This window comes from Phocoena phocoena, chromosome 8 (genome assembly GCF_963924675.1).
Source record: "Phocoena phocoena chromosome 8, mPhoPho1.1, whole genome shotgun sequence".
Taxonomy (NCBI): Eukaryota; Metazoa; Chordata; class Mammalia; order Artiodactyla; family Phocoenidae; genus Phocoena; species Phocoena phocoena.
In genome coordinates this window covers 63,525,503-63,667,490 of record NC_089226.1, presented here as the reverse complement: position 1 = coordinate 63,667,490, position 141,988 = coordinate 63,525,503, and the positions used below count along the sequence as shown (strand labels likewise).

General features: G+C 47.5%; 1 protein-coding gene across 5 annotated transcripts; it reads left to right on the top strand.

The window, feature by feature from the left end:
* Nucleotides 1-25,204: 25,204 nt before the first annotated feature.
* On the top strand, nt 25,205-141,609 carry DENND2B (DENN domain containing 2B). Of its 5 annotated transcripts, XM_065883080.1 has the most exons (20): nt 25,205-25,341; nt 81,822-81,926; nt 97,685-98,947; nt 102,725-102,861; nt 110,602-110,753; nt 112,715-112,930; nt 113,982-114,078; nt 114,699-114,743; nt 115,755-115,939; nt 117,012-117,121; nt 117,313-117,382; nt 120,289-120,366; nt 120,909-121,049; nt 124,867-125,015; nt 129,082-129,259; nt 129,555-129,596; nt 130,576-130,687; nt 131,451-131,690; nt 140,208-140,294; nt 140,829-141,609. In XM_065883080.1, the coding sequence occupies exons 2-20, from the start codon at nt 81,847-81,849 to the stop codon at nt 140,861-140,863; spliced, it is 3,417 nt and encodes a 1,138-aa protein (XP_065739152.1). In that variant the 5' UTR covers nt 25,205-25,341; nt 81,822-81,846; the 3' UTR covers nt 140,864-141,609. The 5 variants fall into 5 exon arrangements, with proteins under 5 accessions (XP_065739152.1, XP_065739155.1, XP_065739157.1 ...); XM_065883083.1 differs by lacking the exons at nt 25,205-25,341; nt 97,685-98,947 and having other exon boundaries at nt 81,847-81,926; nt 140,829-140,863; XM_065883085.1 differs by lacking the exons at nt 25,205-25,341; nt 97,685-98,947; nt 112,715-112,930 and having other exon boundaries at nt 81,847-81,926; nt 140,829-140,863.
* The last annotated feature ends 379 nt before the right edge of the window (nt 141,610-141,988 follow it).

The window sequence follows — 141,988 nt, the reverse complement described above, 5'->3', positions numbered from 1 at the left end:
GGGGTTGGAGGTATGGGGAGGGAGCTCTTGGCCAGGCATGAGGTAGTGAGGGCAAGAGCGATCCATTAATGGTGCTTCCTTCCCAGTGACTGTTTTCCTTATTGGTAATCTTCTGTTCCTTGTTTACATTTTGCTAGGGGAGTAAAATGAGGCCCACCCAGGGTTACTCCTCTTACAGGTTTTGTTACCTTAGTAGCAATGCGCAGACTGAGACTAGTGCTAGAGTCCAAGGGCTCTTACCCCCTTTGGCCACCTGCTTGGTTGAGGTCATCTGCTTGTCATTTAAAAGGGTGACTCTAATTTTGGAATTGAAATTTGAGATCTTTGGACCGATAAATACTTTTTTTTCTGATTTTTGAATTTGTTTACATGAAAAACTTTTACAAATTTCTGCAAATTAAATCAAGCTTAACATTTACATTTACTAAATAACGCTTGTTATAAAGAATTCAACTGTGTAAAATTCTATGGTCCTGGAAAAGGTAGTATGTGAGGTCACTCTTCTGGCCCATCTCGTACTGGGAATTCTTTTGCTTTCCTGATGGAGAGGCTTCCATTAATAGGGATCAAAATAGGAGTACTATAACATGAGGCTGTATGTAGTCTTGAAAAAATTGATTATGGTTTTTTTGTTGCCTGTTTGGAACATTTGTTCAGCAAAGTACTAGAGACCTGATTCAGTATTTGCTCAGAGCAGATTGAAGGAACTCCAGAAGGGTTGATTCGATACTACACAGAAACATGAGGTGGTGAGCTGAGTGGATTTTCTACATTTTAATAGTTTCCAGGATGACACTGAAAGCCCTGCCCTTAGAGAACCCTGAGCCACCTAATTATTTATTCTTCTAGGCTCTTAAGAAGGGGAAGAGGGAGATTTATACCATAAAATAGGTGCCCCGGCCTTTCCAAAAGAGGCTGGAAAGGAATTGTGGACAGCTATGGAATGTAACTAGCAAGGCAAGGTAAGGAAAGCCACATGACTTTGAGTTCTTGTGGGAAAAGGTTGTACTTGGCTTCATTATTTCCAGATCTCTGTTTTCAAAGAACTCTCTGAAGAGCCTGGCTCTTGGGGGACAGTAGGAGGGAATGCTGACAAGCAAGAACTGAGTCAGTGCAGGAGACCTACTCTGTGCCAGTCACTGCTTGATACTCTCCTAAATTCCACTGATTGTCTTGAAGAGGAGGAAATCATGACTCAGAGAAATCAAGTAACTTTCCCAAGATCCCACATTTGAACCCAGGTTCATTTGATTCCAAAGCCCTTTCCACTACATTGTGATGATGCTTTGTGCTGAAATCATGGAAAATGAGCGATCTTCTGGATTGAATTAGGGAACTCATGGTATCCAGCTAACTTTTCTGAAAAACTCTCAGTACGCTTTATTTGGAGGCTTTTGGGGAGAGGAGTAATGCTGGTGAGGAGAGAGGTCTTGAGGAGGAAGATACTAGGAATTCTTCAGACTGTCTCTGTTTCATGTGAAGGGATTTTGTGCTGTGGCATCTAGTCCTTGGTGGTTTGAAAGAAATGGCTCCTCAATTCATTTGCCACCAGTTGTCTCTGTGGAGGAAGATGGGAAAAGACTAGCATACTATAGGATATTGAATTTCATAAAACACAGTTGTTTATTTTTTGAGGCCAATATAGAATTCCTAGAAATTAAGATATTTTTCCCAGGAAACGAGGCCAAAAATAAACAAAAACCCCAAACCTGTCATCATCACATCATATAAGAAAGGACATTTGAAAACCAGAATAATAAATTAAAAACAATAACTAAAATAGGATAATAGGGCAGCTCTTTGCAAGAAAGCACCTAATTCTCCTCTTTTACAAAATTAGGTTAGATTTAAACTATTTTGAATCAAGAAAAATTGAAACGTAAAATTTATTGATGTGTTTGTCAGTTTGGGGAATTTTTATTTGTTAGTACAACATCAGGAGAAGCTTGACTCTCCAGCTTGTTTCACACTTTATTTTATCACAGTTACTGTTGATAGTGCATTTCAACAGGTATGTTGATGAAAACAGCATCAACCGTCAGAGTAATTCACACAACATGGAATATTCTGGTGAATGGAGAGAAGTGGGTAAGTTGTTCGGCTTTTAATTCTGTGGCCAGGCCAAGGAGAAAGCAGAAGTCATAGCTCTGGTGTCTGACTGGAGAGGGCTCCAGGAAGAATGCTGCCAGAACCTGTCTGTGACTGGTTCGTGTACCAGGCCAGGGCTGCACAGGACCCTTACTGCCCACTGTGGATCAGGTAGGAATTTGAGAGGGATGCTGTACATGATAAAAACTTTAATCATGGCCTGGGCCAGTATTTAAGAGAACCACTCCTCTAAAGGAATTATCCTGTTTGGTTCTCCAAGATAATCTAAAGGCAGAGGCACAGACAAAGGCCCATTGTTTTCTCCAGGGCAGCTGTTTATTGCATCGGAGCTAAAGAGGAGTGTGGGAAGCCTGCAGGCCTGTGGCCTAGGTGCTCAGATTTGGAGGTTGTCCTGCTGTTCCTCCTGGTTATTTTCTTCTGATTCTCTCTTGTGGGAACTTTGGGCAAACTGCATTTTCCTCCAAGCAGTAAAGTCTTAGCTTTACCTTCTACTTGGTCTCTGTGCCCGGGAGTTTTTGTGAACTCTCTGAGTGCCTGGGAACTCGGAGGAAAAAAATGCCCAAGAGCAGCCTGGGAATTCCCCAACTCCCCCAGGCTGCCTGCCTCATCTAAGGGAACACCTAACTTCTGCATTTCCAGGGCCATGCTGGGGAAGTGTGTGTTTTGGCCTCTCTGGAGAAGGGCACATTAGCTTCCCTTGGCCTGTTTACATTAGTTTGGTCCTTTCTGCCTTTGATTACACATGAAGCTTTGGGGTGGGGGATTTCCCTGTTTCCATGGAGTTCACTCCTTCCTTTTGTCTGCCTTCTCAATTTTTCCACCTGGGGAAGAGCTGCCCTCTCCATTCCCCCTATCCTTTTAAAATACTTTCCTTGGCTTAGCTCCTTGTCTCATAGACTTTGCCTAGTGAGTGAATCAGTTCACAATCAGGAAGCAATTCCTCTGTCTCCTAAAATTCCCTTTTGCTATGTTCTGTGACTATTAGACCATTTCTCATTTGCTCATCACTGTCTTAGTTGTCAGTACTCTCCTTTTTTTTTTTTTAAAGGTTTTTTTTTTTTAGTTTATTTATTTATAATTTTGGCTGCCTTAGGTCTTTGTTGCTGCGCGCGGGCTTTTCTCTAGTTGGGGTGAGTGGGGGCTACTCTTCGTTGTGGTGCACGGGTTTCTCATTGTGGTGGCTTCTTTTGTGGCAGAGCATGGGCTCTAGGCATGTGGGCTTCAGTAGTTGTGGCTCGCAGGCTCAGTAGGTGTGGCTCGTGGGCTCTAGAGCACAGGTTCAGTAGTTGTGGCACACGGGCTTAGTTGCTCCGCAGCATGTGGGATCTTCCCGGACCAGGGCTCGAACCCATGTCCCCTGCATTGGCAGGCAGATTCTTAACCACTGCACCACCAGGGAAGCCCAGTACTCTTCTTAAGAAAGGGAATAGTCTTCCAAGCCCAGAGGCTGGATGGCTTATGGGAGCTTGTTGAGCTAAAGTGTTGATGCAGGATTTCTTAGTTCTTTGGGTTTTTTTTTGTTTGTTTGTTTGTTTTTTGTGGTAGCGGGCCACTCCGGACGCGCAGGCTCAGCGGCCATGACTCACGGGCCCAGCCACTCCGCGGCATGTGGGATCTTCCCGAACCGGGGCACGAACCCACATCCCCTGCGTCGGCAGGCGGACTCTCAACCACTGCGCCACCAGGGAAGACCTCTTAGTTCTTTGGGATGTGTGTCTTGGCTGCTCAAATAGAATGTAAACCTGTTGAGGGTAAGAGCCCCAGGTTCTTTCTTTCCCTTTCCTCCAGCCCGAGGGTGACCACCAGTGGCCACGTTTGCTGGTGAGGTTACCTCATCCTTGCTCCCAATCAGCCTGCCTACGAGAATGCAGGCACAGCAAACAGCCTCTCTGAGGCTGACCTCACTGTGTGCTCTCTAAGATAACTGGTCACAGGAGTGCTAGAGAAAACCCTTTTGCCCCCAGGGTCAGTGGTAGAAGGCCTGCCTCAGACCTCTTTGTTCTGTTGTGGAAGCCTCCCTTTTCTTTTTGTTCATTTGATTGAGGAGTCCTATGCCCTTTGAAGCCTTTTCTTTCTTAAAGGTTCCTGGAAAGCTCAAGTGGCGTTTCCTTGGTGGTAAGAACTTTGCCATTCCACAGCTTTCGAACTCTTTGGAGAGTTTCTCTCTTGCATCATCAGGTAGATTTCTTTTTTCTTTTTTTTAAACCAGGGGACCTAGTTTTGTACAGTGATGACTTCTGTTCCCCCAGCCTTCCTTCAGCTGAATGATCTTGGTGCTTTTTCTCCTTTTGGAAGAGCCTTGTCTGGGCCCCTTGAGTTCCCTTCCAGTTCTACTAGTGATGCCCCGCGGTAGTGAATCTCTGCTTCTAGCCTTGAGTTCCTAGGCACCCCCATCTCACTCCCATAGATTTCTGTCTTTATGACTTGATATTGTGATACATTTTCTTCTGGCTTCTCTTTGGTCAGTTCTTAGATGACAGTCTGTTTACATTCACGTTTAGATCTGGAATCCTAATTTTAAATCTCAACATTAAGGAAAAAATCTGATTCCTGTGCCCCTAGCTTGTCCTCAGTTTAAGATTGCATTTTCCCTCTTTTGTCGCCCATCTGCTGGCCTTTGCAGTGGTTTTCTCTTCAGTTTCCCTGTGTCCTGTGCCTACCTCACTCCCACAGTCTTCCCCTCCGGCGTAGATCACAGAGGAAATATTTAGTTAGTCTCTGCCAAACATTCTGGCTGTGTTGTTTTGCTTAAGAAGACATGCAGATAAACTGTTTTGATTCTTGGTCTTGGTGCTCCAGAGCAGATGTTTCTCCTATAACGGAGGTATTGTGGTCAGCTGGAAAGAGTGCTGGACTAGAGTTCAGAGAATTGGATTCTAATCCCTGCTGTGCTACTAATTTGCAGTGTGATCTTGTGCAAGTCACATTTCTATGTCTCAATTTCCTTTTGTCAAAAGGGACCTTATGATAAAGAAGACGGGAATCTATGGAGATAGGAACCCAGAGAGTAAGCCTGGGGGATCAAGGATGGTAGATGGGCTAGAGGCAGAGAACCGTGGCCATGACTCACATCCAAATATAGATAAAATGAATATGTCTAGTCACTTTGAAAAAGTATAAACTGTGATAACAAAGTGGTGGAGATTCTCTGACAAGGATGACTTCAGGAGATAACTGCCTTGTCCACCACTGGGGCTGCTCTAGGTCCATACCTATTTGCTGTCACCCTTGAGGTGTGGGAGGCTTGGCCTTTTGTGGGTTCAGTTCCAGAATTCTGCCTCCCACCTTCCACCTCCTTCATAAACCCAGAAATATTTGGAACTCAGCCCAGATCTTCACCTGGCTTTGATTTCCTCATCATGTGGAGAATGGTCCTTGGAAGTAGTAGTTTCCAGAAACCTTAAATGTTTGCTAACATGTCCAACTTCTGCATTTGTTGATCACTCCTTCTGTGCATGGCTGGGTTCCAGTTCTTGTGCCCTGAAGGTGGTATGGTTTGGTTCCAGCAAGGAAGGGGGTGATATTTGGGGGATCCTATCACCAGGAACTAGGAACTAAAAGTAGACAAAAGAACTGAGAGATGCCCCGTTGGTGTTCGTGAGAGGCAAGTCTTTGAAGAAGAACAAAGTAGTTTAACGTCTGCCTATGTAAACCATAGCTCTCACACACATACTCAGATAGGCAGAGGTACATTTCTTCCTGATCTCTCCCTGTCCCCTTCTGAAATGATTCTGGGATTTAATCAGGTCTTGCCCAGTTTATACTTTTTCTTTCCAGTTAAAGATTTGTGTTGGTTTCCTCCAGTGCAGATTTGGAAGACATCTCCAAAGTCTTTTGCTGCCCTGTGGTCCTGTGTCAGGCATAATCAGCAGAAACTTTGGTAAATGAGTTCAGAGGGATATTTGTCCCTGCAGGGTTAGTGATAAGGACCTGCACTCACTCTTGCCACACCCAACCTCAGGAGGCTCTCAGGCTGCTCCACCTTGCTAGGGAAAGTCATGGAACTGAGTAGAGTAGTTCTGGGGAGAAGAGTTACATAATTGACTCTGCATGTGTTCAACGGGGCCTTCTTTGCTATTCTGCAATCCTTTAATTTATCTTAAGTCCCTGTGACATACACCACAGTGCTCCTTTCTCTCTCTTTCTTCCTTCCTTCCTCCTTCCCTCCCTTCCTTTCTTCCTTCTTTCCTTCCTTCCTCTCTCTCTTTCTCTCTCTTTTGTTTTTGTTTTTTTAACGTACTCTATATGCTCTGACTCCATCCTGACCCTACATCACCAGTGAGGATGCCTTCTACTTTACTGGAACTGTTAGAGCTAGATGACGTGGAGCTCTGGGGTAGTTCCTTTCCTTTAGATAGCTAGGTACTCCAACTCATCCAGCTCCAAGAGAACAGGCATAAACATTTCCTATAGGCTCTATAGATGTGTCTGTTGTGAATGCCAGCATCGTCTGGGCGAAATAATGGTTTGATTTGGGGCTTGATAAGAGTTGTGAGCCCATGTCTGGCTATTTGGTACTTTCCCCCGTCTCACTTGTTCTTAAACCAACTTGTCCTAGGAAGATGGCCCAACTGATAGCTGTCACGTAATGCCCGATGTGTCCTCCCTGCCACTCCAGCCCTGGATACTCACAAACCCTCTGCCTTCTGTGTTTCTCACGAGTCATAGCTCATAGTTCCCCTTCAGGTAGGTGTTTTCAAATCCTACTCACATCTTCTTTAACCTTCTTCCTCCACTCTCTTTCTCTTCTACCTATTTTGCCTAGGTACCTCAAGAAATACTCTCCTTGTCCCCTTCCCTCTTTGATTGTGGAGTGAAAGCTAGCCCCAGTCATAGCTGATAAGCATGATACCAAGAATACTTTGGAAAGGAAAGTCACACATTTGGGAGTGAAATGAGATGATGTGAAGAATGAGTGCTGTCAGTCTTGTCCTTGTGAATACCTTTTGGAATCCTTAAAAATACCTATCTTTCAATTAATCTGTCCTTCTTCCAGGACCACAATTTTGGGATATGTAAAAATTATTTAATTTTATTTCTCTTATGTTTTGTTTTATTGCAAGTATTTATTTACACAGGTAATTTTTCTTGTATCTTTATATAAACAGTATTTTAGCTATGTTCAGTAATGAGCCTATTTGGGCATGCAGCTACCATATCTAATATTGTTTCTTTGGGAAAATTTCTTCAACTTGTAAAGGTGACTGACTGACAAAGGAGTGTTCAGTGCAAAACCAGTCTTCATCCTCTGGCCCCTAAGGGTGATATTGCTGTGGAAGGGACCAACTCCATTCCTGTCATATGGAGAGGAAGAAAAGTGCTTCCAAAGGAGGCCTGGTGCTCCATCAGGAAAGCTGGGTCCTTCCTTTGGTCTGAGTCTCTGCGTGGCAGCTGGAGGTACTAGAGTGTGCCATGCCTGACTAAGCTCTTCTCTCTCCCTCTCCCTCTCCCTCTCTATTTTTATTTATTTTTTTTTTTGCTATGTGTAACTTCAGGAAATACTTTAGCTTAAAGCCTGAAGACGTCCCCCTACTTTGAATATCATGATCCAGTTATGACAGGACCACATTCTTGAAACATGTTGTTTAGTGGAGTTAATTGAATTATCTGCTCCTATTCTTGAGTAGGAAATAATACATTCTTGTTGTGTTGCTGTGTCAGGTCTTAAATGGAAAGCTTCTAGTTTGAAGCTGTGTCTATTTCAAGTGGGATAAATCTGCTGCCAATTTATGAAAACTGATGATGTCCCTGTGCTCTGTGTGTAAACTGTAGCATCTCTTTGTGGAATGAAGAATTCAGGAAAATGGAACAATTTTTTGAATAAAATTCCAAGCTCTACGAGGTTCCAAGTGACTGAGAATTTCCTGTTAGAGTGGGAAAGTTTATCCATATGTTTTTGCCTGGGGATAGTATATGTCATGTAGTTCTAAAGAAGTAGGTGGGTAACTGATTACCTCTTCCTTTGTCTTTCTTTCTGTGGTGCCCAGAGATGGTTTGAGCTCATCTTTGGTCTCGTCTCTGCAAAAAGCAGCATGCATTTTGATCAAGGGACGGGAGTAAAACCTATGGCCACAGGGCAGGGTGAAACTAATGATTTGTATAAGGAGCAAACCTTTCACCTTTGTCTCACTGGTACCAGGCTGTAAGTAACTGAACTAACTAGCTCCAGACACTTATTTTGCAATTTTGAGGTGAGGATGGGCAAAATCCCAGAGGCTGGGAGGCAGACATGTGGCTACCAGAGAGATGACGTCAGCTGGTTTACTGGTGCTGTGGAGGAAGGGGGGATTCCAGGTGCTCAGCCTCCTTCCTGCACTTGGGGGTGTCTAAAGCCACCCCCAATCCTATTGGGAGACAAGGCCTTTGCTTGGGAAAAGCCTTCGTCTAATTCTTGCCTCCTGCTGTCCCCACAGGGACCTGAAGTTGGAAAGGGTCTTGTAACCTTGGCTGTGGGAACAAAGCTTTGAGGAGTGAACAGACGTGTGTGTCTCTGTGTGTCTGTGTGTATTTTGTTTTAATGCTGACAACTGATGAGGGTTTCCAAACTGGGGTTAGATAGGAGAGGAGAAGGAGAAACGTTGTCTGGGTTTTTGGGAATCTGTATTAGGAATTGCCCTTTTCTTGGAAGGGAAAGCAGTTTATGATTTAACTCATTTTTCAATTAAAATTATTTGATTATTTTCGTTTGATATGTTTAATGTGGCTGCTTAGTATACAACAGGAGGGTGTTCCGAATCACCTCCTTTCTATGTTCTGCCCCTTCCCCTATGCTTATCCTAGAACAGAGCCTCACAAAGCCATAATATGTGACAAATTGGAGAAAGCACGTCTGCAGGGAAGATCTTCCTCTTTGCTCAGCCTTGCCTCTATATGGGTTTCTGGGAACTGTGGTGGGGCTCCTTGGGAAGCCTACAACTCACAGTAGGAATGGAAGAAGCTTTGTGTCCTCTGGAGCATGACAAAGAGAACAGAGCTGGGAGGCACTGGAGCCTATGAAGCCCATCTGCTGAGTAGCTTTGTGTTCCTGTCAGATGTTGGGTACCTGCTCTCGTTCCATCCTCCTCCCCCAAGATGTGGAAAAAAATGAAGCCCCTGCATGGAAGGCAGGTGGTAAAGCCACCAGCAAAAGCTTATACTAGGTGGTTCAGACATCCCCATCCCAGGCCTGCCTTGGGTTCCTTTGGGGCCATCAATAGCTTCGGGTTTCTGTAAGACTCTTGCTCACGTTCAGCATAGCCACTGCTTACTGGAAGCCATCTGGGGCCAGCCCAGGCTTGTTTTGTCCAGGTGTCTTCCCACCACGGTACTTTTCTCGTCTTTAGGGCTTTCAGATACGAGGACCTTCAAGGTCTCTGAGCTGCTGAAGTCTTTCTTCTGAGAGCCTAGTTCCTCCCCTTCTGGGCCCAGGAAGCTGTGGTAAGCTCTTGGTTTTCTTCTCTGCTGGGCACTTCTGGGAAGCCGTCTGCATTCCTTTCTGCCGAACTCTCTGCCTCTGGGGCTCTGTGGGGTGCGGTTGCTTCGTGCCTCTGTGATGCAGAATGCGAGGGCAGTTCCATGGAGATCAGCCCCTGGAGATAACCAGGAGTTTGAATGTGGAGTTGCCCTTTCTTGCATTCCTGGGACCAGGAGCTAGCTTTTCATGGGGTGCCGTGTGGTATTGATCTCCTTAAAACTTTCTCTGACTTGCTTCCCTGTCTCCTTGCCACTCTGGAAGGAAGGGTCCAAGGAGGAAGATTAGTGCTCGGTTTCCTGTGATCTTTGGCTCTGGAGATGGGTGCAGCAGATGCCTTTTGTGAGGAAGGAGCTTAGAGGTGGCAGGTAAGAGCGTGTGTCTTCTGGGTGTCTTTGCAGTCTGGTTACGTTGACGCTCTGGGTGGTGACAGCACATGTTAGCATCCCTTGGCAGGGATGGCCAGTCAGAGTCTCCACCTCCAGTTTGTTGGCTCCCTAAGGATGAGAAGCATTTTTGCAGTCCTCAGTGGCATGGCCTATAGAGGTGTCTATGTGCTGACAGGTTACAGAGCCTTCCCATGGATGTCCTGCCTCTTTGGCGCTTGAGAACAGATGGGGCTTAATTTGAAGCAGACCTCCCTCAAGGGCCCAAATCTGAAATGTATATTACAAAATCCCTGCTAGTTTTTGGCTCTTCCTCCTTCTGCATTTCTCTCTTGCCTTTACCTTCCCGTCACTGTCAGGGATTGTAAGCAGCTGCTGCTATCATGCGGACTGATCAAGACTGATCAGGATTAAGAATGGAGCTAAATATAACTGCCTAAATATAACTAAATATTACAGAGCATACTGCTCTGATGTGCTGAGACTCATCCTTAGGGAAGAAGTTGATTTGAACCTGTGATAGAGGGTTCAAACAGAATAGGTGAAAGTTGGGAGGAAATGGTGGGAAGGTACTTCAGGAGTTGGGGGAGTATTGATTCCACCCCTTCCCTTCCCCACTCCCTGCACCCCCAACGTTTCCTGCGAAAGGTCAAGGGCAAAAGATCTTGCTTTTCAGCCATCAAACAGTCAATAATACTCGCTGAATTTTTCAGCTTAACCAACATTGTGATTCAAATATTATATAAAGCTTTTTTAATCACCGAGGGAATTTATCATCTATTGGGAGAGACAAAATTTGTTAAACAAATAGAGAATATAGAGATCTTAACTGTGTTTGGTTACTAACTGTGAATGTGTTTATAGTTCAGAAATAAGAAGGTTCTTAAAACTATAGGAAAACTTTCTTGGCGGAGGCAGGATCTTTTCTGATCTTTGAAGTTTGGATCGACTTTATATAAGCAAAGGAGAGGTGTTCTGGTTGTGGAGAACAGCAGAGACATAGAAAGGGTGTGGCTTTCCAGGGTTCCTGCAATGACGATCTGCCTTGGTGCTCAGGGGATGGGAAGGGATGCAGCGAAAGTGGAATTTCGTGGGAAGCACTCTTGTGGAAGAGAGTAGGCTAATTTTGGAGAGGACAGAGATTGGCAGTAAGGAGACCCACCAAAGAGTATGGGTCGTCCGCAACCGGAATAGAGAGGAAGGGGGTGAATCCTAGAGAATATTCAAAAGTAGAATAAGTAGGACCTGGACATGGGATATTAAGGGTAAAATTGAGGAGAAAGACGTAGGATGCCAACATTTCTGCCCTGTGAGAGTTGACCATTACGATATCTTATGTTTATGAAGTGCTTTTCAAAGCACTTTTTCATTCAGTACGTATCTCAGAGTTGTCTGGGCTCTTAGAGTTCATCTAATCTGGCTTCATTGTCCAGATGGGGAGATTAGAGCCAAGAAAGGAGAGGGTACTATTCCCAACTCTCACAACTATTTAGTGGTATAATGGGACCTCCAATCTTGGCCTTCTATCTCCTAGGGGAAATTTAAGACAAGAGAAGCATGGAGGAAGGAGTCTGGGGTCAGAGAAAAGTCCTGTCTAGTTAGGTGATATTAGGTGATTACCAGTCTCTCTGAGCAAAATGAAGCTTATTCAAGAAGCTTCAGACTAAATCAGTGGTTCTACTACTAGGAACTCTTTTGGAGAACCACTATATAAGGAGGACGGACTCCTTGGGTCCTTCTAGTTCTGAGATTCTTAAGAGTGCATGAAAATAATGTATATGAAAAGTATTGAATTGGGTTTCCTCAGAGACTGTGGCTGGTTTCCAGGGTGGTGCCTTTTTAAGGGAATTTCAAGAGTAATTTATTTCCACATGATTTTCATGTTATATGCTGACCCCAGAACCTAACTACCGAAGAGGACACACTCTGCTGTTAGTAGGCTGTGGCCGATATTTGAACTCAGTATTTGCAGTTATGGCTGTTTGTGTTATCCACGTCTTCTCCCCACCTCCTCTTAAAATACACACACACACACATACACACACACACACACACACACACACGCATGCATGCACTTCTCTCCATTCCCCTTTTCCTCTTTCCTTTCTTTCCTTTTTTATTTTTTCTCCTTAACTATTTTTCTAGTCTAATTCCCCTTCCTCCATCTCTGTTCTCTCCACTCTTGTCTGTCTTGTCTAGATAACTTCCTGTGTTGGAGCAACTTCCTCTCTTGGTTAAACTCAGACATGACTACAGCATAGCACCTTGGAATATTCTGTTTTGTCTCTATTCCCTGCTGTGGTGGCTGGTGCTCAGCGATCAAGCCGGAACCTGGGAGTCATTCTGGACCCTCCCTCACCTCCACAGTCAATTACCCTTCAAGTTCTTGCTTTCTATTCAAAGAGCTCTTGATCTCCCTCCTTGTGTTCATTCTCACCGCCCCATACAGCAGGAGACAGAGCAGAGAGAGATCAAGGTTGAAGAAAGAAAAATAGAGTTGGGGTCACCTTCACTGTCTGTCCTCAAAATCATTTTGCAAACCTCCGCAGCCCAATTTAGTCTCCTCTTCGCCTCTCACAGCTCTCACAGCTGTCTCTGGGTCTCTGACCCTTCGTGATTGGCTGGTGGCTATGTTTCTGCGGGCTGTGTTTGGAGAAATCCTGAGTCTGAAGAGGAACACTAATTTAATAAGCAGTGGTTACTCTCTTGGAAGCACATAGACACAGTCATGCCTCATTTTCTTGGTGGATTTTTCCTGAGTAAACTTCCCCTCCTCAGCTCCTGTGGGCCTTTTCCTTGGAAGAGGAGTGTCCCTGCATCACTGACTGCAGATGTTATCTGCGTCGATGATGAGTGGCTGCAGTCTTTCATCACTTTGAGGACTCCTAACGTGGTTGACTTCCTTTGCTTGCTTGGGTATGAGGAGAGCCAGTGTCTCCCAGTTATAGCTTCTGGAGTCCCACAGCTTGTGAGAAAGAAGTCTTCTGCTGGCAACTGCTGTGCTGGGGACAGTAGTCCTTGACCTTTTGTGTGTTTTTTTGTTTGTTTGTTTTACTCTGCCCTCTTCCTAATAATGCTGTCATTAGCAGCGTCAGCTAACCCGTTACATGGGCTATAGACAATCATGTTCACCCAGGTAAGGAATATAGGCTTTCTGAATTTTTTTCTTTCCTTCAAAGGCTAAGTGCTACTCAGATATGTTCCTTGACATCCCAGGGAGTAATGCTCAGGAATTCCCCCAGATATGCTATTCTCAGACTTCCAAACAAGCTTCCTCCTGTTTCTGTCCTTCAGGATCTTAAATTGCACTCTTCTCTCCCTCCACGTTCCTCTGTTTTTCCTCTCATCATCTCACCTGTTCCCTGAGTTGATCTCTAAGTGAATGAATGTTTATAAGCACCTCTTTTTATACAAAAGGCAGACTAGCTCTATTTTACATAAAAATGGGATACGCCTAGTGTATGTATTGTTAAGGAAGGAGCTAATCATTGCATAAATTAGAAACTTCTAGGTTCCTATCCTTGGGGGAAAAGCAAGAGAAGGGTTTAAAAAATGGCATCTTCTACCATGGGACATTGAAGTTTATTTAGTAGGACACTCATCTGTAGACCAGGGCCACCATCCATGTCCCTAGGATAAGAACCGAATTTTGAGGGGCCACTGCTCTTCTCTCCTCCTGATTCTTCTTAAGTCCTTAGAAGCACTGTAGTTTCTCATTACGGGAGATACGCTGGTATGTATACGTCCCAGCAATGCCTGATGGAGCTGAACTGCTGCATTCCTACTGTCTAATGTTTCAGTTACAACAGTCAAAGCTGAGTCCTTGCTCACAAGAGCTATCAGATGACAGCTTAGTATAGAAGGTTAAAGATCCACAAGAATTCACTCTGATGGTTAAAAACATCACTTTGTAATTCTGATCATGATGAACCATGGTTTGGGGAGATGACGGGTAAGAATTGTTTGCATTCCTGAGCTTCTCAGCGTCCTCACTAGAACTTGGATGGTCAGAGCCCCAAATGAGAGGCTCTCATGTAAGTAGTGGAAAGCACAAAGGGCAGATCAGGCAGGGCTCAGCTGTCTCTTCTTTCTGTGAGCTTTCTTTATCGCATCTAGCCACTAGTTCCCAGAGATGACTCCATGGGGAGTAAGTCATGGGGTAGTTTTTTATCTTCCTGTTCTGTAGGGGGTCTTAAGAGCTTCATGAACCAGAGATGTTATTTTATTTCTCAATTTAAGGGACTCCACAGACTTGATTTTCTTTTTCTCTTCAGCATACTTGCCTGGGATATTATTAGGGCTTCTGTTACCCTTGGGTCTGCAAATATAGTGTGTGTCCCCTGGATACACTATTGTTCTAACCAGAATGGAGCAAAGTAAGACATGGACCTCATTTGATCTGGACTCTGTATGTCGGTCAGTAAACTCAAAATCACAGGGGCTCATCAGTTGACTCATATTGAACCATTCCTCAAATGTCTTTCACTTATACCATTCTTTTTTTTTTTATTCAAACAGAAAGTCACAAAAATTTACTTCTATCATTTTCATCCTGTTGTCATGCAGTTTTTTTTAAATAAAGTGTAAAAATGATATCTTTTGTCCTTTTAAAATTTAATCTTGTTATACTTAACCTATGGTTCTAAGTTTGTGGAGACCCTTTTTTTGGAATTATCTCTAATATGTTAATTTTCCCTCCCAATTAATTTGTTATGTGCATTTTTGATAAGCGTGCCTTACCCGAGTCATTGATAAAAAAGGGTGACCAGGCTAGGATTAGAACAGATGGGAATGTCCAGACTTCTAGGAGTTCCAGAGTACTCCTTCGTAGTTGATACTGATCCATTTTGCTCTTCCATTTGGACCCAGCTGTCCTGAGTTACCAGATGGTGCTACTGCCAGTGCCTTCCTGTTTTATCCATAAGATCAAGAGAGATTTTTCTGAAGTCCAGATAAATTGTGTCCTGGAATTCTTTGATATATGTGTGTGCATATGTATGTGTTTATTTATGTGACACATAATATATATCATATGTAAATATATATTATATAAATATGTGTGCATATTATTTTTTAAACCCCCAGACTATTATTTATAGACCACTTACTATCTATTGCTGAGTGTGTTACATATATTATCTCCTTTATTCTCTACTATAATTCCATGTTAACTTTATTAAATAAAAGTAATGACTTTTTTAGCATGACTTTATTTAATCTCCAGTGATCAGTGCTTTCTTCTTTATGTCCTTGCTACTTTTTGTGTTTCATATACTCTGTTCTGGAGTTTTGCCTATGATATTGCTTATTTAATAAATACTTATTGAGCATTTGCTGTGTGTAAAGAAAACACTGCATTATAGCCTGTTGGAAGTTCAAAGATGAATAAGAAATGGTCCTTTTGCTCAGAAGAGCTTATATGTGATTTAAAGTATGAAGGCATAAACAATGGCTTAGTGGGGGGCGGGGGAAGGGAAATCAAGAAAACACACTAAAAGAGAGTCCTGAGTGTGAATGGAACGCTGAAACTAGCCCACCTACAAAGTTCTAAATGGAAATCTTTAGGAGACAGGTTCTAACATGTTACAACCTGTTTACAAAAATGGAAGGTATCCATTTGACTGATGGTTTTAAATCCTATCCCACACTTTGTTGGAGTGTCTGCTTGAGTTTGAGGGTGAGGAGAGGCAGACCTGAAAAAATGGTCCACTTTTGCAATCTTTCATTTTAAAAATATTATTAAAATATAGAGTATATGTTTTTTATATGTACAGTTTAAATGTGAGTATTCATGTATCTACCACCCAGCTTAATACAGAAAACATTACCATTAGCTTTGAAATCTCCTATGTACCCTTGCCAATAATTGCATTAATTTTAGAAAATAAATATATGTTAAATTGTAGAAGTAAAACAGTAACCGTGTGGCATATGTAGAACTTAGTAAGAAGGAAAAAATTGCTAATGTGGTTACTGTTTTGGTATAATTCCCTTTTTCGCTTGTATGTGTTTTCTACATTTTAATGTAGTTATAACTTTGTTATGCAAAATTAGCATTGTCTGATACTGTTAAAGTCTTCACAGTCACTTTTTAAATAAATAATACGTGTATGTATTGCAAATTCAAAAGGTACAAAAAGATGTACGGTGAAAAGCAAATCTTCCTCCTACGTTCTTTCTCTTTTCCTTCCCTAGAGCCAATCACTGTTACCAGTTTGTGGATTATAGTCATTTCTTTTAATGGCTGCACAATTGTCCATCTAGTGCAGTGTTTCTCAGACTGCAGGTCATCATTAGTGGGATGGGGAATCAATCTAGTGGGGCTCTACAAGCTTTGTTTGTTTCCTTAATGAAATAGATTAGGGTAGAAAATGGCAGAGAGCATCACGCATAGTAAAGATAAGTATTGTTTGCAGAAACTTTTTGGTTCAGTTTTGTATACATACACACGTGCACACACGCTCTCTCATACATGCACATTCTGTATTACTATATAAAATTTATTTTTTAGTATGGGTAGTGGTCAAAAAACACTTGACATTTACCAATTTAGTAATGACTCACATGGAGTTTGTTTCTAATTTTCATTATTATAAATAATGCTGGGAACATGCATTTTTTTTCCCTCATACTTGGGCATTTTATTCTTAGGACAGCTTCCCAGAAATGAGGCCACTGAGTCACAGGATATGAGCATTTTAATTGATCTAGCCAAGATGCTTTCCAAAAGCTATATCCCATTTACTATTTAATAAATGCCATCTGTACTTGGTTCAGGATAGGTTATCTTTATTTCAATACAGACATTTTTTCTATGCATTATATATGTGGCATATATATATATTTATTTATTTATTTAACAAAATGGGATAATTACTTTTTCTCCAAGTAATATAAACTGAACACTGCCCATTTTACTAAATATTCTTCTACAGCTGTTCTTCTTATTCTGGGGAAGCTTTCCTTGGAGGTAGGGTTTGAAGGGTGGCCACTCTTGCTTCTCAAACTTGAGTCATTCTCACCCATGTTTATTATATGTACCATATATACTTTTATTTATTTATCTTTAAATTAGCTTTTACAAGACTTTTTATTTTTAAATAATTTTAGACTTGCAGAAAGTCTGCAAAGACAGTACAAAGTCCCCTAATCTAACATAACTATGGTATACTTATCAACTAAGAAATTAACGTTGGTATAATGTGAACTATAGCCTTAATTGTATTTCATTAGTCTTTCCCATTGAGGTCCTTTTTCTGTTCCAGGGTGGAATCCAGGATCCCACATTACATTTAGGTGTTGTGTCTTAGTCTCCTCCAGTCTATGGCAATTCTTCCATCTGTCCTTACCGTTTATGACCTTGAGACTTTTGAGGAGTACTGGGAAGGTATTTTATACAATGTCCCTCAAGTTGGTTTGTTTGATGTTTTCTCATAATTAGATTAAGGTTATGGATTTTTGGGAAGAACACCACAGAAGTGCAGTGCCCTTCTCATTGCTTCATGTCAGGGGTACATGATGTCAGTGTATCTTATTACTAATAATGTTAACTTTGATCACTTGGTGAAGGTAATGTCTGCCAGCTTTCTCCACTGACAAGTTCCCTGTTTCTGCCTTTGTAATTAAAATATATTCTGAGAGAGATACTTTGAGGTTGTGTAAGTATCCCATTTCTCTTTAAATGTTTACCCACTAATTTTAGCAAAACAAAACTAAAAGCAAACAAAAAACATATATACCTTCTTTAGCATTGGTCTACTCAATGACTTCAGTGAAAATGGAGTTAATAGCTGGTTATCTTTTTTAAAAAAATACACATTAAGATAAATACAAGAGCATTAAAAATTTTTTTAAATGTTCTTATACCACTTGTAATCATCTTGTATATATGTACCACACCTTGAAAACCTTGGACCACCCTGAGGTGCTAAGCGCCAAATGGTTTAGGTTCTGTGGTGATATTGTTGATCCCTTATTTGTTAGATCGATTAGTTGGTTGGTTTCTTTAGTTCATATGTTAAAAATTTGTTAATTGTACTCGGTACAGAACCGTAAACTAGGCTTCAGAGTTAAGACATAGGCTAGTAGGAGAAATGAGCTGGATAAGCCTTGGTGTACTAAAATATGAAAATATGAGCTAAATATCACTAAAATATGAACACGGCAGATGCAGGAGTAGTAGACTGTCCCAGGGAGTACAGGGGGTGGAGGTAGAGAATCCAGTCCAACCTGGGAAAATAAGGGGAGACAGTATGGAGGAGGTGATATGGCTGGACCCACATTTCCCACAGCTTTGCCCGGATCTTATTCTAAGGGATACTCCTTTCTGAGGCTCAAGGTGTTTTCTTGGTTAGATCATGGAAAAGCTGTTTGAGTGCACATTCCTCTTATTCCTCCATCTCCTTTTCCTTCACTTTGCACCCTACCTGAAGCTTTAGTCATGACGGGTAAGATCTTGGTTGAGCTTGGAGTTCTGAGCCAAGTAAACATGAGAAGCCCATTCTGGAAGGGTAAATGGGGCTTCTAGAGGGGGTCTGGGGTACTGCCTCCTTGGTCCAGTTGTTCCTGGCCGCAAGACTGTGTTTATGTGGCCCAGTGTTAAAATGCTTGGACTTAACAAGGGGCAGTGGTCAGGGGCCTGTGGATTTGAGAGAGTCCAGAAATTAGCCCATATATACACTCTGTGACAGATGCTCTGAGGGACTGGATCAAGGCATTGAGTACCTTGTGTCCTGGGGATCTGAACTTTGAGCCTCATATTGAGGGTTGTGAGCCGAGTGGAGGTGGACTGGGGCCGGAAGGCTGGCGCACAGAAGGAGAGTGTGCTCAACCCAGCACGAAGATGTCCAGTAGCCGCTTCACCACAGGGCAGTGGGATCTAGGATAATTATAGGCTGAGCCCACACTTTCTGAGTTCAGAGCCTCAGGGTTGGAGGGGAGTAGGTGGGAAAAGGGTCGGAGGCAGGTGGGATTAGGTCAGGAATAAGGACCTGGAAGAATTTCCTACCATAAAATGCCAGGACTTGAGCAAAGAATCGGTATTTCTCTGTTTTCCCAGGAAGGCTGTGAGGCAAAGTATGTGTAGCAGTGGCCAGCGCACTGGAGGTCTTGCCAGCTGTGGCTCCCAGGCAGAGGAGGGCTGGAATTGCCATCTGGAGGAACGCGTTTGTTTTGTTGATGCAAAGGCCCTGGTAGAGCCCATGAAGAGACTGCTTGATTGGCAGTAAGCAGATTGTCTTCCAAGAGAACTTCGTTAGATATTGCCAGTGCTTCTGCTTTGTAAAGGCTGCTTTGTCTCAGACTGATGGCTAAGAGTGAATCCCTGGCAGAGCTGCAGTCTTCTTCTAGGCACTTCCCAGGCCATTTCCTAATTTCCCCACCCTGTGTTTGGTGCCTTTCTTCTCTTAGGCCAGCTGCTTTTAGGCAGGGAGTCTGAATCTCCCATCTTTTCCTCTAGGAAAGGTTGCCTTATGTGGTGATGGTCTTCTTCTATCTGATCCCGAGCAGATGACTCCAGAGCCCCATGGGGTTCTGCTGAAAGGATTAGATGGAGGCTCTGTAGCTCCTGAAACAAGATGTCTTTCTGCTGCTTTGGATTCATTCAGAAAGCAAGGGGACTAGGTGACTAGGATAGAACCACGGATCTGGGTGACTGCCAAAGAACAATGCAGTAGAACATTGAAGCTAGAAGGGACCATTGGAGAACAGCTAGTTCCAACAGCCCAATACCCCTCTCATTATATGCAGGAAAAAGTGGAGGCCCTGTGGGGGACAGGGACTTGCTCAGGATCTCACCGCCCTGTAACCAGGACCTGGACTCCAGTCTGATGACTCTTTTCTCTACTCCTGAATTTTTCCCTTCTTAACCACATTGCCACTCAGAGGTAGAAAAGGAAAATTGTAAAGTCCTGAAGAGCTCTTGTGTAAACCTGCCTACTCACATGGCAACCAGAGCCCAGTGTAGGAAAATGGGCAGGACACATGGGTAGAACTGGGTGTCTTCAGTGGACATGCTGCTGGACCCCAGTCTGGTGGGCACTGGGAGCTAGGCTCCCTAGAGGCATCTGAAGTTATACTGCATCTCTTAGGCATTCTAGGATCCAGCCAGTAATATTGAGATAACAGCTTTCTTTTCTTGAATTCCAATGATCCCAAAGTAAGGAGTGACTTTAAAAGATTTATTCTGCTCCTGTGTTTTCAGATTGGGCATTTCAGTTTTTAAAGGGGCGAGAAAAGACTATAATCTCTTCTAGTGATCAAATCTAGAACCTAATGATCATATACACACATATATATTAAAAAAATATATATATATAATTTTTTTTTCTTCTCTAGAATTTGAGTAGATAGACTATGTAAGGCTATCCACTCAAATTCCCCCATCTAATGGAGGGGGCAGCTGTTTCTGTGGGTTTTTTTTTTAAAGAGTCTTTTAAAGTGTTTCATTTATTGAACACATTAATTGGTTGCCCACTCTGAATGAAATATGAAAGTAGATAGACTTCAAGGGGCTCACAACTGTGGGGGAGAGGGAGTGCAAGTAGCAGTGATAAAATGATATAAATACCATGATAAAAGCATCCTAAACTGCTGTGGGCTTGCAGAGTAGACAAACAGATCCTGCCAGGAGATCAAGAAATATTTCACAGAGGAGGTGATGACTGAGTTGGGCCTTGAAGGCCATTTGGTTTTGCTAGTTAGGGAAGGAGAGGCACTCAGAAAAAGGTAACAGTGTGAGCAGCTTGGGGGGGAGAGGGGAAATGCAGTTTTCAGAGCACCAGCTGGTGTATGATGGTTGTGCCTGTAGTGGAGTGGTGGTCGTGGGGGGTGTGGCAGGAGAGGAAGCCAGAAGGGATTTCGGATTTTGGTGGCCATGTCTGTCACGGGAGGGGTTTGGACTTAGGCACACTGATGTTGCTATTATTTAGGCCTTCATTATTTTTCCCCCAGACAGTAGTTTTCAGTTTCTTTTTAGTAATGGAAAAAAATTTTTTCAAACAATATTTACACCCATCTCCAAATTATAAAACATAAGATGACTTTTTAAAGTAAAAGTGTATTTTCTGTAAGCACAGTGACCTGCACAGTGGAGGTGAGAGAAAACATTTTTGTCCTTGAATGGAGCTGACCCGGGAGAGCCTTCTCATCTGTGGGCGTTGAGCCATTCCTGCATCCCACTTGGTTTGGCAGTGACACTGGTGCTGGAGTGCCTGTGAGTGGGCACTCTGGGACTGGGAAAGGCTGTAAAACCCTGGAGCGCGTCCCCGGAAGTGTGACCTTACGAGGAAAGTTCTGGGAAACAAACCACAGGGAGACTTTACAGGAATTTTTGGTTGAGCCCACAGGCAAGACACATGAGGAAAAGACATGTAATTATAGTTTGTAAGTCTATGAAAAGATACAATGAGTGACGTGAAATGGCTGTTCTAAGTTTCTTCTTCCTGTTGGACAGGAAGAAAGGGGGTTTTATGCATTCATTCAGCAGATTTTTATTGTGTGCCAGCTATGAGCTGGGCCCTATACTAAATGCAGAGAATATGGTGGTTAGCAAAACTTTCAAGGTTCCTGCTCCTAAGGAACTCAGGGGGGAAGCGAGTAATCGCACAAATGAGCAATTGCAGGTTATGGTAAGTGCCATGGAGGATGAGTCCTCGTTTAGACTGGAGGATCGTGAAAGACTTCTCTGAGGAGGTGAGAGGCAAGTTGAGGCTAGGTGAGTAAGATTCAGCTGGGTGAAGACTAGGGTGTGGGGGAGTGTCCCAGGCAAGGGGAGCAGCCTGGAGAAGATCTGACACTTTGGGAAACTAAAAGGAGGCCTGTGTAGCTGGCACCCAGAGCGGGAGGGCAGGAAATGTGCTGAGAGGAGAGGAGGCTGGAGAAAGATCATGCTGGGCCTTATAGGTCCTGGTAAGAATTCAGATTTTATCCTAAATGCAGTGGGAAGCCATTGAAGTGTGCTAAGCAGGAAATGACATGATTTGGTGTAAAAGGGTGATTCAGACAGCTCTGTGGAGAACGGAGGTGTGAAGGCAAGAGTGAAAGCTGGGGCAATTAGGAGGTTTGCGCAGTGGTTAAGGGGAAAGACTGGGGTGGCAATGGAGGTGCAGAAAAACGGACCGATAAAAGATAAATCTTGGAAGTAGAATTATTTGGAGTCGGTAAGTGGATTGGCTGTGGGGAGTGTGAGGTAGGGATGTGCAAGGATATCTCCTGGGTTTCTGGCTGAAGTCTGCATGTGGGCCTCCCAGCAGATACTAGACCACATACGGCTGTAAAAGCCCTATGCTTCCGGAAAGGTCAGGTAGGATTGATCCGAATCCAGCCTTGCAGAGGCAGCAGAAGGATTCAGCTGTCCTTTCGCTCTGCCCAGTTCAAGGAGCTTATACACAATAGCAGCACCCAAGCAGCGATTTCAGTTCTCCCACTAACGCGGCCCTTACTATGTCCCTACCTGGTCCCCCCAGGGGAGGGCCCTAAGGAACCGCTGTAACCCCGGTGTGCCACTAGGGGGAGCATGGCCTGCATTCTGTGTCTGGTCTGGAGGGCTTTTTGAAGTTCGCATTACTTTAGAGACTGACTTGTATCAGCTTTAGTACTCAACTTTGTCCCTTCATGCTGCTTAGAAGAATGCCTGACATATGGTAGGTGCTCAATAAACATTAGTTGGTATTAATATTATAACTGTGACTATTGTCTTATTGTAAAAATGAATGGGCATCACCTCTGCTTTCTCATCATGGAGACTGGGCAAGTGGAATGTGCATTTTGGGCATCAGGAGCAGAGCAGAGGGCTGCCTGTTGGGAATGGGATGGGGGAGAAGTTTAGTGATTTGATGGTATTGCCCTTGCCGTTTCATCTTGTCTTCCTTTGCAAATGGGGGTGGGGGACACTAGGGCCTATGAGGAATTCCTGAGTTGGTACTTGGGTCAGGGTATTGGGTTGGGTATTTCTAGTAGGTGGTTGAGTATACCCTCTTTGAAGCTCTGATTGCTTCACTGAAGCAAAAGTGCCCCCCACTTAGGGTTTGTGCCATTCTGTTATTTCCTGTTGTATTTTGTGACACACCTACCTTACCTCCTGACATATATTTACCTTTTAAACTTGACTGAATTAAAATCTTGTTTTAAGAAATTTGTGGTATATTGGACATTAGTGAAAAACACAGAAATTCTGCAAGGGATCTCAGCCTTAAAGATTCCATCAGAATCTCTCTAGCACGGTTTTAGGAAGCAACATTGAAAAATGTCTTCCTTGAGCCTCAGGGGCCTCTTCTTGGGGGCAAACCAACTGCCCCAGGTTTTTGTTTGTTTGTGGTGAAGAGCAGCTGAGATGAAGTTCTTAGCTCAGTGCCTGATTGAAGGAGAATGCTTTCACACACATCTTTTAATGCTCATCCCAGCCCTGTCACTTGCCCAGGGGATAGGTTTTATAGGTGGAAACTGGGCGGCTAGGTGATTTGCCCAGAGGCACATGGCTGCTGTGGAGCCTGGCACTGCCTGATCTTCTGACCCCTGCTCTGTCTGGTGCTCTTGGAACTACTCTGCTTAATATATGGAAGAGGGTTGAAGGGCTTGGCTACTATTTCTAGATCTGTTATCTTCTGGTTCTGTGACCTGGGCCAAGTTATTTGGCCTCTCTTTTAGATTTTTTAAAAAATCTGTTAAATTAGTATGATAGTACCAATCCTAACTGTGGGTCTCTTGGGTTCAACAGATGAGCCAAGATTTGTAAGAGTACTTTGGAGCAGTGTAAGGTAATTTATAGCTATAGGGCAGGACTTTTTTTCTCTAATCTGTGCACCTGTATGTTTCACATCTCATAGAGGCTATCGTAGAGCCTTCAGGCTAAAAGATGACAGTAGGGCCTATTTGATCACGACTCAGAAGGAGTCTCTATCTTCCCCAGGGAACCCAGCCTTGTATCTCATAACTGGCTGTCAAAAATACTGTTAGTTTGTAAGATCAGATGGCAGTGTACCTTAGAGGAAAGTACCAGACTAGGGGGCAGTGGACTGGTCTCTACTGTTAGTTCTTCGACTGCCAAACTGGCTTTGTGACTGTGGACTAGATATTTGATCCCTCTGAGCCTCAGTTTTCCCATCTATAAAATGGTGATAATGATATCTATCCAGTATACTTCAAAAGGTTTTGGGGATCGAACAAAATAGTGCATGTAAAAGAATATTACAAAGCAGAGGACTTCCCTGGTGGTCCAGTGGATAAGACTCCATGCTCCCAATTTAGGGGTCCCGGGTTTGATCCCTGGTCAGGGAACTAGATCCCACATGCCACAACTAAGACCCGGCACAGCCAAATAAATAAATATTTTAAAAAATATATTACAAAGCAGAAATATGCATTGGGGGATTACGCTTAGAGGGCCTGCTGTGTCCCAGGCACTGTGCTAGCTCTTTAACAGCACTGATATTATTTCTGGCCATGACGACAGCTCGCAGAAAGCCTGGGCTTTAGGCTGTATTTGTATCACATTTGTTGCTTGGGCTGTGACTCTGACTTGCCCAGGACACTTACTGGACCTGACCTGGTGTCTTTACTCTCCATTGCAGGAAGATGAGAGACTGCTTTGGCACCAGCACTAGTACCATGAGTCCCTGCACTGGTTAAAGCCATCACCACGGCCTGGGCAGGCAGCAAGGTAAGAAGAGAGGCCAGTCCAGGCGAGCTCCAGGGAGGTGAATGCATTTCCGCCTCAGCTGCTGCCGGGGGAAAATCCCAAGCACACAAACAAGTCGAGGCAGTGCATCTGGGTCCTCCTACCCTCCCCTCACTCCAGGACCCAGAGGAAGGGCTTGCTTCCCCTCCAAGTGTTCCAGCTAGCTCCCTCCCCCCCTGACCAGGACTCTTCCAAGTTATAAAAAAATGAGACACTGGTGGGGAGCAGAACAAGTCCACTCACTGTCTTCTCCCTTCTCCCCTCTGAGCTGTTGAAGCGAGTTCCCAGGAGCAGCCCAGAGCCCTTGTCTGACTGGGAGGGAGGTAGGAGGAGTGGAATGCGTGCAGAGACCGAGCTGATCAAAAGACAGTGCTGTTTCGTGAAAGCCTCCCAGAACTGAGGGAGAGAGAGGGAGACAGCGAGGGAGGGGTCGGGGGAGAGAAAGGGAGGGAGAGAGAGAAAGGGAGGGAGGGAGGGAGAGATCGGGAGCGAGCGCTGGTGAGAACAGGGTCTCCATGACGACTGGCCTGGCCGGCCAGCAGTGCTCCGCTCATTTGGCTGGAAGGAGCGCCACGAAAGGTCAGAGGAAGGAGCCGTGGGAAGCTCTCAGCAGGTATCCGAGCCGGAGCGAGTGGATTTGGGGGCCCTGGGCTCCCTAACAGACTGTGGTGTGAGCCAAACTGCTGAGAATGGAGTGGGCAGGAAAGCACCGGGACTTTCAGGTAAGGTCAGCTCCGGGCTTGGATTGTTTTTCCTCCTTTCCTGGCCAGTCTTGGGCTGTTTTCTGGGAGGCAGGCAAGTGTCTGTACTCTGTGCTCGGAGTTTGGGGCTCAGGAATGATGTCATGCTCCAACAGTTGGATTCTATTAGCTTAAGGAGGAGGGAAACAGCCAATTTTCTTGACTTTGCAGATCTAGCTGATCTCACTCTTACTGAACCTGAGGTGTTTAGACTTCACTATAGGAATCATCATCTTACTTTTATTTAGCACAAAGTCTCAGGATATTTTACAGGAAGGGTCTTTTATGTAGAAAAATGAGTTATCATCACTCCAGTCTTGTGTTTGTAGTTCTTATGTGGAAACTCCAGTGTCTTTTGAGTGGCTTGGTTTGTTCTAGTGAACACTGTCTGTTTTGTCTCTTGGTGCTGCTATGTCTGACCTAATGAAAAAAAAAAAGCGAATTAACTCAGCTGGGAGCCTGTGGTGAGCTCCAAGTCTCTCCGGAGTAGTTATTAGGACAGAGAGACTGTCCTAGGGATATCTGAACCGGGGTCGGTCTCTCTCTCTGGCCCCCAGGTAGCTTGGTAAGAAGCAAGCTGTCCTCCTTCATTAATAAAGTCCATCACAGGCTTTCCTTAGACAATACATGGGGTGGAGGCAGGTGGTGTCTGGGGGCTGGGGGACCTGCAAAGAGGTTTTTCTTATCCAGATATCTCAGAGTGAGCTGCTGCTAAGAGCTAGGTTACCTGAGGAGACATGAAGTGCTGTGGTTGTGCTGAATGGATTCCTTGGTTAATATTTTAACCAACTCTCAGGGCATGCGGTGTCCGTGCCGCACGCCCCTTCTACACTGTCCTGTGTTTCGGTAAAACTTGTTCTGACCTAGAGGACTAGTGTGTGGTGAACTCATTGTGGCCTAGGAGAGGAGACTGTTCCAGAAAGGCACTTTCATAGGTGATGAGGTAGCTAAGGTTGTCAGTGATCTTATCAGGAGGGTTAACGCAGTGGACACTCCCTGCAGTAGAGACCCATTGGGATGTGCTTCCGCTTCAGCCATGTTATATCTTAAACTTACTGCTGGGCCTCAGGAAACTTGGTGGGTGCCTTTGGTTTCTCTGTGGGATGAGGGAATAGCTGCCATCCTGGCTCTTTGGTTTTTCTTCTTGAACTTTCTGAACAGAATGTCTTTTGTACTCTGGCAAACAATGAGGGGGGCCTTCTGATTAACTTCGGGTCAGCTTGCCAATGAAAGTACTGGCCATGTCCCCAAGCGGGCTCCCTGAATGTGGACTTGTGTACATCATTGTTGTGGCCCGAGGCTCCATAAGGGTGAACTCCATGGCCCTGGACCTCAGACGGGCCGCTTCTAAAGTGATGCCTCCTTTCACTGCACTCCAGGGCTCCTCTGCTTGGTTGACACCTCGGTTAACTGGGGGGATGTGGCATGGCGCTGTTGGCTGGGACTCAGGTTGGGGGATGTGAAGAGGAGGCCTCTCTGAGTCAGTGGCCCCTTCGGTGGACAGCGCAAATCCAGGATCTCAGTTCTCCTCTACTCGTGTGGATGTGTTTGGGCAGCTCCTCCAATTTTATGGCCCCCGCACATGTGAAGAGGGCTAGCAGATGATCTTTCTTTTGGTGTAGCAGAATGAATAATGGATTTGGGTTTAGGAGACGTGAACTGTGGCCAGGTTCTGCTACTTACCATAAAGGTAGCCATGGGCAAGACCCTCAGCCTCTACGACCTTCAGATTTATTGGCTGTGAAATGGGGATAATGATAATAGCTCCTTCATAGGACTGTTGCGGGGAGCAAATGAAATAATTTCCATGAAAGTAGTTTTAAACAAGTCAAGTCCTATATGATGTAAGATGTTATGAATTGACACTTGACGGATGGTCCCTCTCTCTTCTGGAAAGTCACTTTGTTCTGGTTTTCCATTTATAAAGTCCCTTCTTCTCTTTTGCATTTATAAATAAAAATGAGAAAATCCTTTTAAAACTTCTTCAAGATGTGAAAAGAAACAAATAGTGCTTTCTTTGGGTTGGGAAGTTTAGTGATGTTCACTGTAGACTTTGAGCCATAAACGATCCTTCAGAGATGAAGCTTTCCTTGGGTCACCTGACTCACATGTTTTAGTATGGAGGAGAGGGATTCCAAGAGACCCTTTGCTTTTCCCACAGCTGCCTGGCGCTTACGGAGTCATAGATTTTAGAAGGTGGAAGAGAGGCTACTGGTTGCCAGGGCTGGTTCCCTCATCCTGTTAGGTTCTGCTGGGGAAACTGTTTCGAGTGAGCAGGGAGGCCTTTCTCCTCTGTTTTGGGTTTGAAAGGCAGGGTTCTAACTGGCAGGAAGTGTTATTGCTCTGAAAGGTATAACAGAGGGGGCTAGGCAGCTCTTTTAGGAACCTGTGGCTACAGCTTAGAGGGAAATAAGAAAGAAACAAGGAAGTGGGAATTCCGAGGGCAGAGATACTCGATATGCTGTGGGACTGTGCAAGGAACAGAATAGCAGGGGAGTGGAGCCTCTGGGCAAGGGCGTCCCAGCTCTGTCCTCAGAGACTCCGGGAGGCTCCTGGCATACTAGGTGGGAACACGGGGAGGGGCTGGCACCCCACCTGCAGCCACAGCTTTTGTTGTAGGGCAAGGGCACACCTGCCAGCCAGGCCCTGGAGTAGTGCCTTGGAAGAAGCCCCTGAACAGACAGACTTTTTTTTTTTTTTTAAATAACGGAGCCTTTTTTCCAGGTGAATCTTGTCACAGCAGCCTCTACAGCCTGAGGGGAAGCTGTCCACAGCTTAGCTTGGGGCTGCAGCTGTTCCCCACTCCTTGTCAGTCCAGTTTCCCAGAGCTGAGTCACAAATCGGATCCCTCCATGTTCCTTAAGGATGAAAAAGTAACATTCCTGTTCTTACGCCCTCTCTCCCCCTTCCTTTACTCCTCTTCTTGCACTTTCTCCCCCTGGGCTCCTTCTCTCTGTAAAATTAGAATAATCAGTTACCCAGGGAAGTTGCAATTCTGAAATACTTTGGAGGACAGGCCAAGGCCGTCCTCAGTTCTGCTGGCTCTGCCCCTGTCCCTGGAATGCAGGGCTTGGGTGTACCATTTGGACGGGCACCACAACTCCGGATATCACAGCCACACTGCTGGCCCGGGACTAAGAGAGGCTGCGCCCCGTCCCCACCTCACCGGATTCTAAGGACTACTTCCGGGAGATAGGAACCTGAGAGAGGTAGAGGGTCCGAGTCCTGGGCTGTCCAAAGCACCTCCCTGCAAGCTGGCAGGACTGAGAGGCTGAGAGCATGTCATCCTGTTGCCTCTCTTAGCTGTTACCTGTCACTGCCCTGGAGACTCCTGATTTCTCATGTTGGGTCCAAGAGAGTTTGCTGAGGCAGTCAAGCAAAGGGAACGAGTGTGGAGCCTGGGGGAGGCTGGGCAGCAGCCCTGCACGGCTTTGGCTTGTCTTCCTTCTGTCCCTCCACCTTAGCTTGGGAGAGCAGGCTGTAGGGAGGGGGCCTCGCAGGAACCATGCGAAAGTGGAAAAGGGGCCAGGAGGGCATGGAAGAAAAAAAAAATGACCACCTGGCACGGTCTGCAGAGAGTTCTCTTTCTGTGGGAAAACTTGCACGAGTGTGTGGCTTCTTCTGGGGGTGGGGAGGGAGACTGTGCATCTCTTTTGTGCTGGGGAGAAGCTGCTCTGTGCACCTGTCCCAGTAGGTGGGTGGGGTGAAATGCTGGGTGTATCCATCTGAGGGGAACATGCCATGTGATACTGTCCGATAGAAAACATCCAGGGTCTCTGTTTCTAGCCATGGGCCCTAGAAAACTGGCCTGCATGTGTGTATGTGTGTGTTGAGGGGAGAGGAAGATGCTGAATGAGTCTAGACTACCTTATTGAAGGATTTCTCCAAAGATCCCTTCTCATTTTTTTTGGCTCAGGTATACTGCTGTTGAGGGGCTGTTGAAATGATCGCAATACTCTTCTCTGAAAACTGCCTGAATCTTAGATTGCACTGTCTCTGTAAAGGGTGAATTATATGCAATCAGGATATGAAGCCTTCTTAACCAAAGCTGACCTGTTCCTAAGAGTTTGTCATGAAACCACCTGTTTCTCAAAGATCCAGACTCTTTCTGTGTGACTTGTCACTGAAGGGATTTGCATGTGAGCTGGAGATTGGCTAATAGGAAGCATCACAGTGGATGAAGGACTATTTGAACCTGGGAAAAAGGAGATAAACATAGGGTTATGGGAGATAAGATCTGAAGCAGTAGGAAGATCACTAGAAGGAACAGGAGAGAGGCCCTGGGAGGGGGATTGAGGAGAAGGTAGTTCTCTGGGACAGGAAGGGTGATAGAGGGTGTACCTGGGCTGACCTAGGAGGCCTTTGTGATACAGCAGAATGTTGGCCCGCCCCCAGGGGCTCAAAGAGGCAGTGTTGTGTAGGTCCTAGCAAGCACTGGGAAGGCAGGAGTGGGTGGGGGCGGCTGGCACTGCGGTCAACAGCCCTGTTCATTTGCTCTTTGGGCTCAGAGACATCTCTGGTGCCCATATGTTCTCTTGGTCTGTTTACCCATTTAGTCAGTGAATACAGAGGGTCTGGGCCAAGAGCTGGGGAGGATCTAAAAAAGTATCAAGTGCGGGATTTATCCCATATATATATTGTATTACTTGTTGTAGTATAGTTATTTCCTCCCCAGTGTGAGCCTCTGTCCGTGTGACTGAGAAGAAACACAGACCTACTGAAGTTTTAGGTTTTGATGGTAGGGTTAATGGCTATCTCATGCTTTAGACTGGGAAAAAGGAAGAGGGTCTGACTCTTAGACTCTGATTTAAAGCACTGTTTGAGTAATGGGAGAGAGCCCACTAAAGGACTGGAAATAGGAGGAGGGTGTTCAAGGCTTCTCTGACAGTGTCTGACCATGGTGTGTGTGTGCAGGGGGTGGGGAACGGGAAAAGGGAAATGGGAAAATTGGAAAGAAAACTATAAAGTCAGCTAGTTTCTAGAACTCTTTAGCTTTGTTTGAGGAACTGATTTTGGTATGTTCATTCATGTCTTGGAACACAGGCTCCCTTATGGAGTTCTGACAACTGAGTTTTATAGATTGCTTTTAAGTGAGTCAACCTGTAATGTGTTTGTTCAACTCTCAGTGACTATTAGATATTCAGTGAGTGTATGGTGCTGCCTTAGAGCAGCTCTGATGGAACTATTTGCACATAATGAGAGTATCTTACATGCAGTGCAGTGAAGTGATTAAGGGCTGCAACTCAGGGGTCATATAAACATAGGTTTAGAATCTGACATTACTCTTTACTAGCTGTGTGACCTTGGGTAATTTATCTAATCTCTCTGAGTCCCAGTTTTCTGTGAGGCATCTGTAAAATGGGTATAATAATAACTCTTAGCTTGTTACAGTTGTGGTGAGGATTGAATGAAATGATACACGTAAAGCTCTCAGGCCAGTGCCTGGCACACAGTAAATGTTCAGTGCTTTCCATTATTATTATCAACTTGGAGCAGCTCTTTGAAGAGAGTAAGGCTGGAATCTCTTAATCAGGTTGGGGTTACTATGCTAGGAAAGTCAAATCATATTCTTCTTTTAGAAGGAGTGTATGCTTTGTACTTTACTCATCTCTCTGTCAAGACCCCAGGAGAGTTTCTGACGTGGTCCTTCTCAACCCAGCTTCATAGGCTCAGCTCTACCCTCTTGTAGGATGCTTACCCTTCATAGTCATGGGAGTCTAGAACTGCTTCTTGCTTGCCCCTTTCCTACAGGCTGGCCCAGGTAGGACCTTGAGGTCCTCCTTAACACAGCATTGGAGGCCCTTCCCAAGCTGCTCTCAGTGCTCTGGACACTGGCTACCCTAGCACTTCTCACCTCTGCTTCCATGAATTCTATCCTGTATCCTTCAAGACCCAGCTTAGAACATAGGCTTTGCAGCCAGCTCTGGAGGTTCATAGTCTGGCGCTTCCTCTTACTATCTGTGGACCTCTGGAGTTAACCTTTGTAAACCTTAGTGTCTTTATCTGTAAATTGGGAGTAATATTACCCATCTTAAAGATCTGTTGCAGGGGTTAAATGAGATAATTTACATAAAGCACTTAGCTCAGTTTCTGGCACACATACGCTCTCAAAAAATGCTAGCTGTTGGGGCTTCCCTGGTGGCGCAGTGGTTGGGAGTCTGCCTGCTGATGCAGGGGACACGGGTTCGTGCCCTGATCCGGGAAGATCCCGCATGCCGCAGAGAGGCTGGGCCCGTGAGCCATGGCTGCTGAGCCTGCACGTCCGGAGTCTGTGTTCCGCGACGGGAGAGGCCACAACGGTGAGAGGCCCGCGTACCAAAAAAAAAAATGCTAGCTGCTTCTGCTGTTAGAGATCTCTCCCTCCTATGAACTTCTCTGCCCACATACAGGAGTAGAAAGAGCCCTGGCCAGGTAGTAAGCAGGTCTGAGCTTTAGTCCTGGCTCTAGCTATGACTTGCTGGGTAACTTTGGGGAAGTAACTTGGCTTCTCTAGGCTTCAGTTTCCTCTTCCAGGAAGTGGGAGGTTTGGACTGAGTGTTTTCGTTGACATTCTGACTTGACTCTTGATATGCATTATCTTATCTTGCCAACTAGATTTCCCTAAAGTCCTATGAAGCTAAGTAAAATAATTGATACATTTTATTTCCTCAGACTGACCAACATACTTAATTTATGCTTAAAAACATATTTGGGTAACTTTTTTTTTTTTTTTTAACCCCATCAGCTGGATTCTAGGAAGCATTTTGCCTTGGTTCGTATAACTTGGAGACTGGGAACTTGTTCTCAGCTGCATAGGGCTTGGTTGCAACAACTTGCAGAGAGGCTCTAGCCCTTAGTAAGTTAGAAGGTCTCCCAGGTCATTAAGAAAGGAGGTGGTGGTTTCACTTAGTGCCTCTGGAAAAATTGTGGTCAACACATGTTTGGAGTACTCATTTGTTCTGCTGTAAAGACTTAGACCAGCTCTGTGAATAAATGCGGCCGACACTGTTTCCTTCTCTCAGTGGAGAAAACTGGCAGTGTTTTTTGACAGACCCTCTCTCCTTTAGAGTCTGGAGTGAGCCAGCTGTGCTCAGAGACAAACCTGTGTGTTAAGGGAAGAGCCATCCAATGAAAGAGTGATGTCTAGAGCCTGGTCGGGCTGTCGGGGTTCACATTCTGGCTCTGCCACATCCCAGCTCTGTCGCCTTGGGTAAGGTACTTAGCCTCCCATGCCCCAGTCCCTCTTCTATAGAATGGAAGTGGTAATAGTACTATTTCATAGGGTCGTGGTGAGGCCTAAATGTCAAGTGCTGAGAATAGCACCTCGTATCTAGCACTTTATGCAATGTGAGCCATTATAGTTATATTTATTATTCCCTCGTAAGCCAAGCAGACTTTGTTTCTGAGTGGCTAGTCTGTCTGTCCAGTTTGTTCTGCTGAGAAATGTGAGGCGCTATCCCCTTCCTCCATGTCTTGGACAGACATCTAGTATCGGCAGGGCAGTAGTAAGAGACCCCTGTCAGTACAGAGGTCATAGCTCTTGTACCTTGCTTTTGTAAAGAATTATGTAAACCAGAGGGGGAATCTGGCGGAACAAAGGAGCATCTAGGTTGAAAGGACCCTCTCTGATGAGTAATGCATGTTCTGTGGCAGAGCCCTGAGCAAAAGAGCAAGAAGGGAAGTGGGCTGAGGGAGAGTGTAAATTCAGGGGCAGAGAGAGCTAGGGAACGAAGAGCGGTGACTCTCCCCAGGCAAATGGTTGTGGCTAAGACAGTGAGGTGTATAAGAAGCTCCTGGCACTTTATCTTCCAGGAGACACGTTGCCTCCACAGCCCCAGGTGGGACTTGCCCCCCACAGTGAACACTGAGACCAGTCTCGGAGCGGTGGATTGGGACGGGGACGTTCTAACCTGTTCCTCACAAGAAGGAGTAGTACCGAATAGCTTGGTGCATCTTATCTACAAGTGTAATTATAAAGAGATTTCCTTGTTCAACTGCAAGAAACAGGAACTTTTGCTGCCGTATTTAGCAGCATGTTTTAAGTCCCTCAAATCTCCTTTGAGTGCTACCAAAGCTCTCAGCTTTGTTGTTATCTCTTGTTGAGCTAGAGTCTGGGAAGGTCATATCAACAGTGCCAATTTATGGGCCTGCTGAACCCAGGCTGGCCTAGGGCAGAATGGGGAGTTCCTGGGAGTAGGTGCTTCACAGATTTTCCCTTTGAATGAGCCTGTTTATAATTTAAGGTTCCTTTTGCTTTAGAAGACCAAACTCTGTGGATTAGGGTCAAACATTTTATTTCTTCCGCAGTTTTGCTTCTGTAGGCTCCCAGAGGCAGGAGCTCAGTCTCTACAGTAGCTCCCTGTACAATCAGGAGGCGCTCAGCCTTGATGGTACTTTCAGCTACCAGCACTATGCCTCACACTCCTCACTGGAGGTGAGTTTTCTTGGCACAGAGTTGTGTCAGACTCCCCTACCTCATTTAGTTTATTAGCGATTTTTGACCTATCGTGTGTTCTGAGGGAGTGATTAAAAGAAGTGAAGGGCTTCCCTAGTGGTGCAGTGGTTAAGAATCCGCCTGCCAATGCAGGGGACATGAGTTCAAGCCCTGGGCCGGGAAGATCCCACATGCCGTGGAGCAACTGAGCCCGTGCGCCACAACTACTGAGGCCCTCGCGCCTAGAGCCCGTGCTCCACGACAAGAGAAGCCACCGCAATGAGAAGCCCGCGCACGACAATGAAGACCCAATACAGCCAAAAAAAAGAAGTGAAGACCACAGTGTGCAGAAACCACACGTGGGGCCTTGTACTCATTTGTAGGGATCTAAGAATAAGAAGGTCAGACCCATGTGTACCTATACTTTGTCACTTGGCAAATGGATGCAAATAGGGAAAGGAAATTAAAGAACCTGACTGACCCTGGCACCTATAAAGAAGTGTGGTATTTGAATGCAAAAGGAAAGTACCTGGGGTAGCTGAGTTGAACTTGGCAATGTCAGTGACCTTGGTTTGCAGTCTGTGACTTCACTAACTCAGAGAACTGAGGCTTTGGAATCTAGAAAGGAAAGAGAGCACTGAAGTTCATTTTCTTTGCCCCCCTCTAACCCCCAGATTTACTCACCCCTTTGGGTTCCAACATAAGTGGAAATGCCAGATAAATTGCTGTTTTTGGAATGGAGTGGGCAGCACTGTCCTCTGTGGGACCCGGTCTCTCTGGGTTGTGAGTCATCACTGCTGCTCAGGATTGGGTTACCGCTCAACTGTGCTGGGAGAGCCAGCTGTGAGGATACTGGTGGTAAGGACGGTGGGTTTTCTTAACGCTGAGTAAGTGCCCAAAGGGAAGTGGCAGGGGTCAAATTAAAAAGAAAACAATCTCATTAAATGGAAGTAGAAAAGCTTCTTTTTTTTTTTTTTTAAATTTCAAAACCCACATCTGTTTGGTAAACCCAGGTGGGTTTCAAAAGCAATGCTATCCAGACTCCTTTTCATCTGAAAAATACCCAAGGTCACATGTCTCCATAGCTTTGCTGGAAGAATTTGAGCCCTGGGAAGCTGTAGAAACTAAAGGAGAAAACCATGGAGTTACATGTATTTTACCACAATAAGAAAAGTTAGTGGGGAGAAAAAGAAAGCTGTGGAGATTGCAACAGTTATGACATCGTCCTGGCCCCGATAGCAGTTATTGTCAGTGGGGGAGTTGGGATGATTTATCCATTTGTGTTCCCTAAGGGTTTATTTCTCCCCAGCCCTTTCTCTTAATTTACATTCTTTCCTTGAGATCCCACTGGGGGGGCAGGGAGGGTGTCCAACTCTGCCTCTTGTTTAGAAACTTTTTATTTATTCATTCATTCAGTACATCTTTATTGAGTAGCCATCCTGTTCTAGGCACAGTTCTCTATGCTGGGGATGTAGAGGTAACTAACACAGCAAAGTCCTTGTGCCATGGGGGGGCAGTAAGTAAAAAATCACACAAATCAATAAATGAGATAAAGATAGTGATATGAGCCATGAAGGAAATAATGGTGATATAAAAGAGAGAGAAACAGGAACTTAAAAAAAATTTATTTATTTATTTATTTATTTATTTAGTGTGTGTATTTTGGGCTGCGTTGGGTGTTTGTTGCTGCACCCAGGCTTTCTCTAGTTGCGGCGAGTGGGGGCTGCTCTTCGTTGTGGTGTGCTGGCTTCTCCTTGCAGTGGCTTCTCTTGTTGCGGAGCACGTGCTCCAGTAGCTGTGGCATGCGGGTTCAGTAGTTGTGACTCGTAGGCTCTAGAGTGCAGGCTCAATAGTTGTGGTGCACGGGCTTAGTTGCTCTGCGGCATGTGGGCTCTTCCTAGACCAGGGTTCGAACCTGTGTCCCCTGTGTTGGTAGGTGGGTTCTTAACCACTGTGGCACTAGGGAAGCCCGAGAAACAGGAACTTGATAGCTATTTTCAAAAGAGAAGTTAGAGGAGACCTCTCTGAGAAGATGACATTTGAGCTGCAAGTTCAAGGATGAGAAGAAGCTGTGAATGTGAAGATTTGGGGAAAGTACATTCCTGGAAGAGGGAACAGCAAGGCAAAGCCCCTGAGGTAGGAAAGAGCTTGGCATGTTGAGAGAACAGAAAGTCGCCATTGTTAGAATATAGGGGGCAGGTGGATGTAGGGGGGTATAAGATGGTAGAGGCTAGTTCAGGTAGAGCCTTTTGGCCATGGTAAGGAGTTTGGAAAACCAGTATGAGGGGTCTATATTCTAGGTGTGGCACAACTAGGGATAAAGTGTCAAAATATGGGGAAATAGAGGGAGCTGGAGTGGGGATAGACACATAAATGATTAGCTAAAGGAAGTTGAATAAATATAATTCAATTCTGCATAATTCTTGGGATCAATATGTGTTTTAAAAATTTCTGTAGATTTTAGATTTGTGGTATATCATTAATAGAATGAATGCTTACTCTATTCTAGACATTGTGTTTTACTAGGCGTCTTCACTTGCATCATTTTAGCAAATTCTCACAACAATCCATGAACGAATTTGTTGATATTCTCCTGTCTACAGCTGAGGAACTCAGACTGGCTAACTTGGTTAAAATCCAAATCTAAGTCTGTATGATTCCAAAGCATGTGCTCTTTCTATATCCCCACTCTGATTGATGCCACCTCCTCTTAGTTATCCAAAATAGTTAATGAGCATTTTTTTCCTGAATTGTTAAGTGTTGTTTACTGTCATGTTCTCCTTTCTGTCCATTGGAAGCTAGGATAGATTTTGGATGTTTGTGGGGTTGAGTGAGGTTTTTTTTTCCATCTTTTTCTGAAAGGAGTACCAGGTTAAATATTGAGACTACCAGTGCATATCAAAACCTGGAGAGGGTGGGGTGTGTGACAAGACTTGGAAACAGCCTGAATCACCTCTCTTTACCTGGGTAGGAAGAGTGATCTTTCTGATCAGTACTCCACAATTAGCTCATTAGATGTCCTATTATGATCCCCCCTATTTTGTAGTAAGAAGATGGAATTTGGTTTTGGAAAATTTAAGTAATTTGTCAGTAAACTAGCATTTGTAAGTAAACTCTGATTTTCTAGTTCACAGGTCTTTTTTTTTTTTTTTTTGCGGTACGCAGGCCTCTCACTGCTGTGGCCTCTCCCGTCGCGGAGCACAGGCCCTAGACGCACAGGCCCAGCGGCCACGGCTCACGGGCCCAGCTGCTCCGTGGCACGCGGGATCCTCCCGGACCGGGGCACGAACCCGCGTCCCCTGCATCGGCAGGCGGACCCTCAACCGCTGCGCCGCCAGGGAAGCCCTACAGGTCTCTTTTAGAGTCCTCAAGTTTGCTGGCAATGTTTGAGGAAAGAAATTTGTTAGGCCATAACTTTCACTTGCTGGGAATTGAACATTGACTAGTTTCTGTTGGTAGACACTTCTTTTTCAAGGGACTGATCCTGTTTTGGATTCTATAAATCAAGGGTGAGGATTCTGAAATGAAAATGTATAGGGTGTTTATAAACTTTCAGTCCTTGGTGTTCATGAGATCTGTGTTCAGCCTGGTTCACCAGCTAGATGGAATAGTTTGTGAAGGGCAGAGCAGGGTGAGATTGAATTTCAGATGTAACATGGATTCCTGACACATAGAGGAATTTCTTTTTTAAGTAATGGGATTCTGCTTTCCTGTTTCCCCTATCCCTGTCTGTTTTAGTAACTACTTTGCTTCTGAAGGAAAAGCTCTGTGGTTAGGAAAGACTCCTTGAGAGAATGCTTTTATCTCCAGCACCTCTTCACTGAGCCTGCACCTACCATGAGCAGCAACACACAGATTAGCTAGCGGGAGGCCGAAAAGATTGGTGGAGGTCAGAACTTGAAGTGTTTGAACCCTCCAGGAATTGGGGAATCGTTGTTCTTCTGAAAGCAGGAAAGGAACACAACTGGGTTCAGTTGGTAGAAAAGAAACCTATGAGACCATGTGGAAGATAGAATTGGAGTGGGAAGAAACTTGTCTGTCTTATTGGGTGTAACTAGAGAGGTAATATTCCAGTTCCCCAAAATTCATTTAAAGCAGACTGTAAGGGAAGTCTGGATGGTGGGGAGGGAGGGTCTGTGCTCCAGATGACAGAGCTCTCTAGGGCCTTAGAGCAGTGGTGTTCAGACGTGAGCTGCCCCCAGCTCACCTGGAAATCTTGTTTCTAGTTCAGTAGGTCTGAAGTGGGGCCTGAGAATTTGCATTTTCAACAGGTTTCTAAGTTGCTGCTGCTGCTGCTGGAGGTTAGGAACCACTGCTTAACAGGCTTAGCAGCTGAGATTCCAGTGAGGGTGAGAGGGCCAGATGTTAACTGGCGTGCCTTCTTCATTCACTTAGAATTTCATGTCTACACTTTAGAATCTCTTGGGTCACTAACCCCATAACATCAACAAAGCCTGGTCAAGGTTCGTGCCCTCTGTCCCTAGGACTCTTCTCACAATATTCCTGTCACCTCTGCATGAGGTTTTCAGCTGTGTGCTTGTCTCTAAACAGCTGTTGACTGTTTTTTGGAAAATGCCTGTCCTGGGCACGTGATTCTTTTCGGATAGGTGACCTTAATGGCAGGATAAGCTCTCCCCTGCCCTTCAGCACAGCTACCTGATTGGCAGGACTGTTTCGGGGACTGCACGGCAGGCTCAGCGTTGAGTGTGTTCTGTTGATTAGCCAAGTTTACACAGGACATGCCTGGGAGATTATCTCTTTAGCCTGGGAGTTGAATTTCAAGGGCAAAGTCCACAGTTGGCAGCTGATAGGCTGAGAACACCTGGACAGGGGATTTCACTTGGCTTTCACCTAGCCAGGCCTCAGTGCCTCTTCCCACAGAGGTCAGGTTTTTTGCTTGTCTGCTGCCCAAGCAGGTAACTTCGGGATGCTTCTCCCAGAGCAGCATGGCTCCAGGCACTGCCCCTGGCTATCTCCTCAAGGACCTGTGACTTCAGGTGAGACATTAGACTTATTAGATACAAGCTGCCTTCTCTTCCGTGGAGTTCTCATTTCTTGATTCCCTGTGCTTGCTTCTCCCCTTGAGGGAGGATCTTCATCTCTCCTTCGTGGTCAGTGACTCTTAGATTTGCCCCAGGGCTCTTCTTTTCTTAGTTACCGTCGTTAGTCCAGAATTCTGCTTCAGTGTGGGAAGGGATATTAAAGGTTACCTGATTTACCTCTGCCCAACCTTTTTCATATCCCTGCACCCACAGAAAATGATGATTTTTGTAAGGTGCACTGGGATAAAAGGAGGAGGCTGCTGGTAACCCTGAGCTCTGGTGCTACCCCAGGGGTTGATGGAGTCTGCACAGCTGTAACCCATCCTTGGCATACTGATTGGGAACTCTGATCCGGTCCTAGGTGCATTAGAGCATAGCGGTGAGAAAACTGAGTGCCCAGGGTGGCAGAGCTAGGACTGGACTCAGATCTTTTCACTGCTGCTGATTCAGGGCATTGCTGTATACACAACACAAGAACTGTGAGGTGTTACAGTTTCAGACTAGCAAGCACGCATGAAACTGTCTCAGGCTAATTTTTGTTTAAGATTGTTTTCCTTTTTTTTTTTTTTTTTTGTAACAAAAGCAATACATTTGTCCTAAAAACTTTTACAAAATAGAAAAATATATAAGTCTGAATAGGAACCTATCCTGTAAACCCATGACCCAGAAATATAATCATTGTTAACAGTTGTGTAACAATGGATTTTTTTTCTTACAATGCATTTGTATATACATTGACTTTATTTTTACAAAAAATGATTATACTCTAATAAAAGAAAAGAAAAGGAAAAAAAAGCATTGGCGACAGTGTGGAGGAATTTAGAACCCTTATACATTGCTGGTGGGAATGTAAGTGGTGCAGTTGTTGAGGGACTGAATTCTGTTGGTTCCTCCAAAAGCTAAAACTTGCCATATGACCCAGCAATTCCACTCCCAGGTGTAAACCCAACAGAAGTGAAAACAGGAACTCAGGTACTTTATGCCAGTGTTCATAGCAGCATTATTCACTGTCCCACAGGTGGAAACAACCCAAGTGTTCATCCATGAATGAATGAACGAAAATGTGGTGTATATGTACAATGGAATATTAGCCATAAAAGGGATAAAATTCTGATACATGCTACAACAGGGATGAACCTTTAAAACATTGTGCTAAGTGAAATAAATCAGACATAATAGGACAAATATTGTGTGATTCTGCTTACATGAAATGTCTATAATAGGCAAATTGATAGGGACAGAAAGTAGAGTAGAGGTTATCAGGAGCCTGGGGAGAGGGGAGAATTGGGAGCTCTTGCTTAGTGGTTACAGTGTTTCTGTTTGGGAGAGTGAAAGAGGTTTGGAAATAGTGGTGATGGTCACACAACATTGTGAATGTAATTAATGCCACTGAATTTTAAACTTAAAAATGCTTAAAATGTCAAATTTTATATGTATTTTAACACAGTAAAAAAAATGGTTGAAATTTCTTCTCTTGATAATTTACCTAGGCTGTTTTTCCATGTCAGTACATTAGTTTTAACAGCAGCACTCTGTTTCTTCAGGTGGATGTATCATAATTTATTTAACCAAACCTCTATGGATGGACATTTGAGTTATTTCCAGTTTTTCCTATTATAAACAGTGCTGCAATAAACAGCGGTATATAGCTGTCTTTGCCCAAGCGTTTGAGTACTTGTATTACCTTAGGCAAAATTCCTAGAAGGGAAGATCTGCTGATTAAAGCTTATGCTCCTTTAAAATGTTAGTAAATATTGTCAAACTTCTTTCCAAAGAAGTAGCATCAATTTAGTTCTCATCAAAAGTATATTATGGGGCTTCCCTGGTGGCGCAGTGGTTGAGAGTCTGCCTGCCGATGCAGGGGACACGGGTTCGTGCCCCGGTCCGGGAAGATCCCACATGCCGCAGAGCGGCTCGGCCCGTGAGCCATGGCCGTTGAGCCTGTGCGTCCGGAGCCTGTGCTCCGCAATGGGAGAGGCCACAACAGTGAGAGGCCCGCGTACTGCAAAAAAAAAAAAAAAAAAGTATATTATGGAAGGGCTTCCCTGGTGGTGCAGTGGTTAAGAATCCGCCTGCCAGTGCAGGGGACACGGCTTCGAGCCCTGGTCTGGGAAGATCCCACATGCCGTGGGGCAACTAAGCCTGTGTGCCACAACTACTGAGCCTGTGCTCTAGAGCCCGCAAACCACAACTGCTGAGCCCGTGTGCTACAACTACTGAAGCCTGCGGGCCTAGAGCTTGTGCTCCACAACAAGAGAAGCCACCGCAAGCCCGCATGCAGCAACAAAGACCCAATGCGGCCAAAAATAAATTAAAAAAAAAAAAAAAGTATATTATGTTGCCTGTTTCCACCACACCTTTGCCAACATGAGCGTTACAGAGTGTTTCAATCTTCGCCAACCTGATAGGTGAAAAAGGCTTTCTTATTGTTGCTTTATTTAGGATTTCTTTAATTATTAGTGAGATTGAATACCTTTTATGCTCACTGGCAATTGTGCTTATTCTTATGTGAATTTTCTGTTCAAATACTTTGCTCAGTTTTGTATTTGACCATTATTTTTTCTTGTAGATTTCTAAGAGCTTTTACATACATATTACATTAGAACTCTTTGCCATATGTATTGCTGGTATTTTTCCCCTCAGTTTGTTTTATTTTAATTTTTGACTTTGTGCTAATTATTTGCCTTTCACATGTTTTAAATTTTTATGTAGGTCAATGTATGATATTTTCCTTCATGGCTTTTTTTCCCCCCTTTATGGCTTTTGAGTTGAATTTTGTGTCATGCTTTGAAAAATTTTATTCACTCATTAGAATTATAAAAATCATTCATTAATTTTTTTCTAGTGTTTTTATGGTTCCAGTTTTTACATTTAGACTGTAATTAAGTTTGTAGTAGGGTGAAGTAGGAATTAACTTTTATTGATAAAAAACCTAAAATAACCTTTTTTCCTATTTGTAAATTTCTGTTCACTGTAGTGTTTTTAGTGAGTGAGGCTACCTATATTCAAATTCTTATATTTCTTATTTATTGTGTACCATAACCATTGAAAACATTTTCTGCAACTTTTATAGAGGAACATTTCTGATTCAGTTTACAAAAAAAAAAAAAAAGGCTTTAATGAGAGATTCAGATCAAGAAATTGTACCCAGGTCTTCTGATTCCCAATCCTGTTTTTTTGTTTGTTTGTTTTCTATTATTCTTACGCAACACAGCCAGATTCCTTTTCATAATGTTTTGGAATAATTGCATCACTCCCCTTCTGAAAATTTGACAGTGGATCCTGTATGCGATTGAATTTGACACACTAGACCTGGATGGTGACATAAAAGCCTGTTTCTTGAATTATACGTGGTGTGATGAGCTCAGCCTAGCTGAGGTGGGAGCAGGGTGGCAATTGCCTGTTAAATAAGTGCAGTTTGGTGCTGAGGAGATTCAGGGGCCAAGTCTGAAGGGATTTTAAGACCCAGGGAGGGTGTGACTATGGGAGGGGAGCTGCTGGAAAAAGTATGAAGAAACTTGGCTGCTAGAAGACAGATTAAGGAAGATTTTTGAAGTGAGAGAAGGAAGAGGAATAATGTTTATTGAGGACCCACTTATGTCCCAGGTACTCAACTAATAGGTCCCCCCAATTGTGTTTTAAAAGTCAGCTTTTAGCAGCCTAGGCTTGCTGCTTCTAAGGGTCATGAACCCAGAAAAGAAAGCCTTATTCAAGGTCAGAGTAAGTAAAATCCTGGAACCGGAAGTCAGGGTGTGAGAGGCCAAGGAGAGAACAGCATTGACCTGGCGTCATCTCTGCTCTTGTCAGCCAGAAGCTTAGATGGAAGTGTTTTTAGTGGAAGTAGACAAATACGGAAGCAGAAGGAGAGACTACTTCAGATCAGCAAAACACTCATTAGACCCTGGAGGACCAGCTGTATACAGACGTACAATCCCTACCCCTAAGGAACTAAATAGCTGTTTACTGGACAAGACATATACAAGATCAGTACACTACTGTGAGAATTATGCCACTATCCCAGTGGCACGGGGAGGAAAGGATTAATTCAGTCACTGGTGGGAAGATAGTGAGAAAGATAAGGGCAAAGTTGCACAGAGGGAATAGTGCTGGTTCAGATTTTGAAGTATGAATGGATTTTTTTTTTTTTTTTTTAGTTTGTACCTTTTGGCCACTATGAATTGTTGTTTTTGAAATGGACAAGGCAAGGAGGGGCATTCCAGGTAGAGGGATTAGCATATGCAGAGACAGAGAAGAGTGAAGCAGTGTGTGCAAAGTTATGTGCACATAACTACTAATTGGTCATTTTTTCTGTGCATAGTAGGACAGAGAGAGCAGCATTAAGATGAGACTGTAGAGACAGGTGTCGGAATAGCTCTTGTAAGGCAGGGTCTACCATTGTTCTGCGTACCAAGTCACCCCAAAACATTGTGCATGTTTAAGCAATAATTTTATTATCATCTCTCATGGTTTTGGGGGTCTTGCTTGGGCTCTTCTCACGTACTTTTTTTCAGAAGGTGGCTGGGCTGGACTCATCAGAAGAATCAGTCACTCCCATGTGTGGTGCCTGAGCAGGGGAAACTCAAGCAGCTGGGGCCCCTCAGCTCTCTGGCTCCTACTACCCCCCTTCCCATCATTGCTCCCTGTGGCCCCTCCAGCATGGTGGCTCAGGACTGGGAGGCCGGCGCCTCTAGAGACTGGCAGAGGTTGCTGGCCCCATCTAACCTAGCCTGGGAAGGTAAGCACCTTCACACAGGCCACATTCTGTTCCTTGAGGTACTTACAGAGGCCCTTCCAGTTCAAGGAGAGAAATATCAAACAATCTGTAAGCTTCTTTTGAAATCACCACAATCACACAGATTAATTTAAATTTTAAAACTGTAGGGCAGTTTTACGCAGACTAAATTTTCATTGCCTACCATCTTCACAATATTATCATGGCCTCTCTGAACTATTATTTATCTATTTAAGTCAGCTAACTTTCAAACTTAAATTTATTTTAAAAGGAAACATTGTCTCACTTTCTTAAAGTGGAAAATCAATATAACTTGCTATACACAGAAGATAAGTTTTAAAGTAAATACAAGGAAAGCAAAAAATGTTGAAAAAATTTTGCCAGATACTGCTGTCTATGAATGTCTCCTCTCCCTCCCTCCCCTTCTCCCTCTCCCTTCCCCCTCCCCCTCTCCCTTCCCCCTCCCCTTTCCCCTGCCCTTTCCCCTTCCTCTCCCTCAGCAAGTGGAGACTTTCTTCTTAATCTAGTGAGAAGGTTTGAAAGATTTACAAAGTGAATGGCTCCATCACCTTGTGATTTCATGCCATTTAATTCTGTGTAATATGATGTTGAGTTCCTGCCGTTCAATTCCTTACCACATTTTGAGAAGCACTACTGTGGGCGGTGGAGCCACTAAAAGAATTTGAGCGCTGGAGCAATATGGTTAAATTTGCTAGCAAGATCACTTTGGCTGAATTGCAGAGTAGATTTGAAGAAAGTAAAACTGGGGACAAGGAGATGGTTTTTAGGAGATTATTGCAGTAAGTCCAGCAATCAGTAATAAAGTCTGGGTCAGAGTGGCAGGGGAATGGAGGAGGTGCATATATGACATTAAGAAGGTAGCAGTTGCAGCTTGGTGACAGATTGGACGAGAGTAAGAAGGAGAATGAAAAGTCAGGGATGACTTGGAGAAACGTGGGTAACATTGTGGAAAAAGTACAGGAGGGAATGTGTTTTATTAGAGGTGGAGTGGGAAATGACGAGTTCAGTTTTAGTCATTCCTTTTTCTTAAGTTTTTTTAACATAAATCTTCTTGCCACTTTATAGATTTGTCTGATTGTTTCTTTGGGGTGTTATTTAGGTTCTTCCTCTTTCCCCTGTATTTTCTGTAAACTGCAAATTAGATATAGAGGCTTGATTGATTTAGGTTAAGCATTTTGGGGGAAAAAACTATAAATGGTGCAGCAGATCAGAGGCATGTAATGTCTGGTTTCCTCACTATTATTGATGCTAAATTTGGTCACTACTTAAGGTAGGGGAAGCCAAATTTCTTCATTGTGAAATTATAGCTTTTATTTTATAACTAGCAGATAATCTGTGGGTGACCTTTGGCACTACTCCCCATCAATCTTCAACTTAAGTGGTTATTCATTTTTTGAACTTTTTATTATGGAAAATGTCAAACATACACAAAAGTAGAGAAAATAGAAGATGAATCCCCATATATCCATCATCCAGCTTCAGCTGTCATCAACACTTGGACTAGCTTCTTTTTTCTCTGTCCTTGTCCACTACCCCTCCTTTTTCTCCTGTGGATTTTTGCAAGTGATTTCCAGGCATCATACCATTTCATCCATAAACGCTTCAGAATGTACCTGTAAAAGACCTTTCAGACATGTTGAGACATATTGATTTTTTTTATTATTTATTTTTGGCTGTGTTGGGTCTTTGTTGCTGCACACGGGCTCTCTCTAGCTGCGGCGAACGAGGGCTACTCTTTGTTGCGGTGCATGGGCTTTTCATTGTGGTGCCTTCTCTTGTTGAGGAGCACGGGCTCTAAGTGCGTGGGCTTCAGTAGTTGTGGCACATGGGCTCAGTAGTTGTGGCTCGTGGGCTCTAGAGTGCAGGCTCAGTAGTTGTGGCGCACGGGCTTAGCTGCCCCGCAGCATGTGGGGCCTTCCCAGACCAGGGCTCGAAGCCGTGTCCCCTGCATTGGCAGGCGGATTCTTAACCACTGCACCACCAGGGAAGTCCCAACATACTGATTCCTAACCAGCAATTTTTAGTGGCCCTCAAGAAAGAACAGAGATTACTGATGATTGAATTGATCCAGAGTTAGGCTTTCATTTGGTCCTTTGTATCCATGGGTTCTGCCTTCATGGATTCAACCAACCACAGATGGAAAATATTAGGGAAAAAACTTCCAGAAAGTTTCAAAAAGCAAAACTTGAATTTGCCACACACATTTGCTATGTAAACAGACAACTGTTTACATAACATTCACATCGTATTTACAACTATTTACATATCACTTACATAGTATTAGGTATAAGTAATCTAGAGATGATTTAAAGTACATGAGAGGGTATGCATAGGTTATATGCAAGTACTACGCCATGTAAGTGACTTGAGCATCCGTGGATTTTGGTATCTGTGGTGGGTCCCTCTCGTCCCAAGGGACGACTGTACAGTGAAAGGAGACCGGGGCCCGGGATTTGAGGGTGTGATGGATCATGGATTCTTGCCTGGAAGGACAGAAAGATGGGCTGATATAAGCTAGGAAAAAGAAGGAGGGCTCAAGGGATGAGTGACCTGACCAAGGTCAAAGAGCAGCTGTTGGATAGTAAAAAGACCAAGAGGTAGGCAGGAAGGGAAATTGTGGTCAGGGAGTAGGATTTTAGAGGACAAGATTGAGATGTGTTGTCTCAGGCAATGACAAGGTCCAAGATTTGTCCATAGGCATGGGTGACAAAAGTAAACTTGAAGTCAGGGAGTCAGTTGTGAGACAGGGGTTTTGAGTGGGTCCATTCACATAGGTATTGAAGTTGCCAGGGTGAAGGAAGGGCCATCAGGGAGAGCTGGTGTGTGTTAGGGTAGGAGATGGTGCGTACATCTGTGAAGAGTTGGAAGATGGGGGGTAGTTGCTTTACGGCAGAGCAGCAGCACTATGGAATAGATTGGAAGCACAGTCGGTGGTGGCAGAAGGCAAGGTGGGAAAAAAAGCACAACATTTTTTTATTCCAATTGTGGTAAATTTTTTAAATTTTTATTGGAGTATAGTTGCTTTACAATGTGGTGTTGGTTTCTACTGTACAGCAAAGTGAATCAGTTATATGTATACATACATCCACTCTTTCTTAGACTGCCTTCCCATTTAGGTCACCACAGATCACTGAGTAGAGTTCCCTGTGCTATACAGCAGGTTCTCATTAGTTACCTATTTTATACATAGTACTGTATATATGTCAATCCCAATCTCCCAATTCATCCCACCCCCCGCTTTCCCCCCTCGGTAACCATAAGTTTGTTCTCTACATCTGTGACTCTATTTCTGCTTTGCAAATAAGTTCATCTGTACCATTTTCCTAGATTCCACGTATAAGCGATATTATATGATATTGCAAAGCATCATTTTAAGAAGCTTTTAAGCCTGTGTACTCTAGTAGAGATTGCTGTCCACTGGTTGAGGTGGGGGAAAACTAATGGGGTAGGGGATTAAAAATGAACAGGGACAGGGCTTCCCTGGTGGCGCAGTGGTTGAGAGTCCACCTGCCGATGCAGGGGACACGGGTTCGTGCCCTGGTCCGGGAAGATCCCACATGCCGCGGAGTGGCTGAGCCCGTGAGCCATGGCCGCTGAGCCTGCGCGTCCGGAGCCTGTGCTCCGCAACGGGCGAGGCCACAACAGTGAGAGGCCCCCGAACCGCCAAAAAAAAAAGAACAGGGACAGAGTTGTGATATGTGGGCGGGGGTTGAAGCAGGACGCCTCCAGAGAAGACATACTTAATCACCTAAGCGCTAGTATTAGGGAGATGGCCTAGTGAGTCCCTGCTCACTGTTTTATCCCTAAGGGATCCCTTTGTGAAGTAGTCCCTGGTGCCATTTGATTGAGTGTTATTTTGTTAGCCAGTCTCTGTGAAGATTTGTGTTGCATTCTTTACATTTTGTTTATAGACTTTGGGTGGGGGCAGGTAGAGTGGGTGCCTGTCCCTGGATGAAGCACTGGTCCAGAGAACTCCTGGCATTTTCTTGCTGCTGGTGACCACTAGCCTCTTAAACTTCTAAAAAGCCATTCATGCCTGAGGACTAGAGTGTCCCCTTTTCTGACTTTGGCTATTCTGATCCTTGTCTCTGAAATACCAGGGAAGGCATATATATATATCTCCCCTGGGGTGTGGCCATCAAACTTATAGGAAAGAAGCGTATCGTGAGTTTCAGAGTTTTGAAGAACTTTGAGCTAAAGTTGTGGACTTGTGGGTGAGTCAGAAATGAAAACTCGAAACAATGATTCCTCCTCCCAAAGATAGTACCTCTTGAAATAGTGCTTGTAGGAAGGTCATCATGGAAGGAGAGGAGATTAAGGGGAATTGGGAGAAAAGAGGGCCTAGCTGACTTAATACCAGCATCTTCTTGATTCCGAAGCAAGTGGAGTCTGTGCCCAGGGGAGGCTACAACTGGGATGATTTCTCACTATCTTGCCAAACACCTATGTTTAAGGGAGTGTCTGGACCACACGCATTTCTGGTTTAATGAGTTTTACTGTTGAGAGAAATGTTTTCCTGTTGGGCTGTACTTGGAGCTCATTTCCTGCCGACTGCTGGTGTGCACGCGTATGTGCGTGTAAACAGAGACGTCAGCCCAGCTTTCTGCATCTTCTCCTGGAGGATAATGATAGTTATTTACATTTGAATAATAACTTACCGTATATAAAATATTTTCACATACTCTCTTTCATTGGTTTTATATTCCTTCACAAGAGGAATTGAGGTGGCTGGCTACAGAAAGCATAATAAAAACAGCACCTGACTACTTTCCATGGGATAGTGGAAGGAACAGGAACTTTAGTCAGACCTCGTCTGAATTCTGGCTTTTCCTTTTACCAGCTATATGACCTTGGGCTTTAGTTTTCTTAGAATTGATAAAATAGAATTGATAACATTTACCTCCTAGGATTGTTTTGGAGCGTTAAATTAATTAACACAGTTAACACATGGGGACAGTGCTTGGCACACAGTGGGTGACTGATAAAGGGAGATTTCTATAACATGGAAACAGATCATCAACATCAAAGAAGAGCATACAAGTGTCCTAGTCTTGTTAATTAAGATTGTTGCTATGAATGGCCTTTGACTTTGAGTCCTTTGGCAGTCTGAGAAAATGACCTTCTGACACCTTACCACTAAGAAAGGGGAAACATACCATTTTCTCAAGGTGGACAAAGTCTTATATATTAGTGGAGTTTTTTATATGGCTATCTTTGTTGGAGATATTGAATGATACAATAGACAGTAGTCCTTACTATTTTTTAAATCAAGAGTCATGTTTTCATTTTTTTCTTGTTTTTACAACCACAGGATATTTCCTTACCATTTTTACAACAAATGCTTATGTGATTTCAATTTCCAGTAGTTCTCATATAGTGATTGCTGGTAAAATACAAATGTGTTACATGAAATTGCAACTCAGTGAAAACCACCCTATAAGGAGCTGAGCTAATGGTGTATCTATGTAGCTTTCCAGTGATCTGATAGAAAAATGGAGCTTAAAATACTCAGGATATTCATCATGCCCCATTAGATGGTCTTTAAATATCACTTTTTAAAGTTGGGATTTTCTAAGAGTTGGACAGCAATCAATTCAAGGCCCTGAGTTCTATATTCTTCGCTTATTTCCAAATAAAAGCAGATCCATGGACTTTGGAAAACAGATGGAAGGGTTGACTTCCTACATGACAGAGCCACGCAACTTGTACTCTTGCCTGTATTAAAACATTATTTTGTTTAATCTTTACAGTAGCCCTGGGGTAGAAGGGGACTGACCAAACGTTTAATTCCCTCTGAAATACCAGGTATCGGGCTTTTCCTCCAATTACAAATGGGAGGCTGACTCAGTGTTGAGAGATCAGGTGAACAGGCCCATTGCCTTCCTCCCTTCTCTTCTCCATCTCTTGGGTCATAAATGCTAGGCAGGGATTGTCCTTTGCTTTATCTCTGTGACTGTTTCTGATCTGGAAATGACTGTCATCACTTCTAGATAACACCAGTCCTGGGCAGTTGCTGAATGAAGCTCACATCACAACAAATCATGGGATTATAGTGACAAGGGAGAGATTCTAGGTGGGAGTGGGTGACTCTTCCAGAAGATGAAAAACAACAACAGGGCAGACAGGTGACTGCCTTCAACATGCAGGAAGTACCCCTAGCTCTGTGTCATCCTTGTTGGTCAGAGGTAGAAAGAGGAGAAATTGAGCCACAGAAGAATTTGCCTGTGTGTTCTTTTTTTTTAAATTTATTTATTTTTGCCTGCATTGATGTTCGTTGCTGCGCGTGGGCTTTCTCTAGTTGTGGTGCATGGGCTTCTCATTGCGGTGGCTTCTCTTGCTACAGAGCACAGGCTCTAAGGTTCTAGGGCGCCCGGGCTTCAATAGTTGTGGCATGTGGGCTCCGTAGTTGTGGCGCATGGGCTTAGTTGCTCTATGGCATGTGGGATCTTCCTGGACCAGGGTTCAAACCCAAGTCCCCTGCATTGGCAGGCGGGTTCTTAACCACTGCGCCACCAGGGAAGTCCCATGCCTGTGTGTTATTTTATACTCTTGTACTTTTTCCTCTTTGCAGCAGTGATCCTGGAAAACAGGAAAAACTGCTATGATTACAGTCAATTTTTTATTTTTTAATTTTTATTTATTTATTTATGGTACGTGGGCCTCTCACTATTGTGGCCTCTCCCGTTGCGGAGCACAGGCTCCGGATGCGCAGGCTCAGCGGCCATGGCTCATGGACCCAGCCGCTCCACGGAATGTGGAATCTTCCCGGACCAGGGCACGAACCCGTGTTCCCTGCATCGGCAGGCGGACTCTCAACCCCTGTGCCACCAGGGAAGCCCCAATTTTTTATTTTATTAATTTTTTTATTGAAGTATAGTTGATTTACAATGTTGTGTTAGTTTCTTCTCTGTATCTGTGAGTCTGTTTCTGTTTTGTAGATATATTGATTTGTGTCATATTTTAGATTCTACATATAAGTGATATCACACAGTATTTGTCTTTCTCTGAGTGACTTCACTTAGCATGATAATCTCTAGATCCATCCATGTTGCTGCAAATGGCATTATTTCATTCTTTTTTATGGCTGAATAATATTCCATTGTATATATACCACATCTTCTTTATCCATTCATCTGTCGATGGACATTTAGGTTGCTTCTGTGTCTTGTCTATTGTAAATACTGCTGTTGTTAACATTGGGGTGCATGTATCTTTTTGAATTATAGTTTTCTCTGGCCATATGCCCAGGAGCAGGATTGCAGGATCATATGGCAACTCTATTTTTAGTTTTCTAAGGAACCTCCATACTGTTCTCCATAGTGAGTGCACTAACTTACATTTCCACCAACAGTGTAGGAGGATTTCCTTTTCTCCGCACCCTTTCCAGCATTTGTGATTTGTAGACTTTTAAGTGATGGCCATTCTGACCGGTGTGAGGTAGTTTTTACATTGTAGTTTTACACAGTCAGTTTTTAATGTAAAGAAAAGCTGATGATGGATTTTCACTGGCATAGCGCAAATTAAGGATTTGGGGCCTGGGAGTAAAGCTTGGCTGCTATGGAAATGCAGGCAGCTGGCTCCTTGGATGAAACCCACAGTTAGTGAAAGCACAGAGTGGTTTCATTTCAGTGGATACTCTTGGAGTCTCAGATGTTGTACCTTCCTGTGCTTTCTTAACAACTGCTTGACCCTCTGGAGGCTTATGTGATAGGGGGTACTGTACCCAGAAAGAAGATATACTTGCCAAGAGAACATCTATGTCAGTTTGTAGATGCTGTACAGCCTTGATTGGTTTTAGGTTTTAGATGTTTCACATTTGCCTAAATGCAAGACTGGCTTGTGATTACCACCTTGCTCACTAGCCCACTTTTCTCATTCCGTTCCTTGAGTCTCCTTTGCCTTTCTCACTAATTCTAGAGAAACAGAATTGCTGGTTGTGCAGACTAGACCAAGGTCACTGTGAGGCCATTGCTTCTGTTGCCCAGTCACCTTCCTCATCACAGATAATTCAGTCATGACTGGCATTTCCTTAAAGCTTCTGAGGGTGCGTGAGGAGTGTGGGTGCGGGGTGAGTTGAATAAAGGAAAGATAGTTTGGGCTGAAAAGTCCACTCTTCTGGAATCTGTTCTTATGACAGACGTTATACCCAGAAAGCTTAGCCAAGAGTCTTCTTTCCATCACTCAAGCTACACCAAAAGAAGCTGGTCTCCACGGCAGATTCAGAATCTGTGAAATGGAGGATAAATTATTATTAACATTTTGTGTGGAATTTGGGAACTGTGTAGTTCTCTCTGACCCACACTCTCTGCCCTTCAGTTACAAAGAGTTATCCCCAGCTGACCTCCTCCCTCTTGCTTTCTTCCTCTTGTTACTGAAGATTCTTACCCTGGGTGAAAACGTCTGAGCCCTGCTCTCCCAACCCTTTCATTTTTGTAGAGCCTTTGTTACACTTCTGTCTGCAACGTCTCCCTCTTTTTCTGCTAACCTCTTGAATTATTCCAGGTAAAAACCCCCCTCCTATTGGCAGACCAGCTCCTCCTATTTCCTTTTCCTTTTTCTATTCCTTTGTGCAAAATTAACTAACTTTATTGATTTTTTAAAATAATAAAAGAAATGCATGCTCATTGCAGAATATTTGTACATAACAAAAAATATTAAGAAGAAAGTAAAAATCATGTGTCATCACTTTACCAGAGATAGCATAATTACTGTTAATTTTTTGGTATATATCCTTTTGAATCTTTTTTTCTTACATGTTCTAGATATGCTCTTTTCTTTTTCTTTCTTTTTTTTTTGGCTGTGTTGGGTCTTAGTTGCGGCATGCAGGATCTTTTACTGTGGCGCGCGGGCTTCTCTCTAGTTGTGGCATGCAGGTTTTCTCTCTAGTTGTGGTGTGTGGATTTTCTCTCTAGTTGTGGCTCACGGGCTCTGTAGTTTGTGGCTCAGTAGTTGTGGTGTTCAGGCTCAGTAATTGTGGTGTGTGGACTTAGTTGCCCCGCATGGCATGTGGGAGCTTAGTCCCCGACCAGGGATCAAACCCACATCCCCTGCATTGGAAGGCGGATTCTTTACCACTGGACCACCAGGGAAGTCCCCTAGATATGCTTTTTTTAAATACAAACATAGCATTGTTTTGTAACTTCCTTCTTTGACTAATATTCTTACATGGGTATCTTCCAGGACATATATAGAGCTACTTTGTAATGTTTAATGCTGCATAGAGAATTCCATTGTATGGATGAATCAATACTTACTTAATTAATCTCCTAACAGTGGACTTTGGGTTATTTGTATTATTTTGCTATTAAAAGCTATGTGGTAGTAAATATCTATCCCTAATTTTATGAGTATAACTTCAGGATAAATTTCTAGAAATGGAATTGCTGTATCAAATGGTATATAATATACACAAATTATTTAATAATATCTTTTAAATTTTAAGCAAAAGAAAAAATAGATATAATAAAAACCTGTGTACCCATCACCCAGATTTAATAAATATTAACATTTACCATATTTGCTTCAGATCTCTTATTTTAAAAAAAATTAATATGACAGATATGACTAAGCTTTCCTTGTCCTTTCCTTTCAGAAATTGATATGCATATCATCCCCATGCATATCTTATCCTCTCTATATATGTGTCCATAAGTAGTGTATTGTTGTGTGTTTTAAAATTTTATACACATGACACCATTCCTGCATGCAGCCTTTTGCAGCTTGGTTTGTTTCACTCAGTGTCAATTTTGAAAAGTCTGCATGTATAAAATCATTCAGTTTAATTGGTATATGATGTACCGTTGTATGATAGTGAGAGATGATTAAAGTCTTTCCACTTTTTGTGTGTTACAAACAATGCTGTGGTGAGCATCCTTATACAAGGAATGCAGAAGAGTTTGTGTACACCAGCCACCTGGAGTGGGTATGGGATTCTTCAGCTTTGTTAGGTCATACCAGATTGCTGTTGATAGTGATTGTAAGTATTTTGAGCAATGTATACAAGTTTTCATTTCCCTAAATTTTTGCTAACACTTGAAGATTCTACACTTCTCAGTATTTCCCCATCTGATGAATATGAAATAGCATCTCATTGCTTTAATTTGTGTTTTCCTGATTTCAGAGAGATTGAGCATTGTTTCATATTTTATTGATTATTTGGGTTTCCTTTTCTTTGAATTGTCTGTTCATATCTTTTATCTATTTTTCGGTTGGGTTATTTGTCTTTTTCCTATTGATTTTCTAAGTTCTTAACATGTTCTTATATTTAATCATTTGTCAGTTGTGTGCTTTGCAGTATTTTCTTCCTGGCTGTGGCTTGTCTTTTTTTTTTTTTTTTTGCGGTACGCGGGCCTCTCACTACCGTGGCCTCTCCCGTTGCGGAGCACAGGCTCCGGACGCGCAGGCTCAGTGGGCCCATGGGCCCAGCCGCTCCGCGGCATGCGGGATCCTCCCAGACCAGGGCACGAACCCGCGTCCCCTGCATTGGCAGGCGGACCCTCAAACACTGCGCCACCATGGAAGCCCCTGTGGCTTGTCTTTTAACTTTGTGTAGGGTATCATTGTGAGCGTGTAGTTTTCAGAGCTTACATATTCCTAAATTGTCCTCTAGAAAAGTTGTGCTGGTTTCCAGTACCTCCACCAGTGTCTGAGAGTGCTCCATTCACCACACCCTTCCTCACTCTGGGATTAGTTTTATCATTTGATTGCCTAATCTGATAGACAAAAAGTGGTATTGCCTCTTGTTTGCTACCTTCTCCTTGAGCATTCCTACCTGAAACCTGGCTTTTCCTCGAAGATCTCACTTCCCTTGGGACCCTCTCTAATGAAGCAACTTCCTCTTCTCCCCTGACTTTCACTCTACTCCCTGACCTTGCTTCCCGCCCTGCCTGACAACCTTTCCTATTTGAAGTAAGTCTCTCCCTTCACATATATCTCCTTTCCTCCTCCTTGATGCTGACTCTCCCTTGCCTTCCATGTTAGCTGCTTACAGCCTTCTTCGTAGGTCTCCTCTCTGGCCCAGGAGGACTTGGGACTTCATACCGAGAATCCTTCAGTGCTCTGGCCTCAAGGTCCCTCAGTCTTTTCAACTCTAAAGACTTTATCCTCATTCCACTTAAGGTACTCATAGCTTTGGCCTCATCACTTGGAGCTATTCCACTTTCAGGATGCTAAACTCTGAAATTCTGTTCCCTCCCCAAGCCCCTGAATGATTACAACCCCTGACTCTTTCATGGCTCCCTCTGGACGGTTGGTTCTCCAGCCTTGCCCTGCCCTCAGGACTGCCCACTTATTGTCCCATTCGCCTGAACCTCAAAGACAAGAATTCCAGGCATATACTTGATTACTTGAGTTCCCTCCCTCTCTTATCCTAAATATAATCTTCAGTCCTGGTAGACCACAAAAACAGACTTTTCTGCTGTAGCCCCTAGATTTCTGAGTATGGCTTCATCTTGCAGAAGCACAGTTCCTGACCCATTATTCCTTTCTCAGAAAATTTCCTTGATTTCCCAGAGAAAAGATAGATCCTTAATTTGTTTCTCAAAGGCCTCTAAGATCTGACATTTCTCTGTCTTTTCAGCTCTCCTTCTCCCTGGTCTACTTCCAGATAAACTCCCATCAGACTGAACATCTTACTGTCCTTCTTATGTTTTCTACTTTCCTACCTCTAAGACTTCGCTTATATAGTTACATCTGCCCAGGATTTCCCCTCTATTCTTTTGCCATTTGATCTTCCAGGACCAGTGCAAGGGCCGTCCTCTCTATGAACCCTTCCTGCTTCTTCAGTTGGAAATAATCCCTCTCTAACCAAATCCACAGCCTTTTATCTCCCTAATGGCACCGAAAATAGTCTTCCTGGCATTTGTTATATTTATGTGTCTTTTGTATCCACCTTACTGGAATGTAAGCTCTTTGAGGATGGACCCATGCCTTTGGTATTTTGGTGTCCCAACCAGCACTAAGCACATTAGTTTACACATGGTTGGTGTTCAATATATATTAGTTGAATATACATATGATGGTAAGTGTGAATGGAAGGAGGAGAGACTGTTGCCCTGGGTAACTAGAGACTGTATTTAAATTTCATACCCCTTCTCCTGCTGTGGTGAGTGAAAAATCGGACTTAGCTTGACCTGACCCAGCAGAAGAATAGACCCAACTCCTGACCCGCTTTGCAGCTGTGGGAGCATGCAGGAGCCTAGAGTACCAGGAGTTCCCTCGGGGTGTTCTCAGGGCTAGGGAGCTGGGCCAGCTGCGCTCTGTGTACTCTAGGGGAGAGGATTTCACAGTCATGCAGCAAAAGGAGGCACTGAGCATGCTCTTGGCAGAGGCAGGAGCAGAGGGACTACAGAGCATGGTGACCCTGAGGGGAGGGTTTTATTTTTGTCATCAGGCCACTCTCTTTCCTTCTTACCTCCCAGGGCTGCCATTCTTCCTGCCTTGGGACCTTGAGTCTAACTCTAAATCTTACAACAGCCTTTTGTGTCATTCTGTCCAACTACTGTTTGTCCTTTAAAACTTGTCTCATGTTTCCTCTCCCACAGAAATCCTGTCGTGAGCCCCTCCACTCCCACCCACTGTACTTTAGAGCACTTTTAGTCTGTATCTCACATTTGAATTATTTCCTATTGTGTCTTGTTTTCCTGAGTTAGCCTGTGAGCTCCTTGAGTGCAGTGCTAAAAACAAAGCAGTGATCAGTAGTTACTGTTGATTTTATTGAAGACCCTGATACTAGAACTTGGAAGATTATCAGTAGCAGAAGAACTGAAGATGGGAAAGGACATGAAGGTAAAACTTATAGCCTTGGGCTGCTTCTCTATAGAGTCTGGGTCTGGGGAGGCAATGCCTGTTCATCTTTACAGTCTCCTAGTGTATAAGGGAGGAGAGTGGGTTTCCTGAATTCTGGCATTTGAAGCTCTGCCTTCCAGCAGTAGTCAGCATCTAGGCAGGTGAGAGAACGAGGTGTTCAGAGTGTGGCCTCCAGGGAAGAAGGGGGAGGGCCAGTGGTTGGGGCCCCAAACAGCTGTGTTTGACTTGGGGTGACCTGGCTCCATGCCAGCTCCCCTAGTACATGGGAGCTGTCAGCCCACATGGTCACTTGGAGCCCAAAGGATCCCTTACAGCCTCTTCCCTGAGCTGGAAGCAGGACAGGGAGCAGCAGGCCAGTTGGCCGCTTGCCTTTTCTGCCTTAAAGTACTTTGTTTCTGTTGCTAACAACAGACATGGGTAGTGTAAATAAAACGCAGACACACAGACACACATATGTGGAGACTGAAAATTTGAGTTGGCAGGGGCAGGGGGAGGGGCTGAGATGGAAGGAGGCGGAAAATGTGTAGCTAAGTCTCTGAAGATGCTTAGTGTGCCCTGGGCCCGCCCTTCAGCCTTTGGCAACGGGCCGCCCTCAGGGTAGCTGAGTGGGGGCAGCCTGCACGGTCAAGTACGAGAGGATACTGTCTGGACGCCACGGGTTTCAAAGACTGGGTGCTTGTTACGGTTGGGTGCATAGCTTCGCTCAGGCACACACTCCTCTGAGCTAGGTGCTAGTGATCTGAGGGCTGACGGCAGCTTCTTCCTTCCGTGCTGCCTTTTCTGTAAGGCTTTCCTCACTGATCCCTCGTATCGCTCACATGTGGTGTACATTGGTCAGCAGCAGCTGTGGCCTTTCTGGCAGCCCTGACCTATCAGAGCCCCTTGAGGTCTGCACACCTAAACACACGACTGGTGTTTTGGGTGAGCTCCTGAACGCTGTGAGCTTCCATTCCTTAGAATGGTTCCTGAGACCAATTCAGCCTTGCTAGGAAGGGTGATCTTTACTAGCAGGAGGCTGAATCGTTAACTGTAATAAGAAGTAATGGTTGAGTCTCACGTGGCATGAGCTTATTCAGAGACTTGAGGTTCAGATAGGTTGTGATGAGGAAGACTGTGAGTCTCCACTGCTGGAAATATAAATTGGGATGGGTTAGGTGTTCTCTCCTCCTTCCTCCCTGAGTCTAAAAGGTATCTAAGATTACTTCTGGAGGGCCTCTTCTGTTTCTGATTCAGGGGGAAAGAGCAACTGCGTTGATATGATATGACATGTAGAGTTATTACATCTGTTACTACAGGAGTTAAAGGACCGAGGTACATGTGAATAGGTTATCTATTTTTACAATTTAGAAGGTATGCAGAATTATTCCTGTAATAATAGCAATCTGACTCCTATCCCAGTAACCCTTCTTGAATAGGAGAGAGAGAAGTGAAGTTATTATTAGGGTCTGAGAATTGTCTACCACCCTGGAGAGGCCTAAGGGACTTGCCTCCCATGTGGCCTCCAATAGCTATGCAGTCACAGTGACACAAAGTCTGGGAACTCCTGAGGAAAGGGTTGGTTGTTTTCTTTCTTTTCCCGGGCTTAGGGTGGGGATGTGAAGCTGTGTATCTGGTCCTTAGGAGGGGTAGTTGGCTAGGGTTATTATTGAATGGAATTGGACCCAGCCGACCTCTGAAGCTGATAAACTCCAAAGCAGGGCAGGAGACAAGGTGGTCAGAGAGAACGACGATTCTTGTAATAGAATACATTCTAAACCACCAAGCCTAGGGGGCTTCGTAGAAAGGCTGAAAGAGAGGCAAGAAGACCTCATCCAACTGGGGCTTCATCTCCTGCCTCCACCTTTGCCCCCACAAGTGTCACAACAAGCTGCCTCTGAGGTCTGGTTGTTGACTCTCTTACTTGCACAGTTCAGGTGAGCAGGGAGGTTCTTTTTTTTTTTTTAAAATAAATTTATTTATTTATTTATTTTTGGCTGCGTTGGGTCTTTGTTGCTGTGTGCGGGCTTTCCCTAGTTGCGGCGAGCGGGGGCTACTCTTCGTTGCAGTGCCCAAGCTTCTCATTGTGGTGGCTTCTCTTGTTGCAAAGCATGGGCTCTAGGCGCGTGGGCTTCAGTAGTTGTGGCACGCGGGCCCAGTAGTTGTGGCTCGTGGGCTCTAGCATGCAGGTTCAGTAGTTGTGGCACACAGGCTTAGTTGCTCTGCGGCATGTGGGATCTTCCCGGACCAGGGCTCGAACCCGTGTCCCCTGTATTGGCAGGCGGATTCTTAACCTCAAACCCGTGTCCCCTGCATTGGCAGGCGGATTCTTAACTGTTGTGTCACCAAGGTAGCCCCCAGGGAGGTTCTTGTTGAAGCCATTCCCACCAGTTAGGAGCATGGAGGACTGTGTTGTTTTCCTTACTGTGTCCTTAGTGAGTGGCGTAGTGCCTGGCACAGAGGAAGTGTTTGGTCATTGTTTGTGGATCTGATGGTTTCCCAACTTCAGTTTAAGAGGGACCTTAGACTGGGCCATGGAGCATGGATAGGATTTGGATAGCAGGGAGGAAAGGGAGTACTCCAGGCTGGAAATGGTTTGCACATAAAAAGATGGGCACAGAAATGGATATGTATGGAGCAGGGAGGCATCCTGCCTGGAGAGAGAAGTTCAGTGCATTTGTGTGTGTGTGTGTGTGTGTGTGTGTGTGTGTGTGTGTGTGTGTGTGTCTATGCAAGTCTGTGTGGCTTTGTGTGAAGGGGAATGGAGGATGGTAGGGGAATGGTGGTGGTAAGGTGAGGGATGGTGGAAGGAGGAGGAAGGAAGAAGAGGGAAGCCAGATTGGTTGGTAGCATTTGACAAGGTTCTGGAGGAACCGGAAGAATCTGGACTTGGCAGTTAAGGAGCCCAGAGGAATGACATGATGATATTGAGATTCGAGGATACTTAGTCTGTCATTTACGAGAAGGAGGACTAGAGATGGAAGAAGAAAGGAGAACTAGTAATGATAATAGTAACACTTCACATTTATTTACTGCCTCGATGGGCTGGCACTCGATACAGAGCTCTATGTAATCAGAGACCATCGTAGTAAGCTTGATAAGAGGTGATTAGCTGGAGAAAAATTGCACGGAAGATGACATAGTTAGCTTCTTCATATTTGGCTATATTTGGCTCTTATTTGGTTAAATAAGAAATAGCTCCAAGGACATCTTCTTCCTGAGCTCTGCTTCTCAACACGTGTCCTTGAAGCCGCTGGAGCTGGGGCTGTTATCTGGCTCGGCTGGGCTGCTGAGCTTTTGCATACTCCTTGCCAGGAACTCATGTCCTTGGGCCTCAGCTGGGGTGTGTCCCCAGTACAGCCATCTGGAAGGTCAGAGAAATTAGCCACTAGAATGTACCCATTAGTGCTTCGAGGGGTTACAACCTGTCAGTGGAATCTCAAGCCTGGGAACTGCTTCTCTCACAGGGCTTTTCAAAGTTGGAACAAGCTAACAGTTCTAGCACTGACTGCTCCCTTATTTGGACACTAAAATTTCAGGGTGAGATTAGCCTTCTCCTTTGTTTTAGGAGAGTTTTTAAGGACCTGATATCCTTGTGAGTGATTTTTAAAGAGATAATGTGACATCAGAGCCATACCTTTCTTCACCTGATTCTTTCCTTGGCCTCCAGCCCATCCACTTATGAGACCAGGATGGGGCCTCTGTCCGCTCACCTCAGTCTTGCTGGGGGAAAGTGAACAGCACATCATGGAGCCAAGAGTCAGGGTGGCTGAGGCTTGAGAACCTGGCTCCAGGGCTTGGGCGCAACTTCACGCCTGACCTGGGGGCTTATCTCTTGGCTTTGGGGAACTTGCTGTGCCCATTAACTTGGCGGATTTGTAGTTTATCAACCCAGCTTCATGTGGGGCCTGGTGGGGAGCACGGGGCAGGGAGGGTGTGGGAGCTGTTGGGGGTAGTGGTGCTGCTGAGGGGTACAGAGTCTTTTGTGGCAACTTGGAGAGCATACTTCTTCCCCTGCCCAACCTCTGCCAAGGATGGCTGATTGAACTGGGAGCCCAGCTCTGTCACCGTCTGCCTTTCCTTCTGGTTGACCCCTGTGAACCGCAGGAAAGTAGTTCAGCTTCTGGCAGTGACATTGGATCCTACTGGAGGAAGGGAAAGCAGGAAGGAGAACATGTTTCTGTCAACAAAGGGGAGCTTTCACTAGTTGGAACTCGCTGTAAGGTGGCTTTCAGCCCTTTGGGTGGTTACTGTGGGCTTAAAGTGTGATGCCATGTGTGGAAGAGGCTGTAAATCATAAAGACCACAGGGCCGTGGAGTGGAGGTAGGGCCTCCTACTGCAGTCGCCGAGAACCCACAGTGAAGGCTGACTGAACTGAGGAACTGCTACTGCCCAGGAAGAAAGCATTTTTGGCAGTGGTAAGGCCTTTGCAGGCCTTATTGAATCTGCATGAGAACGCTGTCATCTCCACCTCATCGTTAAGGAAACTGAGGCCTAGAAAGCTCATCCACAGCTTCGTAGCTGGTAGAGGTAGAGTTGGAATTTATACCCAGTGCTTCTCTTTTCCCATTGTTCCTTACAGAGGAAACCATGACAAACCATTAATTTTAATCAACTTTCTATATTAGAAGAGTTATAGATTTACAGAAAAGTTGCAAAAATAGTACATAGAGTTCCTGTAGACCCTGCAAGCCATTCATTTTTTTCCTCTTCTTCTGGTCCATTTTATGAGGATTCATTGGGGGTGAGGTACAGATTTGGAGTAAGGACATTTTTTCCAAAGACTCCAACTTAGTGATTTTTCAGCTAGAGTTTTTGAAAGTCCATCAGAGTATATTATTTCTTCCCCAGTTCTACCCTGTCTCAGCCTGCCGGACTGGGCTAGACCTGGCTTTGCCATCTGGTTCCAGAGTCAAATGCCCTACTTTCTTGACTCTCTCCATAGAGCTGGATAGCGGCTGAGTTTCAGAGAGGTAGGGAAGACAGATAGCTGTGGAAAGGATCCTTACCAGCTTGGCTTCTGGGCCTTCTTCTGCCTGGCATGGATGTGATGGGGAGTGGGGGTCTTAATAGTTTTAGCTGGTGTCTCCTGGCCTGGAGCCAGAGCCCTCCCAAGGGACAGGGGGAACATCTGTGCAGTAAGGCCTGTTTGCTTGGATGCTCTCCTGAATCTGTCCTTGTACGGTGCAGAATGGTTTGTGGTGGTCACTGCTGTGGGCCCAGGCCTTGGTCTGCCAGCAGGCAGGCTGGCTGTGGGCAGAATAATATCCGTGGGCAGCTGGTGTGCTTTGCTTGGGCCCCAGGCACATTGTCCATTTAAGGGAAAGGGGTCTGCAATCTCCTTGGCTCTGGGTGTGAATGGGCTGGCCTGAAGTTTGCTCATGGCCTTTGCTGGGTGTGCTTTTTCAATGAGATCATTCCAGAATTACATTCCTATGAAATTATATTTCACTCAGGATGTGAAGCTGGATTTGTGTAAAAGCACTGGCACTAAAAGTCAGGGCTCAGAGTGGGGCAAAAATGAGAATTGGGATAAACAGATCTTTAGAAGGAGGGGAAGACAGAAGGAAAGAGAAAACAGTTGTTAAAGGATTTTGCATTTAAGATTGGGGCACTGTAAGTGTACCAGGGAGTTGAGATTGCCACTCAGACTACGGAAAGGCCGACGCGACGCTTGTCCCGGCTGCCTGCCACCCCCAGGCAGTATGGGTTCACCCACCTACATCTAATTTTTCTCTCTTCGCTTTTTCTGTCTCTCTCTGTCTCAGTTTCTATCTCTTTTTCTGTTTCCCTCTCTCTCTCTCTGTCTTCCTCTCTCTCTCTCTCTCTCTCTCTCTCACACACACACACACACACACACACACACACACACACACACGAGGGCACACACATACAGCCCCTCCATGGTGGCAGTGTGAGATTATCATATTCTGTATGATTCTGCCTTGTAACCCTGTGTAAATGCTGTTCTCTTAGCTCTGAATGTCCTTCTCTCCCTTTGCCCAGAAAACTCTAGTCACTCTCTAAAACGCATTTCAAGCATTGCTGTTCTGAAATCTATTGTGCTGCCCTCAGAGTTATTTTCTGGCACCTCTGTGCTGTCACTCCCCTTGTGCACCCCACTCTTCCCGCACTTTTCATTTGGTGTATTTGGAGGGCAAGGTATATTCCCCTCAGTGCTTGGTAGAGAGTCGGGTTCTCGTTATTGATTATTGAAGGGAGGAACCAAGTGAATGAAAAGTTGGGTACTGCAGGCAGGGTGAGCCACAGAATGGTGGCTAACATAGCATACGTGACATCGGAGGCCAGGAGACTAGAGAGTCAGATTTGCAGAAAGGTGGTATATGTGTGTATGCGTATGCACCCAAAAGCATGGAGAAGTTTGTGGAGTGGTAAGATAGAGGGCCTGGTGAGTTCCAGATTCCATAGGCAAATTGCAGGGACTGGGTCTGGAGTCACTCAAGGTTAGATGGAACTGCCTCCTGAGTAATCCTTGCAAAGTTGCAGAAGGAGGGAGAGGAAAGAGCTTTAGGTTTTGAACTGGGGGTTCTGGGTGGTGGTGGTAATAGTACTCTTAAAAATAACAACAACAGCAACAGTAATAACGTAGTCCTCACGGTGGACCAGACACCATTCCAAGCACCTTTCGTATTTCAGCCCTTTCATTCTTACAGTAAGCCCTATGAGTTTGCCGCTATTAATTGTTGACATATGAAGAACTGAGGTCGCACAGCTACAAAGTAGTTCTAGACCTGGTTCTGCACTTACTAGCTGAGTGACCTTGGGGCAAGACAGCCTCCCTGAGCCTGTCTTCTTTGTAAAAAGGAGAGAAAATACCTATTGCATTTAACTTCTGGGGTTTGTTTGGCAGACTCAAATGAGGTGGCATGTGAAAGTATTTTTGAAAAGTATAAAGCACGCTGAAGGACTTGGAGACAGCGTTGGGGAGGAAGGGTAACTTGCATAGGAATTGTGGTTGAGCTATTGGGCTCATACTTAACGTGCATGCCGCTCTGAGTGTGGGCCATAGTCGTACTTCACAGCGCACTGGGCTGGCTAGTGGCAGTATCTTTGGTTATATTTAGAATCTGGATTTGAGCTTCCATTAAAGAATCAAGAAACCAGTTCTTAATGGAGCTAAATATATATCTGAAATATCACTAGAGACAGATCTTGAGGGCTAACCAGGCCTTCCCTTCTAGCCAGGGAAGCAGTGGGGAAGCATGGTGGTAGGCGTTTACAAGGGGGAGAATTATTCTGTTGAGCTCTTGGGAGCAGTGAGGCCACTGCAACGGGTGGCAGAGAGTTTGGCTCAGAGAGGTGGCCCATGTCAGCTGCCACAGCCCAGCTGCACAGCAGTGGACGGCAGGATTCTGTGGCCTGGTGGGTGTGACCCGTTTTTCCTCAGGTGAGAGATTTGTGGGGAGTTTGAGAAATTGCTTTAAATTGCTATTGCCTTGGTAATGGAGATTGTGTCCGGCAAAGCGGTCCATTTTTGTGGCATAATTTTGTGCCATCCCTTGTGCTTGGGGGTTGAGCTGTGCTGAGCCAGGCGGTGGATGAGGAAGACTGGTGTAGGGGACAGAGAGGACAGTGTATCTGTATATAGCCAAGGAAGAACAGTGTGGCCCCCTGAGGCCCGTCACTAACCAGTGTTCTCTGGGCCTCCTTAGAGCTGAGCAGCCTCTTCGGTGAGGTCTGAGCTCAGAGTGCCTTCCTCCAGCCTGATAGTTGCCTGGATTGGCCATGATGCCTGTGTGAATAATTATAGGTCACTGAACAGAACTGTAGTTAGCTACATCCCTCAAAAATGCCTAATTGTAGGCTACAAATGTGAAAATATACAAGAGCTTTAGACACATGTCATACCTCATTACAGAGAGCAACGGCATGAGCCAGATGTGACTTGGGTGGCTTTTAGTGTGTCGGGAGCTGCTTGGTGGGCATGCTGGCTGGCCCAGAAGAAGGCAGGAGGCATATTCCCTGTGCTTCACAGGGAGACTGGGGACTTAGGGAAGGGGAGAAAATCTGTGCTGTGACCATAGCTTGCTCTTCATATGTGCACTTACATGGCTAAACACCTGTGGTTACCATAGGTAGATTTGATTCCTCTTTGGGAATTGTCTTCAGCACCAGTTTACAAACCATGTTAGAAAATGTCACATTTGAGTCTCAGGATCTTTGGCATTTGTAAGTCTGATATTTTTGGATTTAACTATTTCTAACACTCCTGAAGGCCTGTGATGTGTAGTAGTTTGTAAATTGCTGACATCCAGGTTTGAAAAAATGGTGCAACGACTCACGGAAGCAGGGTGCCTTGTTGCCACTCTCTCAGTGCCCAATGTTGGCATACCTGCTGAGCTCTGTAGGCCTCCATTCAGAATTACCTGTGCACTTATGGGGCAGGTAAAATGGGTTAGGACAAGGATTCTTGTTTTTTTGTGGTACGCGGGCCTCTCACTGTTGTGGCCTCTCCCATTGCGGAGCACAGGCTCTGGACGCGCAGGCTCAGCGGCCATGGCTCACGGGCCCGGCCGCTCCGCGGCATGTGGGATCCTCCCAGACCGGGGCACAAACCCGTGTCCCTTGCATCGGCAGGTGGACTCCCAACCACTGCGCTACCAGGGAAGCCCAGGACAAGGATTCTTACAGTGAGTCTATGGAGGAACTTTGGGAGCTTGTGAACATCCTAAAAGGGTAGACAGAAGTTTATGTTCTTAGAAGTTTTCTATGGATGTTCTTGGGGTTTATTAGATACTCAGAGAGCTCTGTGAACTCATACATCTAAAAAGTGGAGATTTGGGACAGTGTCGGTATGCATCCCCTTTGATATCAGTATACAGTATGTTCCACAGTATACTTGACAGATACTGCTTATTCTGACCCAAGATGCTTTTCTCTCGTTTGCACCCTTTTTGCCACATGGCTCTGAATGAGTTAGCACCCTTGAAGGATGCAGATTTTCCTTCAGAGAAAATTCAGATAATGTTCCAAAGTCTCTGAGGGCAATTTCCAAACAGGAATTTCAGGAATGTTTTGAGAATGTATTGGAATAAACATTCAGGCCTCTAAGGACTACCCTGAAGAGGATAATGTCTGTGTGTATTGTGTCTCTGGTATATTGTATATCGTTATTGTTAAATCATCTGTTTCATTACCTTTAGTTGTACTCTTATGCCCTCAGAAGTTGGAACCAAGCCTGTATCCCTAGCACAGCCTAGAAGATTTTGGAATTATCTCCTTGAAAATTGTTCTGTAGTGACTATGTTGTCATTCAGATGGCCCCTAGAAGGATAATTGCCCTGAGGCTGTTGGGGAAATTTTAAATTCCCTAGAGAAATGAGGGTATCTGAAATGCCTCATATTACCTAACTGGACTATACTTACTTATTGCTGGACTGAGGGAGCCCAGGTTCACACGAGAGCCTACTGTGTCTTGTCTAGGGTGCTTGGGAGGCTTTGATAAAACACCCAGTCTGGTTGGTCTGGTCTGGCCCAGCACAGGGCTGTCTCAGCATCAGGCCCCTCCCCAGTCGAGAAGGCAACCTTAGCTTGGTCTAGATTGCCAGGCTTGTGAATAACGGCAGCGGTGGTAGGTAGGGTTTATCTATGGCCTTTGGGGTCCTCTTTGCTCTCAGTTTAAAATATTTTAGTCATCTCTAAAAATCAAGGAGTCTCAATATTGGAAGGGACCTTACATGCCATCTGTGCTAATCTACAAAGCAGGGGGAGAGGGAAGACTAACCTTATCCGCTTCTTTCAGCCTTGTATCCCCAGCATCTTAACTGAGGGAGTGGCATGTGGTAGGGATTCAAAACTACTTATTGAATGAGTAAGCACCAACTTCAGCAGACCATTGTCCTTGCTTCATTTGTTCATTTATTTCACAAATATTAATAAGCTCTTACTGTGTGCCACTTATTCTAAATTCTGGGGTATACACTAAAGTGACCAAGACAGTCTTGTCCTCAAGAGCCTCGCCTGTAAGTAAGAAGTTAGGAATTAAAAAAAACTTATAGTCTCTAACTGGAATTTAAGAATAAAATGTTCTCTCTCATATTGGCCATTCTGGATCTTCTCATTGTCTGAGGTCTCTTTGGGGGACCATAAATAGCATATGTAGTCCCTTCTTCACATGGGAGCCTTTCAGAATTCTCAAGGCAATTATCCGCCTCCCCCATCCGCAGCCTTCTCTTCTCCAGGGTAAACACTCTCAGTTCCTGTAGTCATTTCTCCTGTGACATGCCTCTGAGTGCCCTCTCCATTCTGGTCACTGTCCTCAGGATGCAGTCCAAACAGAGCCTATCCCTTGGACAGTGTAGAGTCCAGAACCCAATGCAGTATCCCAAACATTAATTTCCAGGGAACATTCCAGCCTGGAGCCTTTCCTGCAGTTCAGCTTTTCTCTGCTTACCCTGGGCTCAGATGATGGATAATGGAAAGAGAAAGTCCTGAACTTGGCCAGACTGACAACATCTTCATATTTGGCTAATCCTGGAATTGAAAACTTTTGTCTCCTTTCTGCCGTAGCCCCGCTAACGCCATCCCTCTCCCCTTGGTGTAGATGAATCTACACGCAGCCTTGCTGCCAGTGGCTTGCTTGCCTTTCATTTTCTGAGTCACTGCCCTTCCTACCAGGGAAATTAGCATGAAAAAGCAAATTCCAGTTCTATAACCTTATTCAATTCCAGCCCTTTGTCACATTCTCTAACCCCACTCCCCACTGAAAATGACAAAAGTTGAGTCTTGTGACATCACAACAGTTGGCTATTGTATCAACAGCTGTGATGTCACCAACAGAGGATTATGACTTCAGGGAAGAATGGAGGGAGGGAGTATATAGGGCCAGAAACCCCTGGGGAACAAAGGCGTTATTTTCATGTAAATCTTCACCCAAAAAACCCAGTTGGCCTTTTAGTGGATGGGCTGTCAGTGGAAGCCGTCTCCCAGATTCCCATCCCTCCCTCCCTCAGTGGATTAATGGTTTGGTTTGTGGACTTTGCCCAAGTCTGAGTGTGTGTGGAAGTCCCCTGCTGGCTTCTGGGCTGGCTTGGGTTTTATTCATGAGGTCCATACTGAATAGAGCTTTTCAGGGAGGGAGTTCAGAGGGGAGCCCGGGAGCCTGGGGTACAGCTGAGGCAGATGTGCACAGCCTCTGGGCTGAGAGGGAGCTACCGTGCAGCCTCATCTCTTCAGGCAGAGGGGCAGCTCTTCTGTCAGCTGCAGTGAAAGCCTGGCTGTGCCGTCCTTAGGCCTGAGTGCTAGCTACCCGCCAGCTTCTGGGGCAGGGTCGGGCCTGCCCTGGGAGCTCCTCTTTGACTCCTTGACACAGAGACTTAAAAAAACACCTGCTACCAGAGGTTCCCAAACTTTCTCAGTTCATGGGCCCTTAGTGTTTTAGTAATTTTTCACAGTGCCCAGAGGCCAAAAGAGATACCTTATTTCTATTTATTAAGTGTTTAGGTGTAAAAAATTTAGTAAGTGCTTCTCTCCTGATCACTGAGTAGCCATTTGAAAAATATATGTATATAAATTGAAAGGAAAAATATTTTTAGAGGAGGGTTGGGGGAATGGGTGAAATAGGTGAAGGGGATTAAGAGGTATAGACCTCTAGTTATATATTAAATAAGTCACGAGGATGTAATATTCAGCATAAGGAATATGGTCAATAATATTGTAATAACTTTGTGTGGGGATGGGTAGTTACTAGACTTATCATGGTGATCATTTCATAATGTATGCAAATATCAAATCACTATGTAGTACACCTGAAACTAATATAATATTGTACATCAATTTCAATTACAAACATTTTTTATTTCATTCTTAAAATAACCACAGTTACTAACTTATGGGATGTACTGGGCACTGCACAACATCTCACATCTTGGAATCACATTGAATACTGCCATCCCCATTTCCTGTTCCACATTGCTTTTCACACGGTTATTGCTTTTTAATCACAGCAGCTGCTGAAAACCCAGCTTCACAAAGAGATGACATCATCGAAAAGAATGTAGTGCAATCTAATGTTAAAACTGTGAACTCACGGGGTGTCCAAACAAATGTTGGATATTGGTCTTGTTTCCCTCAAAAATTTAAAATATCGTCTAACACAACTTGTAAAACAACTATACCCCAATAAAAAAAGAAATTAATTTAAAAAATATATATCTTGCGGCACCCCTGTGAGTTCACTGCGGTGCTCTAGGGCACCTCAGCACACAGTTTGAGAACCACAGAAGCCAAGTAACACTTGCTTTATTTAAAGGAGGAAAAAGGCAAATTCTGTCCCCATCATAACCCTTAAAGAAGTTGGATAGATGGACAGACGGATGCCCCTTACCTTCAGTCTCAGCTCCAGCTGGACTGCATTGTTAGGGGAAGGCCTTTCTTTGACCAGGGTCCCCTAGGTAGGGAAGAATGATAAGGAGAGAAGGCTTGAAGAACAGCAAGAGAGGAGCATCTCTTATGTTTATTTTTAATTGATTCAGGGCCCTCTGAACTAGATGGCTTAAAGAAAAATGGGATTTTAACACCAAGCATTTGGGGGCCAGGCATGAGACTACTGCCAATATCCGTTTCTAACTCTTTACAGACAGAGCTGGGCTGCAGGGGCACGCTTGGGTTGGAGGATGGCTTCCTGTCACAAGATATGACAGAGACCGGAGGACTTATGTGCTCTGGTGTCAATTAGAGGGCTCAGTGCCAACCTCTCTAGACTCTGGGGTCTGCCACTTACTGTGAAACCCTGAGCAAATTACTTAGCCTAAGCCTCAGTTTCCTTCTTTTTTAAAAATTAATTAATTTTTGGCCGCACTGGGTCTTCGTTGTTGCGTGCGGGCTTTTCTCTAGTTGCGGTGAGCGGGCTTTTCATTGCGGTGGCTTCTCTTGTTGCGGAGCACGGGCTTTAGGTGTGTGGGCTTCAGTAGCTGTGGCTCTGGGATCTTCCCAGACCAGGGCTTGAACCTCTGTCCCCTGCATTGGCAGGTGGATTCTTAACCATTGCGCCACCAGGGAAGTCCGAGCCTCAGTTTCTTCATCCGTAAAATAGAGATAATGACAGCTAGATTAAATGAGATAAATGCATACTTAGAACTAGCAGAGCCTGGCTGTGTATGTGCACTTTCTTCTACTCCCTTCCAAAACTGAGACTTTTATCCAAAGGGAAATTCAGCCCTAATGATCTGGCCAAGATCTGCAGTTTGAGAGTTACTCTACTTCTTGATAAGTTTCCTCTGTGTATCTGATGTTCCTAATCTGCTGAGTTCTGTAACCTGTGTACCCACTCCAAAGGTTCTGTTTTCACTCTCTAAGTGGCATTTTTTAATGAACAGAGTTCTTATTTAGTGTATTCTGATTTATCAATGTTTTCCATTATGGTTATTGCCTTTTGTGTCCTGTTCTTGCTCTAAGATCTCCTTGGCTTTTGTTCATGGTTTTTCTTCTGCTTGCAGCAGTGTTCTTCTGCCTTCTTTATCTTCCACAAGTCCTGCAAGACTCAGTCCAGTGTTACTTCTTGTCTCCTCCAGAAGCCCTCCCCTACATCCGTCCTGTCCATCTGATTAGGTGTCTTTTCTCCTTGCTCTCAGAGCTCTGTGTTCATACATCTATCACAGCTCTTGTTACAGTGTGCCAGAATCTTTTCTTTACTTGTCTGTCTCAGGCAGGATGGGGAGCTGCTCAAGGGCAAGGACCAGAGTATAGCACAGTAGCATGGGGGCCTGGCTGGGAAGATGCCCTCAGAGGCTTCAAGTACGTAAACAAATAAAAGTCTTAGGTGCCACACCTGTCTCTCTCTACTTCTCTGACAGTATTCCCCCAACCTTTCTTGACCTGTGCCCTCTTTTGATGAGCGTGAGGATCCTCCAGGCAGATGGTAAAATGCTACCCGCAGAGACCGTACTCCAGATTGAGAGTTAACTGCATCACAGTGCTTCAGAGAGGGCTGATCAGTGGTGTCCCAAACAGTAGACACGAGGAAAGGAAGGTCCTCTGATTCATTAAGCCCCAGAGGAAGGATCTTTGCATTTTATAATAGGAAAATCATTGTAATCTCTGCAGAGAGCAACTTCAGTTGTTCTGGGGCTGCAGCCACCCCTGCCCTGAATCTTTTGGGTGTTCATAGGATGTGGCCCACTTTTCAATTTTCTGAGTGGGTGTGCTTGCTGAGGGTAGGTCAGACTCTGAACTGGGAAGGCTTGTGGGCTTGGAAGATGGGCCTGGACAGTGAAGCCCCCAGCCTGCTCACTCTGTCCAGGTAGAGCCACTCTGAAATGGTGGCAAATGTTTTTTCATTAAAACATTTTTCTTTTTTTTTTTTTTTAAAAAGATTTATTTATTATTTATTTAATTTATTTTTGGCTGCGGCACACGGGATCCTCGTTGAGGCATGCGGGCTCTTTTGTTGTGGTGTGCAGGCTTCTCTCTAGTTGTGGTGTGTGGGTTTTCTCTCTCTAGTTGTGGCACGTGGGTTCCAGAGTGCGTGGGCTCTGTAGTTTTGCGGCACGTGGTCTTTCTAGTTGAGGAGCGCAAGCTCAGTAGTTGTGGCGCATGGGCTTAGCTGCCCCGCGGTATGTGGGATCTTAGTTCCCTGACCAGGGATCGAACCTGCGTCCCCCGCATTGGAAGGCGGATTGTTAACCACTGCGCCACCAGGGAAGTCCCTAGTAGTAATTTCTTAACACTAAATTTTAGTGTGATCCAGGGAAGGCCTCACTAAGATGATGATGTCTGACCAAAGACCTGGGAGATGAGGGAGCAGGCTTTCTTGGGGGAATATGTTCTAGTTACAGGGGACAGCAGGTGTGGAGGCCCGGAGTTGGAATGTGCCTGGTGTATTTGAGGAAATAATAAGGAGATAGTGTGGCTGGTGGGGAAAACGTAAAGGGAAAGAGTAGTTGAAATGAGGTCAGAGATCTCATAGAGACCTAGATGATGAAGACCTTGTAGGTCATTGTGAAGATTTTGGCTCTTACTTTTAGTGATTGGGATCCATGTTAGGGTTTTGAGCAGAGTAGTGACAAGATCTGCCCTGTTGCTGGTGGTGGGTAAATGTGATGGTGGTAGTTTATTGAGGGTCTGTTCTGATTGTTTCTATTTTCTCAGTGAAATAGGAAACAGAGTAAGAGCTAAGAGAGTGAGGACAAGAGAAGAGGTCCTGAGGCTGAGAGTTGGGGGAAAGCCAGAGACTTCAAGTATGTTCCCTCTTGGTTCTGAGTATCCTCTGTTTTTTATACATGGCTTCTCATTGGTCTTCAAGTTCTCATTATAGAGGTAGAGTATTCTTCCTATACTACAGGTAGGAAAATGGAGGCATTGAGACTTGCCCAGTCCCTTTAGCCCTTACTATTTCCTAGTCCTCTTCTGAGAAAGTTGGCTTGTGGGTGGTGTGTTTTTCTGGAGCAGGGCAGGCATCTTGCCATCAGTCAGGTTGAGTTCACCTAGGCTGGAGAGCATGGGAAGGGTGAGAATGAGGTCAAGATGTAGGATTGGGAAAGGCTTCAGAAAGAAGTCAACATTTGAACCGGATATTTAAGAAAGAATGGTGGTGGAGGACTTGATGATGGAAGGAATTGGTTGAATAAAAGCTTGGAGGCATGAACGCTCCTGGCATGTGTAGGAAATGGCAGTTAGTCTGCTGTGACTGGCAGAGGGAAGGCACTGGTGTGAGATAGGTCTGCGGCCTTGGAATCATCATCATGTGTACAGGACCCACCAGGTTCTTCTTGCCAAGGGTGAAAGAGGGCAGGGATCTTTGTGGGGCAGGCCTCCGTTCTATGGACAGAGCGGGCTCCATCGTCCTGGCAGAGCTGGGTTAAGTCGCTCGCTGAGAGGCTGAGTTTCCAGACTGGCAGAAACAGCCATGTCTAGGTTTTTAAAACTGTCTTGGAAGCAACCAGATTTCCTTTGGCCTGGAATTGCCTAACAAGCCCTCACCCCATTTTAGGCTTTCAGGAAACATTTAAACCCAACTTCAAACCTCCACAGAATCTGTACTGAACTGGAGAAGGACCATCTGGCAGGAAAAGGGATTGAAAATGGTTGAGGTTGAAAACCCAAACTTAAAGGCCTCTTTGGGGAGGAGAGTTGGGAAAGAGGATGTGGGAGTGATAAGTGGACAGTCAGGAGATGGAAAGAGAGCTTAATTTTTTTCTGGTTGTTATTCAACAACAACAACAAAAATCATCTTTTTTGTGACTGGTTGAGACAGATTTCAGCCTCATAGGGACCTGTAAAAACCCCCAGCAATTCTTCTGATCTCCCAGCAAAACAAATCTTGGTTCCTCTCCACTTGACCAGGCTCATAATCCCCTCAACATTTTTGCTCAAAGGGCTTTCTGGACCTAGAGCCCCAGAGCTTGGGGCTGGAATGGAAAAGATCCAAGGTACCAGGTATGTAGAAGTGCCGACGGAGAACGGGGTCTGGCACTTTGGAGGGAATTAGGGGACAGACTTGAGAAAAACCTTCCTGGCTCCCTTTCTACAGCTTTTGATACCCACCCACCCAACCTCTGAGCCCACTTTCTCCCCTTTCCCTTGTGTAACCCCTTGATTTTAGGCACAACAGAACCAAAGACAAGGTTGTGGGCAGATAACCAGTGAGAAATGAGTCAGGAAAGGAAGCGGGGAAAAGAGGGGTGGGGGAGGAGAAAGCCAGTGTGGAGGTGAAGGCAGGTTTCCCAGGAGCAGCCTTTCTTCATGGGTGTGTTGGATGAGAACTGTTACCGCAGGAGGACCCTGGAAGATAATAGGGGCACTTGTGAGGAGATTGAAACTCCTGAGGTAGACAGGATTGGCTGAGGGCTGGGAGGAAAAGGCCTGCTGGTGACAGTCCAACTGGGTGGCACCTACAGCTGGAAACCTCCCTTTCATTGGATTTATTGCAGCCATGACTTTGGGGAACGGAAGAGTGCACCTTAAAGGATACGGCCAGTCCTAGAATTTCTAGGGCCCTTTGTCTTCCTGGCCTTTGACTCCTTGGGGGCCCTCTTTTGCCATCAGTTAGCAAACCAGTTAACGTTTATTTGCCTGTCTTTTATGTGCAGAAGTCTCTGCCAAGTACTGAGGATTGTTCAAAACATGGAGAGGAACTAGCTAGCCTGCCCTACAGCTTTCTCAGCCGCGTGGGGACAGAGCGGGCCAGGATGTCAGGGGACCTGTGGGATGGCTGAATTTCCTAGGAAGGCTGTGCAGGTGAGCCGCTACAGCAGAGCCTGAGCTGTCAGTCCAGGCAGAGCTATGAAAGGTAAATGAGGCGCCTCCCGCCTTGGCCCAGTCCAAGGACACCTGCAGGAGAAAAAGGGAGAATCAGACGCTCCCGCTTTTGAGAACTCTGGTTTGGATACTTAAAAGGAACTCTCTCTAATGATGACCCTCCCTGAAACTTGCGGTGCCAGTGCTGGTTGCTGAGACTCTTGGAGGAAGAAATGAGAGACGTAGGCCCTCCTCTGGGGGAGCTGCCAGTCTGATCCTTTTCTGCTCGGCCTGCCGCAGGGCCTAGATGACCAAGGGCAGCAGGAGGGAGTCAGTGAGGGGGTGAGGACAGTCTGGTAAGTGTTCCCTGGGCAGGGTGAGTAGCAGGTTGACTCCAGGGCAGTCAGACCACAGCTGTACGGAGCCGGACTGGGCTGAAGCCAGGTTCTCGGGGCACACAGAGTTCCGTTCCCTTTCTCACCTTCTTCTTCCCTCTGGGCTGCTTCCTAAGCTATTACTTCCGCACCAGAGATTGCTTAAGAGATCAGTGGAATGTCGACGTGGGCAGAAATTCTCTCATGTGCTTTAGAGTTTTCCTTTGCCGGCGGCGGGCGGGGGGTGGCTCCTGACTTCTTACCTAGACCAGACAAGTAGGGTGCTGGGCAGTGTTTGTGTTTCCTCTCAGTGGCGACCTTAACCCCAGCAGAACGGGAGGCTTCCCTCCAAACACTTGCATCTGTTCTTCAGTGCTCTCAGGGCTCAAATGTCTCCTCCTCAGGGGCGAGGCATACTGTCATGTCCGAAATTAGGCCTGCAGAAAAGTACCACACAGACGTTTAGAAATGTCACTTAATGAGGGGAAACAGTTTTTTGCTCTAAGATAGGAAGCTTAGAGGCTTCTTAGAGGCTGGGCACCCCTCAGAAGGGGCTCCCTTCAGAGACTGACCTCTAAGGGATCGCTTCTCAGACCTGGGCAGAGCATCTGTGGATTGGGTGATGAGACTGGATGGTAGGGAGAGGGAGCACTGAGGGAGCTGGAGAGACAACTGCAAGATGCAGGCTGGCCTGAGTGACAGCAGGGAGCCTTCCAGAGGGTCTTTCCTCCAGTGGCAGCGAGGGCAGTAGATGGAGGGTTTAGGCTCCTCCCTGCACTGCTCAAGCCCAGCCCTCCAGGAGGCTTTGTGTGGCTGCTCCCAGGGCGGTGCCCCCTACCCCTTCCTTGCCGGGACGTGGGACGCAGCACTCACCTGCTGACTGGGAGAGTCAGGCCACAGAGCTGAGCAAAGCTGGCCACCTGTAGGCGTTGGGTGGGGAGGGACAGTGGTGAATTGGAGAGAGCTTGCTACGTCTAACTGGACTGCCAACTGCGGCCATATAGAAATGCAGACGCTGATGGCAGGTTTTCTAATTTTTCAAGAGAAGCCAGAATCTGAATTTTTATTTGCATTTCATTTATACTCACCCAATGTTTAAAACGTTTGATAACCAATTCAACTTTTTTTTAAAAAATGAAGGGAAAACCAAATGGAACATATTTTTGCTCTTGCAAACCACCAGTTAATGTCTTCGGGTATAAACTCTTTTTTCCCAGGAGTTTGGAAGTGAGGAAAGCGGTTGTTAGCTACCAGCGGTGGGTGGCAGGAAGAGCTGTTTTGAGATACAAGAACTCAGAGTACAACAAAGACTGAGGGAACTGTTTAGAGCAGACATTGATAATGCTCTCACTGGATCCTGTGACGTGCCTGCTCCTTTGTTGAGGGTCGGTGGGTCTGTGCAGGTGGAAGAAGCTGGGGGGGTGGGAGGAGGAAGAGGACCGAGTGTCCATCTTGTATTTGTTCACAGCTGGGCAGACTCTTGGGAGGATGGTCAGTAGTGACCCTTCATACCTTTACAAGTCCTCAGCACATTGTGGGACTCAAGTTTTCACACTTACAGGTGTATAACACTAGCCTGAAGTGCTTACTGAACATACAAATTCCTAGGCTCCGTTCCAGAGGGGGAGGTGGAACCTGGGACTCTGCATTTTTAACAAGCACCCCCATCAATGTTAAGAAAAGTAAGTGGACAGTGGAGTCAGAGCTGAGTCCACTGTCCTGCCCTATTCCTTCACTAGGTGAGTGATCTTGGGCCAATCATTTAATCTCTCTCAATCTCAATTTCCTGATTGGAAAATTGGGCCTGTATTATCACTACGTCATGGGATGGTGAGAGCTGAAATGCAAGATGATTGGAGGTCATGCAGAGTGCTGACTCAGAGCTGCGGCGGCGCTGGCGCAGGCCACCTGGGCTCAAATTCCTGCCTTGCCACTTTCTAGCGGTGTGACTTGGGACAAGCGATTTAACTGCTCTGTACCTTGGTTTCCTTGGTAACGTGTAAATAATAATAGTACCCACTTCGTAGGGTTGTCACAAGGATTAAATGATTTAATCCTTTAAAATGCTTATAACTTTAGCTATTATAATTTTATAAAGAATCTAGCAGCACCTTTGATAATAAACGTGCCTTTGCTTTTTTTTTTTTTCTTAAGTCCTCTTTACCATGGGTAACAAATAGGTGAAGGCTTACTTTCAAATGTCACCTCTCTATAAGGCCTTCATAGAGTCCACTTTTTCCTTCGCTTTTCTCCCTTTACAGTTAGCTTTTCCAGGGCAGGGACTGTATCTGTCCATTTTCATATCCTAGTACCTTGCACAGTGCCTAGCATAGAGTAAATGGATTGGATGGCAGTGCCGGGGAGTCTGAAAAATGAATCTAGCTTGGGAATGGAGAGGGTGTCTTCCAAATACCTAGAGAAGCATGATCTGGAAGAAAAATGATTTATTAAGCTTCAGTGTGCCAGAATAATAATCGCGTGAGGTAGGTCATGTTATTATTATTGCTCTTATAGCGAGAATGTGGAGTCCTCAAAACTCACGTGTACGATGACCCTTGGCCAGCAGTTGCTAGAGGCAGGGTTGGGCTGACTCCAGGTTGGGTGTTCTTCCCACTGCACCTTGAGAACCTGGGACTGTGGTCTCTGTCTCGATGCAGAGTTTGTAGAGAAGTTCTAGTGGTACCTTATTATGTTCCTTTCTCTGGGTTGTAACTCTTCAGATAGTTGCCTGTAATTTGTGAGAGCTGAGGTTTTGAGCAATTCGTGACCGGTGGTAGATGCTGATTGAACAATTTCATTTTCCAAACATGTAGTTTTTGCCGTTGATGGGCCTGGGAGCTAGCAAAACACCTCTCATCCTCTTGGCTTCTCTGCTCTATTCCCGGTGGGTGTTTCTTTTCCTTGGGAGTGTCTCTCTCTTTGCAGCCAGACTAGCCAAGCAATCAGGCTGAAAGCACAGATGGGAGCCTGGGGCGGCGCTTAGGGCCTTGGGAGAAGCAGTGTCCCCCAGGAAGCCTGCCATGCAGAGTGCTCAAGTCTGCGCTTCAGGTGTAAAGGGTTAGCCTGGTCCTTAGTTCCTCAGGCCGCTGGATTATTCCCTGAACCTGGTAGACCTGGCTATAGAGAGCAGGTGGGAGGGAGCACAGTGAGTAAGCATCTCTGACTTAGTAGGCTCTCCTGGGGTTCTCAGCAGTGCCTGCCCAAGATGCCTCAACTCCTGGGCCACTGCTGAGAATAGCAGCTGTGTTCTTGCAGAAGTGTGACCAAGGGTCAATGCCGTGGGCCTGGTAGTTTTGACCCACTCATCTCTTGGTTGCATCTTCACAGGATTTTTCTTCTTGGCCCAAGCAAAAATCACAGCTATCTACATTCTTCCTTCTGACTAAGTTGGTTCTGTGTTCTCATATTCAAGTATATGATTGCATTTCAGAGCATTTTAGATCAGAAATTCAGGGAAGGAAAGAATATATTTTTCATCATGTTCTTTTAATATATTTCAGTTTCTGGTCTTTCCACAAATCTTCTCTCCTTTCCCTGGGGGCCTGCCCTGGAGCTGGTAGAGCATGTCCAGTGTTGTTATGATGGGTTCTGATGATTATTGTGACCGTTGTTACCATGGGCACAGTTGAAAGCTAATGCTTAGCAAGTTGATTCCTTGTAGCACTGTGCTCCCTGAGGACCCTGAGAACTGGTCTGGGAAAGCTTCCAGAGGCTGCCTCTCCTTTCCCTTCTTTCTGTTTAACACACACAGCCATATGCCAGGCACTTAACTTGGCCCTTGGCTGGTGTAGGTAAAGAATCTCACCAGAGCCGGTGTGCACAGGTGCTCTGGTGGCAGGATGGACTCCCCTTCTTCCTTCTCCTCATACTAACATTATGCTATATACTTAAGTTTATAAAGATTTTTTCCTCAATAGGTAGGGAAGCCTTTTCTTTGTTTTTGTTTTAAATTTATTTATTGTATTTTTGGCTGCATTGGATCTTTGCGTGCGGTGAGCTGGAGCTACTCCTCGTTGAGGTGCGCGGGCTCCTCACTGCGGTGGCTTCTCGTTGTGGAGCACAGGCTGTAGGTGCACGGGTTTCATTAGTTGCAGCACACTGGCTCAGTAGTTGTGGCTCACGGGCTCTAGAGCGCAGACTCAGTAGTTGTGGTGCACAGGCTTAGTTGCTCTGCGGCATGTGGGATCTTCCTGGACCAGGGCTCGAACCCGTGTCCCTTGCATTGGCAGGCGGATTCTCAACACTGCGCCACCAGGGAAGCCCGGGAAGGCTTTTCATGAAGGATAAAAATGAGGCTCAGGGTTTGTTTCCTTTTTCTAAAAGCATCGTGGGGGATGTTTCATTGCTATTACCATTGCTAGCACCTACGGGCTGCTCCCTCCCTTCCAGCTCCCACTTCACTCACCACTACCATCACCAAAATGACAACCTTGAGAGATTGCATAAAAGTAAGGAAATTAGAGAGAGTGCCTTTCATGTTGAAATTAGGAAAGAATTATAAATGATATCAAGAATTAGGGTCTGGCTTATTTTTTATCATCGAAACCAATCACTTATTTGCACCAAGATAATAAGTAGATGGCCTCCAGGATTAAGGTCATTAGTGGCCATAAATAAGTATGTTTAACTTTCACATCCAAACATACTTCATTTTGGTCAGTGTGATGAGAATGCCAATCAGAGTGAGAGAACTATTGTTCCTGAACTGTTCAGCGTCTGTGAAGGTGGTGTTGGCCCAGAACAGGGTGCACATTCACGTTAGAGACACTGTGAATTATTGTTGTCTCTCACATCTATTCTCCAAGGGACTTAAATTTTTTTTAAAGTTTTTTTTAACATCTAAATTGAGATATAATTCACATACCATAAAATTCACTTATGTTATGTGTACAATTCATTTTTAAAATATATTCACAGTTATGCAACCATCACCACTGTTTACCTAATTTCAGAACTTTTTTTTCACTCCCCCAAAAGAAAACCCATACTCATTGCAGTCACTCCCCATTCTCCTACCCTCAACTCAACCCTAAGCAGCCATTAATTTATTTTCTGTCTCTGCAGATTTGCCTATTCTGTACATTTCATAAAAATGGCATGAGAGTTCATCCATGTTGTGGAATGTCTCCTTTTTATGTCTGAATAATATTCCATTTTATGGATATACGACACTTTGTTAATGCATTCGTCCACTGATGGACATTTGAGTTGTTTCCACTTTTTGGCTATTATGAACATTGGTATGAGTATTTGTGTGGACATGTTTTCATTTCTCTTGGCTGTATACCCAGGGGTGAATCATGCTGGGTCTTATGGTAACTCTATGTATCCCTTTTTGAGGAACTGCCAAAGTATTTTCCAAAGTGGCTGCACAATTTTACATTTCCACCAGCAGTGAATGAAGGTTTTCATTTCTCCACAGTCTCACTAGCACTTGTTTTTATCTTTTTGATTAGAGTCATCCTGGTGGTGTGAAGTAATACCTCACTGTGGTTTTGATTTGTATTTCCCGAATGACTAGTGATGTTGAACATTGTTTCATGTGCTTCTTAGCCAATTTTATATCTTTGGAGAAATGTCTGTTTAAATTCTTTGTCTACTTTTTTTTTAACATCTTTATTGGAGTATCATTGCTTTACAATGGTGTGTTAGTTTCTGTTTGTCTACTTTTAAATTAGATTATGTGTCTTTTTATTATTGAGTTGGAAGAGTTCTTTATATATTCTAGATACAAGTTGCTTAGCAGATATATATGATTTGCAAATAATTCTCCCATTCTGTGGGAGTCTTTTTACTTTCTTGTGGTATTTTTTATAGCACAAAAGTTTTTTATTTAGTATAATACAGTTTATATCTTTTTTCTTTTGTTGCTTGTGTCATATCTAAGAAACTGTTGCCTAATCCAGTGTTACAAAGATTTACCTCTATGTTGTATTCCAGGCTTTGCTTTTGTCATTTTAACTCTTAAATTTAGGTCTATAATCCATTTTTACTTTTTTTTTGTATAGTATAAGGGTAAGGGTCCTACTTTATTCTTTTGTATATGAATGTCCAGTTGTCTGAAAAGACTATTCTGGGCTTTCCTGGTGGCTCAGTGGTTGAGAGTCCGCCTGCCAATGCAGGGGACACGGGTTCGTGCCCCGGTCTGGGAAGATCCCACATGCCGCGGAGTGGCTGGGCCCGTGAGCCATGGCCATTGAGCCTGCGTGTCCGAAGCCTGTGCTCCGCAATGGGAGAGGCCACAACAGTGAGAGGCCCACATACCGCAAAAAAAAAAAAAAAAAAAAAAAGACTCTTCTTTCCCTCTTGAATTGTCTTAGCATTCTTGTTGAAAACCAATTAACCATAAATGTATGGGTTTATTTCTCAACTCTCAATTCTATTCTGTTGATTTCTATTTCTGTTCTTACGTCTGTGCACACTGTCTTGATTACCATGGCTTTGTAGTATGCTTTGAAATTGGTGAGTGCGAGTCCTCCAACTTTATTCTTCTTTTTCAAGATGGTTTTGACTGCTCTGGGTCCCTTGCACTGCCACAAAATTTTAGGATCAGCTTGTCAATTTCTGCAGTTGATGAGTATTCTGTTCAGTCTGTAGATCAATTCGGGGAATCTTGCCATCTTAACAACTTGGAGTTTTCCGATCATGAACATGGGATGCCTTTCTATTTATTTATATCTTCTTCAATTTCTTTCCGTGATGTTTTGTAGTTTGCAGTGCATAAGCCTTGCACTTCTTTTGTTAAGTTTATTCCTAAGTATTTTATTCTTTTTGCTGCTATTATTAATGGAATTTTTAAAATTTCATTTTCAGATTGTTCATTGCTAGTATATAGAAAGAAAATTGATTTTTTAAATATTACTTTGTATCCTGCAAACTTGCTTGACTTTATACGTTAGTTTAAGAGTGTTTTAGTGGAATTGTTATGATTTTCTACGTGGAGGATCATACCATCTGCAAATAGGAGACAATTTCCAGTCTGGATGTACCCTTAAGTTTTAACATTTTTCTTCCTTTTCTTATTTTAGCATAAAGTAATGTTACTATATTAGCTAGCTGTATATGGTACATGTACAGACATTTTTCACTTTGTAAATACTTAAGTACCTTAAAGTATATTAATTTTATTTTAATGGGTGTTAAAAATATGATAACACATAACTGTGGTTTCTGGCTCAGATGTCACTTTATCAGGATGTTCTCCCCTGAACATCCTATGTTAAAAAACAAATCTTCTTCACTCTCCCTCTACCTTGCTTCATGTTTTCTTTCTACCACTTATCACTATACATACTATACACAAATGTACACTTATGTATCGCACACATGACTTGTGCCTGCTTATTGTCTGTTTGTTTCCCTCCACTAGGATGTAAGCTTCATGAGAGCAGAGACTTTGTTTCATTCTTTGCTGGATGGCAGTGCCTAGGACATGGGTGCTCACTCAGTAAATATTTGTCAATGATTAATTGTTTAGAACAAGATTAACTATTTTAAGAAAAGTAAGTCAGTTTCAAGTTGATTAAAGAAAAACATTGAATAAATGATTGTTCAGGAGGTATGCAAATATGGTAAAATTCATAAAGGCTGTATGGCATGCCAGAAGTTTGGGAAACTCTAACTTAAGAAATGAGAAGAAGCAGGATGGAAATGGAGTTTTTAAAATCATTTTCTGTGAAGTGATAAGTTATCTGTTAGCTCACAGACTCTTCCCCAACCCAGATCAGGGATCCCTGGAGGCTCTTAATCTGTAACACATGAAATTAAATATATGTGGGAAAGTGGTTCCTGCTAACCACTACAGAAACCCTGTTGGCAGTTTTGGAGGTCATCTGGAAATGTTTGAGGTGCTTTTCGCTGCCCATGGAAACTTGGCTTATAGGTCTTGTCTTCTTTGCAGGGCTCTGTGTTTGCAGAGAGCAGAAATGACCATGACTGCCAACAAGAATTCCAGTATCACCCACGGAGCTGGAGGCACTAAGGCCCCTCGAGGGACCCTGAGCAGGTGAGTTGGGGAGCACTGCTAAGGGAATGGGGCTCACTGGAAGATAACATCACAGGACACCTAGTGACCTGTGTCCTGGGTAGGATTCCTGCCAAATGTCAATGATTATCATCATGATTCTGACAGTCATAGAGGTGCATAATCTGGGCCAAACTTTAACTACTTACCAAATAGTGAGATCTCAGGGCATTTTCTTATGCCCTCTAACATTTTGGTTACTCATCTGTAAAATAATAATAGTACTTATCTCACAGAGTTTCTGTGAGGATTAAATGAGATAATATATGTCAGTGCTTAGCATAGTGCCTGGCAAAAAGCCACTCAGTAAATGTTAGCTTCCTCCCAGTGGTGGGGTAGAAGCTTCCAGAGCTGGCAGATAGCTGTACAACCCTTACCAGGGCTTCTCAGGTCTTGGCCAAGGCTGGATGCTGATGTCCTAGAAGAACCTCTTTTATTAAAGCCACGTACCCTTCATAGCCCCTCCTGCTGAATCTCAGTTGGGCAGATTTGGCCTTTGGAACCTCAGCCGCTAGAATGGATAGTGATGAGAAGGATGCTCATCTTACACTGGGATTGGGCTAGTTCCTTCCTGGAGGTCTGGGCTGTGCGTTACCAGGCTGAGTCCAGTGGAGTGTGGCACACACTCGCGTCTGGCCAGAGGTAGTGGTAGATGTTTGGTTCACTCAGAGCTAATATCCAGGTATGGTTGGTAGAATGCGGCATAGGATGTGGCCCCTGGGGAGTGACTGGCGTGAATGAGGCAAGAGGAATTCTGTACACCATATGTGCAGCGTTTGGTCCCAGTGGAAATGGTCTGGATTGACTGTGCCAACCGAGCAGAAACTGGTAGATTCTGACTTGTTAGGTACATAAGAGCTTGGGGCTTAGACAAACAAATTGAATATCTACTCTGTGGCAGCAAGACCAGTGAGAACACCCCCTGCGCACGCACCCCGTCAAACCTGGACTAGAGTTGCTTGCATACTTGCTTCCCTGAACTGGGTGAGGCTGAGGATGGCAGGCACCAACAAACTCTTGGGTAAAGCAGATAGAAAAACTGACCTCTCCCAGGGCGTGTCGGTGGCCAAGGCAGAAACAGGTCTAGATCTCAGAGTCTTTGTCTCCCATTATCTACTTTTCAGGAACCACTTTGCTGGGCTCCCCCCTCCCCCCCGAGTCTGGTGGCATTTCTTACTCTGCAGTCTGACTCTGAGTTGGCAGAGACTGGGAATTAAGGTTCCCAACTTTTTTATATGAGACTGTATGGGTGAAATAAGCATTTTACCATTTTATTCTTAAATTAAAAGAAATAGTATATTTAGAACCTGAATTAGAAATTACTGTACCCAGCAGCCCTCAGCGCCTTCAAGTATTCTTTTTTTATTCTAATTTCCGCTTTGTGGGGACCGGGATGGGAGATGCAGTGTTTACATAAAGTCACAAAGCAGAATCAGAACTGCTGACAGGCACCCTAGTTTCTATTTGGAGTATATACCTACATGTTTTATACATTTTTAGAAATTGCTCTTCCTTTAGCTTCCCAGCCTGCTTGCCATCATAACATGACGGATGGTATTTGTAAATATCTGATGTGCCTAAAAAAAGGCATTTTTCCCTGCCAAGTCTTCACTTCCCTTCCTTCCTGCCACCTTTCCGCTTCCCTCCCTCCTCTCCTGGGCTTTTGGCATGGAGTCACAGGCCTCTGTGGCTAGCTACAGTCTTCTCTCAGAGGCTACTGCTGGACTGTAGTTGTTATTATTTCAAAATTGTCATCTGGTGGTTTCTCTGGCTGCTTTCACCCCCAGCCAAATCTGGGACTGTTCTTAGGAAGTTGTCAGTGAACTCTGAGGGCTCTCATCCTAGGTGCTGGGCTCTTTGGTGGACAGAGAAACCACCAGATGACAATTTTGAAAAACAAAAAGGGGAAAAAGAGGGGGATGATCCATTCTCTTTTTTCAAGGCTTTTACAGTTTAGGTTGATGACCTTGGCACCCAGATTTCTTAGTCTGACCTTCCGATAGACATTTGCCTGTGACCTGGGGCCCTTTAATCATTGCCAGCCCAGGAGTTCCAGTGAGAAAAGACTCCCAGGTATGACCCGAACTTTGGTTGGAGAGTGCAGGGGTTCTAGGACCTTGGAAAGCTGGGCCTTTGAACCCTGGCTGCTTTGGGGACCTCCACATCATCCACATGGAGGCAGAGGAAGCTGATGATACTGAGAGGCATTTGCATCTAGCTTTGGGGGCAGGGGTACTTTGGGGCATGGAAAACTGGTGGGGATGGGCAAATGGGACCCTGTGGAACTGCCAAGATATGTATTTGCAAGGCCATATCCCTAATTTGAATAAGACTTCACCTGGTGCCACCACTAAGCTAGTTTGGGGTAAAGATCCTAGATTCCATTCCATTATTAGGTTCTTAGGAGTGTTTTGCTAGTTTATTCTCTTCCTTTTCCTTTATAGCCCATTCTTGATTTGGCAGGATATGCAGGAGGAGGAAATGTGAACCTCTCATTTTACCACCAAAGTTTTGTTCTTTGCTATATTTTGGTCTCCTGGAGCAGGCTTCCCTTTCTCTTTGTTAGTGAGGACAAAGGGTCACGTTGCTTCACCCTTAGCTGCTTCACCTCCCCACAGGCTGTTCCCACTCCAGCTCGTTAGATTTGGCTGCATCCGTTTCTGGGGGTGGGAGGTGAGATTCTCAAAGCTCCTCTGAATTCCAGAGGTCAGGCTTTATGATGTTGGTGTTGATGACCTGGGTGGGACCAGAAGGAGCTTAGTGACTTGCTTGCTAAGAAATGGTCATGCTGGGCTTCCCTGGTGGCGCAGTGGTTAAGAATCCGCCTGCCAACGCAGGGGACACGGGTTTGATCCCTGATCTGGGAAGATCCCACATGCCGCAAAGCAACTAAGCCCGTGCGCCACAATTCCTGAGCCTGTGCTCTACAGCCCGCGAGCCACAACTAGGGAAGCCCGCATGCCACAACTACTGAAGCCCGTGCACCTAGAGCCCGTGCTCCGCTACAAGAGAAGCCACCGCAATGAGAAGCCCACACACTTCAACCAAGAGTAGCCTCCGCTCACCGCAACTAGAGAAAGCCTGCATGCAGCAACGAAAAACCCAACGCAGCCAAAAAAAAAAAGAAATGGTCATGCTAATGGTTGCTAAGAAAGTGTTATGTTGAGAGCTAGTTCAGCCATCTAGATGGGGTAAACTTTGCCACTTGTTGCTCTCAGGAGATTTCACTTGTACTGTGAGACTTGGCAGGCAGCAGGGGCTGTTCTCAGAAGACTTGTCATGTCTGCTTATTTCCTCAACAGCTTCTTCACTGTGAAACTCCAGCATCTGGATCATTGTGACTTGCAAATATAGGCTGTCTGTATTGTGTTTTGGAAACCTTACCTCTGGATGTGTGTGTGGGAAACTTGGGTGCCTGTAAAAGTGTAGACTTCTTGGGATCAAGGACTTTGACTGCTTTCTGTTTCCTCTGAGCCTGGAACTGTGCCTGGTACCTAGAAGACTAACTGTTGGTTGACCAGTTGTCTAGATGGCTGGGAGCTCAGCCTCTTAGAACATAGGCTACTTGTACTATTTGACTCTTTATAGTATCTTCCATGATAGATCTTGTTAACTTTGGATTCCCTTTCCATTCAGTCCATAGACTCTGAGAAAGGCAGAGCTGAAGAGGAGCCTTGGAGCTCATTTGGTCTCACCCACTTGTTTGACAGTTTGGCTAACAGACACAGAGAAGAGGAGGTACTCCCCAAGGATACAAAGCTAATGGGGGGAAGAACGCAAGCCTAGCTCTCCTGTTCCTTCTGTTATTTTATTGTACCTCTACATTCACCTCCCTATAAACATGACTGGGATTTCCCTGCTCAAAAACTACTGTCATCTATGATACAGTCAAACTTGGCTTGCTTTGTAAGGCTTCCATAAAAAACCCTGGTTTTTCTTTCTGTCTTAATCTTGCACGGCTCTCTAATGCAAACCTTACATTTCTGCCAGTCTGGATGCAGATGTTACTTCCCTCCCAGTCCTTTTCTTGACCACTCAGCTATGAAGGATTCCCCTCCCCTCTCTGTATTCACTCTTAGAGCCCTTGGTTTAGAGCCTCCACATGGCACTTGTAGTACCTCAGAAGGTGGATAAGTGGATTTTTCCCTGTGAGATTGCTATGGGACACTGGTTGTTAAGAGTCTTAGAGGCCTTATTATTTACAGAGGATCTTCAGGGCTCACCCTTAAGATCCTTAGAAGGCCTTTTGTCTGTCTGTGTGTAAGATTCTGTGAGGCAGTACTTTAAATCTTCCTTAGGTCTTGGCAAAGGATCTTTCAGTCCCACTCTATATTTTTTTAAAAAGATTTATTGAGGGATAATTAAAGTACCATAAATGCAATTTAAAGTTTTCAGTTTGAAACTAACACACCATTGTAAAGCAGTTATACTCCAATAAAGATGTTAAAACAAAACAAAACAAAAAACCAAAAGAATAAAGTTTTCAATTTGATGAGTTCATATACACACATACACACACCCACGGAGTGTAACTGTCACCACAATCTGGAAGCGGTTTTTTTTTTTTTTTTTCCGGTACGTGGGCCTCTCACTGTTGCGACTTCTCCCGTTGCGGAGCACACGCTCCGGACACGCAGGCTCAGCGGCCATGGCTCATGGGCCCAGCCGCTCCACGGCATGTGGGATCTTCCTGGACCGGGGCACGAACCCGTGTCCCCTGCATCGGCAGGCGGACTCTCAACCACTGCGCCACCAGGGAAGCCCTGGAAACCATTTTTTAATTTGAGAATTTTTTCTTGTCTAGAGAGACAGAGACTGAAACAAGTTTTATTTTCTAACTCAGAAAGCCCTTTCTCATTTATGTTTCCTTTAAATTTTGTTTGAAAACGGTTCCCTGTTTGGCTCATCTCTTTTTCCTTTCACTAGAGACAGCGAGGAGTCAGAGGGCACCTTGGGCACTCTGCCTGGAAATGTCTTTGGCTAGTTCATCTAATATATGAGATATACTTCCTATTTTCCATGTTACCACAGGTGACAGAGTTGCCAAACTTTTCAACATTATGAGGGTCCTCTTTCCTCTAGCTTCTAACGTTTTCCTTATATTTGCCTTAAGCACCCCCAACAACCATCACCCAGTCCCACGGTCAATGTTTTAGGATCTTGTGTCAATAGCATTCCACTTCTAGGTACCCAAATCTGTGTCAGGTATCTACTGTTACAAAACTACCCCAAATTTTATAGTGTGAAACGACCATTTGATTCTGCTCACAGACTCTGTAGTTTAGGACTTCAGACAGAGACCACAGGGATGGCTGCTCCCTGCTCATGATGTCTGGGACCTCAGCTGGAAAGACTTCAAGGCTTAGGGTGACTCAGTGGCTAGGGGCTGGTGTTTCCTGGAGGCGTCTTACCTCACATGTCTGGGGGTTGATGCTGGCTCTTGCTGGGACCCCAGCTGAGACCGTCCATCAGAACACCTACCTTCTCCACATGACCTGGGCTCTCTCACAGCCTGAGAGACAGGAAGTAGAAGCTGTTGGTTTCCTGAGGCCTGGGCCTGAAAAGTAGCACAGATTCAGTTCTACCATATTCTATTGGTCAAGCAATCACAGAGCCCAGATTCAAGAGAAGCGGTCATGTTGACAGCAGGCATGTCAAAGAATTTGGGGACCATGTTTTGAAACCATCACAAATGTCTTTAGCATGGTTTCCTGCAGCTGCCTTTCTCTCCCTCTTGGCTTTGCGTAGCACCTGGTTCTGCTTTATACAGCAGTTCCATTTTTGCTGGACCTAGGGCATTGGGGACGGTCCCATAAGGCGTCATTTTTTCACCTGTCTCAGAGAAGGCGTCTGTCTTATAAATGCTCTCTTTATGTTCATTGCCATTACTTCCTAGAGGACTTGGGGTTCCTTCCCAGAGAAGAGCTCACCAATTCTCCTTGTGCTTCCCTAGAAATCAGCTAGATGACAGGCAGGTAGATGTGCTTTCTGGAGGTGACAAGGTGACTCAGTTTCTGCTCTGACCCTAGCTACTGTTCTACTTACCCTGACAAGCTGTGATTGACTTTGAGTCTCTGTAGGTAGTGGTCCAGATGTAGCCCCACTTGGAGGATGAGGCTGTCCTGGACCCTATGGAGGGCTTCCAGCCATTTGGGAGCGAGACGGTCAAGTTGTGAGTGTCACCCTCTTTTTGACTTTTTGACTTTTGTCCCAGAGTGGGGTGTCCGTTACTGAACTGAGCCCCTGCTCTGGCCTGAGGAATAAACTTCTGGACTTGCTGATAGGACTCAGGCAGACTTCCTCCCTTTTCTCCTTCTGGGTGCCTCAGAATATGGCCTTGGGGGAGTGCAGTGAGCATGCCATCTCCAGACTTGGGGCAGTCACATAGTGATGGGAAGATGCTGCTGCCCACTGAGCCACCAGGACCCGCTTTAGTTGAGCAGCCCTGGGATGGTGGTTGGCCAACTCCCAGGCAGTTTCATTTGGAAGCAGGTTAGACACCTACTCAGTAGGGACTAGGCTTGTTGGAAGCTGGGCCCTGTGTAACCTTAATCTGTGGACAGGCTCACTTCATGGAGCCCACAGCCCATCTTGGTGCCTCTGGGGCTGTTTCCTGGACTCCCAGGAGCCTTCTTCAACTGGCCCCAATTTGGTTTGCTTCCTGATAGTGACACTTCAGGAGCTCTGTGGCCAGAGCATGCTGAGCTCAGAACTGTCTTGTCATCAAGGACTAAAGACAGCCTTCCCTCCCAAAGAGTCCCTAGGTGACCTTGACAATATATGGGGTGTCCCTTGGCATGAATGCTTCCTGCTATGTTACTGGAGGATGGCCCAGGTCACTAACCCAAGGGTTAGGTTGTATTCTTGTGAAACAGCACTGGAGGGAAGGGCACGTGTTTTGCACTTTAACTCTCACTTTCTGTCTGTACGTGTGCACGTGCGTGAGCACACACACGTTGCCCTCTCTTTAAGTTTGTTTCTCATTCTACCTTAGTTCATGCCCTTTCTGTCCTACTCACTTGTCTTATACGTTTGTCTGTGTGTGTGCATGTGTGTGTGTGTGTGTGTGTTCGTGTGTGTGTGTGTGCTTATGCTCCTCTGTTAAATTTCCTTTGCATTCTCCCCCGCCCCCTTTCTCTCTTTCTCCTTCTGTTTATCTTACTCCCTCTCTTGTAAATGTTGGATTTGGCCAGTCATGTGCTGCAGCGTTGGCATCCACGCCTTTGCTGAGGAGCAGAGCTGGCTGCCTGCTGACAAGGTGGTGGCACAAGGGCCCAGTTTCACGGTGTCTGCCTCCCCAGGGGCAAGCTCTGAGATTTTAGAATAAAGAGCAGTAAAGAGGTGATAAGAGCAGCATATTAAGTGTCTTAGCTGCTGTGTATTTACTTTTCTTTTATATTTCTCCTGTCTTCACGGAACTTTTAATGGTGTTCAAACATTTTTAAAATTTACATCATTTTAGTCACACAGCTAGTATGTGAGGATACTCAGAGCAAGTGTTTTCCTCCTGTTTTGTAGATAAAGAACCTGAGGGAACTTCCCTGGCGGTCCAGTCGTTAAGACTCCATGTCTCCAAGGCAGGGGGCACGGGTTTGATCCCTGGTCGGGGAACTAAGATCCCACAAGCCACATGGTGTGGTAAAAAATAAATGCATACATACATACATACATATGTACATACATACGTACATACATGTATTTAACCATTCTTTAAAAAAAAAAAAACAAACGAACCTGAGGCTCAGAGAATTCAGGTGACTTTGCTTATGAACCCATCCAGGAAGTGATGGAACCAGGACCAGCGCAGAACCCAGGTCGCTAGACTCTTGGTCTAGGGTGTGATTTTTGCCTTATGGGAGAGGGCTTTAGGGACTGACAGTCATGCTGGGCTGCACTAAGTGCTTTATGTACCTTTCTGTGTTGTTCTTCAGGTCATATGGCACAAAGAGAGAGGCAATGAAGTCTGTAAACAGTGCCCTGAGGAGTAATAAGGAGACCTAGGTGTTAATCGTTTATTTTTGTATTCATTCATTTAGTCACTCAGCACAGATGCATTAATTCCTACTAAATTCTAGATGCAGTACAAAGAGCAGGTTATATCAAGATTAATAAGACCCTGTCACCACCTTCAAGTACTTCACTCGTAGTCTAGTAAGGGAGGCAGATGAGGAAAAATATAGTCAAGTAAAGTGTTATAAGTACCGTAGTAGACATTTTTCCAGGCACAGTGGAGGCATCAAAAATCAGACATCTCCACCTGGGTGAGGGGGTAGGGTGAAGAGAGATCCCATAGAGGAGTTACAGAGACATGTAAGTGGACACAAGGCAGCACTGCAGGCAAAGGGAATGTTGAATGCATGAAGGCCTAAAGTTGTGAAAAGCAAGGAGTTTGATGTGACTAAGAGTGGGATGCAGATTTGTTTGAAGGAAAAGACAGTATGAAATGATAAAGGAAAAATAGGGACCACATCATGGGGGCCTTGTGATCCATGCCAATGAATTTGCATTTCATTCTGTATGTAGTGGGGAGTTTGAAGCATGATGAGTTTTGTATTTTTGAAAGATGTCAGGAGACGAGAGGATGGACTTGGAACTGGGTTAAGACGGAAGACAGAGAGAGAAGTTGAGAGCTTGTGTGAATGGTCCCGGTAGATAAGATCTGAATCAAGGCAGCAGCAGTAGCAGTGGGAATGGCACAGGAGGGACAGATCTGAGAGATATGAAGGACGTAGAATTGATAGGACTTAGGCATTGAGTAGATCATTGAGGTTGGGGAGGAAGCTGGATCCAGATGCTTGAAGGACAGGAAGAAAGAACATCTCTGGATCTTTTCTTCCCTCGTGGAATGAATTGGAAATATATGCAGGAGTCAAAGCCGCAGTGAAGGAAGCATAAAGCAACATAGGAATGAGATCGTGTGAGAAAACACTCAGCCTGGGTACATGGGAATGAGAGCAAATGGGGTTCTTCAGTCTAAGGCGTGCCTTGTAGATGGGCATTGGGTCCCCAGCCCTTCACTGCCTGCTCACTTTGCTCACTGCCTGCACTTATACTCTTGTCCTGCATTAACGGCTTTTCCCCTCTCTACTGGATTATTCCAGTCATCATTTAAGCATGCTCTAATAACTCTGAGCTCAAACCCACCAACAAAACGCTCTGTACCCCACATTCCCCTCAAACTGCCACCTCGTTGCCTTGTTCCCCCTTTAGGGAAACCCTTTGAAAGAGCTGTCTGAGCTCTTTATCTCCACTTTCTCTCTTCCATTTCTTGAATTCCTTCCAGTCAGCCTTCCCTCCCTACCTTGCCACCAGAACCTCTCTTCTCAAGGTCACAGTGACTACCTAAATCTAGGGATCACTCTGCAGTCTTCCCCTTGCTCAGTTGTTAGCAGATCTGGCTCAGCTGATCACTCCCTATTTCTCGAAGGTCTCAGGATATCCCTCCTCGTGGTTTCCTTCCTTCCTCACTACGTGCTCTTCCAGTCAGTTTCCTTTGCTAGTTTTTCCTCCTCTACATAAGCCGGAAATGCTGGAGTGCCCCGGGGTTCATCCCTTGGACTTCTCTAGATAGGCTGACTCCCTTGATGGTTCATCTAGCCATATAGTTTTACACAGTATCTATATACTACTGATGAATCCGAAATGGAAAGCTGTAACCTTGACTCCTTTCTACCAGGTGCTCAGGCCAGAAACTGTGATTCATCCTTGACTTCCCTTTGTCTCTCATACCTCTCATCCACTTCGTCAGCAACTCTGATTGGCACAGCCCTCAAGATAGATGTTGATAGATCTGCCGTTCTAATCCAAGCGGTTGTAACCTCTTGCCTGGATTGTTACAGTAGCCTTTAAGTAATCTCCCTGTGGCCACCCGTGCATCCCTACACTTCATTCTCTCATATGGAGTCAGAGCATGTCATTCTTCTGCTCGTATCCCTTCAAGAGCTTCCTTTCTCTCTCAGAGTAAAAGCCCAAGCCTCGTTGTTGGTCCACGGGATTCTCTGGTGCTTCTGACTGATCTCCAGCCCACTCCTCCTCTTCTTACTCCACGCTGGCCACACTGGCCCCTTTGTTGCCCCCAGAGTACAGTAAGTTTGCAGTTGCCTCGAGCCTCTGCCCTACTGCTGCTCTTGTCTGGAACATTCCCGCTGCCCCCCCCCCCCCCCCCCCCCCACCGCCCTGGATATACACATTGCTTACTTCCTCAAGGTTCTGTTCCCATGTTCCCTGGCAGAGGGGTCTCCCCTGATCTGCTTCACTGTTAAGCTCTACCCCTTTACCCTGCTTTATTCTTCTTCACTGGCCCCACAACCATCTCACAGGGTTGGTTTCTTTATTGTCTGTTCACTCGAGACAACTAAAGCCATACCGTCTCCCTCCACCAGAATGTAACCTGTAGAGAGACTTCCCTGGTGGCACAGTGGTTAAGAATCCACCTGCCATTGCAGGGGACATGGGTTCAATCCCTGGCCTGGGAAGATCGCACATGCTGCGAAGCAACTAAGCCTGTGTGCCACAACTACTGAGCCTGTGCTCTAGAGCCCACACGTCACAACTACTGAGCCTGCGTGCTGCAACTACTGAAGCCCACGCATGCGCCTAGAGCCCGTGCTCCACAACAAGAGAAGCCACCGTAATGAGAAGCCCACGCACTGCAACAAAGAGTAGCCCCTGGGCTTCCCTGGTGGCGCAGTGGTTGAGAGTCCACCTGCCGATGCAGGGGACGCGGGTTCGTGCCCCAGTCGGGGAAGATCCCACATGCCGCGGAGTGGCTGGGCCCGTGAGCCACGGCTGCTGAGCCTGCACGTCCAGAGCCTGTGCTCCACAACGGGAGAGGCCACAACAGTGAGAAGCCCGCGTACCGCAAAAAATCAAATAAATAAAATAAAATGAAAGAGTAGCCCCTGCTTTCCACAACTAGAGAAAGCCTGCGTGCAGCAGTGAAGACCCAACGCAGCCAATAAATAAATAAATAATAATAAATTAAAAAAAAAAAAGAATGTAACCTGTAGAGAGAGACTGTCTATTTTTAGTCTCTGCCAGTCCTTAATGCCTAAAATAGTACCTGGTATATAGTTGGTGCTCAGTAAATACTGGTTGAATGGATGGAGAACCAAGGTGTGTCTTAAGCCTGGTACAGTTAGCACACTGTGGCCTGGGGAGTAGGTGGCTTCCTTTGTTCCCTTGTTCAGGGTTCAGGGAAGGGTGGCAAGGAGCTGTCCAAGAGCCCTGAAGAAGTGAAGCCGGAGACAGTCAGTGGCAGAATGGGAGACCAGACCCAAAAGAAGGCTTTGCTCAGGTGCTTGGCTTCCTAAGGCAGCCCGGGTCCCAGCACTGTCATTCTCTTGGCCGTAGCCTTTCCTTGTCCAACAGGGGGAGAATTGCTTTCACTTCCAACCTCAGTTTGAGGAACCGGGAAACAACTAGAGAGTGAAACTGAAGCCCAAGAGCGAGCACCCTCTCCCATCCATGCCAAGGACGTGCCACCTGTTGTGTAAACTCACTGTCACAAGGACACACGCATCCTGACTGCTAGCCCCCAGTGTGTTCCTCCTTAAGCCTCCCTGTTCTCTAGGTGACAGATTCTCCTGAGCCCTCCCTCAACCTGGGAGCAAGGACTGATGGAAGCTGACTCTTGGGATTGCAGGACTAGCTTCATTTCTAGGGAGTGTTCAGGGGAGACTCCCAAAAGAGTGCCAGAGCCTCTAGTAGGGTGAGAGAGAGCCGGGGAGAGGGAGGCAGTCCAAACATTCAGACCTTGGCAGCTGGTCTGTAGGGAAGTGGAGGAAGAGAGAGGCACGGGGATGGAAGGCCCAGGGCCCTGGTCCTGCACTGGGGTGGGGAGGGCCAGTTACACACAGTGCCTTTCCCACAACATCATTTTACTATTGCATTGTAGCAAACCACCCTAAGAATTAGTGGGCTAGAACAAGCTATGATTTCTTGTGTTTCTGTGCGTTCACTGGGAAGTTCCTCTACTGGCTTCCCCGGGCTCGCTCATGTAACTGGTTCAGTTGGGTCCAAGATGACCTCACCATGTGTCAGGCCCATGTGGTGGCTGGCTGTCGGCTGAGGGACTACAGTGATGCTGCGCATGGCCTCTCTTCCTCTGAAACATTAGACTGGCTTTCTTACGTGACAGTCTCGGGGCAGCATTCCAAGCGCGTGAAGCGGAAACTGCAAGGCTTCTTGAGGCCTCAAGTTTGGAACTGAGACAACTTATTTTCCACCATGTTCTATTCATCAAAGCAAATCACAAGGTCAGCCTAGATTCAAGGGGCAGAAGAATAGACTCAACCTTTTGATAGCATGAGCTGCAAAGAATTTATGGCCATATTTAATTTACTCCTTTCCCCTCGCACCCCAAATGTTTAGAATCCAAGGACAGAGGTAAACTGTTCTGAAAAGTTTGCCAAGTGATTATTCTGATCGGGCAGCTCCTTGTTAATGCTAGTAATTATTAAGCTGAGATTGAGTACTGGTGTGAGCCGCTGAGCGCAACACTTGATGCGTATTGTCCCTGTTCCTTACAACGATCCTCTGAGATGTGTGTCCTTTTAACCTCCATTTTACAGATAAGGAAACTGAGGCTTAGAGGAAGTTATTTGCTCAAAATCATGTAACTTGTTAGTGGTTGTGCTAGAACTTAAACCCAGCAACTGTGATGTTCTTACCCTCTACTGAGAACAACTGGCCTAGATAACCTGGTGAAAAACTTACTACTAATAATTAACAGTAATAATGAGTTACAATGTATGACATCGTTTCATATCCATAGTCACATGTGCCCGTTACGACAACCCTGTGATACAGTTGGAACAATTCTGAGGAATTGAAACTGGCAGCTCAAAGGGAGTGTGTGGCTTTGCCCATGGTCACATTCCTGATAACAGGTAGCATCAGAAACATGTAGAGAGATGCCTTGAGTTCTACCCTCAGGTGAGCATCCGGAGCCCCATGAGGGCAGGGCCTTAATCTATGATCGTGGAGTGAGTGAACATTGCCTTCTCTGTGATGAACCAGTGGATGCCTGGGCTCCAGGTCAGCATAGGCAGGCCCGCTTTTCACCCCGAGTTGCTGGAGCACATTGGGCCTGGCCTGTGTGGGGTGGCTGGGCGAGGAGCGCTTGCAGCTCTGGGCCTCAGATCAGCAAAGATCCGAAGACCAGGACCTTTAGAGGAAAGGACCAGTCTCTTCTCTGTTTTATCCTTCACGAGAGGAGAAAAACTAAACCTCGGTTAAAGCAGACTAGGCATTGAGAGAATGTCTTAACTTGTGGGAATTTCTCCACGTTTGAACTACTGAGGGAAGTTACAGAATTATCCTTTCTGAAATCATTGGAAGCATGCTGGAATCAAACAGGCCAGAGGTTCTCACTGTTCTTCTGTCCCCCTCTGGGAGCCACCCCCCGCCCCCCCACCCCCCCATAGGTGGCTTCATGGACCGGTGAATTCTCACCTTGAGGGTTAAAGTGATACATCGCTAGGGGAGCATTTATCACAATGTCTGGAGAAATGAGGCATATGTAGTTTGAAAAGGCTTCCTAAAAGATTCTGCATCTCATTGGGTACTGGCCATCACCGACTAGAGTCCAAGCTTCATGAGGACATGAATTTTTGTCTCTTGTTTATTCTTGTATCTAGCATGTAGAACAGGGCCTGGCACATAGTAGGTGCTCACTAAGTATTTATTAAATGAATAAACACATGATAAGGTCATCCTCTATAAAAGGCATCTTCTCCCGCCTCCAACTGAGAATAACTGAAACGTAGAGTCCTTTGTGTAGCCCAGACACTTGTTGGCTTACAGGGCTGGACTGATGACCTTTTGCATCCATGGTTCTGTGAAAAAAGTGAGGGGCCTGGGCTTTTCTCGATTGTGAGTAGGTTGGGCTCTCCCCAGGCTCAAGCTTGGCTCGTTGCCCTACCACTGCCTACCCTAGGGAGTACCGAGGCTTACTCTTTTCACACCTCCTTGCCGAGCAGAGTGTCTTTGGTCGTCGGCTTGGCTGGGCACCGAATTTCTCTCATCTGTGCCCATGTACACGTGGGAGGGCTCTTGTTTGACTTGCCCTTTTAAAAACAACTTAAGCATGTTGAGGTTTCCTGTTGATCGGGGGCAGCCAGAGGCTATGACCCAACAGGGAATTGCTGGCCAATCCCTGACTCACCCGAGCTGCAGTTTTCTGTGTGTGATGGAGCAGTGACTGCAGCCTGGCTCAGGGGCAGCTGGCTGCGTTCCGTGGATGGCGTGGCGCTCTGGAGCCTGCGAGGCTGGACCGCTTGGCTTTGAGGGCCACAGCATTAGGGTCAGGTAGGCCTTGGTAGCATGCAGTGTTGGCAAAGCCCCGCTGTCTTTGAACTAAAACGGTTTGGGAAAAATTCTGAAAGTTGACGTTGATGACCCTAGTAGACAACTAGAAAAGTGTGCTGAAGAGGACGTATGCCCATGGTTCTCTTCGGTAAGCTCACCTTTACCTTTTCTTGTCTTTATTTGTTCATCATTTACTGAGCACCTTCTAGACACTGAGTATGTGTCCCTCTACCTGGAAGAAATCATGGTCTAGTAGCGAAGACTAAAAGGTTCCCTGATACTTACAAATGCTACATTGGAGACAGGGCTGTGCTCAGTGCTGTAGGGATTTCTGCTGACCTATGTCTGGGGGCCAGGCAGTTCACAAAGATGACAGAGGCCACTGCTTCCTCTTTAGAGCAGCAATATAGTGTAGTCCTGGCTTCACCACGTACCAGCTAGAGACCTTGAATGAGATATTTAATCTTTGTATGCCTCAGTGTTTTTCATTTGCAAAATGAAGATAATAATAAAGTATAATAATATGACAGAGTTTTTGTGAAGATTCAGTGAGTAAATATAGGTAAAAACATTGATTTAGAACTGTTCCCGATAGTTGCTAAGACCAGGGTGTTGATTTGGAGCTGGGGAATGGCTGATGCTTGTTTGATGTGATGCCACTGCTGGAGGCTAGAGCTGCGAAGGAGCTGGTCTCCCCTCCCCGTTAGCCTTCTCATTGAGAGCGTGGAAAGGATTCTTTCTTCAAGGGCCCTCCTGATCCTTTTGAGACCTTCAAGAATCTGAGTTCTGATCAAGACCCAAGCTGAGGTGCGGTATCTTGCGTCTAGTAGCAGAAGCCTCGGGGGAGATGGGGCTTGTCAAGGAGATAGATCAAAGGGCTTGAGTGCATATTTGGGGCCACTTTGGGAAGTGGCATGCTGGGGATGCTTTGTAACAGTTCATGAGAGTTGATCATTAGTGTTTCTTCCCAAGTCCACATCCAATGAGGTCACATTGCTGGTTTGAAATCAGCCATAGTAGGAATATTTATGCTGTGGAAGTTGGCAGATGCTGCATATCTATGCTTTCTCACCCAAGGAGCCGATTGTTGAACATTTAGCAGCACACCACGGATCTTACTGTTCTCTGATTGGCAGATGTGGACTTTGGGGATACCCTGGCCTGTCACAGAACTGGCTTCTGTTGCAGACAGTACTCAGGGTCTCTAGGGATGAATTGGGCAGAGAGGACCATTGAGTTTAGCCTGCTGTGGATAAGGGGCTGTTTCTTTCCTTGAGGACAGCCTTGGCAGGTCCGTTACTTGCATACAGTACTTTGAGCTTGCGAGTCCTATAGGAAAGGGATGCTGAGCTCTTTAAGAATGAAACAGCGTTGTCAGGCCACTCACTGCCATTTTCTCTTCTTCTTCTTTTTTTTTTTTTTCCTCTTAGGTCTCAGTCAGTCTCTCCACCTCCAGTTCTCTCCCCACCGAGGAGTCCCATCTACCCGCTCAGTGACAGTGAAACGTCAGCCTGCAGGTACCCAAGCCGCTGCAGTTCCCGGCTGCTCCTCAAGGACTGGCATCCCCGTGATCCTTCACCCCAAAATCCTCAAGCCCCCTCCCCAGACACTTCACCACCCATCTGTCCCCTCAAGGCCACCAGCTTCGGTTATTTGGACAGAAGCCCTTCAGTGTGCAAGAGAGAGGAGCAGAAGGAGAATGTCCAGGGGGCAGCCCAGGATGTAGAGGGAGTAGCTGCTTGCCTCCCCCTCGCCCAGAGCACTCCGTCCCTGGGGTCAGCAGCGGGCCCACGGAGCATCTTTCTGAACCGCACCGGCCCCCGTGCCCACAGCCTGGGCATCCGGGAGAAGATTTCAGCATGGGAGGGTCGCCAAGAGGCTTCGCCCAGGATGAGCGTTTGTGGAGAGAAGCGGGAGGGCTCTGGGGGCGAGTGGGTGGCCAGTGAGGGCTGCCCCAGTGTGGGCTGTCCCAGTGTGGTGCCGTCCCCCTGCAGCTCAGAAAAGACCTTCGACTTCAAGGGCCTCCGGAGGATGAGCAGGACCTTCTCCGAGTGTTCCTACCCTGAGACCGAGGAGGAGGGAGAGGCACTCCCTGTCCGGGACTCTTTCTACCGTCTGGAGAAACGGCCAGGCCGGAGTGAGCCCAGTGCCTTCCTCAGGGGGCACGGCAGCAGGAAGGAGAGCTCAGCGGTGCTGAGTCGGATCCAGAAAATTGAACAGGCCCTGAAGGAGCAGCCGGGTGGGGGGCTTCCCCAGCTCCCCAGCAGCTGCTACAGTGTAGACCGAGGGAGAAGGAAGACTGAGATCTTGGGCACCTTGGAGGAACCGACAGGGAGTGCGAGTGTGAGCGCTGGCAGCCGGGCAGGAGGAGTGGCTGGAGTTGGGGGGGAGGCGGGCTCACCCCCGGAGAGGGAAGGTAGTGGCTCCACTAAGCCGGGGACCCCTGGAAATAATAGCCCGACCTCCCAGCTGCTGCCATCGAAGAGCTCCCCTGATTCCGCTGTGAACCCTGTCCCCAAACCCAAGCGCACCTTTGAATATGAGGCTGACAAGAACCCCAAGAGTAAGCCAAGCAATGGTCTACCTCCTTCACCCACACCTGCTGCTCCACCCCCCCTGCCCTCCACCCCAGCCCCACCAGTCACCCGGAGACCCAAGAAGGACATGCGTGGTCACCGCAAGTCCCAGAGCAGGTAACGAATGCCCCTCCGGTGACATAGAGCTGGGCACAGCGGCTTTCTTGTCAGTGGAGGATGCAGAAGCAGACTCTAGTTGTGGGTCACAGTCAGTAGTGCTTTGTAAGTTCTGGAGCACCAAATAATGTTAGGTGAAGCATGAGCTAGGTGAGAAAGATTGATTGTTCTTCTGCTCTTGCAGGGTAAGGATACTTAAACGTGAGTGGGAGGGTGAAAGCGCTTCTTCCAAATGCTGTGTACTGAACGTGCTGGCTGGGTTTGGCCTTTGGAGTAGAGCCCTGATGGAACTTCCTCTGTGGGAAGGGTAGGGCCACCTTACTTTCAGATAGAATTGGCAGTCCCTTGAGGACTAGTAAGATCTTAGCCTCGTAACTACCTGAAATGCCAGCTAGAGATTTATTTCTTTGACTGAAGCATTATCTAAATATTGCATGTTACCATTAACACAGAAGTGTTGACACATTTAACATGATTTCCTCTTTCCTGAGGGCTTCTTGGCCATACAGGAACTCTGGGCTTATATGAAGAGGGGATCTTTGGATCCTGAGAGGGGAGACTGATGGAAAAAGGAGAGAGAGAACATTTCATCTGCTTCTTGGCCATGTCCAAGAAGGACCTGGTCACATTGGTTTCCTGGTCAGTCTCCTGACACGGGAGTACCCGGGCCACCTCCACAATTATAGTGACTTGGGAGCTAGAGCAGCTGGAGTTGGTGCAAGATGACAGGCATCTTGTTCTCTGAACTGGAGTAGGCTGGGAGCCAGCTTCCTTTGGAAGGCCTGTCCTCCTGCCCCTCACTGCCTTTCTCTTCTAACCCAGAGTCAGGTGGGCATTCAGGTTTGTTTGGCTTCTGGGGAATTCTTCAATCTGACCCCATAGTTCAGGCTTCCATCCAGCATATCCCATCTCATGTAGAAACTTTCCTGCCATGTGCAGAGAGGAAGACATCACAAAGGTTCAGACTCATGAGCCAGAAGAGCCCTTGGCTAAAGGTAATCCCATGTTTTGGCCCACCTCAGCATGCTCACGGACTCTTTATGTCAAGCCTGCCAAGAGTGTTTGCTTTGTCTTTAGTCATCCGTTTCTAGAAATACCTGTCTAGAGCGTGCTGTGCACCAAGCCTTTGTGCTGGTCAAGGGGACACAGGGGCACATAAGACGTGGCTCTTCCATTCAAGGAGTTGGTGATCTGGTGCAGGAGATAGATGTATAAATAAATCATAGATGCTGTGCTGCGTGCCCTGATCCACGTCTGGCTGGGATGCTGCAGAAACCCAGAGGAAGAGGCATCTGAGTGGGGAGTGGGGGAAGCCTCTTCAGAGAGGGAGTTGCTGAGCTAAATTTTTTTTTTTTTAATATATTTATTTATTTATTTTTGGCTGCATTGGGTCTTCGTTGCTGTGCACAGGCTTTCTCTAGTTGCGGAGAGCGGGGCTACTCTTTGTTGCGGTGCGTGGGCTTCTCATTGCGGTGCGTGGGCTTCTCATTGCGGTGGCTTCTCTTGTTGCGGAGCACGGGCTCTAGGCTCACAGGCTTCAGTAGTTGTGGCACTTGGGCTCAGTAGTTGTGGCTCACGGGCTCTAGAGCACAGGCCCAGTAGTTGTGGTGCACAGGCTTCGTTGCTCCACGGCATGTGGGATCTTCCCAGACCAAGGCTCAAACCCGTGTTCCCTGCACTGGCAGGCGGATTCTCAACCACTGCGCCACTAGGGAAGCCTGCTGAGCTAAATTTAGAAGAGCAAGAAGCATTTAGCTAGGTGAAAAAAGGGGATGGGAGGAAGTTACATCAACCTGAAGGTTCTACACATACACACACATTACATTTATAATATATACACACACATATACCATATATGGTGGAGTCACTTCCAGTAAGAATTAACAGCAAATTTAAATCTGTGCTCTTGGAAAAAAAAAAAAAAAAAAAAACAGAAAAAGAAAAACAGTTCAAAAAGCACAGGCTGTTTTATTTGCCTTTCCACTCAGTGAGCATATTCCCCTGAGGAGCGTGAAATAGTAAGTTTGTATCTGTTGTGTCAGGTATGATTCTTGTATTTAATATACTTTTTTATTTAAGAAAAAAATACAAGCCATATATTTCTGCTATTCAACCAAAGAGAAAGAAATCTGTTTTTAACTGACTATATCAGTTATAATGAAAGACAGTGTGTTGATCCTCGACATGGAACCTTCCTGAGGGATTTTCAAGGATAATTTGGCTGAACGTGATTTGTGTCATTTGCTGATTTGAGAACTGCCTGCATAAGATGTTGACTCCACTGTATACATCAGTGAAAGCTTTTGCTCTCAGACCAGCAGTGGTCTGCGGGCCAACATTCAGGAACCACTGTGCTCAGCCATTGGGTATTTAGCTGGTTGAAAAGTCTGGGCCAGTGACAGATCTGGGAGTCATCGTGGTAGAAATGGTAGATATGGTGATGGTCGTCAATATTGGGACCCCAGAAAGTTCAGGGTGAGAAAGAGAGTCCTGAAGACAGGACTCTGAGACCATGGCATTGAAAAGGCACGCGGAAAAGGGGATCCCTCACAGGAGCTTGAGACGCAGTTGAAAACCAGCAGGGACCGTGTCACAGAGAGTAAGGAGGAGAGGGCCAACATGAGGTGTTTGGCTGTGTCAAGGGCTGCACAGTAGCTGGGCAAGCTGAGAACAAGATGTGGCCTTTAGGACACTTTTAGTCCTTGACTTGCACCCCAGGACTCTTGGGGTGTTGTTCGTTAAACGAGAGAGAAAGGACTGCAAAGGTCTGATGGTTCCCAAAGATGAGGGAGGTGTTAATGGGTGAGAGGAGGGATTCAGTCAGTGTACTTCCTTCTCTCCCTCCCTGGGAGGGACCTGCCTTGGAGAGGGAGAGGATGCAGCTGGGACCAAGCCTTAGATGTTGAAGGGAAGAACCTCCCTGATGAAGGGGAGGAGTAGAGGGTACTGTGGGCTCAGGGTGTCTGAAAAGCTAACCAGCTGTGGTTTTGAAGTTCTGCAGTAGCAGGGAAGGTTATTTGGGGATGGAAAGGAGCAGGTGACGAGCTGAAGGGAAGCTGGGTCATGGAAGTAGCTGCTGGCTGTAACTGCCCCCTCCTAGTTCTACCTCAGAAGTGGTGTGATTTGTTTTGAGGGCTCAGCGCCTTCTTGTTTCAACAAACCACCCACCACCAGCTGCTTCCCCAACCCCCAAATAGCCGTGAGCATCACCCATCCAATGTTGAGCCCTTGCTGCCTACTCAGTGCCAGAGACCTTGCTCGGATACAGGCATGATGTGAGACTCTTAAGAGCAGGTGAGGCACTCAGTTCCTCTGGTAATGGCAGATACTTCTCAAAAATTATGTTCTCTGGGGCTTGGAGGCCCAAGTCAAAAGCTCAGACCCTGGAGTCAGACGTCCTGGGCGAGTCTTACCTCTATCAGTTCATCTCCCTGAGCCTCTAGCTAATCAGTCTTAAAGTGGCACGATACCTGGTAGCAGCATTGTGAAGATTAATGGGCCAACACGTGTAGAGCATATGACACAGCATCCGACACATAACATCCCTTTCAGCTGTGGTAGTTGTTATTGGTATTATTTGCAGGCACCGGGGCTGGGGCCTTTCAGACCATCTGTCTCTTCATCTGGATGGCAAGTTTGGACCCATCTTGATGCTTTGCTCGGTAGCTGGTTTTGTGAGGAGGACCTCCGGTCTTTGCTCTTGCCCTCGGCCATTCCCCACCAGGGCAGCAGGAGTCGGGTTCCGCCGGAATGACTCAAACTCTTTGTTATCCACAGAAAATCCTTTGAGTTTGAGGATGCATCCAGTCTCCAGTCCCTGTACCCCTCTTCTCCCACTGAGAATGGTACTGAGAGCCAACCCAAGTTTGGATCCAAAAGCACTTTAGAAGAGAATGCCTATGAAGATATTGTGGGTAAGCAGGGGTAGAGTGGGGGGCTGGCTCGTCTGTGGTGCTGCAAAAGAATGGCTGCAGGAGGGACACTTCCAGGTTCCACTTCATTCGCTATGGGCAGACCTGGCCCAGCTTCTGGAACTTCTTCAGGAAACGGGCATCAGAGAAAGCAGCTTAAAAGACTGAGCAGCTAAGAGATTAAAGCCTGGCCTTGAATGAATTGGAACCCAAAGGGCTTCTGGGACCACAAGAAGGGGGAAACCACATCATCCCTTCCTTTTGTTTTCGAAAGGCTTTGGAGTCCAACAGGTGCCCTTTCTTAACTGTGTATCCTTAGGCAAATCACTTAACTTTTTTGAAACCTTTTCTCTTATGAAATGGTGATGATGATATTTTGATGGTAACAACAACAATAATAATAGTAATAACACTTCACAGGATTATGGTTAGGATTAAATGAGATAAAATATATATCAAAGTACCTAGCACAATGCCTGGTCCTTAATATGTATCTCTCCTACTCTTCCCTTAAAGTAAGTGGTGTCAAGAACTGTGAAAGTATCTGAGATTTCACTCTGCAAGCTAACAAGTCTAGCCTGCCCCAGTTCACAGACGCTGGCAGAGGACACAGACGCTTAGATCACAGACAAAGGACTTTGTCACTCATGGCACAGCAGGCCACGTGACCTTGATGTTCACATGGGTTCCCCTTGCTCCCCAGTCCCATGCGGCAGTGGGGAGGAGGTCCAGGTAGAGGCTGCACACGTGGTGGGTCTGCATCCCAGCTGAGGAACCTCAAGCTTGAGGAACCTCAAGCTTACGAAACCCCAAGCTTTTCAAGGGGCTGCTAGCAAACCTTTGCCCCATGAGGAGACTTATCCTTTTCATTCTGGTCAGCAAACAAATCTGCCTCTGCCCTGCAAGGAGACACTGTGTTCCAAGGCTGTTTGCTCTATAAACATCTTTGAAAAGATAGTCTGGAACCATTAATTCCTCTTGCTCAGAAGGTCAGAAATGTAGGACACTGTGAAGAACGGCCCTCCAACAACTGGGAGGATGTTGTGTTGGCAAACTTGTGTTTGAGCTACAGCAAAAAGCCAGTTGTCTAGGCTGGGTTGGGTTTATTTTTGGCTTTTATTTTAATTCTGGCCTCATTCTCTTCAGTGGGGGCTTCAGTTTTGTTCAAGTAAAGCGTGTGTCTCAGCGTAGGTCTCTGAAGAGAAAGGAAGGTCAGGTGCCCTTGCCCTTGACCGCTCCCGCCCTTGTCTCTGTCTCTGTGTTATCTCTGCCTTAGGCCGGGGTGGGGGACTGAAGGACATAGTCTTAGTGAGTGAACATGATACAGAGAGGAGTGGCCCTAGTGGAGAACCCTCCAGATAAGACTGTGGGATCTTCGGAAGAGAGGGTCCTCTATTCCCTCATTTAATTGGAGCCATCGGTTTCCCAGTTTTCTCCGTACAACTTGCTGGGCCAGGATTTCTGGGAAGCCAGCAGCAGTGCTCAGGTCCACACAGGCATTGCTTTCCCAGGATGGGAGTGTATAGCATGTAGCCGTCCGAAATTCGGTCATATCAGAAGGACTGTGGGAACGAGATTCCCCAGAACAGCAAACGGGTTTGGGGAGGGAGGCCTCTTCCTTTACTACTGGGAAAAAGCTTTGTATGCGCGGTCGCCCAGAGCTGAGGTCCAGAGCTGTGGGGATCAGGGGCACAGCCCCATCTGCCTCCCAGCCCTGAGCAGGGTACAGGTCTGTTTCCTCTAGTTTGAGAGGAATTGTCACGTGTCGTTGCTGCCCAGGGCCCTTGGGAGCACCCGGTGTGGCTGCCGCAGGGGACAGGGCAGACTCCAGTTTTCAGCTGCCCCCCTGCTCAGGATCCAGGCGCTGCCAACGCTGGGGCCTCACTGGCCTCTCTTCTCTGAGGAGGCGTTGCAGCCGTTCTTTGCTGCCCGGGGATCTCATGCGGGGGAATGTTCTCGCATCAGCTGAGCTGGAATAGAGAAAAGGCTGCTTCAACCATTTCTCTCTGTCCAGAGGAATGGGGAGGCAAGTGTGTCTGAGCCTCACTCAGTGGAGGGGTCTTGCGGCCACTGCGAGATGTTGCTCAAGGAGGCAAGAAAATAGAGGAGCAGCTTGGATGCTTCTTAGCTGGACGAGCCAGAAGCTAGGGGTGAGGGCTGGTATGAGGTGAGGTTGGGACTGGGGCATGTTCCTTAGCTGCTCCACTAGCTTCTGGGTCTTTGGAGCGTTGTGTAGAGAGTGGGGGAAGAGGGATGGGGAGGAGGGAGGAGGGAGGGCACCTGGGTGTTTTGCGTCGCCCTTGTGGTGTGAGGGTAGGGTGGGTTTCAGCGTCTCCGGTTGTTCAGTGCCCTGGGCACGTTTTCCTCCTTCAGTATCCCCATAGCAGCCCCGCCTGAACTTCTCGACCTGACCAGGGAGGCTAGAGGGAAATACAAGGGAGAATATCTCTCTTTCTCTCAGATTCTGGCTGACTTACCCTTTCTCCTTCCCTGGTGACAGGCCCAAGAATTTGGACCCACACCCGTAAAGGCTTTGGTGGGGGGCCCTTGTTGCTGAACTCTGAATGTCACTTTCACTTTTGCCTCCCACTGACCAGTGCCTGACTTCCTGGGAGCCTTCTCTGTCTTCTTGGCCCAGCCTGTGCTCTGCGAGGCTGAGGTGTTCGGGTTTGGACTATCCAGCTCTTTCTTGTGCTGCCTCCCTTGCCCAGGACCAGACGGAGCTTTGTTCTGGGGGTGTGATAATCGGGCTGTGGCGGGAGGTGGGCACGGGCCAGAGCTTCCGTGCTGAGTCTTTGTCTCGGGGACCAGCCCATTGGTCTGGAGTTCCGTGTCTGTAAGAGGCTGAGGGCCAGCTGGCCCAGAGACTAACACGTCTTCTCCGTGAGCCCTGGACCTGAACGAGGGGCCCTGGGGAGTGCGCTAGCCTCCTGCCCATACCAGGCATGACACCTTGGGAACTGGGGTGAAATACTCCAAAACAGGCTGAGGTTATCTTGCTAATTTGCACTAGAGTGGTTCAGAAATAAAGTTACTGCCATGTTGCTTCGTGGGGCTGGTTAATTCTCGCCTGTCCAATTTGACATCTGCCTCTGGAAGACGCTGCTATCCTACAAAGCCTTATAATCGTTTGCGTTCTGAGCCTGACAGTTAAAAATGCACCCAAGGAAGCAGCTTATTAGAGAGTTATGTGGAGTGGCCTCGGCGCCTGACCAAGGAGCCTGGGCTGCATTCCTGCAGAGATTCCCACTCCCCTCAGCTAACTGGGGCTGAGGGAGAGTTTCCAGGAACTTGAGCGGGGTGGGAGCTGGGGACAGAGCCAGTCAGCCTTACTGCAAAGCTTTTTGAGCCTCTGCTCTTTCTGCCTTCTTCTCTCATTTGTCCCAAGGCTGGGAAACAGAGACATCTAACAGCATAGAGGCTGCCGCCCAGAGGTGCGGTCCAGGGGACAGTGCCCGGGCAGTTGGTAAATGTTGTCCAACCTCGGAGGGTGGTAACAACTGGCCCCTTAGAGCCCCCCATCTGATGTGCTATGTATTGTCGGGGGAGTTGGGCCCCTAATCTGGCCCTGTCTCCACTGTGCGAGGGAGGGGAAGAGGCTGAGAACCAGGAGAAACAGCTGGTTGGAAGCAGGAGAGGGCTGGGGAGGGAATCTGCAGACCCATGGCCCTAGCCATGGGTGTGGTCTGGGAAGCTTAAGATTCCGTTTGGGGAAATTCTCAGCGCTTGTGCACAGACACACCCCTTCTCTAACTGGTTCTTCCAGTTGTGCGTTTGTTGGGGGGTGGGGTGCTTGGCACCTGTGGTTAGTGACCAAAGGAGACGTGGGGAGGAGTGGGGGCAGGGCTAGGTGGGACTGGGTTCTTCCTTCAAGAGGACCCATATGATAAGTCTGGGCTCTGACCAGCGCCTTTAAAAGAGTGCAAAGCAGAAATTCTTGGCGATGCCCCTGTCCCTTGTCTCATCAGCAAAGCTGGGAAAGGTTGAGACCTCTGGCTTCCACAGCTGGGCTTGATGAGATGGAGCTGCTCAGGCCAGGCCTCGGGGGAGGAGGGCCTACCTCTTCTCTCTCTCCAAGGGCAGCGTGGAGCACCCTCGAGGAAGCTGCGTGGGCAAGAATGCAGGTGAAAGTCTTGAGGTCTGCCAGGCTTCCGGTCTCCCATCCATGTCCCTGCCAAAGCTTCCCCAGGTTTCTCCCCTCGGCTCCAGCTTCTTCCGCTTCGCTGTGGCTCTGCTCCTCCAGAGGAGGTTCCGAGCCCAGCTCTCCAGCCCTCCTCCTCTCCCAGCTCTGAGCCATTGCTTTGGGGTTGATTTGCTCTCAGCAGATTCCGTTTAGTGGCTCTAGGCCTCGGGAACTGCTTGGTCTCTGCACATCCCCATCCCCTGGGCACCCTTACTCCCTGGACAGATGGCTGGGAGTGTCTCCGTGAGGCAGCTCCAGAAGGGTAGTCAGAACAGTCCAGGAAGCTGAGAGTAATAGGTGAACGGGGGCCGTGAAGGGCCCAAGCTAAGGCTGGGAGGCAGGGCTTGGGCCAGGGCCAGCCGTCATTTCCTGGAGAAATGATTAGTGGCCTGGTTATATCAGAGAGGATGTTAACCTTGCTGGAGAAGAAAGAGGCTGATGTTAGGGCTGAACAGTCGGGAGGAGCCGGCGTTTAAGGCTTTCCTGAAATTTAGTTTCCAGAGGCAATACTGGGCTTGAGAACCTGGTGTTCCCAACTGTTTTCAGTTCCCAGGTTATCACTGATGTGCATCTATTACTTCCCTGGGCCTCAGTCTCCTACATCTATTTCTTGGAGCTTTGGATTTTTTTTTCTTTTAACTTTAAAAAAAAAATTCTTATTTATTTTTTGGCTTATTTATTTTTTGGTTGGGTGTTTGCTGCTGCACACGGGCTTTCTCTAGTTGCAACAAGCGGGGGCTACTCTTTGTTGCGGTGCGCGGGCTTCTCATCGTGGTGGCTTCTCTGGTTGCGGAGCACAGGTTCTAGGCGTGCGGGCTTCAGTAGTTGTGGCACGCAGGCTCTGTAGTTGTGGCTCGCGGGCTCTAGAGCGCAGGCTCAGGAGTTGTAGCGCACGGGCTTAGTTGCTCCGTGGTGTATGGGATCTTCCTGGACCAGGGATCGAACCCGGGTCACCTGCATTGGCAGGTGGACTCCTAACCACTGCGCCACCAGGGAATTCCGGAGCTTTGGATTTTATATTAATGTTCACAGCTTTGATTAAGGGGAGAGAAGAGAAGGAGTGAAGGAGGGAGGAAAAGAGGGTTTGCCTTGGGACTCACGTCATGGCACTCAGAAGCTATTAGGAAGTTTAGAAACACCTATCTAAAGCAGTGGTTCTTAATGGGGTGAGTGGGAATGGGGGCACAGTTTCGTCCACCCATCCACTCATCCACCTTTCCTTTCTTCCTCCCTTCCTTTCCTTTCCTCCTTCCTTCCTTCCTTCCTTCCATCGTCCATCTGTCCACCCATCCACCCCTCATCCATTTATCCACCCATCTGCTCAGGGGACATTTTTTTGTTTGTAACAACTGAGGGGATGCTACTGTCATCTGTCTAGTGGATTGAGGCCAGGGTTGTTACTGAACATCCTACAGATGCACAGGATAGTCCACCACCACAAGAATTATCCAGCCCCAAGTGTCAGTAGTTCGGAGCAACTCTTCTAAAGGAGTTGAGACAGAGTCATCCTGTAGGTTGGGGCATGATGATAAGGACTCTGGCTGGTCATCCAGCCCAAAGCAGTTTAGATTTGATGAGCCTGGAATAAATGTTCTTCCTGACCCCTTCAGCTCTGTCCTGCTTCACAGGATCAGGAAGACTGTGTCCTGGCTTTCTCCAGTCCTTGGTCCCCCAACCTCACTGCTGTAGGATATATGTTGGAGAGGGACCAAGACATACAGAGTCTATCCTGATTCCTCCTGAAGTGCCCACAGTGGGGTAGGCTGGAGAAAACATGCAGGGGATGCCAGGTTTCATATTTGGCTTCTGGAGGCAGGGTTGCTGGGCCAGCTCTGCTTAGTCAGGGCTCTGGAATGGAGACAAGTCATTTTCATAGCATGACTGTGTTACAGGAAAACGTCTGTTCAATTGCTGGGGACTCTGCTGATGTTGGGAATCACTTAATTCAGTCCCAAATCCTTCCTTGACCCATCTTTGACTCATAAGTTTACAGAGATTTGTATTGCTCCCATGGCAGTCTAATTAGCTGTGACCGAAATCCCCCCTTCACAGCCCCCCCCCGATCCCTCCCCCTACACCTCTGTAAAGGCATTTCCTAAGTTCATGGTGGTTTTCCATGATAGTAATAAGTAGATACCACAACGGGGGGAGATCTTGGTTTTGGAAATGGAAAAATCTGAAAGAAGCATGTAGGGATTTGGTTTTTCTCCTGTGTCCTATCCTAGGAAAGCTTACACACCCAGTGGCCTTTGTGGCTAGTCTATGGCTCTTTCTTCTGTCTGCTCCCTGAGAAGTGACGTCTGAACTCCTCTATGGTGGGAGGCACGGGCAGGCATCCCTGGGGCTCAGTGATCACCCAAGCTCAATCCCCCTGCTGATTGGAGAAGCTGGAGTGAGCCCTGCTAGCAGCTTCCTGTGTGCCACCTCCAGCAAAGCCGCATTCTGGCCACTAGTACCTGCGTCCCATACAGTGGCCTTGATACCGAGGGGAGGCTAAGGAAAGACAAGACAAAGGGCAGTAGAGGGCAGTATTTCCTCACAGTCCCCGTGGACCTTGTCACCACTGTGATTCTGCTGCATGACTGTGATTCCAGGACTGACCCTGCTCATGATATTATTATATTTTAGAGAAGTCCAGGTATGTGTTGGCAGGAAAGGGGCAGGAGGGCATGGCTTGTGGGAAGGGGTTTCTCTTCAAGGGCAGGGACTATGCTTTGGACTTTGAGTGCCAGTACAGTGCCTACTGCCAGGGGTTTTGGAATTGAGTCCTGAGAAGAGAAATAAGAACTCCCCACCAACCCCACCCCTCCAGCCCAAACTCCTTTCAAGCCTTTCACATCTCCCATGTGTCATAGCAGGAGAGTTTATTCCAAAAGGGGATTGCTGACCATTGTCTTTTTGCTGAGGTCTGTGGTGGAGGAAGTGGAGTGACACTGTAGTCAGAGCGGTTCATTGAACAAATAATACTGAGCGCTCACCACTTCGGTGTACCAGGCAAAAGCCCTGTCCTGAGAGAGCTGTGGCACAGCGTACAGGCAGGAGGGAGGCCTGGTGAAGCCCGGCACCCTAGAGTTCGCAGAGCCCCTCCATGCCCATCTCCAGAAGTGGTCCTCAGGGAGCAGTGGGTGAAGGGACAGCCGTGTGACCTCTGAAAGCCTTTTCTACCTTGAACTGTATATCTCTGGGGCTTTCGCAGCAAAGGGACTGGAGCCAAGGAGAGACGCCTGGTGTTGGCTTTGTCCTCTGGCTGGGCACAGGCATGGGTGGCTGAGCCAGTCTTGTGCAGTCCCTGAATTTACAAAGCAGAGGCCAGGCAAGGCTGAGCTGAACTGGAGGTGGGGGGTTCAGCTTCTGGACTTGGAGCCAGCATCTGTTTGTAGCCTCCCCACTGCAGACGGGCAGCTGCATGACTCATGAGCTGAAGGGCCAGGCAGAAGCCACTCTCTTTGGCTCACAGGAATTCTGCTTGTTTATTTGTGTGTGTGTGTGTGTGTGTGTGTGTGTGTGTGTGTGTTTCCTTCTTGCCTTCTCCCCCTTCTCTAACTTTTCCTCCTCTGCAGGAGATCTGCCCAAGGAGAATCCGTATGAGGATGTGGACTTAAAGAGCCGAAGAGCAGGACGAAAATCCCAGCAACTGTCTGAGAACTCCTTGGACTCTTTGCACAGGATGTGGAGTCCTCAGGACAGGAAGTACAACAACCCACCCACTCAGGTAACAGCAGCCCTGACTTGGGCCTGGAGGGTCAGCACGAGGCGTGGGCCAGCTTCCACTCAGGCTTTTTGCCTCACTAGTGCTAGGCGAAGGTGACGTCAGGGAAGAGCTCTGCACTCAGGGACTTCTGCCGTGTCGATATGCTTGTGGCCAGTCGAGATGTGCTCTTAGGGGCACCCTGTCCCACCTTCTTCCCCTCACTGCTTGAGCTCTGAGCTGCAAAACTAAGGCAGGAGCCCCTGTAGTCTCCTGTCTAATCATTATTTCTCATCCCCTTCCTGGAAACAGGAAGACAGGGCCCGGGTTGGAGTCTTGGTATTCTGCAGCTCTGGCAGAACTGATCTCAGCACTGGCATTTAGGGGCCAGGCGTAGGCCCAAGAACCTGATTTGGAGAACTAGACAGGTGTCTCCAGGACCTGGAACCACTCCCACTGAATAAATGGTTGAATGGATGAATCTCCAAGGAATGGACTGATAGAGGCAGAATGAGAAGAAGGGTGAAGAGTTGAAGGAAGCTCTTAGACTATAGCTCATTCTGGCCTTGTCCACGGTGGACAGGAGGCAGGAGAATGGAGATCCTATCTTGGACCTACCCAAGCAACTCTAACTCTCCTAGACTTTTTTTTTTTTTAATAAATTTTATTTATTTATTTATTCATCTATCTATCTGTCTATCTATTTATTTATTTATTTTTGGCTGTGTTATCTATCTATCTATCTATCTATCTGTCTATTTATTTATTTATTTATTTTTGGCTGTGTTAGGTCTTCATTGCTACGTGCAGGCTTTCTCTAGTTGTGGCGAGTGGGGGCTACTCTCCGTTGCAGTGCGCAGGCTTCTCATCGCGGTGGCTTTTCTTGTTGCAGAGCACGGGCTCTAGGTGCCCGGGCTTCAGTAGTTGTGGCACGTGGGCTCAGTAGTTGTGGTGCACGGGCTTAGTTGCTCTGCGGCATGTGGGATCTTCCCGGACCAGGGCTCGAACCCGTGTCCCCTGCACTGGCAGGCGGATTCTTAACCACTGCGCCACCAGGGAAGCCCCTCTCCTAGATATTTTATAACACTGGCTAGAGAATATAAAAATTATTTCTTCTGGCTTTGGAATGATGTGACTTTTTATAAAAGACTTACCTTTCTAATGGGCTCTGTTCAAATAAGCTTCCATTGAATTTGTATTTCCAGACTGATTGGGTGGGAAGGGGAAATTGGGGGATGGGAGGGAAGGAGGACTTGCTGAAGAGTGATGAGAGGCAATGCCAGATCCAGACGGCAGGTGGAAGGCATGCCAAGTTCGCGGGGGTGCTGCCTTTTTGGTGGTGAGCTGGATCCGCCGAGAGTAAGGTGCCCTGTGCTGAAGGGTGTCAGTCTAGACAGAGGGAGGCAGAAAGTAGATCCAGGCAGGGATGGGAGCAGCCCAGGACCATGTAGGTGAGGGAACCACTGGCTCCAAGGCCTGCCTTGCCAGGCTTTGGTGGTCAGAGCCCTGTATTCTCCCTGGAAGAAGTGAGCAGGGCTGGGTTAACGTGTAGATTCTGGCCTCTGCTAGAGAAGCCTTTTAGGACTAACTCAGGGGCTGAGTGGGGGAGACTGGCTCCGTCGACCACACCCAGTAATGAGCAGAGTCTAAGCCGTGTCCCAGAGCTCAGGAGGGGCCCGCAGATTTCTCGCTTGGCCTTCTTTTTCCATTCAGATACACAGCCCAGTTTTCTTAGTCTCTGCTTTCTTTTTTCTGGAAGAAGTAGGTAAGCTTCCTTTGTGGAAGCAAGTATCGGATCTAGCCCTGAGCTGCTGATCAGCAGCTGAGCTCTTTAAAGAGGAAACCTTGGTAGATGGAAATTCCAGGTGGGATTTGGAGGAGTCTGGGATGCCAGCCTGTGGCTTCTCTGTCCAGGTCCCAGCAGACAGGTGCCGGCCAAGGCATCTGTGCTGAGTCCTTCTCCCATGTCCCCTCTCCCATGCCAGCTCTCCCTGAAACCCGGCAGCCAGTCCCTACGCAGTGGGAACTGGTCAGAAAGGAAGAGCCACCGGCTGCCACGATTACCCAAGAGGCACAGCCATGACGACATGCTGCTGCTGGCTCAGTTGAGCCTGCCATCTTCACCCTCCAGTCTCAATGAGGACAGCCTCAGCACCACGAGTGAACTGCTGTCCAGCCGCCGGGCCCGCCGCATTCCCAAGGTAGCCTCCCCAGCTGGAGCTGGCTGGGGCTGGGCAGGTGGGCAGGCAGGTGGTGGCTCTTCTCTCCTCCACCCCCCCCCCCTCCCTCCCTCCCTCCCTCCCTTCCTCCCTTCCTTCCCTCCCTCCCTCCCTCCTCCCTCCCTCCCTTCCTCCCTTCCTCCCTTCCTCCCTTCCTCCCTTCCTTCCTTCCTTCCCTCCCTCCCTCCCTCCCTAATCTGGGCCTGCTTCCTCAATTCTCCAGAAATCAATTTTAGGTCCAGGCACTGGCCTTTCTCATCTGGCTAATTTCCTTTTCTTATCAATAAAGATGCACTAAGTGATTAATGCTGTGCAGATGTTAGGGGAAAACAGGCTGGCCTGGCCCCCAGGGAGTACTCTACGCCACTGGGTGGATGGAAACAGTCCTTAAGAAGCTCCCCATTAGTGAGTGTGGGATGCACGAAGTCTCTGTGTATGCAGAGACATCTCCAGGCTTTGAAGGACATAGGACCCAAACATGGATCTTCCTTTCTATAACTCTCAGAATTGAGAGTTTTCAGCAATGATTTGCACACATAGATAGCCAGGCCCAAATCCCCAGCCCAAAGCAGCAGGATTTAGCCAAGTGGTATTTTTAGCCTGCAAACAATGCTTGGGTATATTGGGAATTTAGCTCCTTCCTGCCAGGGCCCCAGGTTGTAGCCCAGAGGGGAAAGGCTCAATCCTTGTTCCTGTTATTGCCTCTAGGCAGCTCTTTGTCTCACTTGGTTCAGGGACTCTTGAGACCCAGGAGCTCCCATCCTGTCTAGTTTGATCACAGTTCCTTCCTCTGGGGAGCTAAGTGTAAAGTCCTTGTCTTGGGGGCAGGAGACCACTAAGGGGACAAGTAGATGGGGAGCCACCAGTCTGCCCTTGGGGCCAGTGCAGGAGGGAGACCAGTACTGGGCCCATGGCGGAGAGGGCAGAAGGCTCGTACCAGTAAGGGAATGGACGCCCTCTGTAAATGAGCCTTCTGAGGAGCCGGGGCGGTTGGTGTTAGGGTTGCCTCACCCTCCCTGCTTTTCTCACCCAGCTTGTCCAAAGAATTAACTCCATCTACAATGCCAAGCGGGGAAAGAAGAGGTTAAAAAAGCTGTCCATGTCCAGCATTGAGACATCATCACTGAGAGGTAGGCCTGGATGCCTGAGCTGGCTCAGGTTTCTGGGGCCCTTGGGCATTAGAAGTGGGGAGAGGCATGGACTAGCCTCAGTTTACCCTTCCATGGGGCAATCGTGGGATCCTCCTGTCTTCTAGGAGGGTAGAGTCCTGCGAAAAAGTGGCCACATAGGAGGGGAGGGCCAAAGAGGGAAGAAAGCCTTGGGAAGGGTTAGTGCAGACTTTGGGCTGTGAGGCCCTGAATAGGAAAGTGGGTGTGGGAATCTGCATCTGGCAAAAGGAAAGGCCAGACTTACTGAGCACTGTGGTCTGTTTCCCATTTCAAATCTTGGCCTCCTGGAGGCAAGACCCTTGTGTTCCAGGCTGATAGGCCTCTCTGCTGGCTCAGCCTCCAACTTCGGCCCTCAGCTTGCCCCAAACCAGGACTGGGTGGATAGGGGTTGGATATAGATTAGCACCTGCAGTTTGAGCTCTGAGGGACCCTGGCCCCGGGCCACGCAGCACCTGGCCAGGGGCCCACTGGAGCCCAGACGAGGTACATCCCTCATGAGAAGAGCTGGGTGGGGGCCACAGAAAACATTTGCTGTAGGGCAATGGCTCAGCAAGCATGCAATCTGCTCTTAACTTTTCCAGATGAGAATAGTGAGAGCGAGAGCGACTCCGACGACAGGTTCAAAGGTGAGGCATGGCTCCCCAAGAGCATGGACCCCTTTCCTGCCCTGGCTGTGGGGAATCAGCCTTCCCTTCTCTGCACATGCAGTTCCAATATCCCAGAGTGGCCCCGTTTGGAGAGGCGATGGCAGGCAGGATACGAGGCCAACAGAGCAAGGAGCTCTAGGGGAGTCCATTCCTACAGTCATGGAGCTCGGCCCTGAGAGATTAAATGCAACAATCTCCTTTTCCCAAATTTAAGGCTGGTGACCCTGCCTTACTTTCCCAAGCCATTGTCCATGAAAATTGGGTGCTAGGTTTGCCTGGTAAGTGTTGTGAATCTGGAGAGTCAGAGATGGGTTCGGTAGGGTAGATGGGTAAGTACCTCTTCTGGTTGTAAGAAGTGTGCCAAAGTCTGAGGAAACTGGTACTCTGGAGGCCCTGAGGCCACTCATCGTCCCTCTCCCTAGAGAGGAGAACTACCAACTCCCTGGAAAGGTTCTGGGACCTTCATGTTCCAGGGGGCCTTGGGCAAACCTCTGTTCTTTCTCTACTGGGAAGCCCTGCCTAGACCTTCCTGGATGATTAAAGTATGTGGGAACTAGCTCCCTCCTTCCCTCCTCTGCTGGTCCCCCAGGCAAGTGGGCAAGTGGACTTTGGGCCTGGGGACGGAAAAAGGGTCCAAGTCCAAGGACTGATAGGGGCCCTAGGGTGAAGGCTTCGTGGATGTTCATATCTTCTAGTCCTTTTGGCACAGGGGCAGGGGTGGCTGGGTGCCATTGATGCATCCCTGGATGTGCCTGGCTCAGGCAGTCTGTTGGCCCCAGCTCAGCCTCCAGAGGCTCCAGGAGGCCCTGACTGTGTCAGGGCAGACAGGCTACACACCTTGCTCCTGCCACTTCTCCCCCAGACCTCGTTGGGTCAGGCCGTCAGACTAGGCTCCTGCACTTAGAGGTGACCCCTGGGGATGGAGCGCTGAGCGTGGGGTGGAGGGGGCTAACGTGGGGGTCTCGTCCCTGATGTGTGACCTGCCCCCAGCCCACACGCAGCGCCTGGTCCACATCCAGTCCATGCTGAAGCGCGCACCCAGCTACCGGACCCTGGAGCTGGAGCTGCTCGAGTGGCAGGAACGGGAGCTGTTCGAGTGCTTCGTGGTGGTGTCGCTCAAGAGGAAGCCATCCCGAAACACGTACCTCCCTGAGGTCTCCTACCAGTTTCCCAAGGTGAGGCCGCCTCCCTCCTTCCCTGCCCCTTTCTCTGCCTCCTCCTTTCTGCCTGGCCCATCTGGGGAAGAATAGAGATCCTGTTCCTGCCATAGCAACTACCTCACTGCGCTAGCCCTGAGCATGGCTGCCTGTAGCCGGGAGGGAGGAGAGGGGGTGGGTTTGGGCCAGTGAGTATTCGGAGGATGAGGGCGGAGAGAACACCCCCCAGCGTGCCTAGAATGAGATCCACGTTGTTTACAGGACTTCAAGGGTCCTGAGGAAGGGCCCCCAGCTACTTCTCCTACCTTATTATTTTTCTTTTCTCTTTTTTAACCACTTTATTGAGATACAATTCACATACTATATAATTCATCTGTTTAAAGCGTACGATTCAATAACTTTTAGTATAGTCACAGTTATGTGATCAATTTTAGAACATTTTCATCACCCTCAGAAGAAACCCTGTACCCATTAGCAGTCACTCCCCATTTCCCCCACGTACCTGAGCTCTTACCACTCCTTCCCTGCTCGCCCCTAGCCAGCCTGCCTGGCCTCCTTTCTCTTCCTCTAACACTCGGGCCGTTGCCTCTGCTGGGAATCTTCTTTCCCCAGCTCTTCACTTGGCTGCTGGCTCTTTCTCATTCTTCATTCTCCGATCAAATAGGAGATCTTTCTAGATACTCTAAAGTAGCCCCACCCACCCACTTATCTCTGTCATATCGCCCTGTGTATTTCCTTTGTGGCACCCTCTGAAATTCTGTTGTCGATTATCTCACTCTGCTGACCAGAATGCACAGGGACAGGGACCTTGTCTGCTTGGTTTTCTATTGGTAGTCCAGCACATGCCAGATGCCACATAGAAAGTGCTAGTTTGGCATATATTGAATGAATAAATGATGACTCAGCCCACACCCGGACCTCTCTGTGAGAAATGGGAGTGGGGTCAGGGTAGGGTTGCTGAGAAGCATGCCAGTTGGGCAAACGCCACCTAGGACTCTCGGGGGAGGAGATATTTGTCAGCTACCCCCCACCAGCCCCAAGTTCCACGTCTTCTCTTATCTCTCTCTCCCCATATTCCTCTTCCTTGCAGCTGGACCGACCCACCAAGCAGATGCGGGAGGCAGAGGAGAGGCTCAAGGCCATTCCCCAGTTTTGCTTCCCTGATGCCAAGGACTGGCTTCCTGTGTCAGAGTACAGCAGGTGAGGCCTGGTCTGGCATAGCCTCCTTTACCCCCATAACAGTGGGCAGCTGACTCTGGCCCACCCTAGTCCCAGCCTCCTCTCCTACCGCAGCCTGATCTTTCACCCCCTCCCTGGGCGGTCCCTCTTCTTGGGGGCTGTTTCCTGGGTCCTCTGATATTTCCCTGATGCCAGACTTCTCCTTGTTCCAGTGAGACGTTCTCTTTCATGCTGACTGGAGAGGATGGCAGCAGACGCTTTGGCTACTGCAGGCGCTTACTAGTAAGTAGGGCCATTCGGTCCTCAGGAACTGGGCCACAGTGTTTGTATGTGTGTACGCTCTTCTTTAACTTGAACTGGTAGAAACTCAAGTTGTTCTATGTTCTGCTTCCTTTATGCTGCCTGAGGCCACACACACACACACACATACCACATGAAGCACACACACACACACACACCACACGAAGCACACACACACACCACATGAAGCGCACACACACACACAGACACACACACACACACCACACGAAGCGCACACACACACACACACACACACACACACACACACACACACACACACATACCATGAAGCACTCCCTGGGATGGCAGGACTTAAAGTTGCCCCTCTGATTGGGCCCCAGGATCTAAGATAATCTACAGTAAGGGAAGAGATTGGATCACTTTCTACTGGGCTGTCATATGTTTTTAGCTCTTCTATACTTTTTCTTTTTGTTCATTTACTTCGGGCTTACAGGCTCAGATTGCTGATCCTGATTGCAGGATCACATCAACCTAGCAGTATGTGTGTGTGCATCAGATTGGGGTGGAGGACAACCTTCCTCACCCCCATACCTGGACAACCTCATGGTCTGGTAGGGCTGGAGGCTGAGCAGGGACAGAGCAGTACCTTCTGTGGGATTCTGGGAGAGATGCCTTGAACTCAAGGGAAAGGGAGGGTTTTGAAAATATAAGCCATGTTGTAGAGAGAGAAGCACTACACCATCCCTCTTCTCATTAGTCCTGGGAAATAGATTGAGGTAAAGGCAAAGAGAGTCCTGTCACACACTCCCCTGGGGCTCACCAGGGGTATTGTTGACAGAGTTTCAGGGTTCCCAGGCCTTAGTGGGAGAAGGGGCAGATGAGGGGGATCTTCTGCAAAGGTGATGCATAGCAGGGACTCCAGGTGAAGGGTTCTGGGCTGTTCATTCATTCATTCAGAAACATGTAGCATACACCTGCTGAGGGTTAGGCAGCATACGCTAAAGGCACATAAAGATGAGTTAGACATGGCACCTATCTTCAAGGAACGTTAGATAGTCCAGTAGAGGAGGTAGGACTTTCAATGTAGAAGGCAGGGCAAAGGGAATGAGCTGTGATTTGGGATCTGTTTATGTTCCAGGCTAGATGCTTTAAGTATGTCATTTTCTTTATTACTCATAATAGCCCATGAGGCATTGGGTTGGCCAAAAAGTTGGTTTGGGTTTTCCATAGCATCATATGGAAAAACCCAAACCAACTTTTTGGCCAACCCAGTATTATTATATACGTTCTTTAGATTAAGAAACCGAGACTCAGAGGTAGAATGACTTGCCTAGGGTCATACAGCCAATCAAGGCCAGAGCCAGGTTGACTCCAAGTCCTTTAACACCAAGTCTGGTATCCTGGATCACCCCAAAGGGTAGTCTGGGGAGAAGGAGTACTTGGAGATAGAATGCCTGGTGAGTGGGGCTAAGGGAAGGTAGAGCAGTACAGATGCCAGGTGGGGAGCCAGGCAGCTTCACCTGGGCCTGGGGGGGTAGCGTTCCAAAGGCTGCCTTTGCAGGAGCAGAGATGGAGCAGAGCTGCTCCTTTGCAGTGGGCCTGCTGCCCCCAGGGAAGAGCATGTTTGTCCTGGCGTGCTCAGAGAGGGCCTGGGCTGGGTCCCTGCCAAGGGGGCTGGCACTAGCTCGGCATTCCTGCAGATTGGACACAATGATTCTAACCCAAATCCCACATACTTGTTTTAATCACTTGGGGCTTTAGGGGAGGCGGGGGAGAGGGAAGAAGAGAGGAGTGAGTTTCAGGCCTAATATGGACAAAAACAGATTCTGCCTTCTCTTTAGATCTGTGACGTGTGGCCAGCAGGTTTGGAGACTGAAATAGCCCATCTGCATTTGCTTAGCAGCCTGCATGAGGGGCCAGCACCTGCTGCTCTGCTCCCTCCCTGGTCGGCCTTGCTGGGCACTCCAGGCCTCTGAGCCAGAGGCAGCCACAGAGCCCTGCCAGCCCCTGGCTGGAGAAGTCAACTCCTGTGGACTCACTCCAGCCTGCATTTGGGGGCTCCAGGCCTGGGGAGCTCTCAGTGCACATCTCCTTCAGCTGCCTACCTTTTAAATCCCCCTTTTACTTTGTTCTCCTCTGCTCTGTACATGCCTCTGCCCAGTCTCTTTGTGTTTCTTTCCCTTCCTTTCTGTCAGAAGACAGCATACTTTAGAGGTAATACAGCAAATCAGAGGCAGAAACAGACTCCTGGTTCCATGACTTCTATACATGACCTTGGACAATGGCTTAATAATTTTGAACTCAGTTTCCTCATCAATAAAAGGGGAATAATAATGCCTATCTAACAAGTTTTTGGAAAGTTCCAAGCCCAGGACTCAGATACGGTAAATATTCAATAAATAGTAGTTTGCTTCTCTTATCTGGTGTCAGTTTGCTTTCCTAGAATGGGGATGGATCAAGGAAGGGAGAAAAGAGCAATTGAGAAAAGGAATGTTTTGCAGAATGTCCCCTCTGGGAGGCAGAAGACCGCCTGGCTTGCTCCTAAGGATGTACACAAGTCCCTCCCTTACCACTAGGGGCCTGGGGATTTAGGGATATAAATCCACACATCACCCTATAGCCTCTGCCCAACCGCTTTGTCCTTTGCCAGCCCCCATCAGTGTCTTCCTGGGGGGGAAGGGCGGAGCCTGTGTAGAGCTTGGCAGGAGTCTGGTACCTTGGGCTGGAAGGCCCAGCAGAGGCTGAAGCCTGCCCCCAAAGAGTGACAGCCCTTTCCTTGGGGGCCTGGTTGAGTAGAGGTTTAGAAGAGGCCCAGAGTCTTCACTAGAAGACTGGCGCTTAGTCCCCAGTTCCCAAGGAAAAGGAGTCAGATATAGTAATCATGCGTTCTCTGTGTCTGTGTCTCTCTCCTCCTTGTCCTGGCCCAGCCAAGTGGGAAAGGGCCTCGGTTGCCAGAGGTATACTGTGTCATCAGCCGCCTTGGCTGCTTCGGCTTGTTTTCCAAGGTAAGAGGGCTCTGGCTTACTTCCCTCCCCCTTCCCCCAGCTGACAGCTCCCATAGGAGTATCTGCATGTGGCTTAGATGAGAAAACCACCTGTGTGTGTGTGTGAGAGGGTGAGAGAAGGCAAGAATGCAAGGGCAAGTGCAAGCGAGCTCTCCGACTCCCTCCCCATATACCAGCTCCTGCACCGGCAGTGTCTGCTAATGTCACAGCTCACCCTGGGCCATGGGCAGAGCTGAGTCCTTGGGGACAGAGACCCTGTGGGAAGCCAAGTGCCCAGGAACCCAACCTCAAGTGGTTTCTCCTTTGCCCAGCTACTCAGATCTTGGAGTCTGAGGCAAGGACTAGTTAGGGAGCAGAGCCGACACCGAGTGGCCAGGGAGACGGGAAGGGTAGGGTATGAAGCTCCTGGCGAGATAGTCCATCATCTCCCAGCTTTCGGCCCGGGCTGGTCAGATGCCAGGCTGCCCTCTTCTCTGCCCAGGAGGTAGGGGAGGGTGGCACCCTGACACCCTTCCTCTTTGGGCTGCTGGCGGTGGGCACAGGTCCTAGATGAGGTGGAGCGCCGGCGTGGGATCTCCGCCGCTTTGGTCTATCCCTTCATGAGAAGTCTCATGGAATCACCCTTCCCTGCCCCAGGGAAGACCATCAAAGTGAAGACATTCCTGCCGGGGGCTGGCAATGAGGTAGGGATTTCTGCTGCCTCTTCTCTCAGACCATGGACTGGGGCTGGCGTGGGACCTGCTGGGCCAAGGCTCAGTCTCCGGGGTGCCGAGCACGGCCTCTTCCTTGCTCAGCACATTTGTACACCTCACCAATGGGGGCTAAAAAGAGTGAATGGCAGAACTGTAATTGTTGCTCAGCTCTCTGCAGCTTCTAGGGGCCCTCCCTGACCTGTCTGGGCTAAACTGCAGGCCGCCTTTGACTCATTCATCAAATGCTGACAGAATATGTGCTCTCTCCCAGTCAGGGTCCCTGCAGACCTTGAGGCAGACTCATATAGTTAAAGAGGGGCACAGCTCGGTCCTTGTGGAGTTCATAGTCTAGTGGGAGAGACGGACACTAAATAAATACTTGTACATAGAAACAGATAACCCCTAAAAGTGTTAGGTGCCAAGTGAAAGCACAGAGTGAGAGTGTGTAACAGGATGTGCTTTAGATTAGGGGCCAGGAAAGCCCTCCTCTGAGGAAGTGACATTTTACTGGGGACCCAAGGTGAGGAGAGTCAACCAGATGAAGTGGGAGGAGGGAGACTGAAAGAGAAGGGTATGGGCGGGAGAGGATTATTCCAGGTAGAGGGACAGCATGTAAAAGTAAAAGTTGGGAAAGTGTGGACGCTTGCCAAGGAACGGAAAAAAGGGCCAGGATGGTTGAAAAAGGGAGTGAGCAGGGTGGATAGACAGCAGGGCCAAATCACAAGGTACCTGTAGGCCAAGTTCAGGGTTTTGGAATGTCTCTAAAGCAGGGTTATAAGATCCGAGGTATGATTTTAAAAGCTCACTCTGGCTGCTATGTAGATTATGGACTGGAGTGAAAACAGGGAGACCAGCTTGGATATGTTGCAGTAGTACAGGCAAGAGACGATCGGAGTTTGGATTAAGGTGTGGACGAAAAGGTGAAGAGAATAGATGGACTGGAGATGTGCTTTAGAATTAGGGTCAATAGCACATTGTGTTTGATTGGAAATAGGGAATAGTGTTGGGGAGATTTGAAGGCGAATTCCCAGTTTTCTGGCTTGAGCAACAGGCCAGCGGATGGAGCACCTGAGGGAGGAGGAGGCTTGTGAGGAGGAAGAGCTTGACTCCGTGCACGTTACATTCACGATGCCTGCGAGACACCCCAGAGAAGATGTTTAGTAGCAAACAGTGTAGACAGGGAAGAGAAGATAGTCCCGAGGGCCTCCAGCATTTAAAGGGCCTGCAGCAGAGGAGCAGCAGACCTGAAAACTAAGACAGGAGGAGTCCCAGGAAGCCAAGGAAGGGGCCCTCTCAGAAAGGAAGGGGAGGGCTCAGGCGAGGTCAGGATGAGGTGTGGCGGGACACCTTGAGTTTCAGAAACGGGGGCGGTCAGGGGGCCGAGAAGCTTGAATAGAGAGAGTTGAGAAGTGAATGGGGTTGAGAAGGGGGAAGAGCCTGTAGAGACAGCTTTTAAGAGGCTTGGCTGTGGGGAGAAATGGGGAAGGAAGGGGCAGTGGTTGAAGGGTCACGTGGAGCCAGGGGAGAGTCTGTTGAAGGTGGCTGTGGGGGGAAATGGGGAAGGGGCAGTGGTTGAAGGGTCACGTGGAGCCAGGGGAGAGTCTGTTGAAGGTGGTTGTCTGGGTGCTGGTGGGAGTGGCCCATCGGAGGAAGAGGTTAAAGCAGCAGCAGAGGGAAGGGACAGTCAGACTGTCAGTGAGAAGGCAGGGCGGTGGGATCCAGGGAGAGACTGGCTTTTCAGGAGAGAAGGGCACTTCCTTGTGTAACAGCAAGGAAGGGCCATGGCTTGTAGACTCTGGATTCTCATCTGATGGCTTCAGTTTTCTCAAAATGGAAAAGAAGGTCATCCTCCAAGAGTGAGAGGTGGATGTTGGGTTTGAGGAGAGGGAAGAAGAAATAACTTAGTTGCTGCAGGGAGTGGAGAGGGTCTGACTAAAGAAACATTGGGTTTGCTGGGAGTGGCGAATGCCATTTAAGGCCTTTCTTGTAGCATCTTTTCTCCCACGCTCTTTTGGAGGGACTTCCTGCTTCATGCATGACCTGGGGGCAGGACCACCGACCCTACCCTGAGAGCCCAGTAGCATGCCTGGGAGTCAGTCCTTCAGGATGGGGCCCAGCCCGCGCACCAGCCTCGTCTCAACGCTCTGACTTGACTCGCTTACTGTCCCTGAACCCTGCTTCCTTTTGCCTAGTAGACACTTCCCTTCTTCTCTCCTTGGACAACCAAGTTAAGCGTCTTGTGCTCTGAGCTGCTGCCCTGACCTCTCAGCCCTCTCAGCGCCCTGTGCAGATGTTAATGACGCCTTTCCCCTATCCTGACACGTAGCTGGTGGGTTGTGATGGTTTAGGCTCATTCAGCCTCACTGGACTGTCATCTCCTTGAGGGCAGGTGAATGAAGAGAGGCCCAGGTCCTGTGAGCTTCCTGTGTGAACTCTCACTCCCTGGAGGAGCCCAGACCCTCGGTGTAGTAGGAGTGGGGCGCTGACCGCATGCAGGCTCTCAGGAGGGAGGCTTGGGGGAGCTTCACGGTGACTTCTTCCAGGTGGGGCAAGGGCAGGAGGGGTGCAGAGGCCTCTGGCGTGATTGTGGTAAGGGATCCCTTCAGCGCACATTCACTGAGCACTTTGGGTGTACCCCACATCCTGCTAATTACTGGGCCTTCTGGGGCTTCGCCATCCGGTGGGAGAGACAAGAGTGTAAACAGAACCCTATAAAAGAGACACATCCTTAGGGCAACTTGTGCCCATGTTGCTGCTTCCCTTGGGCCCAGAGGGATGACTACTGAACTAGGAGTTAGAGCTTCACTTGTTTAGACTCTGAGGAACAAATGAGATAAGGCAGGGTAAAGCCTCTTGAGGAGGGCTCTGATACCATAGGGCTAAAAGAGGGTGTGCGTCTTCCCTCCTGGCTTTCAGGAGACCTACACATCTGTGCTGCCCACATATGCTGAGGAAGCAAGGGGAAGCCTAGGCAGGCCCGGGTGAGAGCTGCTTTGGCCTGGCCTGAGCGTCAGCACTTCCTGTTGCTCTCATTGCCAGGGTCAGTTGCCACCCTCCACCCTCATGACTGCCCCCAGGGAAGAGGTCCCTGCGCCACAGCACCAGCCTTCGGAGTGGCCTCGCAACCTCTCCGGAGGGAAGATTGCTAGGTCTGGCCCTGATAAAGAGAGTCCTGCTTCCTGGCAAGGTTGTGGAATAGCCAGCTTGTGTTTCCCTGTGTTTCCCTTGTCCCTGGCACAGGGATTAGACAAGCCAATAGAGATAGAGGCCAGGACAGAGCCTCTGGAAGGAAACTCTTTCTAGCAGGAAAGGGAGGGGGCATGGCAACAAGGACACTGGCACTGTCTGTCCAGAGATGGGTGAGCAGAGCCGCGTGGAGGGGCAGTGATCAGCTGTGGGGCTGGGCAGCGCGGAGCCAAGGCCTTTCCTTGGGGAGATGGGCAGGAGGGCAGGGAGGGCAGTGCAGATGAAGCTGTGTGGCTCCCTGCCTCCCTCATCTGTAAGAGCAGCCAGCTCTCCTCCCCCCTTTCCTGAGAGCCTGGCACATGGCTCTCCAGCTCCTTCCTTCCAGAGCCTCCCCCATGTTCAGTTAGCCCTGTTGCCCACAGGCTGGGCATCTGAGTACTGTGGGGGCAGAGCTGTGGTCTGAGTGGAGGAGGAGACTGGGTCTTACTACACAGTGGGGTGGGTTAGAGGCCTTGGGAAAGCAGGTGGGAAGGGGAGCCAGCTTCCGGTCGCTTTGCGTACGTCCCAGGAGTGGCACCCATCTGATCTGGCTTGCCCCACTTGCCCCACTGTTCTCCTGCAGGTGTTAGAGCTGCGGCGGCCCATGGATTCCCGGCTGGAGCATGTGGACTTCGAGTGCCTTTTTACCTGCCTCAGTGTGCGCCAGCTTATCCGAATCTTTGCCTCACTGCTGCTGGAGCGCCGCGTCATTTTTGTAGCAGATAAGCTCAGGTAGGGCCCAGCAGGTGAGGTGAAGAAGTGGGGGGGAGGCACATCCACTAATTGATCCAATGTGATTTACGAGCCCTAGTATATGCCAGCCAGTAGTATTTGTGCATGGGGTGTGTGTGTATGTGTATGTGTGCGTCTGTGTGTGGTGAGAGAAAGATCAAATGGAGAGGAAAGGTTAGCAAACCCGGGCAGAGAGGATGACTGAGGGAGCAGGGCTTGCGAGCACACAAGATGGCCGGGTTGAGAACCCAATGGAGGACTTGGCTGGAGGGAAAAAGACAGATGCTGCTGCTTTTGCAACGGCCAAGATTGTAGAGGTACAAATCTATTTATGTGGAGGAAGTAAGTAAGAAAGTAAGATTTCTAGCTGATGGCCACATTCCCTCTGGAGGGGGAGGCAAGGCCGCCTCTGTGGGATGCTGAATTTTAAGAGAGTGATGACCTTTAGGAAGAGCCACAGTGAGGAAGGGGCAAGGGCACTGACTAGGGATAGTATGAGGAGTGCTGAGCCATCCAGTGAGGGGGCCAGTGAGGGTGTCACCTGGAGAAGGCAACTGAATGGAGTGACCCAGGGCCAGGCCTGTGGGGATTTGCAGAGAAGGACCAGGTGAGGGTCTTGAGAGTGCTGGGGAGGACAGTGGTTGTAGGAAGGTTGGCCAAACTAGGAAAGGGAGAAAGAAGCCCAGGGACTGGAGATGTCATTGAGGCAGGGGAGCTGGATTAAGAAGAATAAGAAAAGAGCTGAACAGATCACAAGTCTTAGTCTGAAATGTTGGCATTTATGATTTTAGAGGCAGAGGAGGTCCAGATGGTTGTGGCCATGGGAGGGGGCGGCAGAAATGTCACTGGACGTGAGGTGTTCTGGAAGAGGCCGAGCTCTTCTAGGCAGCCAAGGTTTTTTTTCCTCTTTAAAAGAGCGTCTTAGGGCTTCCCTGGTGGCACAGTGGTTGAGAGTCCACCTGCCGATGCAGGGGACACGGGTTCGTGCCCCGGTCCGGGAAGATCCCACATGCCGCAGAGCGGCTGGGCCCGTGAGCCATGGCCGCTGAGCCTGTGCGTCCGGAGCCTGTGCTCCGCAACAGGAGAGGCCACAACAATGAGAGGCCCGCGTACTGCAAAAAAAAAAAAAAAAAAAGAGCATCTTAGTCCATTCAGGCTGCTATAACAAAATACCACAGACTGGGTAGCTTATAAACAACGAAATTTATTTCTCACAGTTCTGGAGGCTAGAAGTCCAAGATCAGGGTGCCAGCCTGGTCACGTTCTGGTCAGGGCCTTCTTCCTAGTTCATAGCTGTCGGCGTCTCTCTGTGTCCTCACATGCTGGAAGGGGGGTTCTTTTTTTGTAAGAACACTGATCCCATTCATGAGGTCTCTCATGACCTAAGCACCTCCCAAAGGCCCCATGTCCTAATATCATCATATTTGGGGGTTAGGATTTCAACAAAGAACTTGAGGGGACACAAACATTCAGACCATCGCAAAGGGTATATGTAGGGGATGGGACAGGCAGGGAAAGGATGAGATCTCGGCAACACATTGTATAATTTTTCGTCAAAGAACCCATCACGGGGGGGCAATCGTTTCTTTAGAGTGGTGGAATTAATTTAGTCATTTAGACATTTATTAAGCTATGTGCCATAACGTATACTAGGCACTGATATGAGAGGCAGAAAAGAAGAATCCTCGTCCTGGTTTGTCCCCCAATAAGTCCAGGATCCCTGGGGTCTTTCTTTTGTGTGCCTGAGAGGGTCATGAGGAAATGGACTCCCAAATGCCCTCACAGGGCATTGGCGCAGGAGCTCAGGGCCACCCTCAGCCCAGAAGAAGTAAAGAGGAGGAAAACCCAGAGCTTCTGGCTTTTCCAGAGAGAGCCAGGTTTAGAAAAGAAGATTGCCCTCCACTTCCCATCACAGCCTCAGTGTTTCTGTACACCACAGTTCTGTGTGTGTCATGGGCCCATCAGGCCTTGTGAAGGGACCGAGCCAGCAACCGGAACTAGCCAGCTATGGCAGCTCCCTGAGGCCCCGTCTGTGCCTTTCTGCCATCCGTGTTCACTGTCTGCCAGCAAAGCCCCCGCTACCCAGCTGTGAGGCTCTGGTCTGGTCAGACCTTGATGCCCCTAGCAGAGCCTGGACCCCGAGGTTTCTTTTCTTGAAAGTTCCACTCCCTTACCCAGGACAGAGCCTCCTCTTGGCCACCCCCGTGGCCCTCAGCCTGGCTCCAACAGGGCTGTGAATACAGTGATTGTTTCCTGTGGCTTCAGCTGCCTCTGAACACACTCCTGGACCATCTGGGGAGGAAAATACCCCAGGGCCCTGGTCTGGCCTGGCTCAGCATTCAAGTCCTGCCAATCTTGGGTCTTAGAAAAGATGTCTTCCCTGCTTGGGGTCTGCCTCTGACTGAAAAGGGGCAGAATAGGCAGCCCAGTGAGGGCACACAGGCCTGGACTGGGGTCAAGGCTCAGTAAGTCCAGCCAGCTCTTGTTCCGTTGCTCACCTTTTAGGTTTTCCACAAGTCTTTGGTCCCTCTGGCCTAGGGAGTGTGTGTGTGTGTGTGTGTGTGTGTGTGTGTGTGTGTGTGTGTGTGTGTGTGTGTGTGTGTGTGTGTAGGTGCGTGCGCGTCCACGTACGCATACACAGGCTCTGCAGTGGTCAGCCCTAAGGGTTGTACAAGCCTTCTGCCTCCCAGGCCCACTGTAAGGCATTGTGGAGCTGTGTTTCCTTTGACCCTGGACAGCCCCTTTCCAGATCTTTTTCAGATGGCTCTCCTTGGGGTGTGGGGAGCTGCTGTCCTTAGGGGAAGGGCTCTCAGGGCCAGGATACCTGTGTCTCTGCCTCAAGGCCCAGCAGTATTTTAGTTGTCCATGGGGTGGTAGGACAGCCAAGCAAGGCACTGGCTGCCAAAACGCTTGTGAACGTCCCCCGAGGTCCTTCTGGAAAGGAGGGGTTGTTTCTGTCATGGATTGGAACCATGTTCTCTGACTGGTGGGCATTAGTCATGAAAGGGTGAGAATCCCTGTTGGAGCTGATCAAGTGGAGCCCAGGGCTTTCATAGCTAATAGGTGGGGCCCATAGATGTGGAGAGACAGGGCGGGAAAGGCAGGCTTGAGAATGAACTTGACTCTGGGCCTCTGTCTCCTCATATGTAATATGGCCCTTAGGGGAGTGCTTTCGACTCCTCTCCTGACAGGGGGATGGTTAAAGCCAGATGTGTTGACTGGTGACCCATACTATCCCTCAGCACTCACTTCTGTGCCTTCTAGTTAGCATCGGGGAGATTCTCCTTCCAGTCTCCCACTGGTCGTTCTGCTTGGCCACCCAGCCCTGTGGTGCTGGAGGCCTGGAGCCCCCCTCTAGGCCAAGAGAAGGATGACCCCACTGAGGCCTCTGGCTATGTTTTGGAGCATGAGAGGACAGATGGGAGTGGTTAAGAATGGTGCCAGCCTCACCTCAGTCAGTGGTCCTCAGTCAGACCACTTTTTCCAATTAGGAGAAGGAGGAATGGATAGAGAAGAAGAATGGTAGAAGTAACACTGGGCTGGGAGACAGGAGAACTGGTTGTGTCCCAGGTGTGCCACTTATGACCAGACTGACCCTGGGTATCAATGGCCTCAGCTGTAAAATGTGGACCTGATAAGATGACCTTCCAGCTGTAGGACCTTCCAGCTCTTACTATGAATTTGTGATCAACCCTTGCTCAGGTTACCTTTGTACTCCCTGGCCTGAGCTGATACTCCCACAGTAAGTCAGGCCCACCTGTGCATTTGGGTGGCTCTTGGGGGTGTGTATGTGTGTTCAAATGTTGCTGTGTACCTTTATGACTGTTTCTAGGTAGAGCCACCAAAGAGGGTAGCGCCATTGTCCCTGAGGTCCCGAGCAGTGGCAATGTGGGAGCTTTACCAGTCTGCAAGATCAGACCCAGGCCCAAGACTCCTTAGCATTTTTGTGGCACTGGGAGGTTTAACATGAAAGGATGTCCTGAGCCTGGCCCAGCAGGCTGTAACGCCCCTTCCCCGAAGGTGCTGGGCCTGGGCTCAGTGCTTTGTCTGTCTGTCTGTCTGCCAGTACCCTATCCAGCTGCTCCCATGCGGTGGTGGCCTTGCTCTACCCCTTCTCCTGGCAGCACACCTTCATTCCTGTCCTCCCGGCCTCCATGATTGACATCGTCTGCTGTCCCACCCCCTTCCTGGTTGGCCTGCTCTCCAGCTCCCTCCCCAAACTGAAGGAGCTGCCTGTGGAGGAGGTGGGCCACCTGGGGAGCCAGCAGCGGGGGTTGGGGGGGAGGTTGGTGTGGAGGAAGGAAGGGACAGAAGGAACAGAAACCCCCAGGAGGGGTGGGGGTGGGGGCCCGAGGCTGCTGGGATCTTCTCCTTTGTGTACCCAGCTCTTATCCTTTATCCTTGGGAGGTCTTTCCCTGGCTGGAGTTATTCCTGTTATCTGACCCTGGGAATCCAGGAGGGCTGGAGGCCTGGAGGCCTGGGAAGGGCACTACAGGGATTCATATCGTGAATCACCGTCCCTCGTGACTCTTTCTCAGGCACTGATGGTGAATCTGGGGTCTGACCGATTCATCCGACAGGTAAGAGTGGGACGCTGCAGAGCATGGCCTGACCCAGGGTGGGTGCTTGTTTGATGCAGAGCACCCAACACTGTCACACACACGACTCCACCTTCACAGCCTGATTGTTGAGCCCTCTGGGTTCCACATTCACAGAACAGACAAGGGTAGAAAGAAGCTGGTCTGAGAAGTCTTGACCTCAGCAGGATCTGCTGTTCTGGTCGGCATCGTCAGCTTCTGGAAGGCAGTGTGAGTGTGTGAAGAACATGGCCTGGATCCAAAGGCTTGACCTCTGCCCTCTGCCCCCTCTGAGACACATGATCTTGAACAGGCCTCTGAACTTCTCTGAACCAGAATTCTCATCTCTAAAACACGCATGGTGATAACACCTGCCTTGAAATGTTGCTGGAGGATTATACATGACACACAGAATGCAGTGGAATGTAAAGGTTTGCAATCATTGTCAACTTCAAAAAGCCTCTGTTGGTGGTGGAAATCCTCCTGGCTCTCTATAAAGGAACACAACCCAATGTAGCCTTTGGGAATGTAGTCTGTTACACACCACTGACAGAGCTACGACTCCTGGGTACGAACGTCACGATGCAGACACTGAACCAGAATACAGAGACAGGCACAACAGCCTCGCCTCACGCCTGAGACACAGGCTGGGCCACAGTCTCCCCTCCCCCAGCCAACCGTGCTTCCCCCCTGGAGCCGAAGATGGAGGAACTGGGGAGACTTCATCGTGGTGCTGGGGTAGGAACCCCTGTTGGTCCTGGGCAGTGAATGCCACCTGCTCCACCACTTTTTATCTTTGTGACCCTGGCCAAGTTTCTTAACCTCTCTCTGAGCCTCAGCTTCTTATCTTAAAATGAGGTTGATAATAGTATCAGGGTTCTTGGGAGAATGAAATGAGATTATATATTCAGGCTCTTCAAACAGGGCTGGCACGAAGTCAAGTGCTCAGTCAGTGTCACTGTGCGGTTTCCTTCTCCTGCAGATGGATGACGAGGACACGTTGTTACCTAGGAAGTTGCAGGCGGCTCTGGAGCAGGCTCTAGAGAGGAAGAATGAACTGATCTCCCAGGACTCTGACAGCGACTCCGATGATGGTGAGTGAGGCTTGCCCCAGGCAGAATCAGTTCTGGTCCCAGACTCCCTCTGCTCTGGGCCTGGGCCTGGGCCTGGGCCTCATGGTGCTTGGACCCTGATTCTATGCACCAGACCCTTCTGGCTAGTGAAGCTCAGATATGGGACCTTGGTCTCACTTTAGCCTAGAATTCTCTAGCCCCACTAGTGTGGCTCTAGGAGTTGTGGCTTGACTGGGTCTGAGGGGAGAGAAATAGTGTGGTATTTTATCAGAGGGAGTTCAGAAACTTAAACATTGGGGCTGCTTCTAGGGTGGCCCAGGCTACAGAGCTACCTCTTGCCTCTAATTCTCTACCTCAGGAAGTTTGGGGAGAAAAACCCTGAAGACAGTTGGCAACCGCAGAGACTCTTCTCGCTGACCGGACACTAGTTATTCCTCCCTCTCAGGCCCTGCCTCGAGCCACTGCAGGAGATGGAGGGAGCTTCCTCTTCCTGTGAAGCCAGGGAAACCACCGAGGGTGAGGGTGTGTGGGAAGTGGCGCTCTGGTCCCTAATCTCCATCTTCATTCATCCAGCAAGTATTCCCCAGCTTCCGTGTTCAGAGCAGAGTTTCCGACCTCCTGGCTCAGGAACGAGTTACAAGCCTGGGAGCACAAGAGCTAAGGTTTCAAGAACAGAGAAGTGGTTCTGGCTGGAGTTCCGTCGAGGAGAGGGAGACACCACCAGCTGGAGGCTGGGGATGCAGGCTCTTGACCTGAACCTCAAAGATTTTCTCTTCTCTTCCAGAATGTAATACCCTCAATGGGCTGGTGTCAGAGGTGTTTATCCGGTTCTTTGTGGAGACTGTTGGGCACTACTCCCTCTTCCTGACCCAGAGTGAGAAGGGGGAGCGGGCCTTTCAGCGAGAGGCCTTCCGCAAGTCTGTGGCCTCCAAAAGCATCCGCCGTTTTCTTGAAGTTTTTATGGAGTCTCAGATGTTTGCTGGCTTCATCCAAGACAGGGAGCTAAGAAAGTGTCGGGCAAAGGGTAAGGCCAGAAGAGCCTGGGGTGGGGGGTTCTGGGGGGATGTCAGGAGTCCTCCAACTTTTCTGCGACCCGCCGGGCTGAGTAGCCAGGCACTGGTGAGCTTCCATCAGGAAGCTCTTGAGTTATTAGCCAGGGCAGGCCTCCTAACATCCCTTTTCTTCTGAGAGAGACTGCCAAGGGCACCTTCTCCTCCTGCCCCAGTACATGCATTCACAAGCCTGGGCACAGGCTGGAGCCACGTGGCAAGAGTGGGGCTTATCTCCACCTGTCCCCGCAGCATTCACAGGTCCTTCCTTACTCAGAGAAAAAGACCAGACTGTGCAGTTTGGGGAGCCCTGAGAATCCAGGCTTGAGAAAGCCCTTGACGAGAACTGAGCTAGCTCACTGTCTTAGGTTGCTGACAGTCCGCCCGCAGAGTACAGAGGTTATCTTACCTCTGTTCCAGGCTTGAGAAAGCCCTTGAAGAGAACTGAGCTAGCTCACTGTCTTAGGTTGCTGACAGTCCGCCCGCAGAGTACAGAGGTTATCATCATCTTACCTCTGTTCCAGGCTTGAGAAAGCCCTTGACGAGAACTGAGCTAGCTCACTGTCTTAGGTTGCTGACAGTCTGCCCGCAGAGTACAGAGGTCATCTTACCTCTGTTCCAGGCTTGAGAAAGCCCTTGACGAGAACTGAGCTAGCTCACTGTCTTAGGTTGCTGACAGTCCGCCCGCAGAGTACAGAGGTTATCATCTTACCTCTGTTCCAGGCTTGAGAAAGCCCTTGACGAGAACTGAGCTAGCTCACTGTCTTAGGTTGCTGACAGTCCGCCCGCAGAGTACAGAGGTCATCTTACCTCTGTTCCAGGCTTGAGAAAGCCCTTGAAGAGAACTGAGCTAGCTCACTGTCTTAGGTTGCTGACAGTCCGCCCGCAGAGTACAGAGGTTATCATCTTACCTCTGTTCCAGGCTTGAGAAAGCCCTTGAAGAGAACTGAGCTAGCTCACTGTCTTAGGTTGCTGACAGTCTGCCCGCAGAGTACAGAGGTCATCTTACCTCTGTTCCAGGCTTGAGAAAGCCCTTGACGAGAACTGAGCTAGCTCACTGTCTTAGGTTGCTGACAGTCCGCCCGCAGAGTACAGAGGTCATCTTACCTCTGTTCCAGGCTTGAGAAAGCCCTTGACGAGAACTGAGCTAGCTCACTGTCTTAGGTTGCTGACAGTCTGCCCGCAGAGTACAGAGGTTATCATCTTACCTCTGTTCCAGGCTTGAGAAAGCCCTTGACGAGAACTGAGCTAGCTCACTGTCTTAGGTTGCTGACAGTCCGCCCGCAGAGTACAGAGGTCATCTTACCTCTGTTCCAGGCTTGAGAAAGCCCTTGACGAGAACTGAGCTAGCTCACTGTCTTAGGTTGCTGACAGTCCGCCCGCAGAGTACAGAGGTTATCATCTTACCTCTGTTCCAGGCTTGAGAAAGCCCTTGACGAGAACTGAGCTAGCTCACTGTCTTAGGTTGCTGACAGTCCGCCCGCAGAGTACAGAGGTTATCATCTTACCTCTGTTCCAGGCTTGAGAAAGCCCTTGACGAGAACTGAGCTAGCTCACTGTCTTAGGTTGCTGACAGTCCGCCCGCAGAGTACAGAGGTCATCTTACCTCTGTTCCAGGCTTGAGAAAGCCCTTGACGAGAACTGAGCTAGCTCACTGTCTTAGGTTGCTGACAGTCCGCCCGCAGAGTACAGAGGTTATCATCTTACCTCTGTTCCAGGCTTGAGAAAGCCCTTGACGAGAACTGAGCTAGCTCACTGTCTTAGGTTGCTGACAGTCCGCCCGCAGAGTACAGAGGTCATCTTACCTCTGTTCCAGGCTTGAGAAAGCCCTTGACGAGAACTGAGCTAGCTCACTGTCTTAGGTTGCTGACAGTCCGCCCGCAGAGTACAGAGGTTATCATCTTACCTCTGTTCCAGGCTTGAGAAAGCCCTTGACGAGAACTGAGCTAGCTCACTGTCTTAGGTTGCTGACAGTCAGTCTGCCCGCAGAGTACAGAGGTCATCTTACCTCTGTTCCAGGCTTGAGAAAGCCCTTGACGAGAACTGAGCTAGCTCACTGTCTTAGGTTGCTGACAGTCCGCCCGCAGAGTACAGAGGTCATCTTACCTCTGTTCCAGGCTTGAGAAAGCCCTTGACGAGAACTGAGCTAGCTCACTGTCTTAGGTTGCTGACAGTCAGTCTGCCCGCAGAGTACAGAGGTCATCTTACCTCTGTTCCAGGCTTGAGAAAGCCCTTGACGAGAACTGAGCTAGCTCACTGTCTTAGGTTGCTGACAGTCCGCCCGCAGAGTACAGAGGTCATCTTACCTCTGTTCCAGGCTTGAGAAAGCCCTTGACGAGAACTGAGCTAGCTCACTGTCTTAGGTTGCTGACAGTCAGTCTGCCCGCAGAGTACAGAGGTCATCTTACCTCTGTTCCAGGCTTGAGAAAGCCCTTGAAGAGAACTGAGCTAGCTCACTGTCTTAGGTTGCTGACAGTCAGTCTGCCCGCAGAGTACAGAGGTCATCTTACCTCTGTTCCAGGCTTGAGAAAGCCCTTGAAGAGAACTGAGCTAGCTCACTGTCTTAGGTTGCTGACAGTCAGTCTGCCCGCAGAGTACAGAGGTCATCTTACCTCTGTTCCAGGCTTGAGAAAGCCCTTGAAGAGAACTGAGCTAGCTCACTGTCTTAGGTTGCTGACAGTCCGCCCGCAGAGTACAGAGGTTATCATCTTACCTCTGTTCCAGGCTTGAGAAAGCCCTTGAAGAGAACTGAGCTAGCTCACTGTCTTAGGTTGCTGACAGTCAGTCTGCCCGCAGAGTACAGAGGTCATCTTACCTCTGTTCCAGGCTTGAGAAAGCCCTTGAAGAGAACTGAGCTAGCTCACTGTCTTAGGTTGCTGACAGTCCGCCCGCAGAGTACAGAGGTTATCATCTTACCTCTGTTCCAGGCTTGAGAAAGCCCTTGAAGAGAACTGAGCTAGCTCACTGTCTTAGGTTGCTGACAGTCAGTCTGCCCGCAGAGTACAGAGGTCATCTTACCTCTGTTCCAGGCTTGAGAAAGCCCTTGACGAGAACTGAGCTAGCTCACTGTCTTAGGTTGCTGACAGTCAGTCTGCCCGCAGAGTACAGAGGTCATCTTACCTCTGTTCCAGGCTTGAGAAAGCCCTTGAAGAGAACTGAGCTAGCTCACTGTCTTAGGTTGCTGACAGTCCGCCCGCAGAGTACAGAGGTCATCTTACCTCTGTTCCAGGCTTGAGAAAGCCCTTGACGAGAACTGAGCTAGCTCACTGTCTTAGGTTGCTGACAGTCAGTCTGCCCGCAGAGTACAGAGGTCATCTTACCTCTGTTCCAGGCTTGAGAAAGCCCTTGAAGAGAACTGAGCTAGCTCACTGTCTTAGGTTGCTGACAGTCCGCCCGCAGAGTACAGAGGTTATCATCTTACCTCTGTTCCAGGCTTGAGAAAGCCCTTGAAGAGAACTGAGCTAGCTCACTGTCTTAGGTTGCTGACAGTCAGTCTGCCCGCAGAGTACAGAGGTCATCTTACCTCTGTTCCAGGCTTGAGAAAGCCCTTGAAGAGAACTGAGCTAGCTCACTGTCTTAGGTTGCTGACAGTCCGCCCGCAGAGTACAGAGGTTATCATCTTACCTCTGTTCCAGGCTTGAGAAAGCCCTTGAAGAGAACTGAGCTAGCTCACTGTCTTAGGTTGCTGACAGTCTGCCCGCAGAGTACAGAGGTCATCTTACCTCTGTTCCAGGCTTGAGAAAGCCCTTGACGAGAACTGAGCTAGCTCACTGTCTTAGGTTGCTGACAGTCCGCCCGCAGAGTACAGAGGTCATCTTACCTCTGTTCCAGGCTTGAGAAAGCCCTTGACGAGAACTGAGCTAGCTCACTGTCTTAGGTTGCTGACAGTCTGCCCGCAGAGTACAGAGGTTATCATCTTACCTCTGTTCCAGGCTTGAGAAAGCCCTTGACGAGAACTGAGCTAGCTCACTGTCTTAGGTTGCTGACAGTCTGCCCGCAGAGTACAGAGGTCATCTTACCTCTGTTCCAGGCTTGAGAAAGCCCTTGACGAGAACTGAGCTAGCTCACTGTCTTAGGTTGCTGACAGTCCGCCCGCAGAGTACAGAGGTTATCATCTTACCTCTGTTCCAGGCTTGAGAAAGCCCTTGAAGAGAACTGAGCTAGCTCACTGTCTTAGGTTGCTGACAGTCCGCCCGCAGAGTACAGAGGTCATCTTACCTCTGTTCCAGGCTTGAGAAAGCCCTTGAAGAGAACTGAGCTAGCTCACTGTCTTAGGTTGCTGACAGTCAGTCTGCCCGCAGAGTACAGAGGTTATCATCTTACCTCTGTTCCAGGCTTGAGAAAGCCCTTGAAGAGAACTGAGCTAGCTCACTGTCTTAGGTTGCTGACAGTCCGCCCGCAGAGTACAGAGGTTATCATCTTACCTCTGTTCCAGGCTTGAGAAAGCCCTTGAAGAGAACTGAGCTAGCTCACTGTCTTAGGTTGCTGACAGTCTGCCCGCAGAGTACAGAGGTCATCTTACCTCTGTTCCAGGCTTGAGAAAGCCCTTGACGAGAACTGAGCTAGCTCACTGTCTTAGGTTGCTGACAGTCCGCCCGCAGAGTACAGAGGTTATCATCTTACCTCTGTTCCAGGCTTGAGAAAGCCCTTGACGAGAACTGAGCTAGCTCACTGTCTTAGGTTGCTGACAGTCAGTCTGCCCGCAGAGTACAGAGGTCATCTTACCTCTGTTCCAGGCTTGAGAAAGCCCTTGACGAGAACTGAGCTAGCTCACTGTCTTAGGTTGCTGACAGTCCGCCCGCAGAGTACAGAGGTTATCATCTTATCTCTGTTCCAGGCTTGAGAAAGCCCTTGACGAGAACTGAGCTAGCTCACTGTCTTAGGTTGCTGACAGTCAGTCTGCCCGCAGAGTACAGAGGTCATCTTACCTCTGTTCCAGGCTTGAGAAAGCCCTTGAAGAGAACTGAGCTAGCTCACTGTCTTAGGTTGCTGACAGTCCGCCCGCAGAGTACAGAGGTTATCATCTTACCTCTGTTCCAGGCTTGAGAAAGCCCTTGAAGAGAACTGAGCTAGCTCACTGTCTTAGGTTGCTGACAGTCAGTCTGCCCGCAGAGTACAGAGGTCATCTTACCTCTGTTCCAGGCTTGAGAAAGCCCTTGAAGAGAACTGAGCTAGCTCACTGTCTTAGGTTGCTGACAGTCCGCCCGCAGAGTACAGAGGTTATCATCTTACCTCTGTTCCAGGCTTGAGAAAGCCCTTGAAGAGAACTGAGCTAGCTCACTGTCTTAGGTTGCTGACAGTCTGCCCGCAGAGTACAGAGGTCATCTTACCTCTGTTCCAGGCTTGAGAAAGCCCTTGACGAGAACTGAGCTAGCTCACTGTCTTAGGTTGCTGACAGTCCGCCCGCAGAGTACAGAGGTCATCTTACCTCTGTTCCAGGCTTGAGAAAGCCCTTGACGAGAACTGAGCTAGCTCACTGTCTTAGGTTGCTGACAGTCTGCCCGCAGAGTACAGAGGTTATCATCTTACCTCTGTTCCAGGCTTGAGAAAGCCCTTGACGAGAACTGAGCTAGCTCACTGTCTTAGGTTGCTGACAGTCTGCCCGCAGAGTACAGAGGTCATCTTACCTCTGTTCCAGGCTTGAGAAAGCCCTTGACGAGAACTGAGCTAGCTCACTGTCTTAGGTTGCTGACAGTCCGCCCGCAGAGTACAGAGGTTATCATCTTACCTCTGTTCCAGGCTTGAGAAAGCCCTTGAAGAGAACTGAGCTAGCTCACTGTCTTAGGTTGCTGACAGTCCGCCCGCAGAGTACAGAGGTCATCTTACCTCTGTTCCAGGCTTGAGAAAGCCCTTGAAGAGAACTGAGCTAGCTCACTGTCTTAGGTTGCTGACAGTCAGTCTGCCCGCAGAGTACAGAGGTTATCATCTTACCTCTGTTCCAGGCTTGAGAAAGCCCTTGAAGAGAACTGAGCTAGCTCACTGTCTTAGGTTGCTGACAGTCCGCCCGCAGAGTACAGAGGTTATCATCTTACCTCTGTTCCAGGCTTGAGAAAGCCCTTGAAGAGAACTGAGCTAGCTCACTGTCTTAGGTTGCTGACAGTCTGCCCGCAGAGTACAGAGGTCATCTTACCTCTGTTCCAGGCTTGAGAAAGCCCTTGACGAGAACTGAGCTAGCTCACTGTCTTAGGTTGCTGACAGTCCGCCCGCAGAGTACAGAGGTTATCATCTTACCTCTGTTCCAGGCTTGAGAAAGCCCTTGACGAGAACTGAGCTAGCTCACTGTCTTAGGTTGCTGACAGTCCGCCCGCAGAGTACAGAGGTCATCTTACCTCTGTTCCAGGCTTGAGAAAGCCCTTGAAGAGAACTGAGCTAGCTCACTGTCTTAGGTTGCTGACAGTCCGCCCGCAGAGTACAGAGGTTATCATCTTACCTCTGTTCCAGGCTTGAGAAAGCCCTTGAAGAGAACTGAGCTAGCTCACTGTCTTAGGTTGCTGACAGTCTGCCCGCAGAGTACAGAGGTCATCTTACCTCTGTTCCAGGCTTGAGAAAGCCCTTGACGAGAACTGAGCTAGCTCACTGTCTTAGGTTGCTGACAGTCCGCCCGCAGAGTACAGAGGTTATCATCTTACCTCCGTTCCAGGCTTGAGAAAGCCCTTGAAGAGAACTGAGCTAGCTCACTGTCTTAGGTTGCTGACAGTCTGCCCGCAGAGTACAGAGGTCATCTTACCTCTGTTCCAGGCTTGAGAAAGCCCTTGACGAGAACTGAGCTAGCTCACTGTCTTAGGTTGCTGACAGTCCGCCCGCAGAGTACAGAGGTTATCATCTTACCTCTGTTCCAGGCTTGAGAAAGCCCTTGACGAGAACTGAGCTAGCTCACTGTCTTAGGTTGCTGACAGTCTGCCCGCAGAGTACAGAGGTCATCTTACCTCTGTTCCAGGCTTGAGAAAGCCCTTGACGAGAACTGAGCTAGCTCACTGTCTTAGGTTGCTGACAGTCCGCCCGCAGAGTACAGAGGTTATCATCTTACCTCTGTTCCAGGCTTGAGAAAGCCCTTGACGAGAACTGAGCTAGCTCACTGTCTTAGGTTGCTGACAGTCAGTCTGCCCGCAGAGTACAGAGGTCATCTTACCTCTGTTCCAGGCTTGAGAAAGCCCTTGACGAGAACTGAGCTAGCTCACTGTCTTAGGTTGCTGACAGTCAGTCTGCCCGCAGAGTACAGAGGTCATCTTACCTCTGTTCCAGGCTTGAGAAAGCCCTTGAAGAGAACTGAGCTAGCTCACTGTCTTAGGTTGCTGACAGTCTGCCCGCAGAGTACAGAGGTTATCATCTTACCTCTGTTCCAGGCTTGAGAAAGCCCTTGAAGAGAACTGAGCTAGCTCACTGTCTTAGGTTGCTGACAGTCCGCCCGCAGAGTACAGAGGTTATCATCTTACCTCTGTTCCAGGCTTGAGAAAGCCCTTGAAGAGAACTGAGCTAGCTCACTGTCTTAGGTTGCTGACAGTCAGTCTGCCCGCAGAGTACAGAGGTCATCTTACCTCTGTTCCAGGCTTGAGAAAGCCCTTGAAGAGAACTGAGCTAGCTCACTGTCTTAGGTTGCTGACAGTCCGCCCGCAGAGTACAGAGGTTATCATCTTACCTCTGTTCCAGGCTTGAGAAAGCCCTTGAAGAGAACTGAGCTAGCTCACTGTCTTAGGTTGCTGACAGTCTGCCCGCAGAGTACAGAGGTCATCTTACCTCTGTTCCAGGCTTGAGAAAGCCCTTGACGAGAACTGAGCTAGCTCACTGTCTTAGGTTGCTGACAGTCCGCCCGCAGAGTACAGAGGTCATCTTACCTCTGTTCCAGGCTTGAGAAAGCCCTTGAAGAGAACTGAGCTAGCTCACTGTCTTAGGTTGCTGACAGTCTGCCCGCAGAGTACAGAGGTTATCATCTTACCTCTGTTCCAGGCTTGAGAAAGCCCTTGAAGAGAACTGAGCTAGCTCACTGTCTTAGGTTGCTGACAGTCTGCCCGCAGAGTACAGAGGTTATCATCTTACCTCTGTTATTTCATCAGCTCTGCTCACTCTAGGGCTTTTTCATCTCATCAAGACCTTTCTAACCTCAGGGTTATTATTTCTTCTGCCCACTAATACTGTCCCTTTAGTGTAACAAACCTTTTGAAACAACATGGTAGTGTGGTCTAAAAGGAGCTGGAGAAGGTGCCCACTTGGGGGCAGCTCTGATACGAGGAGTGGCATCCTCACCATAATGCAGCTCAGGAACGTGCACTGGGAGGCAAGGGGCTCTTGCCATTAGCAGTGAACATGGGCCAGTCTGATGAGCCCAGTCTGAATGGATGAGCCAGTCTGAATTCTGGCAGGATGCTCTTATAATTGCAGACCTTTGGTTTCCCCCTTTTTGGGATCTGTGCCCTTTGGTCCCCCTCCAGGAGGCCTCCCCTTCCCTTCCTCCAATGACTGTTCTCTTCTCTGTTCCTGTTTCTCCTCTTCCCCAGGCCTCTTTGAGCAGCGAGTGGAGCAGTATTTAGAGGAACTGCCAGACACTGAGCAGAGTGGAATGAACAAGTTTCTCCGCGGTTTGGGTAAGTAGGTTTGTCACTAATGAGACATATTCAGCAAGAAGGGAGGGACTGGGGGAATCTGTACCCCAAACTACTCTAAACCCATGCCAGTGGGTATTTATATCGGGGCCGTAGACAGAACAGGAAGAGATCTCATAGAGCCTCACCTAGGTCAGGTCTTCCTGGGTGCACTCCTTCCTGAGTGAGCACAAGGGCCATTAGGACCAGTGAGCTTTCCTCGAGGCTATAAGGGGTCTAACTACAAAAGTGGCAGCACCAGAGTGCCCTTCAAAGAGCTGAGCCAACTAAATAACAGCATCATAGCATGTCTCACTTTAAAAGGAAAATTGAGACCGAAGAAGTTAAATGGCTTGCCCAAAGCCATACATGATTAATACCAGTGCTCTAATTAGAGCTCTAGAGTGTTTTCACCATCCTGGATCATACCTAGCTGTAATCCAGTCTTTCTAATCCTTCTCTCCCACTGAGAGGGTTAGGGCTGTTGGAAGAGATGATACTGAAACATTCTCACTCTTGCCCTCCTCTGGCCCACAGGGAACAAAATGAAGTTCCTCCACAAGAAGAATTAAGCCCCCTTTCCCAGTAACAAGAGTCCAGTGCCTTGCAGAGCCTGGAGCCTGGGGAGGGGGCCCAGCCTTGGACCCTCTGGGCTGCTATGGCTGCTCTGCCCCCACAGACCCCACCCTCCAAGCCAGCCCACCTCTGCCTTCACAATATCCCAGGATACTGTTTGTAAATAATCTGCTGTAAGCTTTCTTATCTGTTTCCGTAAGGAGCAGAGAATCCGGTAGATATTTGTGTATCCCCAAGAGGCCGGGTGCTTCCCTGCCCTGCCCAAGCACGGATGACGTTTTGCTGGGTGCTGGCGACTGGCCAGTTACGTGCAGCTGACTGTCTCAGCCGAACCACTGATCTTCCCCTGGAGGCTCCTGGCCTGCCTGCCTAAGGCCCCTGCTGCCAGTCTCGGGCCCTGGAGAGCAGATGCTGTCTTGTTATGTACAGGACTATTTTTTTTTAATCTTAGAGCTTCTATTTTTTTCTAGTAGTCCCCCTCCCCTAATCTCTGTTTCTGAAAGGCAAAGGCCAATCAACGCCCGTTTGCAGCATGGTACCAGGCTCTTGGGCCTGGCCTTCTCCTATTCCTCCCACCTTTGTGATGGTCAGTGAGTCATGGGAAGCCCACCCCCCAGCTCTGCTAGTGTTCTCTGGGCCCGGCTCCCACTCAGTGGTGGCCATGATGCGGTACAGGGCATCCCTCCTTCCCATCATCTACGGGTGTTCTCAATAAACAGTGTATAGTTGTTTGGGCCCAGAGCCCCATGTGTTTCTTGGCTTTATTATCTAGAGTTCTCTCTCCAGGGGGATGGGCTGAGGCAGACCCATCAGGGATGAAACACCTTCATGCAGGGAACTGAGTACTTGATTTAAGAGTTTAGCTTTAGTGTGGGTCACTGACCTCCCCTGAAATTGAGTTCTCTGGCCCGAGCTGTATGACTGCTCTTAGAAGATACCTAATCATTGCTCTAGCTCAGCTTCCCTCTCCAACAGCTAACTGTTCAGATCCTATGTGTTTCCAGTGATGGAAAGAATGTTCATTGCCCCTTGGCTCCACTATTAGGTGAATCTTGACATCCTCCTATTCAGTATGAAGCCCTTAAGACATCATTGGGTATCTTAACATTGGTGGAGTCAAG

Excerpts from the sequence above, each read along its gene's own strand:
- DENND2B (XM_065883080.1), top strand. The coding sequence starts at position 81,847 with ATGACCATGACTGCCAACAAGAATTCCAGTATCACCCACGGAGCTGGA. Across the intron at positions 102,862-110,601 it reads TGCCTATGAAGATATTGTGG|GAGATCTGCCCAAGGAGAAT; the intron begins GTAAGCAGGGGT and ends CCTCCTCTGCAG. Across the intron at positions 129,260-129,554 it reads AGGAGCTGCCTGTGGAGGAG|GCACTGATGGTGAATCTGGG; the intron begins GTGGGCCACCTG and ends ACTCTTTCTCAG.